This window comes from Oryx dammah, unplaced genomic scaffold (genome assembly GCF_014754425.2).
Source record: "Oryx dammah isolate SB20612 unplaced genomic scaffold, SCBI_Odam_1.1 HiC_scaffold_27, whole genome shotgun sequence".
Classification (NCBI taxonomy): domain Eukaryota; kingdom Metazoa; phylum Chordata; class Mammalia; order Artiodactyla; family Bovidae; genus Oryx; species Oryx dammah.
The window spans coordinates 97,083,453-97,204,120 of record NW_024070211.1 but is presented as its reverse complement, the minus strand read 5'-3'; the positions used below and the strand labels follow the sequence as shown (position 1 = coordinate 97,204,120).

Sequence of the window (120,668 nt, the reverse complement as noted above, 5' to 3'; positions counted from 1 at the left end):
TACTTTTCTAAGAATTTGTCCATTTCTTCCACGTTGTCCATTTGATTAGCATATAATTGCTGATAGTAGTCTCTTTTGATCCTTTGTATTTCTGTGTTGTCTGTTGTGATCTCTCCATTTTCATTTTTTGATTTTTCTCTCTTTGTTTCTTGATGAGTCTGGCTAATGGTTTGTCAATTTTATTTATCCTTTCAAAGAATCAGCTTTTTGCTTTGTTGATTGTTGCTATGGTCTCTTTTGTTTCTTTTGCATTTATTTCTGCCCTAATTTTTAAGATTCCTTTCCTTCTACTAACTCTGGGGTTTTCCATTTCTTCCTTTTCTAGTTGTTTTAGGTGTAGAGTTAGGTTATTTATTTGACTTTTTTCTTGTTTCTTGAGGTATGCCTGTATTGCTATGAACTTTCCTCTTAGCACTGCTTTTATAGTGTCCCACAGGTTTTGGGTTGTTGTGTTTTCATTTTCTTTCGTTTCTATGCATAATTTGATTTCTTTTTTGATTTCTTCTGTGATTTGTTGGTTATTCAGAAGTGTGTTGTTCAACCTCCATATGTTGGGATTTTTAACAGTTTTTCTCCTGTAATTGAGATCTAATCTTAGTGCATTATGGTCAGAAAAGATGCTTGGAATGATTTCAATTTTGTTTGAATTTATCAAGGTTAGATTTATGGCCCAGGATGTGATATATCCTGGAAAAGGTTCCGTGAGCACTTGAGAAAAAGGTGAAATTCATTGTTTTGGGGTGAAATGTCCTATAGATATCGATTAGGTCTAACTGGTCTATTGTATCCTTTAAAGTTTGTGTTTCTTTGTTAATTTTCTGTTTAGTTGATCTGTCCATAGGTGTGAGTGGGGTATTAAAGTCTCCCACTATTATTGTGTTATTGTTAATTTCCCCTTTCATGCTTGTTAGCATTTGTCTTACATATTGCGGTGCTCCTATGTTGGGTGTATATATATTTATAATTGTTATATCTTCTTCTTGGATTGATCCTTTGATCATTATGTAGTGGCCTTCTTTGTCTCTTTTCACAGCCTTTGTTTTAAAGTCTATTTTATCAGAGATGAGTATTGCTACTCCTGCTTTCTTTTGGTCTCTATTTGCATGGAATATATTTTTCCAGCCCTTCACTTTCAGTCTGTATGTGTCTGTTGTTTTGAGGTAGGTCTCTTATAGGCAGCATATATAGGGATCTTGTTTTTGTATCCATTCAGCCAGTCTTTGCCTTTTGGTTGGGGCATTCAACCCATTTATGTTTAAGGTAATTATTGATAAGTGTGATCCCATTGCCATTTACTTTATTGTTTTGGGTTCGGGTTTATTCGCCCTTTTTGTGTTTCCTGTCTAGAGAATATCCTTTAGTATTTGTTGGAGAGCTGGTTTGGTGGTGCTGAATTCTCTCAGCTTTTGCTTGTCTGTAAAGCTTTTTATTTCTCCTTCATATTTGAATGAGATCCTTGCTGGGTACAGTAATCTGGGTTGTAGGTTATTTTCTTTCATCACTTTAAGTATGTCTTGCCATCCCCTCCTGGCCTGAAGAGTTTCTATTGAAAGATCTGCAGTTATCCTATGGGAATCCTCTTGTGTGTTATTTGTTGTTTTTCCCTTGCTGCTTTTAATATTTGTTCTTTGTGTTTGGTCTTTGTTAATTTGATTAATATATGTCTTGGGGTGTTTTGCCTTGGGTTTATCCTGTTTGGAACTCTCTGGGTTTCTTGGACTTGGGTGATTATTTCCTTCCTCATTTTAGGGAAGTTTTCAACTATTATCTCCTCAAGAATTTTCTCATGGTCTTTCTTTTTGTCTTCTTCTTCTGGGACTCCTATAATTCGAATGTTGGAGCGTTTCATATTGTCCTGGAGGTCTCTGAGGTTGTCCTCATTTCTTTTAATTCGTTTTTCTTTTTTCCTCACTGATTCATTTATTTCTACCATTCTATCTTCTATTTCACTAATCCTATCTTCTGCCTGCATTATTCTACTATTTGTTGCCTCCAGAGTGTTTCTAATCTCATTTATTGCATTATTCATTATATATTGACTCTTTTTTATTTCTTCTAGGTCCTTGTTAAACCTTTCTTGCATCTTCTCAATCCTTGTCTCCAGGCTATTTATCTGTTATTCCATTTTGATTTCAAGATTTTGGATCATTTTCACTATCAATATTCGGAAATTCTTTCTCAGGTAGATTCCCTATCTCCTCCTCTTTGGTTTGGTTTGGTAGGCATTCCTCCTGTTCCTTTACCTGCTGGGTATTCCTCTGTCTCTTCATCTTCGTTATATTGCTGCGTTTGGGGTGGCCTTTCTATATTCTGGGAATTTGTGGAGTTCTCTTTATTACAGAGTTTCATCACTGTGGGTGGGGTTGTATCAGTGGCTTGTCAAAGTTTCTTGGTTAGGGAGGCTTGTGTTGGAGTTCTGGTGGGTGGAGCTGGATTTCTTCTCTCTGGAGGGCTATGAATTGTCCAGTAATGGGTTGTGAGACGTCAATGGTTTTGGAGTAGTTTTGAGCAGCTGTATATTGAAGCTCAGGGGTGTGTTCCTGTGTTGCTGGAGAATTTGCGTGGTATGTCTTGCTCTGGAACTTGTTGGCCCTTGGGTGGTGCTTGGTTTCAGTGTAGGTATGGAGGCATTTGATGAGCTCCTATTGATTAATGTTCCCTGGATTCAGGATTTCTCTGATGTTCTTAGGATTTGGACTTAAGCCTCCTGTTTCTGGTTTTCAGTTTTATTTTTACCCTAGCCTCAGGACTTCTCCATCTATACAGCACTGATGATAAAGCATCTAGGTTAAAGGTGAAAGGTTTCTCCACAGTGAGGGTCACCCATAGAGGTTCACTGAGTTACACAGAGAAGAGAAGAGGGAGGGGGTAGTTAGAGGTGACTGGAATGAGATGAGGTGGGATCAAAAGAGGAGAGAGCAAGCTAGCCAGTAATCACTTCCTTATGTAGGCTCCACAGTCTGGACCACTCAGAGGTGTTCACGGATTTATACAGGGAAGAGGAGAGGGAGGAAGTAGACAGAGGTGGCCAGGAGGATAAAAGAGGGAAATGAAAGGGAGAGAGAGAGATCCGGCCAGTAACCAATTCCCTGAGTGTTCTCCACTATCTGGAACACACAGAGATTCACAGGGTTGGGTAGAGAAGAGAAGGGGGAGGAAGGAGACAGAGGCCACCTGGTGGAGAAAAAGGAGAGTCCAAAGGAGGGGAGAGTGGTCAAGCCAGTAATCTCGCTCTCAGGTAAAATTGGGTACTGAAGATTGGGTTTTTACATGTACAAAATTGACAACAAATACCAAAAAGCAAAGATTAAAAATCTGGAGTAGAGATTGGATTTTAAAAAATACAATATTAAAGAAAAGAAGAAGAAGAAGAAAAAAAGAAAGAAAAAAACAAAAAAACAAACAAAAAAAACACAAAGCCACAAGAATTATTAAAAATAATAATTAGAGAAATAGAGTACTTAAAAATTTAAGAAAGTTGAAAAAAAAGAAGAAAAACAAAAAAAGAAAAAACAATCGCGCAACCCCATCAACTCAAAAAAAAAAAAAAAAAAGATTGTAAAAGTAGTAAAGGTATATCTGGCCCTTTCTCTGGTGTTGTGGGTTGTGTGGGGTCACTTCAAGGCAGTTCCCTCTGTTTAACTTCCTCTGTTTGCTGGTCTCTTCAATGTCTGATTTCCGTCTTGACACAGGGAGGGCGGTGGTGGACACACTAGGCTCACTATTCAGTCGCGCTGTGGGGAGGGAGGGATGCTGCAAACAAATATTACTGGCGTGTGCTTGCAGTGTCTCATCCACTCTGGGCTTGCCCCTGCTCGTGGCACACACCACTCAGGTTCTATGTAGCTCCGCCGGGGAACCGTCTGAGGCTGGCCCTAGGCTTCATGCACCTCCCCGGTCTAAGCCGCTCAGGCTAGGCGCTCAGGAAGCCCTCAGAGGCGAAGATTTGGTTGGGCCTGCATTTTGTGCCCTTCCCAGGTCTGAGTAGCTCAGGAGTTTGGCGAGCGCAATCGCTGTGACTATGGCCTTTCCCTGCTGCTCAGTTTTCTGGGTGTACCGCTGGCGTTCCTTCTCAGGCGGATGATGACTGTCTAGAACCCCCAGAAGTCTTAGTTAACAAAGAAGCCTACTTGCATTTTGGTAGGTAATGTCTCTCTTGGGCTGCGATTGCCCCCTTCCAGTCCTTAAGGCTCTGGCTGCCTGTCACCGGAGGGGGATGGTCTGCAGTTGGCTATTTCCGATCTGTCCTTTGTTCTGTGCGCGGTCCTGGCGGTGTCTTATGTTCGAGTGTTTCGCGTGGTAGCTATCCCACAGTCTGGTTTGCTAGCCCAAGTTAGTTCGCTCTGTCCACGCGCGGGGCGTTCTGGCCTGATTCTCAAAAAAGCATTGCAGCCCGCACCTCCTGCAGCCCGATTCTTAAAAAGCACTGCCGCCTGCGCCTCCCGCTCCTCCCTGCCCAGCCCCCACTTGCTAGTGGCGGATGCAGGTGTCTGTGCTGCTTTTCTGCTGGGGGAGTTACTGTTGGGCTCGTAATCTGTTGGTTTAAATTATTTATTTATTTTTCCTTTCTGTTATATTGCCCTCTGTGCTTCCAAAGCTCGCCACTGACTCGGCTGCAAGAATGTTTCCTGGTGTTTGGAAACCTCTCTTTTTAAGAGTCTCTTCCCGCGATGGAGCTCCCTCCCTACCTCCTTTGTCTCTTCGTCTTATTATATTTTTTCCTACCTGTTTTTGAAGCCAATGATCTGCTTTGCTGGGTGCCTGATGTCCTCTGCCAGCATTCAGAAGTTGTTTTGTGGAGTTTACTCAGCATTGAAATGTTCTTTTGATGAATTTTTGAGCGAGAAAGTGGCCTCCCAGTCCTATTCCTCCGCCATCTTAGGACCGCCCCCATGTATCACCTTTTAAAACATTATTTCTTTGTTGATAGATATTGAGGTTGCCTTCAACTTTTTTCTGTAAATAAGGCTTCCTGTTGAAGATATCCTTGTATATTTCCCAATAATATTTATCATTACAATTTTAATAAGTAAAATTTCTACTTAATTGAAAATTTAAAAGGTACAAATGAGTATATGATGAAAAAATCAATCTCTCTCCTATTCCTATTTTCCAATTGCTCTATTTCCTTCCTTTTCTTGTGAATCCTTCAGAGATTTTCTGTGTGTATGTGTGTGTGTACAAATTTTTTCCCCATATATGCTGTCATTATCTATGTACTCCTTGATACCTTATTTTTGAACTTCATAATAGATTGGTTTGTTTAAGCTACTTATTTCATTTTATTGTCTCTAAGTATTCCCTTGTATGGATTAGTGATATTTCTTTATCTTATTAAATATTAAACAGTCCCTTATTAAGTTGTTTCCTATCTTTGCTATTACAATAAAGTGAATATTTTATATGCACACCATTTTCACATTTCTGTAGCATCATGTTTAAATGGGGAATTGTTGGATCAAAGAATATGAGCAATTTTATTTTTAAAAAATTTAAAATTGCAAGCTTCCTTTGTAGACAGGTTGTATCAATATACTTTTCAACCAACAGTGAGTAAGAAATATATATTTTCATAATTCATTTTGCAAAATGTATTTTCCCCTCAACTCTGTCCAACTTAGTTTTCTCTCTTTCTGGCCAAACTGGTAGATGAAAATGTAACTCCACTATGATTTTGCTTCCTGTTTTTAACAAGTATTAGTGAGGCTAAATAATAATTCATATATTTAATAACCCTTGTATTATTTTTTCTATTAATTTGTATTAATTAATCATCTATTAGTGGTGTTGGTTGCAAATTCCCACCCTCCTCCACAAAGTTGTCATTTTGGTCACAAAGTGGCTTTTGGTCACTTTTGCAATGAGGAAAGTTTTTATATTACATAGAATTTATCACCTATCTTTAGTGGTTTTGAGTTTTGTTTGATAATTAGAAAGTTGTTTAAAAAGTCATGATCTTTTTAGCACTTCTGTGGATTAATATTTTTCCACGTTTAGGTCTTACGTCCATCTGGAAACCCATATCGTTTTGAATTTACTCATACTAATTTAGTGCTCGACTTACATGACGCAAAACCCTACTTAACTAGATTCCAGGACCTCACCCTTGGTGTCCTTAAGTAATTTTTTGGTTACTCCCAAAGGGGTCTTTCATAACCCATCTGATATGAGGCAGGATAATTTCTTGGCTATAATTATAGCTTCTGGATTTTGATTTGAAATCTACTTCTGCTGTTTACTAGCTCTGGCAATGTGAGAAGCTGCTGAAGCTCATAGCAGTAATAAGGCCTACATCACAAGGTTACTGAGAAAATTAGATGAGGCAATACATGTCATTCTGATTCACCTAACTGGCAATATGTGGTATGATTATTATCATCACTGTTAATGTGATTATTAATAATTAATAACAGCATTATTATTGCTATTGTTATTAAAGTCAGTTTGCTTCATAAAGTCCCAATTGAAATAGATTCCTCTGCTGATCTAGAGAGAGCCTGAATGATGCTAAATATGCATATAATGGGAATGTCGTTGTCTAAGTTACAGTCTATAGACATGCCACACTCCCAGAGCCATGTGACTTTAGAGCTGGGTTATACAGAAAAGTAGGTTTCCTATTGTTCACTGCACATTATCATAGGGCCCCTGAAGAGCCTGGCTTGCCCACCAAGCTTTTAAGAATGCTGTCGACCCATTTTCATCTAATTATGAGCTTCAAGTCCAGGCCGGTAGGCCTGGTGAGTAACTGGTATAGAAAATAGGGCTTCCCAGATGGCACTTCTTGTAAAGAACTCACTTGCCAATGCAGGAAACATAAGAGATGCAGGTTCAGTCTCTGGATGGGGAAGATCCTGAGGAGGAGGGCATGGTAACCCACTCCAGTATTCTTGCCTGGAGAATCCCATGGACAGAGAACCCTGGTGGGCTACAGTCCATAGGGTCTCAAAGTGGCAGACATGACTGAAGCAACTTGGCATGCATGCCTGCAGATCCATGTTCATCTAATTATGAGCTTCAAGTCCAGGCCAGTAGGTCTGGTGAATAACTAATATAGAAAATAGAGAAGAAGGGTATATTTATAACTCTGAAAGAGATAAAACTTTCCTGAATAAATTCAGGAAATGTAATAATTTATAATTATTAATTTAAAATTAATGATTTATAATTACTGAATAAACTCAGTCATTATAAAGGAAAGCATCAAGTGGTTTTAATATTTAAAAGTTCAGAATTTCTATGCAATAGATGTCAAAAGCAAAGTCAAAAGACAATTGCCAACCTTACAAAAAATTTTTGCAATGTATGTACATAAAATGATATTAGTCTTAATATCTAAAGATTTCATGTCAATTAATAAGAAAAAACAACCTAATAGAAATTTGAGAAATTACATATGGTTAATAAACATGTGGAAAATATTCAATTGCAAATTCAAACCGAGATATATTTTTGTCCTTAGATAGATATTTAAAATATTTATGATAGCCAGGAACACCGTTTGGGAGTACCTAAAAAATTATACATTCACTTTGAACTGGAAAATGCCACTTCAAGACATCTTTTCTACACACGTGTGCACTAAGATATACGATTAAGAGAATTAATTGCCACATCATGAAGAAAATATACAAAGAAACTAAATATCTATCAATAGAAGAATGGTTGATATGGAATGCTGTATAGTGGTCAAAAAATCATGCGGTAAATTCCGACAAGGAAATGTTTCACAAACATGCCATTATATGAAAGTGCAAGTTGCAGAACAAAATGTATAGTGTGATTACAGAGTGATAAGAAATCTTCTGGACAGAAGCATATATCGTGTATATAACTACATTGAAGAATGTCTGTAAAAGTCGTACCGTGGATTGGCCAAAATGTTCGTTCCATTTTCTCTGTAAGCTCTTACAGTGAAATTGTTACAGAAGAAAGCTGAATGAGTGTTTTGGCCAACCCAATAGTTTAGAGTGCTTTTGATAAGGAAAGTGGGATCCTTTGAGGGAAGGAAGGTAGGGGGTAGGAGAGAGAATATGGTGGGTTTTCACTTTGTATCCTCTGTATCTCTTTGTTGTTTAAAGGTTGATGACTGTGTATCAAGTACTTGTGTATCTAAAACACAAAAATATCATGGTTGTCCTTACACAGTACTGCTTGCTGCAAAGTTTAATGGAATGTGTGTGCAGTGCTAAGTCTCTTCAGTTGTGTCATACTCTTTGCAACTCAGTGGACTGTGGCCTGTCAGGCTCCTCTGTCCATGGGATTCTCCAGACAAGAATAGTGGAGTGAGTTGCCATGGCCTCCTCCAGGGGAATCTTCTCGACCCAGGGATTGAACCTGTATCTCTTATGTCTCCTGCACTGGCAGACAGGTTCTTCACCACTAGCGCTGCCTGGGAAGCCCTTAATGAATAGTTACTTCTAAAATCTCACCTAAGATAATTTACATTTTCAGAATACATTTGGAAAACCATTCATGAGATCACAAATAATCAGGGCGTGTAACAGGATTGTTAATAAACCACTGAATTTAGACTGGCTTCACTGCAGTACTAAGATAATGCCGAGGTCTTCATTAGAACTGGTGCCAGGTTATAAGGAGATGATTTTGCTGACAAACTGCATCCAACCACATCATACTAAAGTCTTCACTGCAGCAAGTAGTGTCACATTCTGGGACCGGCTTCTTTCTCTGCTGCAATCCTACTGAACTTTTGCTCTTTAACATATAAGAGAAACAAGGGCGGAATGAAACTTCCCTGGTATCATTAAAATTGTGAAACTGAATTACAGTTGTTTGGCAAAGCTATTGCACAAGAACATCGTTAATCTTTCTTGAAATTTCATGACAAAGGGCTCGATGCCCTGATATTCATGATTTTTTTGCTTCTAAGAACAGCCTTTTAGGTCTGTCATCTGTTTTCCTGCTTTTTGACACAAAGGATTAAAAAATATTTCACTTTCCTCTTGTCTGTAAACACTGTTTGCATTAGCAAAGCAAGAGTGAAAATACAATGGTAAACAGCAGTGATGTTCACCACAGTAGCAGGGAGATACCAGGGAATGAAGACTGTGACAAAACGGTAAGTGCATGCTCCATCCAGAGGCAGCATTGCTTAGTTCCAGCTGGTTGTTATCATTCTGGAAGACCAGTGTTGCAGATATTCTAATTTTTCAGGAGAAAAAAAATTCTGAGTTTATGTGATTCTTAAATATTGGGAAATATAAAATATATATGCAAAATATAATATATAAAACTCACTTAGCTAGCCCTGTAAAACATACAGAAGCCAAATTTAGCTTGTGGATCACTTTGTAACTTTGGTTTATGTCACTCTTGTCCTGAATGCTCTGCAACATAGGTCCCCAAACATGGCACTGCAAAAGGATGATCTGTGAAAACTAAAATTCAGATTATGAGGCCCCACTCAGTGTACTAAATTTGTAACTATATTTTTAACAAGTTCCTCTATTGACTGTATACAGTCAGCCCAACAAGAGCTTCTGGATAGCTCCTTATCAACTACAAATTGAAATGGAAGATGAAATCCATCTTGAATGCAAATTGCAATCCATTAATAGTAGTTTCCTGGCTCATTTATTTGAGGAGGACTATATGTCCAGGTATAGTGGGAAGATCAATGACTGTTAGTGATGTCTACCTTGGGAATAGACAGGGAAAAAGGTGGTACATGTGCTGTTTCTTTGCTGCTGCTGCTAAGTCACTTCAGTCGTGTCTGACTCTGTGTGACCCCGTGACCATTGGTTAGGATCTACACTTTTTTAAGCAGCATGTAAATAATTCCATGATGTGGCCACACCTTCTTCTCTAGTCTCATCATCCACTATATCCGGCCTCATATGTGAAGCTCCAGTATCAAGAAAGTATGTGTTGCTTCCCAGATGTGTCATTCTATTGCACCACTCTGTGACTTTGCTCCTGCACTTTCCATTTCTCCCTCCCTTTATAGCCAGCTCCACTCTCTGGCTGTGGCTCAGCATGGACATCTTCTTCCAGAGGAAGATTTTTCTCACTTCTTCTCCCTCCCCCTTCATTTCAGGATGAATTAAGTGCTTCCTAAAAATATCTCCATCACAGAATTTGATTCATATTATTAAAATATGAATTGCCATTTCCTCCCCAAAGCTTCAAGCCCCATCTTGAATATTTTATTAATATATGTATAAATATATAATGTACTATTAATTACATAACTAAACTACATTTGCAGTACTGAGTTGATGTTTATTAAATTGAACTTTGCCATTTTTACAGTGGATAACCTTGTATTATGTATATATTTGTAGTGGAGACTTAACTTTCTTGCTGAATTATACCTTGTTTAAGGGCAAGATACCTGGAATCATAGATGTTTAAAAAATGTTGAAGCATGGAAGGGCCTTAGAAATTATTTTATTGATTTATTTCTCTTGTAATTATATCCAAGAGGAAAATGAGGTTAGGAGAGGCAGGAAGACTTATCTGTGTAGTTGAGCTAAGTTTTTGGAATCATACTGTCAGGGTTCAACTCCCGGCTTTACCACTTCCTAGCCATGTGAACTAAGCTGTAAACTCTAAGCTTCAGTTTTCTGATGAGAGGATGAGGAAATAATATTAAGTCCCTCAGAGGGATAATATGTTGTTTCAATGAGAAAACCCCTTTTTCATGCTTGGTAAAATTCCTAACATGTTGTGAAGACTAATTAACTATTGGTTTACTCCTAAAATACATACTAGTTAGTGGAAGAACCAGAAAGAGAGCCCGTTTTCTGACTTTTATTCCAGCTACGTTAACAAGTTTAATTGATCCTTTTCTATGGCAGACTAGTTTCCTAGTTTTGGCACTGGCCTTGCCCTCTAAACACCTAATACTTAGTAAGAGGGTTGAGCAATGAGAGCTTTTTATTGGAGCTTTTAAAAGTAAGTGCAAGGTAAAGAGAAAAGATTCTTAAGCAAAAACAAAACAAAATGAGAACAAAGATAAAAATTTGGATGAGATGAACAGACAAATTCTTTCCCTCACATGGAATATTTTATGTAAAGCATTTGTATAAGCCACCAAGTACCTTTCAAGTCAAGTTTGCTTCCAGTGGTTTGAAAAAGTCAACCAAGGTGAATTGAAGGGAGACATGTCTGGCTGTGTCCTCTCAATGATAACATGCTTGTAAAATGGTGAGCATTTGTAAATCTGTGCTGAAATCATAACAATTATTTGAGCCATATCATTGTGAATAGTGTGAATCAATTATTCTTTTAAACACTGTAGCATTGCATAATGTTGAAGTTCTTGTTTTTAAATCAATTCTTCAGGATTCTCACTAATCTGAAGAAACCAAAGAATATCTTACCATTGAAGTGGGGCAACCAATTGCTGATCAACTCAGCTTCGTATATAATGTTCTGTTCAATAAAACATCCTGCATCCCTTTCATGCCTTGCCTACATTATCCTCTAACAAGCTTCAAGACATTACTTAATGTTAGCCATGCTGCCTGGAAATTGAAGTGTTTGATCATATATGAAATTAATCAGTTTTTAATAGATATTTTAATAGATGTTATTAAAATTAATGTTTATTAGTTATCATCAAACATGCTCAAATAATTCCAACTATGAAATTGACAGAAATTTTTCTGTTTCTGTTGAAAATAATAATGCTTAAATATAGATTTAGATTAGTATATGGTAGGAACCTAAATCCTTTTGAACAAAGGGTATATGTAGTCTATGCAGAGTTAAGACTGGTGTGGAATACTCGGTTCTTTATGACAATGTGATCTATCAAGCCAGTGCTGAGACTACCCACCTCCAGTTTTTTTGTTAATGAGGAAGAATTGTGTCGTATGCCTGTGTGTGTGTGCTAGTTGCTCAGTTGCGTCCGATTCTTTGTGACTCCGTGGAATGTAGCCAGCTGCCAAACTTCTCTGTCAATGGGGTTCTCCAGGCAAGAATACTGGAGCAGAATGCCATTTCCTTCTCCAGGGCATCTTCCCACCCAGGGATTGAACCTGGGTCTCCTGCATTGCAGGCAGATTCTGTACTATCTGAGCCACCAGGGAATGCCCACTAGACAAAGGGGAGTGACTTAGACCAGTGGGAATTGATTCCACAGGGTTGGACACATTGCAACCAACAAATCAGATGGAAGAGCATAACAAGCGATGGAGCAGTATCACCTTTAGAAATCAATTTGAAGAATAGATTCTAGTGCTAGGAGGATGTTATCTCACACCAAGATGGCATTCCTAAGGATCGGGCATTCACGTCCATAACAGCTCAGAGGATAAAGGTGTGCAAAAGTAACTATTGTGAATTTAGCTGTAGGTAATAAGATATACACTGTTTAAAAACTACTCTGGTATCTATGCAAATGTGCTATGTATTGAGGGAAACTTCTATTATTTCATGCCAGCAAACTGGTACTAGTTAATAAAGAGATTTCAGTTACTAAATAGAATTAGTGTTACACCAGGAGGTTCAGTAAACACTAGTTGTTCCCAAACCTGGCTGTGAAGCTGAATCACATGGACTTTAGAAATTCGAAGAGGCTGTGGGATGGATGAAGCGGCGTTAGTAAGAAAAGTGGGATGGGCCAAGGTATTTGTAATCTGAACAATAAAAAAAGCTTTGAGATACTTTGTGACCTATAGAGTAACACTATATAAAATAAAGACACCTGCCCTGAGCACATTGATATTCTTAAAGGATGAATCAAGTGTACTCAGGTGTGAATAGAAACCTTCATTTAAAAAAAAAGTGGGACAAATCCGCTTGTGTTTGCCTCTATCCAGTGGTTCTTAACTTTCTTGATTCAAGGGCCTCATTGAGAAACTGAACAAGGTTATGGAAGGCTTCCCAGAGAGATGCACATTTGCATATTCACACAATGCTTTGAATATTAATACCCCCTTCTCTAATGTTCTTGATCTTATTAGAGAAATTGAAGCAGCATAACTAATAACTAACAACAGATACAATTGATCAAGTCCTTACCAGTTTTCCAGGTGCTATCTAGACCTACTGAATTAGAAGCTTCAGGGGCTCAAAAGTATATAATTTCATAAAGTTCCTTTGTGGTTTCTGATGAAATTAATTGGATCCCTGTTGATAAGTCAGAGAAACAAGGGACAAACAAGTTAAAAATCCAAACTTTACATTCAATAAGCGAGGTTAGGTCATTTAAACTCTGTGAGCCTTAGTCCATTTCACCTATAAAATGGGGAGGGTAGCAGTCCTCACAGGAGTGTGATGAAAATAAAATAGGATAATGTATGACAGCACAAGAGCATGCATCTTGCATAGAGTAAGCACTATATGTGTCTTTTATTTATTGTATGTACTTATAAGGGGCCCAGTATGTTTACAGTGAGGATATTGTCCTAGTATTAATTTCTTGAGATAAGAAATTCACAACAATTTAATTTTTAAATTAAATTGGTAATAGCAAATTCTTACACTAAAACAAAAATAAAACAGCAAATGCAAGAGCTGGAGATGGCTTTTATTTGAGTCACATGATGCACAAACGCATGACCAGGGCAGAGCTTCAGAAAACAAACCTCACAGGCCTCCAGATCCACAGGTCTCATCTTTAACCATAATTTTGCAAGGCTTTTTGGAAGGTTTCCAATTTCTAAAGCTTTAAAATTTTCATGTCAGTATAGTGAATTCTTGCTTGTGTGAAAGGAGACCAATTGTTCAGAAGGGTTCAGAATTGGAAAAAGGATAAAGTAAATCATGTTTTCTGTCTAGCAACAAGAAAAACAAATCTCTGAGCATGATGCAATAAACACTGAAGAAGAGTTAAGATTTAGAGATGTACCCTGATTGGTCAACAAAAAAACAACATGCTTACTGAAAATCTTAGCTTTGCTGCTGCTGCTAAGTTGCTTCAGTCGTGTCCAACTCTGTGCGACCCCATAGAGGGCAGCCCAACAGGCTCCCCTGTTCCTAGGATTCTCCAGGCAAGAATACTGGAGTGGGTTGCCATTTCCTTCTCCAATGCAGAAGTGAAAAGTGAAAGTGAAGCCAGTTAGTCGTGTCTGACTCTTAGCAACCCCATGGACTGCAGCCTACCAGGCTCCTCCGTCCATGGGATTTTCCAGGCTAGAGTACTGGAGTGAGTTGCCATTGCCTTCTCTGAAATGTTAGCTTTAAAAAGGATAAAAATGGGTGGGGTTTGGGGTAGGCCAAAGGAAAAAAAAAAAAGACAGTAGAGGCATTGGGTGAAATAACCAAGGAAATAGAAAAGGAGTGAGCAGCCTAAAACAGGGAAGCAATGACTACTGCTTGCCTTTTGAAAGAGATGTTAAGGTACATAACTCAGTAACTTATTTGGGAGGTTTTCTATCATTTCTTATGTTAATGTGTCTTTGACCCATCCAAAGATCTAAGAAGTGGGTCAGGCAAGTTAAGGTCAATGATGGTGTGTCCAGAGATAGATCACTAAAAGAGCTTAGTATGATTTAGTGACCCATGATGCTTACTCCTTGGAAGGAAAGTTATGACCAACCTAGATAGCATATTCAAAAGCAGAGACATTACTTTGCCAACAAATGTCCATCTAGTCAAGGCTATGGTTTTTCCCGTAGTCATGTATGGATGTGAAAGTTGGACTGTGAAGAATGCTGAGTGCTGAAGAATTGATGCTTTTGAACTGTGGTGTTGGAAAAGACTCTTGAGATTCCCTTGGACTGCAAGGAGATCCAACCAGTCCGTTCTAAAGGAGATCAGTCCTGGGTGTTCTTTGGAAGGAAGGATGCTAAAGCTGAAACTCCAGTACTTTGGCTACCTCATGTGAAGAGTTGACTCACTGGAAAAGACCGTGATGCTGGGAGGGATTGGGGGCAGGAGGAGAAGGGGACGACAGAGGATGAGATGGCTGGATGGCATCACCGACTCGATGGACGTGAGTTTGAGTGAACTTCAGGAGTTGGTGATGGACAGGGAAGCCTGGCGTGCTACAATTCATGGGGTCACAAAGAGTCGGACACCACTGAGTCACTGAACTGAACTGACTCTATGAATTTAAGATTATTATGGACCCCATTTTATAGATCAGAAAACTGAGGCTTATGTATCTTAAATAGCTTGCTTGAAGCTCTACAGCTAGCCAGTGGCAGAACCTGGAATCAAACTGAAATATGTCTGATGGCAGTGCATATAATCTTAAGTACTCCTTTATAGTACCTCTAAATTTTTATAGAATTTTTTTTATAGGCACTTAAGATCCCAGATATTATAACCTGGATTCTAAAAGACTAAAGGACTAGTGAACCTTCTGAATTTATATGCTACATTGTGTGTGTTTGTGCATGCAATGTGTGTTTTTCTGGAGATCCATAGCTTTAAGCAGATTCCCCTAGGATACCTCATCTAAGACAGTAAGGAGTCAGTCATCTATATCTGTCAGATTTTAGCTGTGGATTAAGTTAGGCCATCCCATACCCACATGGACCATCTTCCCTCTACTTCTGTCACCACATAGAATTGTTGTCATTGAGTTGTTTTTGGAATAATGTCCTAGTCTTGAAGAATACTGCCAGAAATAGCTATATAAAATCTACTACTACTAATGCATTTACTTTAGAATATTTTAAAATTATCTTTCAATGTCTTCTAAACAAAACCCCAAGGAATAAATTACTTTTAGAAGAGAGAAATTACCTTCCTTATGTATCATAAAGAAAATAATGATGCATCCCTTTACTCAAAAGCCAAAATGTCAGGCTCATACCTACAATCCAACTTTAGTACCTCTGGAGGTATCTTTGGCCTACATACTTGCATTTTACCTCACCCTAGTTATACACATCTGCTTTGTGTATTTTTCCTTGTTTTTTTTGTGTGTATATATGTATAAACAAATATTTATATTTCTCATTCCATGAATTTTTGAGGGGTGGGGAGAAGGAAGGACTTATTATTTGTAGCAAGTAAGGTAAACACAAGGCATCTTTCAGAAAGCAGTGTCTGAATTCCATAAATTCTTCTAAAGCATCTAAATTCTTTATAGAACACAGAGGACTATAAATTTAAAATTTAACTTTTCTTCCTTTCTTTTATGTTACTTCATGCTTAAAGAAAAGTAAGAAGAAAGTGAAGTCACTCAGTCATTTCCGACTCTTTGCGACCCTGTGCCCTGTAACCTAAAGGGTCCTCCATCCACGGAATTTTTCAGGCAAGAGTACTGGAGTGGTTTGCCATTTCCTTCTCCAGGAGATCTTCCTGACCCAGGGATCAAACCTGGGTCTCCCACATTGCAGGCAGACGCTTTACCCTCTGAGCCACCAGGGAAGCCCCAAAGAAACCAGAAAGTTTAAAGAAAGGCAGAGCTTTAAGACCTTGAAAATATTTGTTCTTAATTCCTTAACCCTCAAAGATCACTTCAAGGAAATGATCCCCAGATAGGGCAGTATAGTCGATTAAAATAATATAAAAGCCTTCAAGGACAAATGCTTTTCTTACTGATTAACTTAGAGGACTATATCTTGCTTCCCTCCTGCCCCACAAATATTTTCTCAGGCAACATGGATTTCTTTCATTTAGGATTGGATTTTCTGAGAAGCAGCTGTACTGTAGCTATTTTGTGTTGTGAATCTAACAAAAACCATATGGTGCAAATCCAGATTTGAAGGGGCAAAGTTCTCTCCCAGCTGTGTATACTTGAGTATCTGAAGGTGAAGTCTAGCCAATCAAAAGATCAACATATCAGCATAGGAGTTAGCTAGTATGCTGGTATTTATGCATAGAGTCAACATTTTCTCAGGAAAGAACTTTGGATTTTCTTAATGAGTTACAATAAGTAATTGGTTAAGAGTCTAAATGTTGGTACCATAGAGCATGATTCTTGAAAACATTTTAAGTCAGATTGGACCAATTAGTAACTCTACTGGGAGACTGTAAAAAGTCAGGAAAAGCGATAAGACAGCTTCAGTGGATGTCTGAAAAAAAAATGTATATAGAAAATCTTATCCATAGCCTTGGTTTTAATTACCTCCTGTATATCAAGAGAATTCTCAAATTTGTGCTTCTTGCCAAGATCAGTCTTAGAAACCCTATACTTACATATATCACTACCAGCTCTAATGAATGTCTCACCATTTTGAACTCAGTATCTGAAATGGAATTCATATACTTCCAACCTGACTGTTTTTTTCTGAAGTATAGTTGATTTACAATATTGTGTTAATTTCAGGTGGAAGACAAAGTGATTCATATATATACATATGCTTTTTCAGATTCTTTTGCCTTATAGTTTATTACAAAATATTGAGTATAGGCCCTGCGCTATACAATAGATCCTTGCTGGCTATCTATTTTATATATCAGTTCAGTTCAGTTCAGTTCAGTCGCTCAGTCGTGTCCAACTCTTTGCCACCCCATGAATCGCAACACACCAGGCCTCCCTGTCCATCACCAACTCCCAGAGTTCACTCAGAGTCGCGTCAGTAGTGTGTATATGCTAACCCCAACCTGACTCTCTTCAGTGTTTCCTCTCTGAGTGGAATGGCCCACCCAGGGCAGGCATCAGAGCCCCAAGGGATACTTTGAATCATTCTTTCCTTTCCTGTCTCCCCCTCCTCTTTCAACAAACTGCTCTTTTTTCTATTTCCTTTGCCAAAATTGGTTCCTGCCAAAAGTCTTTTTTCATCAAAATGACTGAGAAATCCTCTAGCTAGTGACCTAGATTTCACTCTTGCCTATGCACAGCCCATTCTCCACTTTAGAAGCTGGAGTGATAGTTTAACATTTCAGTCTGATCATGTCATTCCCTTTATTGAAAAATTTCAGTGACTTCCTATTACTTTAAAAATCAGCATACAAATCCTTAATGTGGCTAAAAGGTACCCATGTGATCTGAATACTTCTTCAGACTCATCTCTAGCACTCATATTTTTCTAAAACCAAGTGCCTTCTTGCCTTGAGTCTTTCATACACATGTACACACACATACATGCACATGCAAACAAGCAAGCACTCAACCTCTGACTAATTTCTATTCTACTTTCAAGTTCTGCTCAACACACTTCCTAACAGAAACTACCTTGCTACTTCTGACAGATTCACCCCGTTGTAATTTTTATAGTACCCTATTTTTGCCCTAATACTTATCACACTTTAATTAATTATGTAACTAGTTTTTAAGATCTTTTCCTTTTGTTTGACATAAATTTCAAAAAAGTAGTTGACATTTCTTTTTTTTCTCGCTATATACCAGTGTCTGAAACACTGCTTTGCATAAAATAGGTATTGGGTGAATTAAGAAAGAATTGATGAACCACCTGTGTAAGTTAGGGCAAAATGCCATTCTAGTTATATGATTTTTACCTTGCAGAAATTATTGTACTTCAATATTGCTATTTCTATTTCCTTTGCAGATAAGTCAATTTTAAACAAAATTTTTAGAAGAGGATGGGCATTTCCATGTACTGAATGCTTACAGTGTAGAAGGGCTTTAGATCATCAAGTGATACTAATTCTAGAGTAATTCTCACAATTGGCAGTGAGAATTCATGAGACAGGAATGGAGACCCTGAGGATAAGAGGATCATAGTTACAGAATTATCAAATGACAGAGATGGCAATAATTCAAAGGTCTCAAAAAAGTAAGTTCACATTTTGGAAATAATAGGACCAAATTTATCTTCTGACTATGGATAATATCTTTTATGTTGTATGCATTCAATAAATATTTATGAACAATTATGCCAGCTTATTTAGATTTTTGTTAAAAAAAAAAAGATGCTGGGATCTAGGTCTATTTGACTCAAGCCATTTTGTTAAAAAAAAAGATGCTGGGATCTAGGTCTATTTGACTCAAGTCATTTGCATCATATTATGGTCACTCAGTTTATGGAATGAATGAAGAAAGGCTCTTAGCGGTAGTGCTTTGACATGCACACTGAAGATGAATTAATTTTTCATAAAACTAAAACTAAAGTGAAACTTTAGGGCTTTGTGGGAGCCATCTTAATTAAACCATGATAAAACATAGCAAGTTTTCCGTCTGTTTCTATACCATGTGCTATCAGATAGTTTGACCTTTGAGATTTACGAAAGAGTATGAAAAATCCTGTTCTCTATTTCACTTATCTTCCCTTGTGGCTCAGCTGGTAAAGAATCTGCCTGCAGTGTGGAAGACCAGGGTTCGATCTGGGTTAGAAAGATCCCCTGGAGAAGGCAAAGGCTACCCACTCCAGTATTCTAGCCTGGAGAATTCCATGACTGTATAGTCTATGGGGTCACAAAGAGTTGGACAAGAGCTACTTTCACTTTCACTTTAAGGACATAAAAACTTGCTAATATGTCTTCCCAGACCTGGAGGAAACAGATGACAACTGGTTGTCCACTTCACTGCCTCCCTCTGGGCTTGGTCTCTTAAGAGATCGCTGCTTCAGGGTAATGGGACAGGCCACCCTCTTCAGCAAAACTTGTAATGTGATGCTTTTGATTTCAGACCTATCAGTCATCCACGGATATGTCTGGTGCTGTACTGAACTGAGTCCCTTACTACTCTGTGTGTGTGCCTATGTGTGTGTCTCTTTTGGTGCTTTGGATTCTGATATGGTTCTTCTGTGAAGCGGTAAGCCCACATCTGTGTAGCTGTGGGGAAAGACAGAGGGTCTCACTTTAAAAAGTTGGATAGTCCTGGAGTTGATGATGTGGTGAAGAGGAGCATTCTTAGAGAAGAAGAAACGTTTAGAAGGTGGGCTTTAGAAAGGCAAGCGGAAACGTCTGTTGCTCTCTGGAGTCAGCCTCCCCCGAAAGTGGACTCTGTGGGACAGGCCACAGGGAAATCAATCTGGAGCTGGGGTTGGAAATGCCTCTCTCTAGGAGACCACGAGATAAAACATGGACAACCAATGTTTTATTAACTCTGTTGCCTGGTTGTATCCTCCTTTCTGGTTTGGTTTCCCTTTTTATTATATCAGAGCTTAAAGTGGAGTTTGATTCTCTCTTGCATTCCTGGATCAACTTTAGTACTAGGAATTTAGAGAACAGTCATGTTCCACATTAAGCTGGTTTATTACAGGTGAACATTTTCTTCTATTTAGGTCCCCATGTTCCCACTCTCTGGGCCCATGCGGTGGTAGCAGAGTGGTTTATTAAGTAGTTTATCCATCTACCTCTTCACCAAAGGACAATATTCTCTCTATTGAAACCTTGGAAGGTATTAATTAGACTTGAGTTATTGAGCAAGATTATGGACTCTTTATTTATTTATTTTAAAATTTTGTTTATTTATTTTAATTAAGTTATTTTTAATTGAAGGATATCTGTCTTTTTCTAGTAAGTGTCTCCATAAGCCCTCAGATTTTCCCCATAATCATTGCTGTTTTCTGAAAGTCATGTAAGAAAAAAAAGTTTATTTCTTAAAAAAAAAAAAACACGCATGAAGGCACGATATACAAATATTCAGCTATTATACAAGAACGATAGAATTTTGTTCATTCTGAAATATTTATTGACCAATAACAGTAATGATGCTAAAGCTGAAGCTCCAGTACTTTGGCCACCTCATGCGAAGAGTTGACTCATTGGAAAAGACTGATGCTGGGAGGGTTGGGGGCAGGAGGAAAAGGGGATGACAGAGGATGAGATGGCTGGATGGCATCACTGACTCAATGGATGTGAGTATGAGTGAACTCCGGGAGTTGGTGATGGACAGGGAGACCTGGTGTGCTGCGATTCATGGGGTCGCAAAGAGTCGAGCATGACTGAGCGACTGAACTGAACTGAACAGTACAATTTCTGAACCTTTTTTGTTTGAATGGGAAGAATGGGTGGGAGATTAGGAGCCTTTTGTAGAGGACAGGGGCCAAAAGGGTAGGGAATAAGAGAGGCTAGAAATATCAAAGACAAGCTGGGCTTCCTTGGCCTCTTTTCTTGAAGTGAGGCTACTTTACCATCAACTGGATAAGCCAACTTGGTTTTCAGTGGTGGATCAAGTACTAGCTGATTTTTCTTCAACCACAACAGTTTCTTAAGTATTTGATCCCCAGAGAATCCATAAATAGAAGTATCAGCATATGTTACACCTCTGTACAATAGATAAGGAGAAGGGGCATACCAAGAAAATAATGTACCCATATTCTAACATGTCATGATTTACTATATAGTTGATAATCCTAATGTAGGAGTCACCTTGAAGGAAATGAGTAGCTTGATAATGACATTATGAACTTCTAAGACCAGAACACATGTGGGGCCCCAATCACAAGACAAGTACCCTACTTGGCAGCTGGATAGTAAAAGCTTTACATCACAGATAATCCAACAGGAAGTAACTGAGTTTGAATTTTGGGGGTTATCTCTCAGCATCCTTCACATTACTCTCAAATTTGTTCCTCTGGAGCCTTGGGCAGTAATGCTTTCCATCATTGTTCTTTTTGGTTTCTTGTCCTTTAAGGTTTTAGAAGAATCCCTGACTTTTGAGTTTAGGAACAAGAATCCTACTTTTTAGGGGAGAGAAAGCGAATATTTTGATAAATAGTTTTAGGACTTTTGTTATTTGCAATCTTTTTTTATCTTGTGTATTTTATGTTTTACATTTTGTTTTGAAAAACATGGAGAAGCAAGGCCCTGCCAGACAGATAATCAGACAAATAGAATGGAACAAACACAATCATGTGGGCCCTTTCATTTGGAAGCATGGCAACCAATATTTGTACATAAACTTTATTATCATAACAGAAAAGGAAAGCAAACATCCAGTATTTTCTGAAGAATTTCACCACCAACAATACTAAATCCTTGTAATTTTAATTATATTCAAGTATTTATTTCCTTCTCACGTAAGTGATTAAAATTCTATTCCTTGTGTTTGTCCAACATTTTTAAAAATTCAAAAAGACTTCCACATAATTTTTATCTCATTATCAAAGATTTTTTGCTTGGGAAAATATTATTATTCCCAGTTTGTGACAATAGAACTATTAACACATTTGCATAATAATCTAAAGTATTCCATTCACAAAATAAACCTTGGAGATATATTTCCCCATTTTATAGATGAAGAATATAAAATGTGGTAAAGTTGTGGCCAAATAGGGTTTACATCGGAGAAGGCAACGGCACCCAACTCCAGTACTCTTGCCTGGAAAATCCCATGCACGGAGGAGCCTGGTAGGCCGTAGTCCATGGGATCTCGAAGAGTCGGACACGACTGAGCGACTTCACTTTCACTTTTCACTTTCATGCATTGGAGAAGGAAATGGCAACCCACTCCAGTGTTCTTGCCCAGAGAATCCCAAGGACGGGGTAGCCTGGTGGGCTGCCGTCTATGGCGTTGCACAGAGTCGGACACGACTGAAGCGACTTAGCATCAGCAGCAGCAGTAGGGTTTACATAAGGTCTGAAACATGAATTTCTGGTTCTAACTTTGTAAAGATTAAATAACTTGTCTGACTTCTGGACGTGTGATTAGAATCCCAGGCTTCTGATTCCCAGCTCGCCATTTTTTTTGGACCACCTTTGAACATTCATCTTATTTGGAGGGAATTCTCTACCTTAGTCATCCTTGTCCCTCACTATAAAAACTAGATGCTTGGTTCCCAAGCCTTCCTTGACGCTACAGTTAGAGTGAAGAAAGCTACAGCTAGTGTTCACATGTAGCATCAGGAGTGATCCTAGCAGAATCATCCTCTGTCCAGCCTCAGGGTGTTGATGGTGCCAGATGCACTGTCTGTGTCCGCTGGGACACAAGGCGGAGCACCTCAAAGGCCAGCAGTGTAGTGGGATGGCCATACTGCCCCTGTCTGTGTAACTTCCCAGCTTAGTTCATGGACTTTTCTAGAGAAGTTATAAGCTGTTTGGTACTCTCTAGTAAATGTAATTCCTGCTTAAACTTATTAAGGTAGGTTTCTTTTATTTGCAGCTAAAACCTCGCCTGATATAGAGCTCAAATTTCTTTTACTGGGATGACTTTGCCTCCAAGCCAGAGAGTTTCTTAGTGAACATTCTTTGGTCCCTTTTAAGGCGTGAAGTGAAGTCACTCAGTCATGTCTGACTCTCTGTGACCCCATGGACTATAGCCTAAAAGGCTCCTCTTCTTGCTCAGTTTTAGTATTCACTCTCATTATCGGTACTTACCCCAACTACAGTCTCTGGTTTTGCAATGTGAATACAAAGGGGCAGATCTTTAGCTATGAAAACACTGCTGTCATTGAGGTAAGTCATTCATTCAACGAATACAGTGCTAGTGTATAGGGAGCAGGGAGAAAAATGGACATACACTTGGAAAAGCAGGTTTGGGGCAGTACGGTTGAGTCTTAAATGTCATTATTCTTTCAATAAGTATTTATTCAGTGCTCATCATGGGGTCTCACAGAGTCGGACACGATTGAAGAGACTCAGCAGCAGCAGCAGCAGCATTATGTGCCAAGTTAATTTCTGCTGCCAGTATTAGAACTAGCAATGTCTTAGGTAGCACTCAGTTACATGATCGCAGATTCTTTACCAACTGAGCTACTAGGGAAGCCCAGTTATGATCACATTTGTGCTATAAAAAGGTCCCTCTGACTGATGGGTCTATGAGAATAGATTGCAGAGGAGTGAACCTCAAGGAAAGCAGACCAGTGAGGAGGCATTTTTGACATTTCAAGCTAAAGGAGATGATGACCTGAGGTCGGATGTTTGCAGTGAGATGGAAAGAAGTGAAAAAAATATGAGAGATTTTTTATAAAAGTTAGAATCCATAGAAACTGCTGATTAATTGAATATAAAAGATGATACAGAAAGTGATAAGAGGGGAAAAACAGGTTATTTGTCTGGGGTTAAAAATACCTGTCCTCTTTGAGTCATTTACTTAGGAAAGGATAGATCTGTACTGAATAATCTAACTCTCCTATTTCCTGTGACCTCACTCTGGTAGAATATAATTATAGGCCCACTCTAAGGAAATGATCCAAATAGTAGTGGCTTGCTTACTTGGAACTGGATCTCTGACCTGCCTTTTACAGATAGAGCCTGTATTGAATGCAGCTAATCAGCTCAGCACATTGACATTAGTCAGCAGAAGAGAAAACAAAGTTTTGAGTTTGTGGAAAGACCTTATTTATTAATAGTATTAAAAGCATATGAAAATCAATGAAGGGGTACAGCCACTTTGGAAGGTAATGAAAATACATAGTGTGAATCTTAAAAAAGACTTTAAGCTTTTATTAGTGGCAGTTGAGCTAAGAAACTGTTTGATATTCTCCTATTATCCATGTCCACAGAGGGGAGTCATTAGTTTTCTTTTTTATGAGACCCGGGCTGTATACACTTGGAAGGTACATATTGTAGAATGTCAACAAAGGTCCTAAAACACATGACTATTTTCATGGGATAGATTCAACAACAGATGAAGGAGAAGAAGTGAAATGAAATCAGGATTCCCCAAGGCAAAGATTTTTGGGATTAAGAGATAAGATGAGTGGAGACAAGTGTCTCATGCACTTCTTTAGAGAGAATGTGAGTTTAGGGAAGGAAAAATGCAGTAAAAATGAGAAAAGATTAGACCTTGACAGTATATAACAAATTATCATAGCAAGCCTCCTCACCATATGCTTGTTCAATGACAAGTTCATGTTCCAGATGAAATGAGAAATTAAGATGCATGGCATTCATGATTCTGAAAAGGATAATAACAAAAGAAACCTGTGTGATAAAAAAAAAAACCTAAACAACCACACTCAACCAGTAGTCATTTTCAAAGTTCTGTTATTACACATTTATTTGTATGGATGTGAGAGTTGGACTGTGAAGAAAGCTGAGCGCCGAAGAATTGATGCTTTTGAACTGTGGTGTTGGAGAAGACTCTTGAGAGTCCCTTGGACTGCAAGGAGATCCAACCAATCCATTCTGAAGGAGATAGGTCCTGGGTGTTCTTTGGAAGGAATGACGCTAAAGCTGAAACTCCAGTACTTTGGCCACCTCATGCGAAGAGTTGACTCATTGGAAAAGACTCTGATGCTGGGAGGGATTGTGGGCAGGAGGAGAAGGGGACGACAGAGGATGAGATGGCTGGATGGCATCACTGACTCGATGGACGTGAGTCTGAGTGAACTCCGGGAGTTGGTGATGGACAGGGAGGCCTGGTGTGCTGCGATTCATGGGGTCGCAAAGAGTCGCACATGACTGAGCGACTGAACTGAACTGAACTGCCTTATTAATTCAGAATGTTATTCTGGAAATGTATCAAATCTTTACAATTTATACCTGGTTCGATTGGTTATATAAGATTTACTCACCCAAAGTCTGTTTTGCTGATGGGTTATGAACTCAATTATTTGATTTTTTTGTTTTCCTTTGATGATGAGAATCCAGGAGTCATGATATAATGTTGCTATGGTAATGAATATGTACAAATAGATGATTAAGGGTGGGGAGAAGGTTAACTCCTAAGAAACATATTTGCATGTAAATTTTTTTCCAGTGAAATTAAAAAAAATCTCACATGTAAATTTTTTTCTGTTACATACGAAAATGTGAAAGATGTGCTGTATTATATCACATTTTGAACAATGCACTTATGCTGCTTATATTAAATAGCAAGAGTCACTCCAAAGAGTATTTTCTTAATAATACTCTTTTTGAATAATAGCTCATTTTAAAAGATACTGCATTCAAACTGGATTAATTTCCATAGGTGTGTTTATGTGCATATACAAATAAAGTATATTCTTTTAAGTAAAAATTGGGACACATTATAAGGGTGAAACTCTTTTCTTAAAGCATATCAAAAATATTTACAGTTGTCTAATATTTTTACAGTTGCCTAAATATCTACTTTGCCAGCCATTGGAATTTAATATTTGGATAGTAGTTAACACTTTACTTCAAACCTGCCATAGTACTGATGTTGGAAGAAGAATATGCACTTAGGACAGAGGAAAATGGGATTTGAAGGTGTAGTGTAAAATAATCCTGTAAACTAAGGTATTTTGATTTTGAAATATTAATTTTTTTTTGTTGTATCACAGAATGTTGCACCAAGAATTCAAGAGTTCCTGCTTCCTTCATTGGCTGGCCACATGTTGACTGGCAAGTTACCTAACAAGTCTTGGCTTTTGTATACTGTGCTTAAGTCAAAACAAAGGCCATTTGAAGAGGATTCATTAGACCAGCACTGTCCAATAGAGACAGAATATGAGTCACATATGTAATTTAAAAATTTCTAATAACTATATTAAAAAGTAATAAGCAATAGGTGAAATTGATTTTAGTAATATACTTTACCCAATGTAGCAAAAATATTATTTCAAAATGTAAACAATATAAAAATTATTACTGATACATTTCATATTCTTATTTCATAGCAAGTCTTTGAAATCCAGCATGCATTTTATACTTACAGCACTTGTTCAAGTGGTCACTATTCACATGTGGCTGGCAGATACCACAGTGGGCAATGCACCATTAGGCTAAGAGGAAAATGTTTGTTTAGAAGTTTAGAATATTGACATTCAATATCAGACTTCTTAGGATACTAACTTTGCTTTCTTAGAAGATAAGAGCTTTCCAACTTGCAGGTACACTGCTTACTGTATTTAAGAGACTAAATATGTGCAAGGTAAATATCTGACATTAGTGTAATGCCTTAAGGTTTGACAGTATGTTCACATTCACTACCCTTATTAATCCTGTTGTAGTTCTGAGAAATAGGGAAGAAACAAGTTCCATTTACTTTTGAGGAAACAGGCCCCAAACTTTAGGCTCCAAGTCTCATGATCAAATGGTAGATTCCAATCTAGGGTACACTTACCAAATAACGAGCAAGCCAAGTCAGTCAAAATGTAATGTGTCCTAGCATTTTCTTGTCTTTTCTCAAAAAAGCATCTGTTTTGTGGGTGTCTTGGAAGGGCTCAGGCTTGTCCCACATCTCCATTTTTTTAAAAAATTTGTTTACTTAGATCCCGAGTGAAAGGAGAACAAAGTCATTTTATGCTTACGGATGTTTTGATTCATGCAAAGTGGTGGTGGTGTTTGGGCTGGGTGAGATCCTCAAGACTGTCATTATCATTCAAAGTCCGACAAACATCCCACCCCCAATACTGTGGTTTCTTCGATTAAATCAGTTGTATACATCATTTCACCTTCATCTATGAAAGACTTCATCTATAAAGTCTTTCAAGACTTCAGAAAGAACATGCATTATTTAGTGCTAAACTAGATGCAGAAGCAAGTAATATCTCTTACTCTAAAGCAATTAATTTATATGACAACCATTCTTCAAACAGCCACCTAACAGCAGCAATAACACCAGTACTGGATTCTTGGCTTTCTGTGTTTTCCAGTTTAAAATAATTCCATTCAGACTGACATATATACACTACTATATATAAAAGAGGTAACTAATAAGGACTGATGCTAAAGCTGAATCTCCAGTACCTTGGCCACATGATGCAAAGAGCCAACTTGTTAGAAAAGACCCTAATGCTGGGAACGATTGAAGGCAGTAAGAGAAGGGGACGACAGAGGACGAGATGGTTGGATGGCATGACCAACTCGATGGACATGAATCTGAGCATGTTCCGGGAGTTGGTGATGGACAGGAAAGCCTGGCAGTGCTGCAGTCCACGGGGTCGCAGAGAGTCAGACATGACTGAGTGACTGAACAACAAGGACCTACTATATAGCACAAGGAATGCTACTCAATAGTCTCTTAAGGCCTATATGGGAAAAAGTTTTAAAAAGAGTGGATATATGTATATGTATAATTGATTTACTTTACTGTACACCTGAAACTAACATAACATTATAAATCAACTATACTCCAATAAAAATTTGAAAATAATCCTACTCACTTTAATGTACAGGCTAAATAGGTGGATTGAATTTAGGCTAATTATTAATTGCTAAGACTGCCCTTATACTTGCAAACACAATCCACATGGGAAACACTCATTTGATAAGCCCCAGGGATTTAAACAACACTAAAACAAGTTTCTAATATATTACTTTATATCATTCTTCACCTCTTGTTAAACTCGGTGTATGATTCCACTCTGCCCCTGTGTTTCAATTACTAAAACTGTAGTTGCCAAAATATCTTCCGTAGGACTGGTCCTCTGCTGCTGCTGCTAAGTCGCTTCAGTCGCGTCTGACTCTGTGCGAAGCCATAGATGGCAGCCCACCAGGCTCCCCAGCCCCTGGGATTCTCTGGGCAAGAACACTGGAGTGGGTTGCCATTTCCTTCTCCAATGCATGACAGTGAAAAGTGAAAGTGAAGTTGCTCAGTCGTGTCCGACTCTTCGCGACCCCATGGACTGTAGCCTACCAGGCTCCTCCGTCCATGGGATTTTCCAGGCAAGAGTACTGGAGTCGGTTCCCATCGTCTTCTCCGGACAGGTTCCAAACCTGGATTACGCACTGCAGAAGACCATATCGCATGGCGCAGGTAGTCTGCCTTCGGTTGCCATTCATAGAAGGATGGGTTGCTAGAGAGAAGGGTTGCTTGAAGGCACCAGATCAGAGAAGAAATCTGTTAAACCACAGCCACAGGGAACCCAGGCAGTGGGGTAACTGATTATTTCCAGAGCTGGACACAGAGGGCGCCCTTCCACAGAGGCGCCCACTGCCAGGACGTGGCGGAGCGTGCAGCCTGGGTGTTTCAGGGCTCAATCACGTTAGAAAACCTGGAGGGCACTGACGACAAGTGAGCGTCAAGAGACCTGGACGCGTGGATCTACAGTAGGAGACTACAGAGCGGAGCCATCAGGAAACAACTGCTGCAGGGTTTAAGTTTTCCTAAAGTCTCAGTAGGGGTTTCCCTCCTGTCCCGATCCGCTTCTTAGCGTACCCAGTCCCGGGGACTCCGCGCCACCCCACCATCTTTCTTATTCCGCTCCCTACCCATCCCCGCCCCGCCTCTGGGCGATCTCACTGCCTCTTCCACCAGCCGCCTTTGCCCGCCTGCTGGGCAGCGCCAGGCCCCGGGCAGCTGCCGGAGAGCCCAGGGGCGGAGGCGCGGCAGGGGCGGGCTCTGTCGCCCCCCCCCCCCCAACCCCCCCGCCCCTGCCAGCCAGGCTGCGGGGCCAGTGGCTGGAGCCCCGCGCACAGCCAGCCGCGGGGGGCGGGGGATGGGGGAGGCAGGGGAGGGGGACGCCAGCGCTGAATAGAGCCAACCGCACACTTCAAAAGGGTGCCGGGCTGCGCTTCCTTTCCGTGCCCCGGGAACTTCAAAGCGGCCCCCGCCGCTCCTCTCCCGGGCCTCGCAGCCCGGGCGCGGCGCCTTGTGGCCATGACCCGAGCGCTCTGCGCCGCGCTCCGCCAGGCTCTTCTGCTGCTCGCCGCCGCCGCCGCACTCTCGGCAGGTACCACAGGCTCCCTTTTCTCCGAGCCCGCGAGGGTGGAAGTCGGGGGCTGTTTGCGGGTGGGCGAGGGATGGGGGAAGAAGGTGCTCCGAGCGAAATGACCTTCCTCGGGGAGGGACGGGTAGCGCCAGTTGGATTGAGAGAGGCGTGGGATAGGGCGCAGCGTGGGCACCTGGCGTCTGATAGCGGGGTAGACAGGTGTGTCGAGGATGAAGCCACTAGGAGGAGGGAAAAAGCTACGGGGACGTGGGGGTATGGTGTTAGAGGGGAGCTGAGGGGAGCTGAGTGACAGATTGGGGGGCAGTTTGCAGCGGAGGGAGTAGGAGAGTGTTTGTGGGTGTGCGCAGGGCTGGGAGTTGGGTGACACCCTGAGTTCACTCTGCTGGGGCTTTAGGGACGCTCCGTGCTGAGCTCCGGAGATCTGAGCAAGGATGAGGAGACGGTGGTGGGAGGGTAGGGAGTGGTGGTGCAATTCAGCCTGAGTTTTAAGAGATGAGGGTTACCTCAAAAGCCGCTGCTGCCAAGCTCCGTAGGTGGGAGTGGGAGCTTAAATCTGCGTGGTTAGCAAGGCACAGTGCTTTCGAGGTATGATCTTTACTAAGAGTTGCAGGGGAAAAAAATGTTCTGGCAAGAGTCCCAGCGTTTATAACAGGTCTGTGCTTTGATAGGCTAAATAGAACCCTCGGCCCAAGCTAGAAATTAAACATTTCTTTATAATGTTGACTAGAAACTGGGGCAAATGCATCTTTTAGTAAAATTACAGTGTGCTATGATGAAAAAACCTTTAACCCTAAAACTCTTTTCATTATAACGTTATTCTGGGTTATGGAGAGATACCAGGAGCAGATTCCTTGCTAACTCATTCTTTAAACATTCCAAAAAGACATTTAAAATATTTGCACATAAAAACTGGTGTTTTTCCATTGGGCTGTACTTTGTCCAAAGATGATTTTTATGCATTTTTGTCACAATCTGTTTGACATTAATGGCTATACTCCAGGTAGTTTTCGTCTTAGCGACATATTGGGGAGAATGTTTTGAATAGTATGATTGCTGTCACATGCAAAGTCAGTGTTTCAGAGGGTCTGAGAGACTTACCAAACATTGTATTCAAATGAGAATTTAATTGTTGGAAGTGATCAGTTGATGCAACATGAGGATTAAAACATTTCAGTTATCTTTGAAAAGGCCAGCCTCTTAGGAGAGCGGTTACCCAGAGACTTAGCCAGAAGATGATGTGATAAAGGGAAACATTTGTGTTCAGAGTCAGTAGATTCATCAATGGGAAGAAAAATGGCTATGGAAAGTCTTTATAAGAAATGGGCAGAAACTCCACTAACTTGGAGTATTCAAAGTGCTCTTGATGATTTAATTGAATTTAGACACTTTTACACACACATACACAGTCTGCTGGAGATCACAGTTCTGACTGGGTACCTCTGAAGTTGCCTCTGAAGGCTATCTGTACACCCTTTTTTATTTCAGGGAACTAATAGTTTTGTTGCAGACATTTAAACAGTAGACTCAATTATTTTTTAATCTGGCTTGAAAGGTTTATTATGTGACAGAATCTTTAGAAAATTTCGGTGTTTAGAAACACTAGGCATAGCAACATAGGAAAATATGCCCTGCTATGTTCTCAAAAAAGCATGGAAACTTTTGAAATTAAAATGTGCAAAAAACAAAGAAAATAGATCTTCTCTTCAAATTTGCTTGTTTCCTGAAAATTTGAAAAAAAGAAGTGAAAGTTGCTTAGTCGTGTCCAACTCATTGTGATCCGGACTCTACAGTCCATGGAATCCTCTGGGCAAGAATACTGGAGTGGGTAGCTGTTCCCTTACTCCAGGGAATCTTCCCAACCCAAGGATGGAACCCAGGTCTCCTGTATTGCAGGCAGATTCTTTACCAGCTGAGCCACCAACGAAGCCCAAGAATACTGGAGTGGGTAGCCTATCTCTTCGCCAGGGGATCTTCCCGACCCAGGAATTGAACTTGGGTCTCCTGAATTGCAGGCGGATTCTTTACCAACTGAGATATTGGGCAAAGGCTATGGAAAATGCCTGATATGGAGATAATGTGGCAATCTAGTAGAAAAGTACTTATCAAAATCGAACTTTTACAGTGAACTTTTCTATGTGGAATGAAATCATTTTCAAATCTCTTTAAGAAGCTTTACTTCTCTTTGTGTCCCACAGAAAGAATGTAGATTGTGCATTGCATTTTTGATTCTTGCTTTTATAAAAATCTTTGATTATTTGATAGAGGGATTCAAGGTAATTTATTTCATCTTTTAAATTGTTTTTCTCATGTAGTTACCTTCATTAATTTTGACCTAGTCACTTACAAATTGTATTGTTAATCACATTTACCATCTTTTGAAAACATACATGCCATGATTGACATATTATATGAGAAGTTGCTATTGACACAGTGACATAGCAAAACTGCATGACAGAAAACATCACTTTCCAATTTGATTCTGCTGAGCACCAGGCCTAGGACCTGAAATATCTGAAAATATTGATGAACCAATAAACCCTTTTTGCTTTGGCTGTTCTCCTCCAGCGTCTCTAGCACCTTAGGCGTGTTAAGCCTTGACAGCAGAGTAGAAATCATTGCTCCTTGCTGAGAATCTCAGAGGGTAACTGCTGATCTGGTAGAAACTTAGAGAAAACGTTTATTGGTCTGGATAAAAAAATTAGATTGCTCTGAGTTGCTCTAATTATCTGTTTCTGTGTTCCTTGGTGTTTGATAAGGAAGACCTGACATGATCTCACAACATTTATCATGTGTACTAAACAACAAATTGCCAGAAAATGTCTTGGGGTTCTCAAATTTGAAGCTGGACTTGAGTATTATACAGATTTACACATTGTATATCCTCTACTTAATTTATGAAAGTTCTTTGTCTTCTAGTTGGAAAGGATTATCAGGCCTCTAGAAGGCTAGGTGCTATTACTCTAAAAGTGAAATGAGAACTTTCATTTAATAACTTGAGTGGGAGTGGGGGTTTCAGGTGATGAGTTTTGTCTTGTTTTCCCACTTAACAGCAGTTAGCAGTTCCTACTATACATTTTAAGCTGAGCTGAAAGTGAAAGCCTTGGACTGACAGTTTATCATGCAAAAGATGTCACCTTTGCCTTTCTTTAAGGACAGTCATTTATTGGTTGGCTGACACAAATGTAGCAAGAGGCTCCGTGGTTCTGAAGAAGAGACTGTGCAGGAGTATTGGGGGCATATTTCTTCATTGTCTCTGCTGCCTGAACCCATGGAGAGTTCCTCCGTTTTACTACTAGGGAGCGAAAATGAAGTATTTGAGGTGTGAGAGAATGAGAGGAGCAAAGGATGATGCCCAGTTTTGACCTAAGCAATAGAAGAGACCATTAAGAGGTGTGAGGCTAACTGCAGGAGCAGTCTGAGGAGGACTGAGGCATGCAAGCAGAGAGACGGAGCTTGGTGTTGGGTATGTTGAGCTTTAAATGTCTGTTAAGCACTGGGTGGAGATGTCAAGTGAGCAGTTGGTTGTATTGAGTCTGGAGTTTTGTGGGTAAGACTAACCTGAAGCTTAAAAATCTAGAGCCAAAGGCATTTACAGATAATTTTAAAAGCCACATTAAATAGTCATATACTTAGCAAATCATAGCATGTCCAATTAAACTGAATTTCAGATAAACAACAAATAATTTTTTAGTATGTTACAAATATGACATGGGACATACATATATTAAAAATTAATTGCTGTCTAATATCAATTTAGCTCGCCATTCTGTACTTTTATCTGGCAATCTAACACTAAAAAAAATATTGTAGTGAGATGAACTGCTACAAATATACGAATTCCAAGCCTTTGCATTAGAAAATGCACCTATTTTCCTGTTCTTGTCTCTTAAAACTTCTGTTCTTGTTCTGCTGCCATCTCCATATGTATCTCTGAATAGGTCACTGCCAAGCCTTTGAATTGGATGTCTCCACAGCTTAGTCAACAGTGAGGGATACCCAGACTTTCTTAACTTACAGAAAGGAGTACCTTAACATGAAAGAATGTGTGAAAAAGAAGTACTCTCTAGACTCTGTGAATGATTTATTATTATGTGAAAGCAGTTGGTTTTTCCCAAGGTTATTTTTTTTTTTTAATGTGATTGTTACTTTCAAATCCATTTTTAGAGCACAGGGGGACTGGTTCTACCCTGGGATACAGAAATTTGAGGACGCTCCAGTCCCTTACATACAGCTGTGTAGTATTTGCATGTATCTATGTACATCCTCCCATATACTTTAAATCATCTCTAGATTACTTACATTAACTAATACAATGTAAACACTATGTAAATAGTTGTGTAAGTACAATGTAAAAACTATGTAAAGAGTTGCTATGCTTGCATGCTGAATTGCTTTAGTCCTGTCCATCTCTTAGCAACCCTATGGGCTGTAGCCTGCCAGGCTTCTCTATTCATGGGGATTTTCCAGGAAAGAATACTGGAGTGGGTTGCCATGCCCTCCTCCAGGGGATCTTCCCAGCTCAGGGACTGAACCTGCGTCTCATGTCTCCTGCATTGGTAAGCAAGCTCTTTACCATCAGTGCCATCTAAGAAGCTCACCAATGCATGGCAAATTTGGGTTTTGCTTTTTGGAACTTTCTGGAGGTGATTGGTTGCATCCACAAATGTGGAACCTATGCATAAGGAGGCCAACTGTATTCTCCTTTTGAAAGAACTCCAGGTGGTAGCTGAGATCAAGCTTGTTGTATTTTTCTTGGCAGAACCTGCATCTCCTATTGTAAATAAGAAAAAGTTAAGGAGTGAGGAGAATGAATAGAGTCACATACAACTTAATAACCTGACAGTTTGAGGTTCCAGAACATGTTCCTAAGAGAGTGATTTCAAGTCCTTCAGGAGAGGGTCAGGGACATATAAATATCATCCAGAGGCTGTGTAGTTCCTGCTCTAGCTAAGTCTTGACCTGCTACCAAATAATTAGTGTTGGCTTCATTTTGAGATACGTAGGGGAAAAGTATCCTATAAATGATCAACTGTGGGCATAAATCATTAATTAGCTCAAACAGATATGTTCATATGCATATAAATAGTTTATTTTAATAAATAAACAACAGGATTAACTTTCAAATATAAATAGAAAACAACTAAACAGGAGAAAAAGGAAAAGGTTTAAGAATAGAGTGTGTATTATCTATCATTCTTTAACATTTATATCTGTGTGGCTTTTTTTGGATTTTTTGATTGCTTATAACTTCACATTAAAATTTTTTCACAGCTAATAGTAAAAAATCTCAAGATTTATCTTTATGTTTAAGAAATTGGAATAACATTGGAATATGTTCATAAGTGATATAAATATTCCAGATGAATGCACAAGTATATGAATGTACTAAAGCCCTCAAATTATGTACTTTAGATTGGCAAATTGTATGGAATATTATTTTATTTCAATAAAGCTGTTAAAAAGTAGTTTTAATAGTAATAATAATAATAATAAATTCTGCTTTTGCTAACTGACTTAGGAATACCTGAATACTGTCTCGATTCAGCTGTGCGTCTCCTCCAGTCTAAGGGGAGTTACTAACGGGGGCATGTAAAAAATGGAGGGAAAATAAGTCAGAGTAACTTTCTTTGCCACCTGGTACATGGCCTCGAATTGTATGGTGGAACTCTAATATCCTCCCTTTTTCTAAACTTTAAAAAATTAAATAACCTAGGATAAAGAAAGGGGGTTTGTGATGTCAAAATCCTACATCCTGACACTATGATACCATCAAAGGGTCTTGCAATTCTTGGATGAAGCCAGAGTGACGAAGTAGGGGCCCTCTGTCTTCAGTAGCTCATGGTAGTTCAGCCTTGGTGGCAGCTCTGACAGGAGTTCCAGCTGTAATCTCAGGGGTGACTGCTAAGCAGGAGAAAGGCAAAATCTGTGGAGGAGGGTGGCTGGTTGTGTTCTACGATGGAGTGGGTGCTGCCCTTCCTATGCTTGCTGTCTCCTACAAGAGGTCTGTGCCTTTCATGTTCTTTGAAAACTGGATCCCTGAAGCATGTGGGCCTTTCAGTTCCCTGGAACCTGAACGATAATGATCACTCCTCCTTTGCATTTAGGGATCTAGCAAAAAGTGACACACACAGAGAGAGGAGGTGAGTAGGAGTGTGAAAGAGATGAGGAAGACTTTTATTTCCATAGAAGCCAACCCTCCATTATTTTTCACTCTTTTGCCTTATCACGTGGCTTTTGAATTCACCTGCTCTGATTGACCAGCAAAATTCCATTCTATCCTGATGCTTCCCTTTTTCTCCTCTAGAATAACTTCCCTCTTCCATTGTTTTCTCTTATTTAGAGTAGGTATATGACGATACTGTTTCTTTGGAATTGTTTTAAATTAATCCCCTCAAGAATTCATGGGTGAATCATTCAGTATGACTCAAGAGCTTGGCTTATTATTTTTTTAAAACAATTTAAATGTGTCAGTGACTTAAGCATCCCAAATTAGATCAATCTACTTTTTCATTAAACTTTTCACATCGAGAAAATGATCAGGTTGCTCTAATTTTGAAAGTAAAACACATATATTTTCTTCTAATTTGTTTTATCATTTTTGTCTCATGCTAAGGTAAAATGACAGAGATCGATGCCACATCTCTGTATGTTGATTAAGCTCCCTGTAAATTTTTCATTCAGTGCCATGATTGAATTAATACTCTGGTCAAAAACCAGACTAGAAAAAAAATCTAATCCATCAGGATCTGGACAATGATCATTTTAATGCAAAATGTCTAGTTTCATAAATGCATGCTTAGTTTAGAAATGTTAATTTAGAGGGTGGTAATTCTGAAGATCAGCCCTAGGATTTCTTCGGAGGGAATGATGCTGAAGCTGAAACTCCAGTACTTTGGCCACCTCATGTGAAGAGCTGACTCACTGGAAAAGACTCTGATGCTGGGAGGGACTGGGGGCAGGAGGAGAAGGGGACGACCGAGGATGAGATGGCTGGATGGCATCACTGACTCGATGGACATGAGTCTGAGTGAACTCCAGGAGTTGGTGATGGACAGGGAGGCCGGGCGTGGTGCAATTCATGGGGTCACAAAGAGTCGGACTCGACTGAGCGACTGAACTGAACTGAATCCAGGTTAACAGTTTTCAGGAACCAGATTGTTTTAAAACAGAGCCAAAATATATTAAAGAATATTAATTCATCACATATCATAGCTCCATCCCATGACATTTTCCTGGCCTGATCCTCTAGAAATGTGTCTTTTTTCTCTCATCTCTATTTCCGTTATTGCTCTTCAAGGGTAAAGACCTGCCTTGTGAAGCTTTACCTCTCTAAAACCGTAGGGAGACTGCACGTGTGTTTAGCCACTCAGTCATGTCCAGCTCTGTGCGAACCCATGGACTGTAGTCCATCAGGCTCCTCTGTCCACGGGGTTTTCCAGGCAAGAACCCTGGATGGGCTGCCATTCCTCTAGGAGATCCTCCTGACCCAGGGATCGAACCTACGTCTCCTGCGTCTCCTGCATTGCCACTCAAATTCCACCCAAATTCCAAATTCCTGGAAATACGTATTTCCAAGTAACAGCCCATACACTCTAAATTTGAAACACTGAATAAGGAATAATTATATGATTAGCAGAAAATTCCTTAAAGAATAACAAATGCATAGTTGAACGAACTCTCCCTTTTAAAATCTTTCTCTCCTATAGCTGTTCTCTATAAATATTAGCTCTATTATATTAAACTCCAGTATTCTAACCTAGAGAATCTTGTGCACAGAGGAGCCTGGTGGGCTGCTGTCCATAGGGTCACACAGAGTCAGACACGACTGAAGCAACTTAGCATGCATGCATGCATTGGAGAAGGAAATGGCAACCCACTCCAGTGTTCTTGCCTGGAGAATCCCAGGGACAGAGGAGCCTGGCTGTTATCATAGGGTAACAAAGAGTTGGACATGACTGAAGTGACTTAGCACACATGCATGTATGTTTGCAGTGTACATATGTACACATGAAGTTAAGAATATGATGATGGGAAGTCTATGATATGCAGACATTCAGCACCAAAAAGCTGGAGTAGCTATATTGATAGGAACAAAATGCAGAGAGAGATAAAAAATACAAATATTAAGCATAGCTGGGATATCTGTAGTAATTTTGAGAGAGTAGATTTTATAGCAAAGAATATCACCAGTGATAAAGAAAGACATGTCCTAATAATAAATATTACCAGGGATAAAGCAAGAGATTTCGTAACAATAAATATACATCAAGAGGACATAATAATCTTAATGTGCATGTACCCATTAACAAACTTTTCAAATACATGAAGCAAAAATTTCAAAAACTTAAAAGAAGAATAGCCAAATTCAAATATAAGTTGAAAATATTAACAATCCTCTCTCAGTGGTTGATAAAACAAGAAGACAGAAAATCAATGAAGCTAAAGATGATTTGAATAACAACATTAAGCAACTTGACTGAGTAACATTTATAGAACATTCCACCTGACAATGGAATACATGTTATTTTCAAGTGCACATGGTACATTCTCCAGGTCAGATGCATGTTAGACTCTGAAATAAATAAAAATGAAATTAAAAATAACTAAAGTCATAGAGATGATGTCCTTTCTTTCCCAATGATTTAAATTAGAAGTCAATAACAAAACAATCTGGAAATTCCCAACATATTTGGAATTTAATCAACACATATCTAAAGAGCCCACAGATCCCAGAACATCACAAAATATGGAAAATATTCTAAACTCAATGAAGACAAAAACACAGTATAGCACAATTTATGGATGAGCTGAGGCAGTTGCTGGGAAGGAAGTTTAGAGCTTTAAATGTTTATAGCAGAAACAAAGAAAGGTCTTAAGTGATGACTTAAGAAAGGGTCAGCAGACTACAACCCATTGGCTGTCCAACTTGTAAATAAAGTTTTATTGAAACACAGCAACACCTATTTATGTATTGTCTATGCTTGCTTTTATACTACAATGGCAGAATTAAGTAGCTGCAACAGAGACTGTAGGGCCCATGAGACTAAAATATGTACTATCTGACCCTTTATGTGGAGAAGGAAATGGCAACCCACTCCAGTACTCTTGCCTAGAGAATCCCATGGACAGAGGAGCCTGGTGGGCTGCTGTCCATAGGGTCACACAGATTCAGACATGACTGAAGCAACTTAGCATGCATGCATGCATTGGAGAAGGAAATGGCAACTCACTGCAGTATTCTTGCCTGGAGAATCCCAGGGACAGAGGAGCCTGGTGGGCTGCTGTCTATTGGGTCACACAGGATTGGACACGACTGAAGCGACTTAGCAGCAGCAGCAGCAGACCCTTTAAGAAAAGGTCTGTAAACTTTTGATCTAAGGTACCAACTTAAGAAGATAGAATAAAAAGGAATAAATTAAGTTCAGAGTAGGTAGAGGAATGAAATAGTGATAAGAATAGAAAATGATTGAAGGAAAAAAAAAAAAACAAAGAAAATCAATAAAACCAAATTGTTTTTCATCTGAAAAGCTTACAGACCAATATCTCTCATGCTGCTGCTGCTGCTGCTAAGTCGCTTCAGTTGTGTCCGACCCTGTGCGACCCCAGAGACAGCAGCCCACCAGGCTCCCTTGTTCCTGGGATTGTCCAGGCAAGAACACTGGAGTGGGTTGCCATTTCCTTCTCCAATGCATGAAGGTGAAAAGTGAAAGTGAAGTCGTTCAGTCGTGTCCGACTCTTCGAGACCCCATGGACTGCAGCCTACCAGGCTCCTCTGTCCATGGGATTTTCCAGGCAAGAGTACTGGAGTCGGGTGCCATTGCCTTCTCCGAATATCTCTCATAGAGACGCAAAAATCTTCAACAAAATATCAAGTTGAATTCAACAATATAATAACAGGGTAATACATCATGATCAAACAGGGTTTATCTTGGGTATGTAATACTTTTCAATGTTAGGAAATCTAATATTAGAATTCATCATTTCAGTAGGGTAAAGAAGAAAAAATATGGCAATATCAATAGATTCACAAAAACCAGATGACAATACTCAACATCTGTAATACAGACTCTCACCAAACTAAGAATGGAAGTGAACTTCTTAATAGGAGAAAGAGCTTTTTCAGAAAACTTACAGCTAACATTGTACTTATCTGTGAAAGACTGGATGCTTCTCACTAAGAGTGAGGACAAGGCAAAGATGTCTGTTCTTACTACTTCTAATCAATACCAAATGGAAAGTCCTAGCCAATACATTAAGATAAGAAAAATGTATATAAGGCATATGGATTACATAGGAATATGTGCAAATTTGTCTATTCACAGATAATTTTATTTTATATATAGAAAATATTAAAGAATCTCCAAAAAAAGTTTTAGAACCAATAAGTTCTTGTTGAAGTTCAAGGTTACGTGATACACTTAATATAAAAAAAAATCAATTGTATTTTTATATAACAGTAATGGAAATTTAAAAATTGGAAAAAGGAACCATGTACAGTGGCGTCAAAAAATTCATATAATACTTAGGTGTCAATCTAACACAATATGTGGAAAATCTCTATTTTGGAAAATATGAAACACAATTGAAAGAATTTAAAGACCTAAATAAATGGAATGCTATACTATATTCTCTGAACTGAAGTTTCAGTGTTGCTAATATGTGAGCCATTTTCAAATAGGTCTATAGACTCAGTGTAATCACAATCAAAATCCCAGAAGGGATTTTTGCAGAATTCACCAAGCTTTAAAAAAATTATGTGCTAAGTCACTTCAGTCATGTCTGACTCTTGATGCTATGGACTGTAGTATGCCAGGCTCCTCTGTCCATAGGATTCTCCAGGCAAAAATACTGGTGTGGGTTTCCATGCCCTCTTCCAGGGGATCTTCTTGGCCCAGGGATTGAACCTGCATGTCTTATCTCTCTTGTATTGGCAGAAAGGAATTACATGTAAAGGGAAATGAGAACCAAATCAATTTAGAAAAAGAAAAGTGAAATCTTCAGTGCCTGATCCAAGGCTTATAAATCTAGAGTAATTAAGATAGTGTGTTGTTGGCAAAAGAAGAGAGGAACATTGATTAATGGAATAGAAGAGAGAAACCAGAAATAGGTCCACAGATTAATGATCAATTGATTTTTTACAAAGGTGTAAAGGCAATTCAATAGAGAAAGAACATTCTTTTCAACAAATGTTGCTGAAAAAATAGGCAAAAAAAAAAAAAAAAAAAAGAGAGACTGAGAGAAAAGAACCTCAAAACATGCCTGGCATGGTTATAATTGTTAAGTCAGAATGGGTCATGAATGTAAAAATAAAATCTAAAACTATAAAAACTTAGAAGAAAAGCTTCTACTCTTGGGTTAGGCAACATTTCTTAGATACAAGCATCAAAAACATGATCCGTAAGAGAAAATATTGATAAATAGGACTTTATCAAAATTTAAAACTTCTATTCCTTGAAAGGTGCTAATAAGAGAATGAAAAAACAAGCTGAAAGCTGGGAGATAATAATTGCAAGACACATATTTTATAAAACACTTAATTCAGAATACATGAGGGATTCTCAGGACTCAATGACAAGGAAACAAAGAACCCAGTAAGAAGTGAGCAAAAGACCTGAACAGGAAGATACCTGAATAGAAATAAGCACACCAAAAAATGAGGAAATGCTTCTTATAACCACAAGGACATGCCACCGCATACCTGTTTCAATGGCTAAAAGACAAAACAACGAACAAACAAAAAGCAATATGACAATACCAAGTGCTGGCAGGACTGCTAAGTACCTGAAGCTCTTAAATGTTACTGGTAGGAATATAAAATGCTACTTTGAAAAACACTGGTAACTTTCTATAAATTTAAAATACACTTTCTATAAAATGTGGTAATCTCACTCCTAGTTACTTAAAGAAGAGAAATGAAACTTATTTTATATAAAAATCTGTATATTAATATTTCTTACAGAGTTGTTCCTAATCAGCAAAAACTGGGGAAATATGTCCTTTAACTTGTGAGTGAATCAACAAACTCTTGATCCTTCATTCAATGAGCTTTCTTTAATTAAAAATTAAAAAAATTTTCTATTTCTGTTTTGTAAATAATTCATTTGTATCTTTTTTTTTTTTAGATTCCATTTACAAATGCTATTATATGATATTTGTCTTTGTCTGACTTACTTCACTTAGTATGATAATCTCTAGGTTCATTCTCATTGAATGACTTGTATGCAACAACATGAATGAATCTCAGATGCCTTGTGCTTATTTCTATTCAGGTATCTTCCTGTTCAGGTCTTTTGCTCACTTCTTACTGGGTTCTTTGTTTCCTTGTCATTGAGTCCTGAGAATCCCTCATGTATTCTGAATTAAGTGTTTTATAAAATATGTGTCTTGCAATTATTATCTCCCTTAAGTCGAATGGCAGAAGCCAGAACCAAAAGGCTACACATTTATTCAGCATTCTAGAGAAGGCAAATGTATAAGAACAGAAAACATCATTTGCCATGGGTTAGGGTGGAGGGGGGAGTTTTCTAAAAGGTGTAAGAGGAAATTTGGGGGAGGCATGACTGAGCTGAAGTTGTCAAAACTGAAATCTGTATACTAAAAAGGAGCAATGTTACAGTATGTAAATCATATCTCAATAAACTTGACCTGCTTCCCAAACTGGAGGGCATGTAAAGTCAGCAGACAGTTGTTCAAATTGGTTAATCAAGAACAGCACTGTATTTTTAGATTAATGCCCTAAAATAAGATAATACCCTAATACAAAAATAATTAAGAGTAAATGCCTCTGGAATGTGAGACTGGACAGATCCTTTTCATTTCAATTTTTCCTAACCTACTTTATTTTTTTTTTTAAGTTTAACCACTTGCATTTATAACAACAAAACAAATAATTGATTACAAATAATTGATTTACTTTTGTTAACTGCTGTTATATAAGTTAGGGGTTTCTGTACATATTAAAATGTTTTTGTGTGTATCATCTTCAGTCTGTAAAATGGCATAGAGAGAAATGAAATAAAATTAGGATAAATAAGTCTATGTTTCATTCATTAGCATGGATTAGAGATTTTTTCCTTCTCTTAGGAAACTGCAACTGAAGGTCATTATCCATACACAGATAAAGTCCATTGTAAAAGTGGTATTGCTTACCTGCTTTTTTAGGTTAAAGTATTTGGTTCAACTTGAAAAGTCATTTATCACCTTCAGGAGAGCACTTAGGGGCTGCTTTGGTTCTTTTTGTTGGTTTACTATAACATTAAGCTTGCTTATGGAGAATTTTGCTTACAGCTGCAGTCTATACAAAGAGCCTTTAATGCATTAACAAACCTTATTTTGCTGAGTCAGGTTAGAGGTACCCCTTGCTTAATACAGTGTCATGCACCCAGTGGGCAGTCAGCATTTTCTTGATTGTCTTCTACACACTCAGGGAAAGTCACCATGCCAATTTTGACCCTCTTCTAAGACAAAAGATGAGAGGAAATGTTATAGAAAGATTATCAAGCTAGGCTAGTTTGTTGGTTTACACCCTCGAGATCAGGTAAGCTTCCAGTGTAGAGCAGGGGTCATTATGTGATATTCATGTATGTGAATTTTCAGGCATAGCCTTATTTTCAAACATACTAGCCTATTTTCAGAGCACAAATTTAAATTTCTGAACTTGGAAGTAGAGTTGCTATAAGCCATGGAGTAACATGGTAGTGCACACGTGGGTGAATACCAGACTCTACGATCAGTGTTTTTTAAAAGGCATATGCAAAAGAGTTGGCTGAAGATATCCTTATGATATCCTCAGTGACTATCGATGAACTAAGACTAACAGAGTGTGAAGTGATGTTAAAATCTTGTTTCTGACTGCAGGATTAACATGTGTTCATTATAGAAGATTAGGGAAAAGTGTTGAAAAATGTGAAAATAATCGTTTAGTTTGATCAGAGATAATTACTATTAATGTTTTGATATATTTCCTCCTAATCCTTATTTCTATGCATATGTATGTAAATTAAGATCCTATCCTATATGTTTTATGATTCTACTTTTCATTTGATAGAGTAGTGAGCTACTGTAGTTAAAATGGGCTTCCACCGTGGCTCAGTGGTCAAGAATCTGCCTGCAAAGCAGGAGCCACAGGAAACTTGGGTTTGATCCCTGGGTGGGGAAGGTCCCCTGGAGGAGGGCATGGAGACCCGCTCCTGTGTTCTTGCCTGAAAAATCCCACGGATAAAGCCTGGTGGGATATAGTCTATGTGGTTGCAAAGAGTTGGACACAACTGAAGTGATTGAGCATGGTGCTCTAGGTAAATATTAAATACAGAATATTATGCCATCATATGTATTATCAAAATTTATTTAAATAGTTTGATTTGGAGATATGTAGGTTATTTCCATTTTTTACTTTTGTGAATAATAATTCTGCATTAGAAATTTTAAATAAAATTTTGTTTTTCTGATTATTTCGTATAGAGGAAGTGGGAATACAACTGCAAAGATGATAAAGAGTTTTAGGACTCTTGAGGCAAATATGTCAAATTGTACTCCCTAAAGTTTGTAAATGAAACTCCATCTGTGTATAAAGATGAAATTTAATTGATCCCTTCTTGTCATTTCTGGGTGTTATAACTTACAAAATAATATTAAATAAAAATTACATCTTTGTTGTATTAATTTTCTGTTTTGATTATTAATGAGATCAAATCTTTCCATGTTTATTGACAGTTTTTCTTTCTCTGTTCATCTACTTCATTCATTTCTCTACTACATACTTGTCTTTTTCAAATATATTTTGTCAAACTGAAGAAGTCATTGATTCTGCTTTTTAGTAGAATCATTTTTGTGAAAAATTTTAGTATAGTTAATTACAGTATTATAATTATAGTTGTTTAGTATAATTTTATATAAAATTTGAGAAAAATTTTAATATAGTAATCAATATGAGAGTTAAGATTCTAGATCCTTCTACTCTTTGATCATGCTCAGATGCCAACGTTTTTTGTTTTTGTTTTTAAGACAAAGAAAATCTATTTGGAGTTGAAGCTGCTTATTTCACGTTAGTGCTGCAGTTTCACTACCAAAGAAAACGCTAATCAAAGCCATAAAGAGTTAAACAGTCACAGTTATATTCAAGGAGTGTGGTTTGGGCTTTGAATGATGAGCTCTGAACAGCTAATAGTCAATAACTTATAACAGCAGGAACTTAATTTTTAGGTTTGTCACATCTGTGTGTCACATGTCTTGTATAAAATAGCTCTCTTAATCCCTAAACCTTGTGAGATTAGAATTACTGTCCGTGCTTCTCCAGTGCATAGTCATGTCTAGAGAGGTGTAGAGACTTCCTAGGCTATGCAGCTGGTCAGGCGAGGGACTCAGGACTTCAGATACAGATGTGGAGTCTTCTGAAGCTGAGAATCCTCGCCCTACACCTTGCTGAATTCCCACAATGTTAAATGCAAATGAAGAGAGCTACAAAGATAAGGGTTGTTTTTTTATTATTTTGCTATAGTTTTTTGTTTTGTTTTGTTTTATACTGGCTTATCATGACAATAGCCGCAAAACTCAGGACAACCTGCCTTAGACTTTCTCTGTTTTTTGGCTTAATATGAGTTGAGCCTTCCAAGGTCCTCTAATTTCTTGTATTTCTTCATTTTTATGTCTTGAAATATATTTGCATAGCTGGAAAAAAGCAAGGAGTTATTTTGTTTAATAATACTTTGATAAACAAAAATGTTAGTTGCTCAGTCATGTCTGACTCTTTGTGACCCCATGAACTGTAGCCTGCCAGGCTCCTCTGTCCATGGAATTCTCCAGGCAAGAATACTAGAGTGGGTTGCCATTCCCTTCTCCAGGGAATCTTCCTGACCTAGGGATTGGCCCCAGGTCTCCTATATTGCAGGCAGATTCTTTACCCTCTGAGCCACTAGGAAAGCCCAGAAAGAAAACAATTCCAGAGAAAGCCATGTAAGCCACCTTTCATAGCAGCTATGATAATCCCTCAAAGCCTCAGAATTACATATATTTTTTAAATTATGAATTTAAAAATTCCATCTCCCATTCATCAGCTTCCACTCCTACTCAACTTTTTTGAATAGAGGGGCAGATAATGGTGCCCCTTTTATGCTTGTACAGTGTAAGTTTTCTTCATAGTATCCAAGCTAAATAAACTTTTGAGTTTTAGGGTCAGTGTGGGAAAGTTGGGATCAGCCCTAGAGAAAACTTCCTTTTAAATCACTTGCCCTCCTCTTCCCCTTTCAACTCTTCACTTCTCACTCTATTTTTAGTTAGAGCAGCTTCTTACTTTGTATAGTTTCCTTTTATTTCTAGATTGAGAATTATCTATTCTTTACCATATCTGATCATAGAAATGAAGAAATGTGGATTGTGATAAAAATTTCTGACAAGTGAGCCCTTGAGAACTCTGAAGACTAACTTCAGTTTTATTTGCTACTTTCATTCCAAATGTGAGGCTGTCTTGACTCTTTTTCTATCTGCCTATTCTTTTAGTCCTGTAGTTTGGTAATTATTAGTTACTCTTTTACTGATTGATTATTTTTAATTGCCTCCTTTAAATAAACCGGAGCTTCTTTAGCTTTTAAAACTTTATATTTGTGTCAACTTTCTGTGTTTTATTCCATTTTTCACAAATAGATGAAATATGTCTTCTGCTTTCCTTTCATCACCAAATTCTCTGTGGTCTTCTCCTACATGATTTATATCTTCTCAACTTCAGTGAGCTTGAAAACACAAAACTGGGCTTCTACGACTCAGTGGAATTCCAAAGTATAAACTCTGATTATACAATTCAGTCTTTATCAGAATAATGTAATATTCTTCTGAACAGGTTTCTTTGAGAACTAAGATTCTAATATAACTTTTTTGTTCTCTGGATATGCATTCATTCACATTGCTCTGTCTCATACTGCCTGGTGGCCATCAATACATTCACCATAAAGTCATAGAACTTTAGAACTGGGAAGGACGGTGTGTGTGTGTGTGTGTGTGTGTGTGTGTGTGTGTGTTTGTGTATTAGTTGCATAGTCTTGTCTCACTCTTTGTGACTCTCATGAACTGGAGCCCACCAGGCTCCTCTGGCGATGAAATTCTCTAGGCAAGAGTACTGGAGTGGGTAGCCATTCTGTTCTCCAAGGGATCTTCCTGACCTAGGGATCGAACCCGATTCTCCTGCATTGCAGGCAGATTCTTTACCGCCTGAGCCACCACTCTTTCTTGGATGGATCAGTTGAGGTCACAGAAGCCTCAAAGTTCATGTTACTAGAGCTAGGATTAACACCCCCATCTCCTAAATACACTGGGCTGAATCAGGACTCCTGGGCTATTCTTTTCTTTACATAGGTTCATTTCTCCATGTAACAGAATAGCAATCTGTGCTTATCACTACAAGATGTTGCTGGAAATCATATCCTTCAGGAGTTGGTTATAATTGGTAATAATCTCATGGAAACAATATTAAAATTATGTGATGTGTTCTGATCAAGACTTCATCATAGATTTGAGAAGCAGTATGTTGAACACAGGTCTATAATAACTTAAAAAACGCCATTGTCCAATAAAATAGACTTAAAAGTGCAGACTGATTAAATATAGTATTAACATCGGTGTCCCCGTAATGGTGGAAGCATTTAAACAATGAATCAATGGCAGGTGAGCATTTGCCTAGGGTGAGCTCATTGAGTTGAGCCCAGAAGGCCCAGCAATCTGTTTTCTGAGCAAAGAAAACAATCAAACACTGGTCTCCTACTATTAGCTTTCTTTGTAGCTTGGGATGCATGGCTTTTATTATTCAGCTTTATTCAGGTTTTTTTTTTTTAACATTTCATATTGAATAGAAACAGCACTATGGATGTTTGCATCTTCCATTTAAGAGAAAATTCCTGTGTGGATTGTGGCCATTAATCATCAACAAAACAGTTTAGAAACAGGTTGAACACTCTGAGTTCCACTTTTTGATGCACAGTCCACCCCCAGATTAACAGTTTGTATCAGAAAAAGACAAAGAAATGTAACAGGGTGCCATTGCCTTCTCCGAACATGATAATAGCAATTATTTTTCAACATTTGAAAAATTTAAAAGATATCCTTCATCTTTTAAGCCCTATCCTTAGATCTATGACTTACATCCTTACTTACTTGGTTGGTTTTATAATTCCCTTTCTTTTTGAAAATGATGGTAATAGAGATTTTTTTTTTCAGTGTTCTTCCTTGGGAAAGCAAAAATTTAGTTCAATCTTTGATTAAGTCCTAGAATTATTTTTGAGATTTTTACAGGCGGGTGATATCCCCAAATCCAGTAATCAGTATTGTCAAGTATGATTTTATATGAACATCAACATAACTGCTCAGTGGGCAGTGGGATCTTCCTGAATATGCCAATACGACTTAAAGGCTTAATTATAAATTTTTCTTTTCTTACAATTTGGAAAAACTTTGCTAGCAGTATTTGGATAGCTGGGATCTTGTGGGGGCAAGCAAGAGATTTCTTTTAATAAATTCTCATCTAGCCAGCAGCAGCTTTCAAAACCCTTCCCCTGGGCTAGGGGTGTGACAGTCAAGGGAATTGGAGAGCAGAAGCCCACTTTTCCAATGGAGAAGGGCATTCAAGTCACCACCGCGTCGATTTGTTTGTAGATAAGTCATGCTCCCTCTGTGTTTGTGTGTCCAGTCCCTCAGTCGTGCTCCACTCTGCGACCCCTTGGACTGTAGCCCCCTGGGCTCCTCTGTCCATGGGTCTTCTCCAGGCAAGAAGACTGGAATGGGTTGCCACTTCCGTGTTCCTTATCACTTGTGGCTCAGCTGGTGAAGAAACCGCCTGCAATGCGGGAGACCTGGGTTCGATCCCTGGGTTGGGAACATCCTCTGGAGAAGGGAAAGGCTATCCACTCCAGTATTCTGGCCTAGAGAATTCCATGGAGTAGTCCATGGGGTTGCAAAGAGTCGGACACGACTGAGCGACTTTCACTTTCCTTACCACTAACGTCACCTGAGAAGCCCGTACTTTCTATTTTAAATGTCAAATAACAGAAAACCAAGGGCGGCAGATTAACGAGGCTTGAGAAACGCTCTTCGGGAATGGCTCCTGTAAAAAGTAGCCGGCATCTTCTCTCTGGTGCCGCTAGGTGGCACCCGGGATCCCCGGGAAGGCATCTCTGGACTGAGACTGGGCCGGCAGGGGAGAAGCCAGGCGGAGCTGACACGGTCCGGAAGTCACTCATGCCAAGGCCCGGCTGACCACGCTTCGGGTCCCGGCTACACCGGGGAGGACCTGCAAAGCCACCAGGCGAACAGGAGGTGGAAGTTCCCGGGCCCTGAGCTGGGGGAGGGCTCCGACCCCCAAACTGCAACTCTGGGGAAGGTGACTGAACCTTCCCAGATAGTAGCAGAGTCCAGAGGGGCCTTGGGAGGGTGGTGCTCCGGACGCCAACGTGCTTGGACTGGGAATGGAGTTCCATCTGCGGAGTGGGTGTTACAGGAACATATTGGTAAAGTGGAGACAAGTTAGTGCCCATGTATTTCACCCCACAAGAGGAGCTATTTCTCCACTGTCCAGTGGGTGACGACTGCCCGTGGTTTCCCCAGGCTGGTGGGATTGACTGGAAGCTAATTTGAGGACTGCTGAGAGGGTGGGGTGGGACAGGTACTCTGAATGGCGGAGATGGGTGTGTGTGGGGGGAATGGGGGTGGGTGATGGCGGTGGGGGTCGCGGGGACACTGGGGATGGTGAAGAATAATTGTGTTCCTCAAGACTCACCTCAAAGAGGCCTCCCCTATCTATCCTGCCCCCTCTCCTGCTGAATTAAGTAACATTCAGCCGCTGTGTCCTAATACACTGTATACCACCTCTGGCTCTGTTTAGCACACTGTAGCAATGTCCTTTCGGAGAAGGCAGTGGCACCCCACTCCAGTACTCTTGCCTGGAAAATCCCATGGGCAGAGGAACCTGGTAGGCTGCAGTCCACGGGGTCGCGAAGAGTCGGACACGACTGAGCGACTTCACTTTCACTTTTCACTTTCATGCATTGGAGAAGGAAATGGCAACCCACTCCAGTGTTCTTGCCTGGAGAATCCCAGGGACGGGGGAGCCTGGTGGGCTGCCATCTCTGGGGTCGCACAGAGTCGGACACGACTTAAGCGACTTAGCAGCAGCAGCGGCAGCAGTAATGTCCTTTAACACTGCCATTCCTTTAGAGAATGGTCTTTTTGCTCTTCTTCCTGCCTCCTTTCTTATCATGGTGTTTGATACATAGTAAATATTTGTGATGGTTAATTTTACAAGTCAACTAGACTAGACCATGGTACCCAGATTTTTGGTCAACCACCAGTCTGGATATTGCTGTGAAGTTATTTTTAAGATGAGATTAACATTTAAATCAATAGTCTCTGAGTAAAGCAGATTACTCTCCTTTACTGGGTGGGCCTCATCAAATCAGTTAAAGGCATTATGAGGAAAACAAACTGAGGTCTCCAGAAGAAAGAATTATGCCTTCAAACTGTCTTCAGACTTGAGGTGCAACATCCACTCTTCCCTAGGTCTCCTTCCTGCTGGCCTAACCTGCAGATTTGGAATCGTCAGCCTCCACAATCTAGTGAGCCAGTTTCTTAAACTGAATCTCTCTGTTTGTAGATATAGATGTTTATAGATATATGTATACGTGTGTGTATGTATGTTCTACTGGTTCTGTATCTCTGGAAAACCCTAACTAATACAATATCCTTTTTAAAAAATCTAGTTTACATTTATCACCATAGATTATAATAAGACTTTATTTTCCGATTCCACATATAGATGAAATCGTGTATTTGTCTTTCTCTGTCTGCCTTTTCTCACTTAGTACAATGTTCAAGGTCCATACTTGTCACAAATGGCAAGACTTCATTTCTTATTGTGGCTGAATAATATTCTAGTGTGTGTGAGAGTGTGTGTGTGTATACCATATTTTCTTTATCTATTCATCTGTTGATGGACACTTAGGTTCTTTCACTATCTTGGCAATTGTAAATAATATTGCAGTGAACATGGGGTACACATATCTTTTCATGTTTGTATTTTTGTTTCCTATGGATAAATATGCAGAAGTGGAATTGCTTAATCGTATGATAGTTCTGGGCTTCCCAGGTGGCTCTAGGGGTAAAAAACCTGCCTGCCACTGCAGGAGACATAATGAGCCACAGGTTTTATCCCTAGATCAGGAAGACACCCTGGAGGAGGGCATGGCAATCCACTCCAGTATTCTTCTCTGGAGAATCCCATGGACAGAGGAGCCTGGCAGGCTACAGTCCATAGGGTTGCAAAGAGTCAGACACAACTGAAGTGACTTAGCACAGAGCACGCACGCATGATAGTTCTATTTTAAATTTTTTGGAGGAACTGTGACTCCATAGTGGCAAGGTCATGATGTGGGAAAGAAACTTGTTATTTAGAGCTATAAAATAGAGACAAGTGGGTCTAGGAGGCTTAGTTATAAAAAATGACGTTCAGGGATTTGGAAGAATCCAGACTTTCTAGCCTATTAGGTTATAGTAACAATTGTAGATTTTGTTTTATTCAGTGTAACTGGATTGTAATTAGAATCCATTGAGAATTAGTCTTCCCCTAAGGAGACAGAACAGATCTCAGGACTTCAAATAAAAGTTTGATAAAGAGCCACTTAGGCTGCCAAAGTAAAAAAATAGCTTCTCAACTTAAGTAAGAATTATATGGAACGTTAGCAGAAGAAACGTGTCTTGTGATTAGGAACAACCTTTTCTTTGACATGCTTGGCTATAGGAGACTCCAAATAGAGTCAGTCCTTTTCTTCACTACATGATTATAGTCAAAGTCTAAAGTTGTAATTGTGTATATATTGTGATTTTAGGGATTAATCGAATCTTGATGTCTACACCAATTCAGAGAGGCTTTGAAATTTCCTCTACTCCTCCCAAATATCATGTTGACATTGGAAAGAACAATGGATTCTCATATGATAAATATAGGGTAAGATAACCTTTAATATTGACTGGAGAAATTTTGTTGGATTATAAATTGGTAGGATCAGCTCACCCACTGAAATATCAATGTGTGAATCTGGGAATGCAAACCTGTCCTTCACTGGGTGCTCATGTTTCTAACCCTAGCTCTCTGTCTGTCATAGATATGGTAACCCTAAAGTTACTTAAGTTGAGAATGAGCTCAGAGTAACAGAGGGCTGTAAAACTGGAGGGGTCTTTGTGTGTGTTAGTCGCTCAGTGGCGTCTGACTTTGCGACCCAATGGACTGTACCCATCCAGGCTCCTCTGTCTATGGAACGCTCCAGGCAAGAATACTGGAGTGGGTTGCCATGCCCTCCTCCATGGGATCTTTCTGATCCAGGCATTGAACTCAGAATTTGGGTTGAGGATATTCTGAGCGGCAAGTAGTAGAATTCAAGATGTGCTGGACTCTTCCTAAACTGAACCTTGCAACTGGAGGTGAAAGTAGATTCTCTCCTGTTAGGGTAGTTCCATTCCTTCTCAGTTAGGAGAGTGAGACCTTCTTGAACAGGGAACATAATAGCCACTTGCACAAAAGAATAATTTTCCTTTGTGTTTGGTATACAATATTTTAGGAGTTCTGAATTTCTTTGGCTATATCTGGGCAAATGGAATTCTAGAAGTTGAATTTTGGCTGAAGGGTCATTTGGCCAAAAAGTTTGCATTTGGGACTTCTCATGTGGCACTAGTGGTAAAGAACCCGCCTGCCAAAGCAGTAGATGTAAGAGACGTGGGTTCCATCCCTGGGTTGGGAAGATTCCCCTGGAGAAGGACATGGCAACCCCACTCCAGTATTCTTGCCTGGAGAATTTCATGGACAGAGGAGCCTGGCGGACTAGTAGTCCATGGGGTTGCACATATTTGGACGTGACTGAAATGACTTAGCACTAAACTAAACTAATATTTTATTAAAGCTACTTTCTTTCTCTATTCTTTCTTGCCATTAAGAAAGGAAAATACTTTGAAATGACTACAGGACAAGAAAATAAAAATTTGAAAAGAAATAAAAAAGAAAGACAGATCCCTGTCTGGTTGCTTTTGACCCTGTCTAGCTTTATTTTGCAGACAGTAGTTCTGGTTGTCCTGGCTCCTTTCTTGTTGCTATACTTTTCATATTCAGCACACTGATGAGCTTGAATTATTCTTTTGTTAATTCGGAAGGCTGCAAATGATGAAAGGCAGCAGGTCAAACTTGAGACAGTTTTCTAAATGAAAAAAACATTTTGTTTAATATCCAACTCCCAAATTAGGGACACTGAATCAACTAATTTCTGGAAAAGAAGAAAGGGCATGTATCAGAAATTTAGGTAAGGCACTGGCCAATAGATGTGTTAGCATACAGCCCCCAAATGTAGCAAATCAGTTTATTGAAAAGAGTATCTAATTCAAAACAACTAATATTTCCCCACTGAATATTATGAGTAAGAATAGCACACAAACACCAGTGATACATTTGGTTCTTTTATGTAATCTGATGTTTTTTGCATTTCCAGACGCTAGGATATGCTTGCCCTCACGTGTAAATATGGATGAACATTTATTTTCTGGTTGATTAGGAATGTTCACATCCTTTGGTTTCATGTGGGTAACAGATGTCTTGTGGGTAACAGATGTCTTGGCTTTTATAGACTAATTGGCAAAAAGGGGGAAGAAGAGGATAATTAAAAGGGTGGGAGGAGACACAAGAAAAGTGCAATCTTCCTTGTGGGGAAAAGTCTAATAGGCCTCCTTATTACGGGTAATTACCTTCTTCTTCAACTTCATTTGCTATCCCTTTCTGTATGACTCAAGTACAGTATAATGAGAAAGTATAAAATAAATAAATGTTAAGTCTGGCCTGTTGTCTGCTAACAGATTATCCTATCGTAGAATATTCTAGTGCAATTGATTCAATTAACGTCAGTTTTTAAAAAAAAAACAAAATATGAACGTGTCTTGTCTCTAATGGCAACCTATGTTTTAACTGGTAACACTAGAATTCTATGTTGAGTCTTGCATTTTTTATTTCCCACCAATTCACTATGTGCAAGATTAACTATGTTATAGATTGTGTATTAGATACACATCTTAGGTTCTTTTTAGTTTGCTGTTTGTTCTCTGTCAGTGATATACAGTAGAGCTAATTGACTTGGAGTAAATGAGGACATTTAGCAACTGTTTGAAGCCATTATCATCAATAAATTCTCAGTTTTGTCAGTGTTTTCCATTGTGCAGGATTTAAAGTAAACATGTCACTTGTCACTTACTATGACTTAACTGTATCACTTTGGTCTGTATTATTCTTCTGATTGGTACCTTTTACTTTAAACTGAGGGATATTTTTATAGCCTGTTAAACATTCAGTGAGTATCTACATTATTCCTTGATAAGAACTATTATGTAATCATCTCTATAAGGAGCTAGTAATGCTTCCAAGAGAAAGTATTGATTAGGTATACTTAGAAACTTACACTTAAAAAACACTGAAACCAACTGAAAGGTAAGGTTATTTATACTAGATGTAAGGCACAGGATATTTGACCACCGGTCTCTCAATCCCATGGACGGAGGAGCCTGGTAGGCCGTAGTCCATGGGGTTGCTAAGAGTCGGACATGACTGAACGACTTCACTTTCACTTTTCACTTTCATGCATTGGAGAAGGAAATGGCAACCCACTCCAGTGTTCTTGCCTGGAGAATCCCAGGGGGAGCCTCATGGGCTGCCGTCTATGCGGTCTCACAGAGTCAGACACGACTGAAGCAACTTAGCAGCAGCAGCAGCAGCAGTTCTCAAAAAATAGGTAGAATTTGTTTAAAAAGATTATTTGAACAATAAAGATAAAACTCTCAATTGTCCATTGTTAAGTAATTTTAATTTGTTTTTGCTGTATTAGAATTATATGTTATTCTAAAAGTAAAATATTATTTTCTTATATATAAAATATAAATGTTATAATAAGTTATATTTTATTTACCATCGCTAGAAACTGGTGACATGGGAAGATGATTTTTGTACTCATCTTATTTTTAAAATAATATCAGCTTTGGTAGGATAGAAACAACATTGTTTAGGTAGTCTAATGACTGATACATCAATTCAGTCAGTTGATCTTTTTGAGCCTCATTTCATTGTCTGTGGAATGGAGAGAGTGACAACTAACTCCTGTGGTTGCACTGGGAATTGTACGCAATGATAAGCACATATGAGACTAACATATGTTTAGCTGCTGAAGACCTTATGGTTATCTTCACTCACTGGACCCATATCCCTAAGTTATGTGCCTTGATTTCCAGGTTATGCTTCTCCTGGAAATAAAACATTCAAGGAGACTCTGATGAGGAATGTAGTAACAAATGGTTTGAAACTATGTGTTGGGACATTTATTCTTCCCAACTTCAAATGCTTAAAGTTTGAGGCTGAAGAATAACCACAGTAGGGTGGGATTTTTTTTAACTTTAAAAGAGCTTTCCATACTTTGTGGTTGTAAATTTCCATAAGCTGTAATTTAATAGAATCGTAAAATAAATAATACTCAGTGAAACTTTAGGATATCTGGACCTACTGCCCCTCCCCTGGTTCATTTCCCATTTTCAGAGGAAGGCATTGAAACCCTGTAAGGTTAAAGACCTTCTTCAAAGTCAATCAGCAAGGGAGCGATAGAGCTAGGACTGGCACCTTCATCTTTTCCTGAATTCTTTATCTGTACCATCACCAGATCATCCTGCTGTGTCATCATTTGGGATCTAGCCTGGGCCATTAAAAGAATGAGAACATTCAACTCACTCGGCAGTATGAAGGAGATGCATTTCTTTGTAATGTTTTTCCAATGGTCTGTGTACCTAGTTCTTTCAGTCATTCCTATATGAATTACAAATGTATTTTGATTGTTTCATAAAACAACTAGCTCTAACTCCTCCAGTAAAAGGAGACATAGTCACTAATTACATAGTAATTAGTAGTCACTAATTGACATAGTGCTCTCTAGGTATCATGCATTATTCTAAGGGCTTCACATAGATTAATTATTTTATTTTCCATAACAGCACTATGAGGAGGAATCCCTTATCTTTCATATAAGGAAATGGAGGCACAGAGGAGGCAAGCAGTAGCCAAATATGAAGGCCTCTGTCAAATTTGAATCAGAAGATGCTAGAGAGAGAGATTCTACTGTCAGAAGATACCTGGGTGGATGGATCTTTGTTATATGAGCTCTGTTTTATGCAGAAAGAATGCCTTAAAACCTTTCAAATCATCTACATTTTATATACCTAGTTCTACTGAATCCCAATCAGTCTACATTATAAGGTTCTACCACAGCACATAAATATCAACAAAAGATTATATTTATTTATATTGATAACCAGTGGTATAAATATAACCTGTTATGCTTGGTCCAGTGTTGATAACAAAATGGTATTTTATTTCATGATTGTAAGTTCCTTAGTATGTAATAATAAAAATGGTTAAAAGGATAGTATTTTATTGGTCAATAAAAATTATCAAAAGAAGAGAGAATTTCTATTAATCAATAATGTGGTTTTTCTTTCTTACACATGCAATTATATAGAAATATTATCTGTATTGGTTACATTGATATTTGAATTTGAGTATAAAAATAGCCATTAATGTATCAAATATTTGACAGGTATAAAATCAGCTCCAATTTGAGTAATTAGCAATTTCAAGACTAACTTGAGTAAAAACGGTTGGATGGAAAAACTTTGGACATTCAGATTATTGCAGAGGGGTGTTGTGATTTAACAAAACCTTCATTAAGTAATGATACAAAAGGCTTATTCAGTACTGTTCTATTTAAAAGTAATTCAAATGAAATTTGAATAAGTTACTCACAACCACTGGATTGTTCATGATAGATATTTTACATCAGAACAGAAATACTCTACTACTTTGATCATGTGAGTTAATGTGGGGTGTGTGTGTGTGTGTGTGTGTTTATTAAGTGGGGAATGTTGTGGAAACTTGTGAAGGGAACAGATTAACAAAGTCTAATTTTTGTTGATGTAGCTTTATTGCATTCTACAATTGATGTGTTTTGCTCTATTGAATAGATGTGTTCATTAAAGAAACTTGCCTGGAGGTCATGGTCTGTATTCAAATGACTCTCTTTCTAAGATGTATTCTTTAGTGAAAAGGGGATATATAATGGCTCATCAATGCCTTAAAGGTACTGTGACAATACAATACTGTTAAAATATCATAGAATATAAAAGTAAAGAGTTGCACAATTTTTTAAAGCCGTGACTATCTGCGGTTAGATTTGTGTTTTTAGCATGTTGACTTTAAAGTTTAAAGGAGAAATTGTAAATGAACAGAATACACTGGATGTTTGGCTAGAGAGCTCCTTAAACAATGCTTAAATGCTCTACCAATGATGCTGGGCTGCACTTCTAGGTTGCTGTGTTACTGTATCCTAGCGTTTCATAGGAACTATTGATTTAGGAATGAGCTGGTTAAGTTTGAAAAGGAGGGATTTACACCAAGGGTGAGAAAATTGTTTAAAAATATAGTATCAACTGAAGAGATTGCTTATAAAAATATAAGCAATAGTAAGTGCTGATTGGGCAATGCTTTTGATAAAGCGCATGACCGAGAGAGTAACAGCTTTAGCATGTATGTTCTATCCAGTGCTATTAAACTGTCTCTCAGTTTTCATTAAGATTGACTTTCTTTGCATGATAACTTTCGCATCTTAAAGCGTTTTGCCTTATCTTTTCCAGGTTTGAAGTGTGTTTGTCTTTTGTGTGACTCTTCAAACTTTACCTGCCAAACAGAAGGAGCATGTTGGGCTTCTGTTATGTTAACCAATGGAAAGGAACAGGTGATCAAGTCCTGTGTCTCTCTCCCAGAATTAAATGCACAAGTCTTCTGTCATAGTTCCAACAATGTTACCAAAACCGAATGCTGCTTCACAGATTTTTGCAACAACATAACACTGCACCTTCCAACAGGTAAAAAGTTTATTTTTGTTCTTTCCAAATTTCATTTTACTCTTGGGAAATTATAAGCATGATAGAAATCAAACTGTCTTATGTTTCTTTAAATAAGAAAATCTGTTTTACAGTTCTTTCTATTTTTTGCTAAAATTCTCTAGAGCCTAGCTGAGGTTGATTTTTTAAAAATTGTATGAGACTGTCGAAACACTGACAACAGCATAACAATTTTGAAGAAATCTGTCCACATGAATTGTATTTTTAAAGTGATTAATGAATCTAGAATAAAATATAAACTTTTATGTATCCTTTTAAAGGAAAGAAATTAAAATGTACATCAAGAAAAAAGAGGAGAAAAAAGAGCAAAACTAAAAATAGTAGATTGCCAACTTTTATGGAAACAGAATGGTTTTTCATGGGTGGCTTCTGTGTATCTTCTTTGTCTGACCACACTCAAGTGAGAGCACTTGTTAGCAGAAAGACAGAGTAGAATTTGACCTTCTATTATTGTGTGAATATACTGCTGCCTTTCCCACAATTTCATGGAGTTTCATTCTAATTTATAAGATACAAAAATCTTAATCTGGCCTTTTATCTGGAATATGAATTTTGAGGGACTATTAAAGAGGTAAGCAATTCAAATTAAAAACTAATTTATAACATGAAAATGTCCTGATAGTAAATTTTCTTTAATATGTTAGTATCTATACAGAGATAGATATTCTTCTTCACAAATGAACGTTTGAAAGTACTGTTATCCAGTCTCAGATATTCATATATCACCATATTCTACTATAGTATTTTAACATATTATTATTATTAATAAATTAACGGCTCCTTTTTTTGCTGTAAAACATGTACTTTATGCAAAAAACAAGTTTACTTGGCACAAATAGAAGATAACTAAGTAAATAAACAAACAAATGTACTGACTATTTCCGGTAGCTATTTTACATTTTGTTTTTAAGAGAAGATAGTCATGTTAAAAACATACTGACATGAAATGAGATATTTTGATACATAATCAGGAAAACTAAGAGAACCAGAGAAGAAAATCTTGTGTGATTTAATGTTATTTAGTATCATATTGGTTTACCACTTCAACAAAATCATTTCATATACCACCGTTGATACTTGATACTTGTCACATTCTTTGGGAAACATTATTCTAAAGCATTATCCTATGTGTTACAACCTCAGAAGAATATTTCATCCCTGAAAGCTACTAGGAGTCTTGGATTTTACACCACCATTATTCTGTCTCAGATTCCATAGACTTCCTTGGTTTGGTAGTCATTTGATACCTATTGTGATACAAGAATTTATTTTCCATATGCTTTCTTCCTTGGTTTTGGTAAGACTAGAGACATGAATATCCCCTGTATTTGATGATGTTCTTCCCATGACCAAGATCAAAAAGGCTGCGGGGAAGAAGGAAAGTCTCCATATTAGTCTGTGGCAATGACCTCTTTAATGTGTCTTCTCAATAAAGAATTATCCATAAGAACATGTTCTGCCAGTCAGTAGGGGTACAAGATAAAACTGTGTAACAAAATGTCTAGGAGGACAAAATGTTTCACATACAGCTGGGCAAATTAAAGGTACTGAGTGCAGTCAGGATGTGAATCCTTCCCGGTTCAGCTCTAAATTCTGCCTAACTTCTGAGTGTCTGTATTCTACCTTCAAGTCCAGTTGGGAACCAGCCTTTCTTAAAAAAAAACAAACAATTTTATTGAGGTATAATTTAGATATAATGAAATGCACACATCTTAAGTGTATGGTTTGATGTGTTTTAACACATACATTTATGTAACTGCCACATTTCTATTACCTCAAAATGTTCTCCGTCAGTCTCCATTTTCACCAAAGCCAGGAGACTGATTTTCTAATCCTTGTAGATTAGATTTATTTTTCCTGGAGTTTCACATCAGAGGAGTCCTATGGAGGAGATTATTTTGCACTTGGCTTCTTTCATTCATCCTGTTTTTGAGATTTATTCATGAAGCTTGTTTCCTTTTAACTGCTGGGTAATATCCCTTTGTCTGTTTTGCTTTGTTCTTTTTACACACCCATCCACAATGGGGATTCAGGTTGTTTCCGTTTGTGGGCTGTTGTTAAGAAAGCTGCTGTGAACAACTGAGTACAAGTCTTTGGATATATGTCATCTTCTCTTGAGAAAATATCTAAAAGTAGAATTGAAGGGTCGTATGCCAAAGCCTTTGACTGTGTGGGGATCACAATAAACTGTGGAAAATTCTGAAAGAGCTGGGAATACCAGACCACCTGACCTGCCTCTTGAGAAATCTGTATGCAGGTCAGGAAGCAACAGTTAGAACTGGACATGGAACAACAGACTGGTTTCAAATAGGAAAAGGAGGACGTCAAGGCTGTATATTGTCACTCAGCTTATTTAACTTATATGCAGAGTACATCATGAGAAATGCTGGACTGGAAGAAACACAAGCTGGAATCAAGATTGCCGGGAGAAATATCAATAACCTCAGATATGCAGATGATACCACCTTTATGGCATAAAGTGAAGAGGAACTAAAAAGCCTCTTGATGACAGTGAAAGAGGAGAGCGAAAAAGTTGGCTTAAAGCTCAGCATTCAGAAAATGAAGATCATGGCATCTGGTCCCATCACTTCATGGGAAATAGATGGGGAAACAGTGGAAACAGTGTCAGACTTTATTTTGGGGGGCTCCAAAATCACTGCAGATGGTGACTGCAGCCATGAAATTAAAAGATGCTTACTCCTTGGAAGAAAAGTTATGACCAACCTAGATAGCATATTCAAAAGCAGAGACATTACTTTGCCGACTAAGGTCCGTCTAGTCAAAGCTATGGTTTTTCCTGTGGTCATGTATGGGTATGAGAGTTGGACTGTGAAGAAAGCTGAGCGCCGAAGAATTGATGCTTTTGAACTGTGGTGTTGGAGAAGACTCTTGAGAGTCCCTTGGACTGCAAGAAGATCCAACCAATCCATTCTGAAGATCAGCCCTGGGATTTCTTCAGAAGGAATGATGCTAAAGCTGAAACTCCACTACTTTGGCCACCTCATGAGAAGAGTTGACTCATTGGTAAAGACTCTGATGCTGGGAGGGATTGGAGGCAGGAGGAGAAGGGCTGATGAGATGACTTGATGGCATCACCGACTCGATGGACGTGAGTCTGAGTGAACTCCGGGAGTTGGGGATGGACAGGGAGGCCTGGCGTGCTGCTATTCATGGGGTCACAAAGAGTCGGACACGACTGAGCCACTGAACTGAACTGATGATAACCATATGTTTAATTTTAAATCTAATCTCCCAAATAATTTTCAAATTGCTTGTACCATTTTGTATCCCCAGTAGAAATGTCTATAGTTCCAGTTGGTCCATATTTTTTTAGCACTTCATATAATAAGTCTTTTAAATTGTGGACATTCAAGTGATTGTGTATTTCACTGTCGTTTTCATTTCCATTGCCTTAATGGTTCAGTCAGTCAGTTCAGTTCAGTCGCTCAGTCGTGTCCGACTCTTTGTGACCCCACAAATTGCAGCACGCCAGGGCCCCCTGTCCATCACCAACTCCCAGAGTTCACTCAAACTCATGACCATCGAGTAGGTGATGTCATCCAGCTATCTCATCCTCTGTCGTCCCCTTCTCCTCCTGCCTCCAATCCCTCCCAGCATCAGAGTCTTTTCTAATGAGTCAACTCTTCGCATGAGGTGGCCAAAGCACTGGAGTTTCAGCTTTAGCATCATTCCTTCCAAAGAAATCCCAGGGCCGATCTCCTTCAGAATGGACTGGTTGGATCTCCTTGCAGTCCAAGGGACTCTCAAGAGTCTTCTCCAACACCACAGTTCAAAAACATCAATTATTTGGTGCTCAGCTTTCTTCACAGTCCAACTCTCACATCCATACATGACTACTGGAAAAACTGTAGCCTTGACTAGATGAACCTTTGTTGGCAATGTCTCTGCCTTTGAATGTGCTATCTAGATTGGTCATAACTTTCCTTCCAAGGAGTAAGTGTGGATTTCTTCACTGCAATCACCATCTGCAATGATTTTGGAGCCCCCCAAAATAAAGTCTGACACTGTTTCCATTGTTTCCCCATCTATTTGCCATGAAGTGATGGGACCAGAGGCCATGATCTTCATTTTCTGAATGTTGAGCTTTAAGCCAACTTTTTCACTCTCCTCTTTCAACTTTCATCAAGAGGCTTTTTAGTTCCTCTTCACTTTATGCCATAAAGGTGGTATCATCTGAATATCTGAGGTTATTGATTTCTCCCGGCAATCTTGATTCCAACTTGTGCTTCTTCCAGCCCAGCGTTTCTCATGATGTACTCTGCATGTAAGTTAAATAAGCAGGGTGATAATATACAGCCTTGACGTCCTCCTTTTCCTATTTGGAACCAGTCTGTTGTTCCATGTCCAGTTCTAACTGTTGCTTCCTGACCTGCATACAGGTCTCTCAAGAGGCAGGTCAAGTGGTCTGGTATTCCCATCTCTTTCAGAGTTTTCCACAGTGTATTATGATCCACACAGTCAAAGGCTTTGGCATAGTCAATAAAACAGAAATAGATGCTTTTCTGGAACTCTCTTGCTTTTTCGATGATCCAGTGGATGTTGGCAATTTGATCTCTGGTTCTTCTGCCTTTTCTAAAACCAGCTTGAACATCTGGAAGTTCATGGTTCACGTACTGCTGAAGCCTGGCTTGGAGAGTTTTGAGCATTACTTTACTAGCGTGTGCAATGAGTGCAATTGTGCGGTAGTTTGAGCATTCTTTGGCATTGCCTTTCTTTGGGATTGGAATGAAAACTGATCTTTTCCAGTCCTGTGGCCACTGCTGAATTTTCCAAATTTGCTGACATATTGAGTGCAGCACTTCATGTTAAATTATTTTTTTTTCTTGTGCATATTAGACATTTATGTTTCGTTCTTTATAAAGTGTCAAATCTTTTGCATATTAAATTTATTTTCCTTCTTATGGATGACTTTAAGATTCTTTATATATTCTGAATACAGGTCCTTTATCTGATAGGTGTATTATGAGGATTTTCTCACATTCTATGGATTTTGACATTTTGTTTCCTTGAAGGTGTCTTTTGGAGAGTAGAAGATCAAAATTTGAAGTGCACTTTATTTTTAAAAAAATTATTAATGGTTCATATATTTCATGTCCTAAGAAATCTTTATCTATCCAAAGGTCATAAATATTTTCTTTTATGGCTTCTTCTAGGAATTGTAACATTTCAGCTTTTACATTTAAGCCCATGTTTAGTTTAAATTTAATTTTTGTTATTTTGTCAGGTTAAGTGGAATATTTATTTTTTCCATGTGTATTTGAAGTTGTTCCCAGCATCATTTATTGCAAAATCCATCCTTTCAATTTCTTTGACCTTTTGATTGAAAATAAAGGGACCCTATGTATATGGGTATATTTCTGGCCTACAAATGTCTACTTATGTCACTATGAAACTTATGTCACTCTTGATTATTATAGCTTTAAAGTAAGTATTAAAATCAGATAATATGACCCTTCCAACTTCGTTCATTTTCAAGTTGATTTGCTATCCTAAGTTATTTGCGTTTCCATTTTAGAATTGGTACTTCCCTGGAAGTCCAGTGGTCAAGACTACAGTCCCACTGCAGAGTGCACAGTTTTGATCCCTCATCAGGGAACTCCGGGATACCGCTGCACAGCCAGAAATAGAAAAAGTGGAAAAAATAAAATTTTGAATCATTTTGAGAACTTTCATAAAAATACATAGCTGAATTTTTTATTAGATTGAGTTGAGTATGGATTAATTGCACAAGTCATGTAACAATGTTAACTTTTTTGATCCATAAACATAGTATGTTTTTCCATTTATTCAGTTTTACTTCAGTTACTCGTAGTACATCTTATACATATTTTGCTTAGAGTTTTCTCTAAATATTGCATGTTTTAGATGCTATCATAAATGGTATTTTTGACATCTCAATTTCTAAAAGTTAACTCCCAGTATATGAAAATAAAATTAATTTTATATATTGACCTTATATCCTATAAGGTTATGAGAATAACATATTTTAGTAACTTTAAAAAGATTCTCTGACATTTTCTACATACAGAATAATTTGGTCTGTGAGTACAGTCAAAATTACATCTTCCTTTCTGGTCTCCATGCATTTTATTTTATTTTTTTCTTGCTTTGTTTGCACTGGCTAGGATCACCAATATGATGATGAGTAGGAGTGGTTAAAGTAAATATCCTTGTCTTTTTCCTGGTTCTAGGAGGAATGCCCTCACTCTTTTACCATCAAGTATGAAGGGTTTTTTTTGTTTGTTTGTTTTTTGGTAGACCATTGTTATCAACTGAGGAAATTTGCTTTTATTCCTAGTTTGGGGAGAGTCTTTTTAAAAATCATGACTGAATATTAATATTTTCAAGTATTTTCATGGATTTACTGAGATTATAACATGATTTCTTTACTGATATGATGGATTACCTTGATTAATTTTCAAAGATTACTTATAACTGGGAAGGTGTGTACGCTAGTAATTAATTTGTCTACAAAGAAATGCTTTGTGACATTTAATGGTATCAAATTTCTTTAATAAACTAAGAATTTGTTTCTTTCAGTGGCGTGGTATGGTGAATTGACTTTCAGTTGAGTAGATTGCATGTGCAGTCATCTTGTATTGGATGTTCTCTCTGTGAGGTAGCGCTGAAGGGTTATTAGCTGTGTTTGGAACAGCAGCTGGTGGAGAGGAGTTGGAGTTGGGGACCCTCAGACTGAGCAGTGACACAGCCAGTGCCAGTAACTTTGCTATTTTTGTGTCATCAGTAAGTGTGGTTGATATCCCCTGCTTTGCCTAGAGAATTTATCCATTTCAAATGTGATCATGTATATATGAAATATATAAACGTGCCCTGAAAAGCAGACAGCGTGACATTTCTACAGTACTTAACACGCTGCATCACACTCATGAGTAAGCCGGTAGAAGAAAAGGTTGAGAGGTGACCAGAACAGGGTGAAGAAAATCTGGGACTTCTCTTTTCAGTTGCAGCTGAAAGCCAAGTGGGTGCTTGCCTCTTGGCTCTTTCAGCCATCACCGCAGACTACGGGGTCGCTTCTGGATAGCTGACTTGGTGTAGATATAGTGACTACTCTTGTCATGTTTCAGCCGTCTCTTTTCTGACCTTGAGTCCTGCTTATGATGATTGAGCTCTGGCTATATTTCTTTGTGACAAAATTCCTACCCTCAATACATCTGTTTTCTCCTCATTTCCTCTTCCTGATGGTGTCCTGATAACTCAGCACCTGCAAATCTGTAGCCACAAACTCTTGCCCTCCTAAAATCCTTCTAAGTGTTTGATTCTAATTCTTCTTAGACTAGGAGCTTTCATACAGGTTTCCATTGTGACACACAGAAACACACTTTTTATAATTTCCCCCATATGCACACATATCTGAAATAAGAGTTTTACAAAATATTCTTACTTGTAAAATGTGTAAGGTACTCCATGCTTTCATTAAGTAACCAGGATTTGATTTAGATCACATAAAATTCAATCACTTGCCCTTAAAAAAGTACTTCTTTGTTTGACATTGCATGTAGGTTTAATCCTTAGGAGTTAATTTTTTTGATAGAAGTAATTTTATAGTTTGGTAGACATATAACATTAGAGAAAATTGCTTGTTTCCCTGGAGCTTATTCTGTTAGTATATTTGATGTCACTGGAGTGACCTTCAAGTTCAACTATTATCACAAATATTTAGAGGGTTTTTTCTTATGTAAACTTGAAAGCCAACAACCATTTCCAAAAACAGTTGTGTTTTGACTAGTGCTTGGAGTTCATGTTTCTACTAATAGCAAATATGTTATTATTTTCATTAGGCAGCATACCAAATATATTTTAAAATTACAATTAAGTACAGGCAATGCAAATCAATTAAGCAAGAGAAACATATTTTATGTAGTGTAACCTAATTTCTTATTACTGTTTATTTTTAGACCAGATAAAAACAACTCTTTTAAACTCCAAAAATATCTACCCACCTTTCCAGATACTGCTTGTCTTGCCCTGACTCCAGTGACTTTAGATTTAGTACTTCTCAGGCTTTATTAAATTTCTTTCACAGTAACTCATGCAGATTGTCCATTCACAACTCCCTCTGAAATTAAGAGAGAATCCACTTTGGTAGGAAAAATTCAGCTTCAAAAGTAAATGATGTATTATTAACTCTTAAAGAATATTTCCATTTCAATTAAAAAAAAAGGACTTATTTACCCCAATGTGTACTTTTTGGGTGGAGGATGGGGGAGGGAGGTTGTTTGTAAGGTGAAAAAACAAATAATAAATGAAAGAGTTCCATTTTTTGGAAAAAGTTCCAAGAGATATTTTGGGTGTGTGTCCCTATAATGGGTTCTGTCTGTGAGCCCTCTAATAAATTTCACAGTTTCTTCACTGATTTAGTTTAAGTTGGGCCTTTTGTATCTATTCTTCAAGCTTCTTAAAATCTTTTCCCTATATTTTCTAATATTTGAGTCTCTGATCATTTTAATATCTACAGCTTCTATGAATTTGAATCTTCTGATTTCTGTTCTTGGTTGGCCACTTTCCTTGTGTGTTTTGTAATTTTCTGATTGTGAGCTCATGTTTTGAGAATCACATCTGGAGGAAACTTTTTTTTAATATAAATTTATTTATTTTAATTGGAGGTTAATTACTTTACAATATTGTATTGGTTTTGCCATACATGTATAATATCATATATGAGGAAACTTTTGAGGCCTATTTTAAAATATATTCCTCCAGAGGAGATTTATATTAGCTTCTGCCAGGTATCTGGAGGTGCTACCAACTGAAATCTATTCAGTGTTTTGATTAGGTTTTTTTTTTTTTGCCAACATATAGCATGAATTCTGGCTCTAAATATGCCTATACAGATGCACACTTACGTGAGAATCTCTTTAAGAGATTTTTTTTTTCCTGCTCTACTGAAAGTGAAGATTGAGACAAACAAATAGATGAATATAGACCCAGTGTCTCTCTGAAGAACATTTCCTATTTAGTTTTATTTTCAATGTAATACCATTCATATTTAACTGATTTATACTAGGATCTCTGACCTGACCTTTTGTGATTTCAGGAACCATGTTATATCTTCTGATAAACTAAGCACTTAACTACCAAGGACTGGGAGATGCCTCCAGGGTAAATGGACTTCCTAGTGCTCAGATATCTCTTTGGATCTGAATTTTATTTTTGGTTGCTGAGTAATTCATTTATTTCCCTACCAGGTTAATCATATAATAGAAAAAATTTTTCATTTGTATTTTATTCAGCATTTTTTGTGTATGCTGTACTAAGAAGGGCTTCTGTGGACATCTAAAGTGTAACTTGGCAGAAGTGGAAATTCCATGATGGTTTATTTTTGAAATGATGCTGGCGTAATTATCTATCCATCTGGAAGACGACAGGGCTGTACCACAGTGTCATACCATATACAAAAATAAATTACAGCTTGATTAAATATCTAATTGTGAAACATAAAACAATTTAAATGTCAGAGGAAAATTTAGGGGAAAAAAAGATTTTTATGACTTTACAGTATGGAAGCTGTTTTAAATAAGACAGGAAATCCAACTGTTATAAAAGGAAAAGACATAATTGACTACATGGAAACTAAAATAAAAATGAATAATAAAAGATAACATAAGTGAAACTAAAGATAAATGAAATATGGTATAGAAATATTTGTATTATATATGACTAGAAAAAAAGGTAACTATTTAAAAAATAATGAGCCTCTGTGTGTGTGTGTGTGTGTGTGTGTGTGTCCATGTACATGGCAAGAGAAAGAGTGAAAAGAGGGAGGAAAGAGAGTGTTAAATGAAAAAAAATGGGCAAAAAACACATTTTACAGAAATTTTATAGAAGAAAATATTCAAAGTGGTCAAGTATTGAAAAGATCAAGTACTGAAAAAATAAACGTTGGGGAGAGGTAAACTGTCGTAACATACCATTTTTTTCCATCCATTGGATTGGTAAAAGTTAAAGGAGGATGTTTTCAACTAGAAGTGTCAGACACTTAGATAATATCTTAACCAATGAGAGAGTTCACAGCCTCAACATGATAATAAACCTGGAAATAGGTTCTTTCTTTGATTTGTAAACATACAGACTCAACAATGTCAACAGCCTACTTTCAGTTTTCTTTTCCTGAGAGTCAGTGAACATCATCGTTGTTTACAGTATTATTATCTAACTTTCTGTTACTCTTATTTGGAAAGTTTTTTCCTCCTGCATATCTGCTTTTTCTAGCAAGGGAAATGTTGGATTTTGCTACTAGCAATCTCAAGATTCAGAGAAAAGTGAAAAAACATGAGTGGCTCAATTTGCGTCGTCTAATAGAAACTGCCATGTTTAGCAGAAATATCAAAGGTCTCTTTCCTTACTACCAGTTGAAAATGGATGTAAATTCATCTCCTTCTAACCCCAGGGAGGACGCTTGGATTTATTACTAAGCAGAACGTGGGGGAAAAAAAAAACAAATAAAGATAAAACAACTTTAAAACAAACCCAAAACCTTATTTTTGGAAAGGTGCAGATGTAGCCTAGCCATCACAGAGATTTTACACCTGAGTTTCCATTGCCCGAGTGATACTCTCCAGAAGAAAAACTTAAAAAAAAAAAAAAAAATTGACCCAGATTAATAGTGTCCCCAGCGGCCTGCCAGAAGAAAGTTCAGACTCTCTGGAGAGAGGTAATTTAGTATTAGGTCTCAGAGAGACACACACAAACACTTTTGCAAGCACATGAGAAGTACATAGTGAAGAGCAAGCACTCCAAGTTCACAGGGTTTCAAAATGAGATGAGCATGAGCCAGTGGAAGAGGGCACAAGGTTTCATATGTTGGAATTATCAGACAATAATCATAGAGCACCCATTCTTCTAAGTTTAAAGAAGCAAAAGGAAAATTTAAAACATTTCTTAGAGAATAGGAAATTGTAAAAAAAAATAATGGACTAGTAGATTTGAACAACAAAGAAGAAAACTTTTTAATATTAAAAATACAGTAACAAAAATTAGAAACTTAATGTATAGGTTTAACAATTGTACAACAGCAACTGAAGAGAGAATTAGGGATCTGAAATACGGGTCAGAAGAAACTATTTTGTATGCAGTAATATAGAGAATACATAATAGAAAATATGGAAGAGAGGATGATAATTAGAGGAAAGTATAAGAAGGTTTGATATGTGCTTTGATATACATATATGTGATATATGTGCATTAATATACAATGCATATATTAAAAATGTTGACATTTCTATTAGTAGCAGGTAAAATTATATTACTAGAGTTAAAAAAGATCCCTTTTTAATGACTAAAGTTTCAATTTATGGGAGATTCTTAATAAATTAAAATTTCTGTGTACTTAAGAATATGGTCTCAGAAATAGAGAAAATATTTACAGATGTATAAGGAAAAATAGAGAAGTCCATGATCTCAGAGCAGGATTTTAATATACCATTGTCTTGGTAATAGAATAAACAGATCTAAAAAAAAAAACAGTGAGACTACATGAGGCTGAAAACAACATGATTTATGAACAACCTAACTTTTAGAAAATTATAACATAAATTATAATAGTCTTATGACATATCTGTAAGGAACATTTCAAAGCCCAAGAGGTTCTACCACAAAATTCCACTAAATTTCCAGGAATAGATAATTGTGTAATTATTACACAAATTCCTCCAAACCATGCACAAAGAGAAAACACTCCTTAACCCATTCTGTGTATAACTTTGATATCAAAACCCTACAAAGACAGTATGAAAAAAGAAATAGCAAGTCATTCTCATCTATGAACATTATATGCAAATACCCCAGGCTTCCCAGGTGTCTCAGACAGTAAAGAATCCACCTGCAATGTGGGAGACCTGGGTTCGATCCTTGGGTTGGGAAGATTCCCTGGAGAATGGCATGGCAACCCACACCAGTATTCTTGCTGGAGAATCCCCATGGACAGAGGAGGCTGGCAGGCCATAGTCCATGGGGTCTCAAAGAGTCGGACAGGACTGAGCGATTAACAGCACAACACATGCAAATATCCCAACTTTAACCTGTAACAATACAGGAAAAGGGATTCTGGGAAAAACAATACAAGGACAGAGAAGTGATTATTCCCCAAATCAGGATAATGATACCCTGGGGGATGGGAAAGGATATGATCATGTGAGTTATCTCTTGAGTGGGGAACAGGGAAGGGATAATGGGGCCAGAGATGTATGGGGATTTATAATTATATGCTGTACGTATATATTATATGCACTTTTCTGTGTATTTGTTATATTTTACAACAAAAGAGCAAAACATCAAGTTTCAAAGTAACTTTTGACAATGGGTGAATTTACAAAACTTATGCATTTTTTTAACATGTGGAGTTGATATTGGAGAACTACCAGGTTAAGGACATTATTCAGTTCTTTCCTTATAAATTTTTATGCTGTCTGTTTTGCTGCACATGTGTTCTTTTTCTAATGGAAAAAATCTAATGGCTCAAAGTTTACGAAGGCTATAAGTATTTCAAAGACATCTAGTTTCCTCCGATACCCATTTAGTAGCAGAACCTAGACTTAGATGGGTGTGTGGCTGTCTACCTAACTGACAGTATTTTGAGCTACTCTTAATGGTAAGTATGGCCATATGACTAAGTTCTGGCTAAGTTATGGCAGCGTTTTGGAGAACTTCTGAAAGACTCATTTATAACACAACTGACACCTTATTATGCCATCTTCCATCATGCTGCCTGGAGGTAAAGGGTGAAATATAGGAACTTGCTTGTACCATGAGGATAATGACTACACCACAGGAATGGAAATGGGAGATAATAGGAGCCTGACCAAAAACTCCATGGAGCCAAGCTGCTAGCGCTTGTTATTTAGTCTCTAAGTCATGTCTGATCCTTTTGTGACCCCAAGAACTGTAGCCCGCTATGCTCCCCAGTCCATGGTATTCTCCAGGCAAGAATACTGGAGTGGGTAGCCATTCCCTTCTCCAGGGAATCTTCCCACCCAGGAATTGAACCTGTGTCTCCTGCCTTGCAGGTGGGTTTGCTTACTGATGAGCCACCAGGGAGGCCCAAACATTGAACTACCCATCTTCAACTTTCTTTTACATGAAAGAGAAAAAGAAACTTCTGTATAGTTTCCTCTGTCGTTACTAGCTAAACCCAGTTTTAATGAATATAGAAACAGCAAAACAAGTCATCCAGAGTTCTACCTACTTATGGGTTGTATTTGACCTACAGACAGCTTTCATTTGATATATATAGTTTCTGGGGGAAAAGTGAATTTCTTTATAATGTTAAACATTGAGTCGTAATATAAAAATATAGATACCTGGCTTACCTTGGGGCTTCCCTGATAGCTCAGTTGGTAAAGAATCCACCTGCAACACAAGAGACTCTGGTTCAATTCCTGGTTTGGGAAGATCCGCCGGAGAAGGGATAGGCTACCCACTCCAGTATTCTTGGGCTTTCCTTGTGGCTCAGCTGGTAAAGAATCTGCCTGCAATGCATGAGACCTGGGTATGATCCCTGGGTTGGGAAGATCCCCTGGAGAAAGGAAAGGTTACCCACTCCAGTATTCTGGCCTAGAGAATTCCATGGATTAAAAATCAGAAGATTTGGCATCCTTGAAGTCTCCCTCTTGGTATCAGATGGCTGAAGCAGAAGTGACTGACTTCCTTATTGGGCATGAGCTTTCTTTGTTCATTCATTCACTCATTCAGTCCTTATTGAGCTTATATCCTGGTAACCTTGGGCTTCCCTGGTGGCTCAGATGGTAAAGAATCTGCCAGCAATGAGAGAGACATTGGTTCAATCCCAGGGTTGGGAAGATTCCCTGGAAGAGGGCATGGCAACCCACTCCAGTATTCTTGCCTGGAGAATCCCCATGGACAGAGAAGCCTGGTGGGCTACAGTCCATGGGGTTGCAAAGAGTCGGATGAGACTGAGCAACCTTCACTTTCAGAGTTCCTACTTTCAGTAGTTTAGTATATTTTCTATTTTAATATAGTCGAGTTATTCTGTTTAATACAATTTTATGTCTGGCTTTCTATTCTTGTTATTAAAACATGTCTTTTCCTACGTGAAGGAGTCATATTTTGTTGCTTGTTTCTTTTATAGCTATGTTACATTGTAATTTGTGGCAGAAATGATTTTTGGTGACTGTAGGTGACATCAGAAAGATGCTCAGAGAAATAGTGGTGATGTCAAATAGCATCAAGAGCACACTAAAACTGTCATGAAAATTCATCCAGGATAAGGTCAGGAAACCTAGGCTAGAGAAACCTGTTATTTATACTGTTAATCTTTATAAGACTTGCTGTTTAGTTTATGCTTGCACTAATTACCAACCTTCATATGGAAATAGACTATTCAGCAAAGCATTCAAGTTCTGAGTGTCTTTGTTCCTATTTTGCTACCCAAACATAGAGTGTTTTAAAGGGTAAGTATAATAAGAATTTCTGATTTTTCCTTTTGGAGTTCAGTACACTATTTTAATACTATTGTATTTTTGACTAATTTAAATAATTAGTTTTAATACAGAAAATATGTGCACAACTTTAAAATGTGAGTACTTTCTTAACCTCAGTACGGTTTTCACCTTCCTGTTCTCAGTTGTGTAAAGAAAAAAAGAACAATTTGTTATTTATATAACCTAGGGTGGATGAACAATGCATATTGATTAGGTGCATGTCTAAATTAGACTTATTGAAACCAAACTGAAGGATTACATTTAAAGGAAGATAAAGTGCCAAAACATTAGAATTGAATTTATCAAAAATTAATAAGTTTAAAGCATGTTATAATTATAAAATTTTGCAGACTCAGATACCAAGTATTAGTCTTTGGGGAGTTGCAAAGTCTCCTTATTTTAATTCCTTTAAAGAAACCCATTGATGTCTCTTAACTTTTATGGTTTTCTATTTTAAACATAAATTCATAGCTCTAGGCAGTGTAAGGTGGCAGGACATGCTGAGAAATACTCATGGGACCCCTTGTGGAATTGTTCTGCCATCACATCAACAAATCCATTTGTAGCTCATTCTCTGAGGACTCACCCACACCTGACAGGTGTGCCAGACAGGCATATTTTTTTCCCCATAAACTGAAGGATGCTATAATTTTTGCATTTTGGAAAGCATCTGAAATGTAAACATACAGTCAAACTTGTGCTCTAAGAGATTAATATAGGAAGCATTTCTTGTCTCAAGGAACAAGTACACTGATTTTAATTATGAAATTTTGTTCACAGGGATATAATAGGAAATTGAAAGTGAAATTTATAAGCAATCCTAACTTGAGGATTTCACACTATATAAGCCATACTCTTCTCAATTATGTAAATACTATTACCTGTTTATTGGAATACTTTTGGGGGTCATTATAATATACAGATATTGTACTGACTGAAAATATCGCTATCTCAGTGTCATTCCTCTCAAGTGAACAAGCTGCTCTATGCGAATGTGTTATCTGTTCAGTTCAGTCGACAGTCGTATCCTACTTGGCGACCCCACGAACCACAGCACACCAGGCCTCCCTGTCCATCATCAACTCCCGGAGTTTACCCAAACTCATGTTCGTTGAGTCGGTGATGCCATCTAACTGCCTCATCCTCTGTCGTCCCCTTCTCCTTCTGCCTTTGTGTTATCTGTAGGAGTAATTATATTAGCTGGAACTTTAAGACAGAGAAGTGTAACTTTTCCTTCACCATCCATATTTTAAGTGCTTTCTCTGAACAATGCTCTCAGCTATGAGATTGGGTGCTGTTTCCAAGGAACTTTCATTTTTTCTTATGGAAAAGATTGACTAAAAAAAAAACAAAAACCTAACATATTCCTTGAGTAATTGCTATCTAATTTATTTATAGAAATGTGTCATTGAAGAATAAAGTGAAAGTAAAAGTGAAGTGTTAGTTGCTTAGTTGTGTCTGACACTTTGTGACCCCATGGACTGTAGCCTGCCAGGTTCCTCTGTCCAAGGAATTCTCCAGGCAAGAACACTGGAGTGGGTTGCCATTTCCTTCTCCAGGGGATCTTCCTGACCCAAGGATCAAACTCAGTCTCAATCATTGCAGACAGGTTCTTTACTGCCTGAGCCACCAGGGAAGCCTCATTTAAGAGTACTCAGTTCAGTTCAGTTCAGTTTAGTCGCTCAGTTGTGTCTGACTCTTTGTGACTCCATGGACTGCAGCACGCCAGGCTTCCCTGTTCATAACCAACTCCCAGAGCTTTCCCAAACTCATGTCCATCGAGTTGGTGATGCCATCCAACTATCTTATCCTCTGTCATCCCATCTCCTTCTGCTTTCAATCTTTCCCAGCATCAGAGTCTTTTTCAGTGAGTCAGTTCTTTGCATCAGGTGGCCAAAGCATTGGGATTTCAGCTTCAGCATCAGTCCTTCCAATGAATATTCAGGACTGATTTCCTTTAGGATTGACTGGTTTGATCTTCTTGCAGTCCAAAGGATTCTCAAGAGTCTTCTCCAACACCACAGTTCAAAAGCATCAATTCTTCAACACTCAGCATTCTTTATAGTCCAACTCTCGCATCCATACGTGACTACTGGAAAAACCATAGCTTTGACTAGAATAGAATAGACTAGAATAGTAGTATAATACACACTACTATATATAAAATAGATAATCAATAAGGATCTACTATATTAACACAGGGAACTCTACTCAATACTCTGTAATAACCTATAATGGAAAAAGAATCTGAAAAAAAGATGGATATATGAATATATAACTAAATCACTTTTCTCTACAGCTGAAACTAACTTTGTAAATCAAACTTTGTAACAAAACTTTGTAAATCAAATACATTCTAATATAAAATGAATAAATAAAAGAATATGTGTTTTGATGACAGATTAATAAACTAACCCTGGTACATGCCCTAAAATGAAGAAAAACTGTGAAACCAATTTTAATTTTTCTACATTGTATTAGTCTCACCTCTGCTTGAGTCAAAGTTCTTCCTACCCCTGATGCCAAAGATTATATTCTTCATTCTTCAATCTAATATTCCTATTTCCTTAAAATATAAAGTAATTATTATTCTTAAATTCAGGTGCTGGTGGACAAAAGAAGATTTGAAGCTTCTCAGTGTTCCTCCCAGAAACCAGGAGGACAAGGAGAACTAGCCAGGAAATATTTTAATGTGTGGAGCTCCCTGTCTGTTCCACACTCAGAAAATCAGGCCATACATGTAGAACGTGTATGCAGATAGCCATTTACAGATTGAGTACTGAATGATGGAATGGCCCGTCGATACCTCATCTGATTTGGTCAAAAGGCAGAAATCATTCTCCTATTATTTCTGTCACTGTCAGGGTTCAGTTGAATCTCTAGAGCAGAAAATATTCTGCCTTTGTTCACCTACTTGAGGTTCATATTTATCAGAAACAACCTGTTTGACATGATTATTCTCTCTGTGAAGAAAGGGGACCATATAATGCCCCCTCTAGCGGAGCATTGGAGAAGGAAATGGCGACCCCCTCCAGGGTTCTTGCCTGGAGAATCCCAGGGACGGGGGAGCCTGGTGGGCTGCCGTCTATGGGGTCGCACAGAGTCGGACATGACTGAAGCGACTTAGTAGTAGTAGTAGTAGCAGTAGTGGAGCATATTGGAGGGATCTAACCAAGTTAACTTCTAATTGGACTTTTCCTGATAACATTTATAAGGGTCACTGTGAAGAAGTAGGAGGCTAGGACAAGCTTTGGTGATGGTGGTGGTGGAGGGACCCTGTAATCGGGAGTAAAAAATTACGTTGACGTGTCAGACAAATAAAACTAGTGTTTGCGATGCAATTCCTTCGCCCCATTCTACTTCCCATGTGTGTACTTCACACATATAAGTTTAGTTACATATTCTTTATATTAGACTGATTCATCATGAATGGAACTCTTTATTATGATCTTTTTATCTCCCATATCCCTTGCTCCTATAAAGTTTTCTCCATAGTTTTGCCTGCAGACCTGGCCTGCCCTGCTGCAGTCCATAGGGTCACAAAGAGTCGGACATGACTTGGTGACTGAATAACGACAAAGCTGTTTTGGAATTGCACCCTAGATGGGTCATGTATCCTTAGTAGATTTTAAACTACACAAAGATGTGGAGTCTGCCCAACTTCCTGCCTCCAACCCCAGAGTTGTTCTCAGAGGAATATTACACAGTACACACCAATCCTTTTGGTTCCAGGTTTTGAACCAATGTAGTAAAGCAACAAGAAATAAATTAGACATGTACTTTCATTACAATCAAGCAAATGTTTGAAATAATGCTACCCATATTTAAAGGAGCTTTGAAATGGCAGGTAAAGAAGGTTAATCATGAAGAGTTGAGATTTCTCATTTCTTAACATGTCATTCTGTTTTTGACAAAAGAAATTATTCCTGTTGAGCTAATTAACAAGGTAGCTTTGAATACCTTAAAGGTAATGTATTTCTTTTTTCTGTTTCAGTTGCAATTATGTCTATACCTTCCCCCCAGAAATGTGTGAACTAAACAAAAAGCTCTTTAATTGAATTCAGAGGTCATAGAAGTTTATAGGGTAGATAGACGGACAGTACATCACCATGTCATTTATATGTTCCTGGTGGCATTTCTTCTGGTGCCAGGATAGAAACAGACCCATCAGGAGACACCTCAGCAACACTGTCTTTTTGGTTATTTATTCTGAGAACATTTCAAAGCCACAAGCTTGGAGAAAGAAATGCTTCTCTTTTGTGTGCAAGTTGGTGGTAGTAGGGAGGCAGTCGAAGGTTTGATATTTATATTAATACATTCATGGATTCAACCTTGAAATAATAGCATCTTTTCACTTGCGGAAAAATTTAATGAAAGGAAGAGGAACAGTTTTAATGATAAATTACTCTGTGGTTTCTTTAGGGGTGTTTTGGACCCTTTTAAATTTATATAGCTGCTTGCTAAAGCAACTTTTGGGAAGGAAGCACTAACCTTGAAATGGTTCATAAAAATTCACGTTGTCTGGATGAAGGCCTCTGTTTTCTTTGCGTGAATGTGTTTTTAAACAGCTGTCCAGTCCGTACATATCTTTTCAGTAACTATATCTTTATTTTCTATACATCTCTCCATTGTAATATCTTAGTTTCTATTCAGTTGAATGTCATTCACATACAGTCAAGAAATATACCTTTAAGTTGAACATAAATATACTACAGACATTTGTGCCCGTGGTCAATATGAGTTATTTGAAACAACTGATCAAGTCCACATCTCTGCCTAGTTCTAAGGCATCTCCTCCTCATAGAATGTACTGCTGCTGCTAAGTCGCTTCAGTTGTGTCCGACTCTGTGCTATCCCATAGACGGCAGCTCACCAGGCTCCCCCATCCCTGGGATTCTCCAGGCAAGAACACTGGAGTGGGTGGCCATTTCCTTCTCCAATGCATGAAAGTGAAAAGTGAAAGTGAAGTCACTCAGTCGTGTCCGACTCTTCCCGACCCCGTGGACTGCAGCCTACCAGGCTCCTCTGTCCATGGGATTTTCCAGGCAAGAGTACTGGAGTGGGGTGCCATCGCCTTCTCCCATAGCATGTACTAAGGAAATGCAAATTAATTGACATGAAGGTCACATAAATCTCATACACATCGATAATTTTTCATACTTTTAATAAACATAAAAGGTCAGCAGGGGAGGAAACATGGAGCCCATCCTCACATTTTGTCATCTTTTTCTTCTAATCTTGAGGAGTTTGTTTCCCTAAAGCCAGAAATAAGAGATGGCGAGGAGGTCAGGAAAGCTGTCCTGGGAGAAGCTGAGGTGTCTAAACTGGCTCTGAACTTTATCTGAGCACTGGTAACCACCACTGCTTTCACCATCACCAGTTTCACTCTTTTTCCTCCAGGGAAAGTTATAAATTCACAAAGATTAAAAAATTTCTCCTTTCCCTTCCTCCTTCCTTTCTTTCTTCTTTTTTTCCTCTTCTTTTTTTTTTTTTTCCTTTGGTCTTTGTTCTTTAGTTGCTAAGTCATGTTCAACTCTTTGCGACCCCATGGACTGTAGCCTGCCAGGCTCCTCTGTCCATGGAATTTTCCAGATGAGAATACCGGAGTCGGTTACCATTTCCTTCTCCATTTTTGGTATTATTTAGCTTCTTACAGGGGCTTCCTAGGTAGCTCAGTGGGCAAAGAATCTGCCTGGAATGCAGGAGACATCAGAGACACCAGTTTGATTCCTGGTGTCCAGGAAAATCTCTTGAAGGAGGGCATGGCATGGAGTAGGTACTCCAGTATTCTTACCTGGAGAATCCCATGGACAGAGGATCCTGGAGGGCTACAGTCCACGGGGTTACAAAGAGCTGGACACGACTGAATCGACTGAGCACGCCCAAACACACCTTCTTACAATCTTTTGACTTCTGCATGATTCCCTCTAGCTGTGCAGAATCTCCCGCCTCATACATGCCCTTCTTCCTGCCCTATCTGTACTTCCTTCCCCTGCTCTGTCTTGGTTTAATGTATTGCAGAACTTATATAGTGGAGACTTTTGTAAGCTAAGCACTCCTCCATCTGGGCTAGTACCTGTCTCTATTTTCCCATCTTCTTCTATTTAATTTACTAGAACGTGAAATAACAAGAATTAGCAATGCAGCACTCCCAGAACTCACTTTTGGTATTAATATATACCCCACCATGGAGCTATTATTCCATGGAGAAATCATCTCAGTTGACATGGTCTGAGAAATTGTCAAATAGGAGTTCTCCTATGATCAAGACTGTAAAACCTGCTAGAAAAATTAATAGGCTCATCCAAGATAACTTACTAAAATGTATTCTTACCATGACTTTTTCTACCATGACTCATTGGGTATAGACTACAGTTTTCTTCATTTGTCCCTTGTAGAGATTACAATCAGCATTTGGTTTAGAAGATAGTTTTACAAATGTTTGCCTTAAAAATTGCTCAGTGCTTAGGGAGCTTTCTGGATGGTGTTGCTAGCCTTTTTCTAGCCAAGTCATCTTTTTTTCTTACTAACTCATATCAGTAAATTTGTTCACAAAAGTAGAAACATTGCCCATCTGTAATAAACATCCCTGAGTGCAGTAGCCATCACCAGAGAAGAGCACTTTTATAGATATTGTGCTATTTTCAGGCTTGCTGACCTTTTGCCTCTTTATTGGTTGCTATAGTGATGATCTGAGCTCTGCTTAATAGAGCTTTACTAAAATGAAAGCAATCAATAAGCTTTTTAACTATAATGTTTATATTGATAGTTCCTAGTAACATGTATCAAAATAAAATTTATCCATATAAATGTATCCAATAGTGGAATTTTATTTTTTAAAATCATGTGTCAGTACATGTTTATGCAAATTGCAAATTATTAAGTGCATTCTGTGGCTTCCTTAGAATTCTTGAAATACTTCTGTGAGGACATAAAAATATGGATGCAACTTGAAATGTAGATTTGAAAGACTATTTTGAAGTGAACAATAAAACTTTTTCATAACAGCAGACTTTTGAAGTTTCAGCTTCCATGGTTGATGGTTTCTTAATCAAAGTCAAGTCTGAGAACTCTTTTAGCACCTTGTCCTAAGAACACTCAAGGCCAAGCTGTCCTTCTATGCACCTGTACAACTTCTAATGGTTTCAGAGGAATCCTGTGACACTCAGAACAGTTTGATCTGCCAAAATTCACCTGGCAAAGTAAATAGAAGAGCATGAAATATGTTTCCAAAGCTCACTTAACAGTTTTAAATCTTTTTTTTATTAGTAGTAGGTAGACTACTATTTTTAGGATTATAGTGAAACTTTCATGAACACATTTTTGAGGATTTTAATTGTTTTTCCTTTAGAATTAAATAATATTTATTTTTGAATTATGTTCTCATATTCTGATTAACATGTTGTAAGTGAAATTCAAGTACATTTAATATAATAAGCTCTCTTGGATTGTCATTGCAAAGAAGAAAGTCTGAGAAATGACTTAGTTGTTCCTCTCATGAAGAACTAGCATATGTGCTTTGGAAGGAATTGGATAATAAGTAAATGAATATATGATGTTCCAGATAGTGATAAGATTCAGGAAGTTAAATAAAACAGGAAAAAGGTATAGAGAATAAACAAGCAATAAGAAAGAGATACTATTTTAGAGTTGTCAGCTAAAACCATCATCTCCTGCCTCAATTATTGCATCAGGTTTCTAATTGGGCTGTAGGTATTTTCCAGGTAAGCATCTTTACAGCAAACATTTCTGCAGCAAACAGTTTTTTTTTTCACATAACTAATTGGCCTCAAGGTAATTTTGCTGTAGAAGATGAAATAACTGGTTGACACTTTGGTGTGATAGTTTGGTTTCATTTCTCCATTGATGGAGTGCCCCCATTTTTATATTACATGAATGTTAGCTGTCATACTGGTCTACAGAGAGATAAGTAGATGGTGATCTTAAAACACTGGATGACAACAATTATTGAAATGTGAAATAAGAGAAGGTAAAGCCAAATTGTGTACGATACTAGAAAATGATAATGTTGGTTTTCAAATCCTTCGGTGACTTGAAGGTGCAGAGTTGAACCCACATTTTCCACGCAACTTTGGGATGTCTGTCAGTGGACATGGACTATCAACATGTGACATATCTATCAACATGTGACAGTTTGCCAAGAACAAACCACAGCATAGAGGCTTTCACAAAGCAATGCAAAACTCAGTTACAAATATACACCCCAGTATTTGGAAATGATACCTCTCTTTCTCTTCTTTTTTAAATTTCTTATTGTTTTTTGGCTGTGGTGGGTCTTTGTTGCTGCATGTGGGCTTTCTCTTAGTTGCTGCAGGCAGGGGCTATTCTCCAGTTGCGGTGCATGGCCTTCTCTTTGTGGTGGTTTCTCTTGTTGCAGAGCACAGGCTCTGGGGTGCGCAGGCTTCAGTGGCTGCAGTGCATGGGATCAGTAGTTGTGGTTTCCCGGCTCTAGAGGGCTGGCTTAGTAGTCGTGGCACAGGGGCTTAGTTGCTCCATGGAACGTGGGATCTTCCTGGATCAGGGATTGAACTGGTGTCCCTTGCATTGCAATGCAGACTCTTAACCATTGGACTATCAGGGAAGCCCTGGTACCTCTCTTAAGGAAGGAATACATTTTAGCGAAAAAGTGTTACACTAAACGAGGAGATGAATCAACAAGCCTATATATATATATATATATATATATATGTAAAATACTATGAACAAAAAACTTGGAAGACAAGTTCTTAGGTACAACTCACTAAATAAAATTAGTTATTTATGCAGTATCACCATAAACCTTTACACATTTTAAATATATTCAAATATTTTATATTTAACTATAAAATATTTAAAACTATGTTATTCATTTTCGCATTTCATTGTTTCCTTTTTAAAAAAAATGTTTATTTGTTTATTTTTTGGCCACGCCAAACAGAATATGGGATCTTAGTTCTCCAGCCAGGGATTAAACCCATTAAACATTGGAAGCACGGAGTCTTAACCACTGGATGGCCAGGGAAGTCCCTCATTGTTTCCTTTTTAATGTCACCCTTTTATTTTTTGTTATTTTATCTTTTACAGCAAAACTGCCTTATGGCCAACTAGTTATTCAGCAAAAATATTTATGACAAAAATGCTTATACTGAAAATACCAGACACGTTGTAATTGGTTTCTTAGCTTTTACTTTCATGCACCTAGCGTCTGTTCATACAGCAGCCACTCAGAATATATTAGATACTATCTTTTGTCTGATCAAAACCTGGCTACAGCTTCTACTTGGAATAAAATTCAGAGTCCTTTCAGCCTGCAAGAGCCCACATGATCCTTCTCTCTTTGACCTCACTGACCCCATATCCTTTCACCTTTCTCCTTGTTTACTGTGCTCCAGGCAAAGATTATTCCTGAACATGCCCAGTAAGTCTCTGCCTCAGGGCCCCTTGTTACACTTGATTTCCTTCTGCTGAGAACAGGCTTCCTGGAGCTACTTCCCTTATTGCTCCCTGATACCTCCCCGGAGAGGCCTTCTGTGACCAGTCTGTCTACAAGGAGCATCCCACCATCAGTCTGTCTCTTTGCTCGACTTTATTTTCTTCGACTTATGATCTCTTGCTTTTGTATCACATTTCAGTCTGTGGGTGAAGGGAAGTTGCTCAGTCATATCCGACTCTTTGCGACCCCATGGACTGTAGGAACGAACATGCCTTAAGGATGGATGACTGAAACATGGGGAGAAAATAGTCATGAAATGTTAAATGGTTTGGAGGCTTTAAAAAGGATCCCAGGTGCTAGTGCTTTTCATGATCCTGATACCATCTCCCACTGTCACCTGATAGAACCTAACTGCAGTTGCATCCTAACCTCAACTCTCTTTCCCTTTCGCTTTTTACCACAGAAACTCTTTACCAACTAGCATGAGTGAATATTGTGTAGCTGCACATTATAGATGTGAATTTTTGGTGACTGTATTTCCAGTTATAAAATACTTAACATGGATTGACTTATGGTCATGTTCTTTCTTTTCTTAATTAAAGCATCACCAAATGCCCCAAAGCTTGGACCCATGGAGCTGACCATTGTTATTACTGTGCCAGTTTTCCTCCTGTCCGTAGCTTCAGTGCTGACAGTATGGGCATGCCAAGCTCGACAGTGCACCTACAGAAAGAAAAAGAGATCGAATGTGGAGGAGCCCCTCTCTGAATGCAATCTGGTAAATGCTGGGAAAACTCTCAAAGATCTGATTTACGATGTGACTGCCTCTGGATCTGGCTCTGGTATGTGCCTGTTGTTCATTTTTTCAGTAAGAAAAACTCTTACTTAATGATGGCAAAACCAATACAAAATTGTAAAGTAAAATAAAAAATAAATAAATAAATTAATTAATTTTAAAAAAATCCCTTTTTTTTTCTTAAATTTTTTTATTGTGGTAAAAGTCACATACTATACAGCACAGTATTTTAACTGTATTTAAGTGTAGAGTTCAGTGGCGCTAAAGACATTCACATTGTTGTACAACTCTCGCCATCTTCCTATCTTCTGAAATTTTCACCTTCCTAAGCTGAAGCTGTGTCCCCATTAAACACTTAACTCTCCATCCCCTCCCCCATCTCTCTCCCCATCTCCCATCCCCTGGCATCTACCTATGTACTTTCTGGCTCTATGACTTTGAGTCTTCTAGGTACCTCACTTTTTAACAAAAAAGGGGCCCAAATATTATTAGTTCCATTGTTTAAAATACTTGATATGGTACATGGTAAATTCTGGCATAGAAACTTCTTTCAGGATTTGATGAAGAATAAAAACTGTCCTGGCCTAAAGAATTAAATCTTCTCCGTTGCTTTTTGTGCCTTTAGGTATTCAGATTCTCATTTTCACATGCTTTCAGAATTTATTTCTGAAGACAGGAGTTTCTTTTCTCAGCCCTCTGCCACATTCTGGTTAGCAATAATAGTTGTTGCTGTTTTGGTCATGTTTCAGGGGCACAAAAGAGTTATAGGGCTTAAGCATTGAATTCTGGGGAAAATATATTAGCTATGCAAAGTAGTGTTCTTTGCTTGTGATTATGAAAGTCTTTGGAATCTGTAATCAACCCCTGGGATGTGTGTGTGTGTAAAGTTAATAGGGAGCTGACCTGAAATTCAAATCAAGAATATGTTCTTAAAGCTTAGAAACAGAAGACAAAAGGGAAGAGTACAGCATTCCTGTGTTGGCTGCTGCTGCTGCTAAGGTTATATGATAACTCTTTCCATGTTTAATGGAACTTCAGAACCCCTGATGAAGCTGTTCAAAATAAGCATCCAAGGGCTTTTTGGGTTTCGGGTAACAGAGCAGCTTCTCCCCAGTAATCACAAACTCCCTAAGATGGCAGAGGACTCCCAGCTATCATGTATATTTCAGCACATGGCGCTGCAGAAACATGAACTGGGGTGAGCCTCAGTGACCCATTTCGGTCATTCCTGCTTTGGAAAGATCATTAAGGATGATTACCCCAAACAGATTTTGAAAACCTCCCTTGCCCATGGCCTTTAGGAGCATCCAGGCAGGCACAATTAACAAGGGCAGATGACAGAGGAGTGGGTAGCTTCTGTATGGGCATCCATATTTAACACAAAGCAGCTTTGGACTCAGAAGTATTTATCAGAAAAGAGACCTAATTACACCACCCAGAAAGCCCAAGTAGTTTCCTGGCTCTGGGGGCATGATCACTTGCTGACTGACCAAAGCCTCAGTGTTTACACCGCTGCACAAATCAGGAGACATGTTTTCAAAGGAGGAATATTGAAAAGAATATCGCCAAACTGTGAAGCATGTGAAAGAAATCCAAATTATGTTGCTGTATAGAAAGATGGCACTTTTCTTTCTTTCTTTCTTTAACCATTTATCATTTATTTATTTATTATTATTATTATTCTACTTTACAATATTGTATTGGTTTTGCCGTACATCAGCATGAATCCACCACGAGTGTACATGTATTCCCCATCCTGAACCCCCCTCCCACCTTCCCTCCCTGTACCATCCCTCTGGGTCATCCCAGTGCACCAGCCCCAAGCATCCTGTATCCTGCATCGAACCTGGACTGGCAATTCATTTCTTATATGATATTATACGTGTTTCAATGCCATTTTCCCAAATCATCCCACCTTCTCCCTCTCCCACAGAGTCCAAAAGACTGTTCTATACATCCGTGTCTCTTTTGCTCTCTCGCATACAGGGTTATCGTTACCATCTTTCTAAATTCCATGTATATGTGTTAGTATACCGTACTGGTGTTTTTCTTTCTGGCTTACTTCATTCTGTATAATCGGCTCCAGTTTCATCCACCTCATTAGAACTGACTCAAATATTCTTTTTAATGGCTGAGTAATACTCCCTTGTGTATATGTACCACAGCTTTCTTATCCATTCATCTGCTGATGGACATCTAGGTTGCTTCCATGTCCTGGCTATTATAAACAGTGCTGCGATGAACATTATCTTCAATGGTGAAAAATTGAAAGCATTTCCCCTAAAGTCACTTTTTCTTTAAAAGTAAAACCTGTTAGGATTTAATACTCTTTCTTCCTTGAGTGTTACATTCTGGGGGCCACTGGGCCTTAATTTCTTGAGCCCTGGCGATGTTCTAGGTTCAGAATATCGGCCCAGAAAGCTCTGATTTGTGCCAACTTCCTTGAAATCTTGTATAATTTCTGAAATGTTTAAGTGATTAAATAGCCATCTATTTCATCCCCACCAAAACATTTCAGTTCATATGAAGATGTAAAGCAGAAATATATGTTTTGGAGCTACTCCCATTTTTAAAATAATTTTTTTATTTTCCTACATATGGCTGTAGTGGGTTTTTGTTTCTATGAGGCCTTTTCTTAGCTGTGGTGTGGGCTTCTCTTGCTGTAGCTTCTCTTCTGGCGGAGCGCAGTCTCTAGGGTGCACATGTACTTGCAGCATGTAGGTTCAGTAGTTGCAGGTTCTGGGCTCTAGAGCATAGGCTCAATAGTTGTGGCTCATATACTTAGTTTCTCTTTGGCAAGTGGGATCTTCCTGGACTAGGAATTGAACCTGTGTCTCCTGCACTGGCAGGCAGATCCTTTGCCACTGAACCAACAGGGAAGCCCTGCAACTACTTCTTGAATATGTTTAAGATGATCAAGGATTTCCCTTTCTAATAAAAGTAATGGAGATTTTATAATTGGAAGCTTAGTATTTAGTTTAAGAAAATATTCATGAGCCAGGGCATAAAATCAGAAATTAAGTGTTGTTGGTATTTTTGTTCATCTTGAAACCTAAATCTAGACTTAACTAATTGCTGGACCCTCTCTTTAGATTATTCTAAGTTCTTTCTTAAAAGAAAGCTGTAAATGTACCCAGACATGGATGATTTTTTAAATGATCAAGTTAAAAGCATTCTAGAGATTTTTCTCCAAAGCCAGTGGCATATGTTTGGCAGTAACCAGTGGATAACAGGAATGGATGGCTATATTGCCTTGGATCACCAGGGAGAATATACCCATGTGTAGCAAGGCTTCTGTCACAAAAGCTCAGCGATCGGAAGGAAATCAGGCATTTTCCTTCCCCTCTGCTTCTCTTCCCTGGCCAGTGACTTTAAACAAGAAGCAACTTTGTCAGGTGTTGAGAGATAAAAATTGTGAAGCATATCCCAACCTGGTCAAGGACAAATTTCAAAGCAATACAATGCCTGCAAGAGAGGAGAACTGACTGAGGTTTGACTGCATTGTCTTTGACAGATGATGTCTCAGGTGGCTTCAGAGGCTGGGTAGGTTGCTGGTTTCTGTTGTGATATTACACTCCTGACAAATGATGATGTTTCTATCAGACAGGCCTCAGTTTCTACATGCTGCATGCTGAGTCGCTTCGGTTATGTCCGACTCTTTGGACCCCATGGACTGTAGCCCATTAGGCTCCTCTGTCCATAGGGTTCTCTAGGCGCAATACTGGAGTGGATTGCCATGCCCTCCTCCAGGGGATCTTTGATCTGCAGGGAAAACCAAAGTCCCTGTGTCTGCAAAGGAAATCTCTAAGAGTGTAACAGTTACTCAGATTATTTTTGGTGGTTGCTTTCAAAGATCCTGAAGCAACTTTCATTGAATTTTACTCTCTCAACTTAATTGCTGTGCTGATTACCTTAGATGATATCCTACTTTGTCCCTGGTCTGGAGTATTGATCATGTGCCTAATAAGTTTGCAATTTGAAAATATTGACTTATGTAGTTTTCTAGCCAGTTGTCATTGTTGTGTTTTCATAGGTAGTGATAGGTCATGGTTATGCTTTTTTGAATTTGTGCGTGCAAAATAAGGGGAGGGAGGAGAGATATCGAAATTGTAATTTGGGTTAATAATTGTTCGTACAACTTTCGTTATGTGTCAGGTAGTAAAACTGACTATAGCTTACAAAAATAGCCTGGAAAGTTCGCTGCTAGAAATGTTTCCAATAGGCAAGGATTGTATTCATATCCATTGAAATGGTGAGAGAGCAAGACTTTGGATTGAAAGCCAGTGTTTTAGTTGTATGTCTGCCTTCCAGTTATTCGTGGGCAAGTTTTTGATTACCCTGCAGGCCTAATTTTCTCATCTGTAAAATGGTAACATTGAACCAGGTGATCGCAGAAGAAGCTTCTTGCTGTGGGGCTTTGTGGCTAATTGTTGAGATGTATAATAACAGACTTACAGTCTGTGCTTATTTAGTCATAGTGGATGGTTCTCATGAAGAAAATAACATTTGAACAAATTGTGGCTCATTTCAGGAGTGGAGGTGAAGCCTACAGGAGCTTACAGGATTGATGCTATCAGGATTTCCCAGCCATCAGAGTACAATGATCACTAAACATCAATCTTCTGAATAAATTATACTGTGACCTCTTCAGTTATTTTCTAATTATAAAAGTAATAAATATTTGGGGAAATCAAGAAAATGTACAGCATTAGAAAGAAGAATCTCATAATTTACTTCACCCAATTCCCACTAAATAGAAATACCCATCATAAATCTAGCATATATTCTTTTTAGTCTTTTTCCTAGACATATTTTGAATAGCTAGAAACACTTATTTAGATGGATAGAATTTGCTGCTTTTCGTTAGCAAAAGTATTTTTTCATTTAACAAAGTGTTTTTATTATAGCAAAAGTATTTTCCTATGTCATTAAGAAATATCTCTATAAACAACATCGTTATTTTTGGCTCTAAGTAATCCTTCCTTGGACTTCACTGGTAGCTCAGTGGTAAAGAATCTGCCTGCTAATGCGGGAGATGCAGGTTTAATCCCTGAGTCAGGAAGATCCCCTGCAAAAGGAAACAGCAACCCACTCCAGTATTCTTGCCTGAGAAATCCCATGGACAGAGAAGCCTGGTGAGCTATAGTCCATGGGGTCACAAAAGAGTTGAGAGTGACTTAGTGACTAAACAACAACAACCCCTCCTTAGACTTAATGTTAAGGGCAAGCCATTATGGAGCATGTAATATGCCAGGTACCATGCTGGGTGCTCAATATGCCCATGAATTCTCACAGTGTTCCTTTGAGAGAGGTAATATTATTGCAGTTTAGCAGGTAAGGAAGCTGAAGCTTCAGTTCAGTTCAGTTGCTCAGTCATGTCTGACTCTTTGCAACCCCATGAATCACAGCACGCCAGGCCTCCCTGTCCATCACCAACTCCCGGAGTTCACTCAAATTCACGTCCATCGAGTCGGTGATGCCACCCAGCCATCTCATCCTCTGTCGTTCCCTTCTCCTCCTGCCCCTGATCCCTCCCAGCATCAGAGTCTTTTCCAATGAGTCAACTCTTCGCATGAGGTGGCCAAAGTATTGGAGTTTCAGCTTCAGCATCAATCCTTCCAATGAATACCCGGGGCTGATCTCCTTTAGATGGACTGGTTAGATCTCCTTGCAGTCCAAGGGACTCTCAAGAGTCTTCTCCAACACCACAGTTCAAAGCTTAGAGAAGTTCAGTAACTTGTTCATGATTACCATTGGTTCAGCTAAAACTGAAATCCGTCTTTCTTATCTGTGGTCTTAATCTCTGTACTGTATTTAAAATTTTTTCTATTATCAGACATATTCTCTTACTTTTTCTCTAAGTAATAATATATTAAATATTTTTACAAATTCTTCTGCATTTTATGTTACATCTTTAGAATTCTAGAGGTATAAAGCTATTGGTTCAAAAGAATCTAAACATTTTAATACACTCAGAATATATTTTCTTTGACTTTCTTTTATTCCACAGAAAATATCCATTTGATACTTTCCATGACTATAACTTGCTTTCAATATAACATAATTGCTTCACTTCATTACTGAATCTGATTCATTTTCTAATTTTAATTTGTTTTTTAAAAATAATTTATAAAGAATTCTTCCACATTCTCAGTTGTACTGAAGTGAAGTGAAGTTGCTCAGTCATGTCCGACTTTTTGCAACCCCATGGACTATAGCCTACCAGGCTCCTCCGTCCATGGGATTCTCCAGGCAAGAGTACTGGAGTGGGTTGCCATTTCCTTCTCCAGGAGATCTCCCCAACCCAGGGATCGAACCTGGGTCTCCCACATTGCAGGCAGATGCTTTACCATCTTGAGCCACCAGGGAAGACTCAAGGAACCATATATTTTATTTAAGAGGATAACAGCATATAGTTCTTAACCTTTATATATTTAGTAAACTGACTGATTTTAATGTGCAAATCAAAGAAATTTCCGACAATTTTGGAAAGTTAGATATCTACCATGGCAGGCTATGTTCAGGAAATTTTTATTTGTGAATATGAATAGAGAAATTCATAGTAAGAACCTATAGTGTTTTTTGAGCATGATTTGACATTTAAGTTTGGTATAATGGTGCTTATTTCTTCAAAATCAATAAAATTATTAAAGCGCTTAAATGTTTGCCTTTTATGTAAAAATAATGGTCATCATGACAATTATTTTCTGTCAATTATTTGTTTTTAATAATCAATTTCATGTTTTCTTTGGTTAGGTCTGCCTCTGTTGGTTCAAAGAACAATTGCAAGGACGATTGTACTTCAGGAAATAGTAGGAAAAGGTAGATTTGGTGAGGTCTGGCATGGAAGATGGTGTGGGGAAGATGTGGCTGTGAAAATATTCTCCTCCAGAGATGAAAGATCATGGTTTCGAGAGGCAGAAATTTATCAGACGGTTATGCTGAGACATGAAAACATCCTTGGTTTCATTGCTGCTGACAACAAAGGTATTTTCAACTTAATTGAGTTTAGCAAATAAAATGTTATGTTTATTATCAGAGGAGAATAAATAATCTCTTTGTTTTAATAAAATCTCCATGAAAGTCTGATTTCATTTTTGAAAAAAGAAGATGCTTTCCTCTTCTCTGCAGGTAAATGTGCAATAAATGTACAAGAAAGCAGGACAGATGAGTGATATATAGCCATGATGACACTATAGCCAGTTTCATATTTAAAATATTTGATGACTGGTATGGCACAGGAACTAGCCAATCAGAACAGAAACTTCAACTGTAACAGAGTTCTGGGAGAACCCTGCCATGCTAGGTTTTATCCCTTTAGTTGCTGAGTCATAAAAAAATCTGGAGGCATCTTGAGGGTTCCAGAGTTGCTTTGGGTGTCTAGGGCAAAGGAATACCATTGGAGGTTTTGAATAGCAGCTGTTAATTAAACAGGACAGAAATGTTTCAATATTTTGATAATTGATACAAAAATACCAATAAACGGGTGAATATGCATCTTTGTTAGGACTATACTTTCCTCTCTACATCACAATTCAACTCCAGGACTCAAGTTTTCTATGAACTTTATTAGAATGGTAGTAAGCAAGGTAATTTTAGTGAAATTAATGTACTTTAGGTATGGTTTATATCTTGAGGTTTAACATTAACAACCCCAAATAATAAAACTTCTGAGATTTGTGGAACAAGACATATCATCACTTTTTTGGTGTATATTTCAGTAGTCACATGCCCAGTAATCAGGGACTGCATATAAAGCCTGTGTATTACCTATGCTGTCTTTCTTCTTTTTGCATAGCTTTTACTCATTCAGCTGTGAAATAGTTCCCTTAAAGACAAACAGAGAACAAAAGTGAGCAAAACTTGATCCAGTCAATTATTTTATTATCTGAATCAGTAATACTCATTAAGAACCTTGGAAAGGTTCTGTCTAAAAAACCAAATTATCTGTGGCTATTAGAAACCTACTATTACCTATGAAATTTAAAATCTATGGTTACTTATATTTAATATAAGCTTGATCATGAAAGTATTTATGATTAATTTGATAGTCAAAGAGAAACTTATTGTTATACATTTTGCCCATAGTTACATTTGTTGATGCCTTGTCTTTTCTGATTTGCCAGAGAGAAGGTGAGTAAAACCAAGTAAAGCCAGGGAGAATCTTAAAAAAGATTCTTTCCAAATTCTTAACTATACTACTGAAAATGAAACATTTCTGATTAAGTTTTAAGAACTTATACTTTTTCTGTGTAACATTTAGCTAAACTATCTACTAATTAGCCTAATTTGCAATGTTATGAAAGTAGTAATGACTGTAGTTATATGGTTTATCCTGACGGACCTAATTTAATCATTACATTTATTGGCTTATAAAATAATGTGCACAAGAAAGATAACCCTTGATTGTTTCTTATTCAGTTTAACTGGTTTACCTTTGTTGATGGCCTCCTTGTCTGTGGCTCTGATTCCAGACGGTCTCTAACATCACTTTCATCTTCATGCATTTCTGTGTCTTTTGCAATATTTACAGTTTCACTTTTTAGTCAACTGTCTGACAAAGACATTGATACGAGAGGGCAAAGATAACCACTGGTGTTAAGCAGGGAAAGAGGTGTGAGTAAGGATTAGTTTTATTAATATATATAGTCTGTTTTTTTATTAGTAAAATTTATCATGTTATGTTGATCTTTGAATTCCTCAGAAATTTTATCACTACTTGGATTTGGAAACTAAATATTTGGATAACCAGGAGCTCTTGTATGTAAAGCACTAGGTGGAAAAACTCCTTACCAAATGTTCATTAATTATAATTTCCTTTCACTGAGTATAAAAAATGGTCAGGATTTCCCAGGGCTATTGTAGGCATTTTATTCCGAAAGCTAAAAGGAAGTCTTAACACCTAGATAATTTTTTAGGCTAATTTGTGTTCTGGTAAAAATCTTTTATAAACTGGATTAGCGTTTGGTTAAATAAGGTAAATTATTTGAAAAGGCCTAGTAATTGTGATTGGTACTTAATATAACCTTTGAAGGAAATTGTAAACTTCGTATTTTAAAGGTGAATAAGATAAACATGCTTGGAATAGTAGAGCTTTTATGATAGTAATAATACTTTGTGTAAATTTGCTATACTTTGTGTAAATTTGCTATATTTCTGTTTCCTATTGGTACAATCTTTCTTAAAAGCTCAAGAATAATTTATAACACAATGCTGAGCCTAAATGCATCTCTCAGTAGTTTCTCCTATAATGTGGTTGCTATTACCAGCAGGTATTGATATAGAGGGAATAAGAACGGATTGTTCAGTTGTTGGAATCAGTGCCTCACAGAGTCCTATGGTGATGGTGGGTACATGTAATGGGTTCTACTCTATCAATAGGAATTCATTGAAAATTGTCATTCTACTAACTCAGACTGTGTTATCATTGAAGGAATTAACTTTGCTTTGTTAACAATACAGATGTACTTTAAATGCTGACATTGGTTAAAAGCTTTTGGCTTCTTTCTTAACAAAAACTTACAGCAACAAAATAATTTTTCTGTTAGATAATGGAACTTGGACTCAGCTTTGGCTTGTCTCTGAATATCATGAACAGGGTTCCTTATATGACTATTTGAATAGAAACGTAGTGACAGTGGCCGGAATGATCAAGCTGGCACTATCAATAGCTAGTGGTCTGGCCCACCTTCATATGGAGATTGTTGGTACACAAGGTACGTAGTTTCTAATTTTTTTTTCTCCTTGAATATGAGGATAGAAGTGCTAAGTTGTGTTTTAGTGTTCAGCTGGGTTTTAGTTTGTTACAAAAAGTTATCAAATGTAAAGAAACACTAAAAGTACTTTATAAAGCTGAAGGTTTGGTATGATATAGCCAACTCTTGCCTACATACTCACCATTTTGTATGCTAGCCATAATAATATTTTTATTCCTAGTGGCTCTGTTGTCACCATTTAGCATATGTATCTGAGAGATCTTGCTTTGGTAGCAAATGCTCCATTCTCAGAGGTTACAAATAACTGAACTGTTTTTAAAAAATTGGGAAGGGTAAAGTGATCTTAAAAATACTTCTATATCATGTACTTGAAAGCCAAATAATACACACTGTCTCATCTATTTATTGAGTTAATAGAGAATTGGCTCTAGAAAGTTGTTCTTGTCACTGTAGTGCTTCCCAGATTTGGATTCTTGATCCCTTTAAATGCTTAAAAATTATTGAGGACCTAAAAGTTTGTGGATGTTGGTTATATCTCTTAATATTTACTATATTAGAAACTAAAATTGAGAGATTTAAAAATATTTATTAATTTACTTAAAATACAATAATTAATATTAAAATAACAGTTTTAAAACATAATTTTATAATATAAAACCCAATCTAGCTAAAACAATGGTTTTGTTTTACACATTTGCAAATCTCCTTAATGTCTGGATTTTCATACCTGTTCTTCATTTAGTCTGCCCCAGTATGTTGTTATTGGTTAAAGTGTATAAAGAAAAGGTGACATCACCCAGATATGTCATTGGAAAAGAGCTTCAAGGACCCCAGGGATCTTTGGGCCAAATTTGAGGACTTCTGGTCTAGGATAATAAAAGTTTGAAACTTGTTTTTTAGGAGAATATTTGCTATGTTCTTATGTGGATGTAACAATGCTAATACTTTCCCTTAGTGGTTACTAAATGTCACCTAGTATCCTAAGCAAGGAGGAATGGTGATGAGTAAGACATAACCACTGTCTTATGTAGCCTACAGTCTACTTGGGAATGACAAATAATGTCTATAAATAAGTAAGATAACTCAGTGATAAAAGCTATGAAGAAGGCAAAATGAGGGTAGTCTGATAAGGGTGAATTGGGATGTTGATTAGGGGTCAGGGAAGACCTTTCTTAGAAGGTAACATCTGAGCCAAGTCTTTTAAAATGAATCCATTTGGAGAGATTCAGTCTTCAGTAATGGAAAAAGTGAATATATCTATCTTATGCTTCATAGGTAAACCTGCTATCGCTCATCGAGATATAAAATCAAAGAATATTTTAGTGAAAAAATGTGAAACTTGTGCCATAGCAGACTTAGGGTTGGCTGTGAAGCATGATTCAATGCTGAACACTATTGACATACCTCAGAACCCTAAAGCAGGAACCAAAAGGTAAGACAACATACTTTGGAAGCATGTGTTGCTGTTTAGTTGCCAAGTCGTGTTCGATTCTATGCTACACCATGCACTGTAGCCCACCAGGCCCCTTTGTCCATGGCATTTCCCAGGCAAGAACACTGGAATAGGTCGCCATTTTCTACTCCAAAGACTTTTTAAACATGAATGCCTGGGATATGTCTTTAGAGAGGAGGGCAGCATATACAACATCATTAGGCCTAAGAAAGCAAGAATTCTCTGGCTCACTGAGAAATCAGTGGCACAATGGCTATAAAGCAAGGAGAGCTGGCATTTAATCATACAGACAGTAGCTATTTGGGTGGGGAATCAGTATAGAGGAATGATGGAATTGATGGTGATATATTACTTTTAGTGTGCCACATCTGAGAATATATTTTCTTACAGAGAGGAGGGGAAAAAAACCACATCAGCAAGGTAGAGCTCCTCCAAAGCTCTATATTTCATAAATGATCTGAAATTCAAGGCTAGTTGTGTATATTCAGGCTCTAAACAATAGTAGAGAATCAATACACAGATAAGTAAGGGACTCTTACAGTGAATATATATATGTGCTATTATATAGCAAACACCCTCTTCCAACAACACAAAAGACTCTACACATGGACATCACCAGATGGTCAACACTGAAATCAGATTAATTATATTCTTTGCAGCCAAAGAGGGAGAAGCTCTATACAGTCAGCAAAAACAAGACGAGGAGCTGACTGTGGCTCAGATCATGAACTCCTTATTGCCAAATTCAGGCTTAAATTGAAGAAAGTAGGGAAAACCACTAGACAATTCAGGTATGCCCTAAATCAAATCCCTTATGATTATACAGTGGAAGTGAGAAATAGATTTAAGGGGCTAGATCAGATAGATAGAGTGCCTGATGAATTATGGACTGAGGTTCATGACATTGTACAGGACACAGGGATCAAGACCATCCCCATGGAAAAGAAATGCAAAAAGGCAAAACAGCTGTCTGGGGAGGCCTTACAAATAGCTGAGAAAAGAAGACAAGTGAAAAGCAAAGGAGAAAAGGAAAGATATAAGCATCTGAATGCAGAGTTCCAAAGAATAGCAAAAAGAGATAAGAAAGCCTTCCTCAGCAATCAATGCAAAGAAACAGAGGAAAACAACAGAATGGTAAAGACTAGAGAGCTCTTCAAGAAAATTAGAGATACCAAGGCAACATTTCATGCAAAGATGGTCTTGATAAAGGACAGAAATGGTATGGACCTAACAGAAGCAGAAGATATTAAGAAGAGGTGGCAAGAATACATAGAAGAACTGTACAAAAGAGATCTTCATGACCAAGATAATCACAATGGTGTGATCACTCACCTAGAGCCAGACATCCTGGAATGTGAAGTCAAGTGGGCCTTAGAAAGCATCACTATGAACAAAGCTAATCGGAGAAGGCACTGGCACCCCACTCCAGTACTCTTGCCTGGAAAATCCCATGGACCGAGGAGCCTGGTGGGCTGCAGTCCATGAGGTCGCTAAGAGTCGGACAGGACTGAGCGACTTCACTTTGACTTTTCACTTTCATGCATTGGAGAAGGAAAGGAAATGGCAACCCACTCCAGTGTTCTTGCCTGGAGAATCCCAGGGACGGGGGAGCCTGGTGGGTTGCCATCGATGGGGTTGCACAGAGTCGGTCACGACTGAAGCGACTTAGCAGCAGTAGCAGCAGCAGCAGTGGAGGTGATGGAATTCCAGTGGAGCTATTTCAAATCCTGAAAGATGATGCTGTGAAAGTGCTGCACTCAATATGCCAGCAAATTTGGAAAACTCAGCAGTGGCCACAGGCCTGGAAAAGATCAGTTTTCATTCCAATCCCGAAGAAAGGCAATGCCAAAAAATGCTCAAACTACCGCACAATTGCACTCATCTCACACACTAATAAAGTAATGCTCAAAATTCTCCAAGCCAGGCTTCAGCAATACATGAACCATGAACTTCCAGATGTTCAAGCTGGTTTTAGAAAAGGCAGAGGAACCAGCGATCAAATTGCCAACATCTGCTGGATCATCAAAAAAGCAAGAGAGATCCAGAAAAACATCTATTTCTGTTTTATTGACTATGCCAAAGCCTTTGACTGTGGGGATCATAATACACTGTGGAAAATTCTGAAAGAGATGGAATACCAGACCACTTGACCTGCCTCTTGAGAGACCTGTATGCAGGTCAGGAAGTAACAGTTCGAACTGGACATGGAACAACAGACTGGTTCCAAATAGGAAAAGGAGTATGTCAAGGCTGTATAGTGTCACCGTGCTTATTTAACTTATATGCAGTATACATCATGAGAGACATTGGGCTGGAAGAAGCACAAGCTGGAATCAAGATTGCCAGGAGAAATATCAATAACCTCAGATATGCAGATGACACCACCCTTATGGCAGAAAGTGGAAAGGAACTAAAAAGCCTCTTGATGAAAGTGAAAGAGGAGAGTGAAAAAGTTGGCTTAAAGCTCAACATTCAGGAAAACGAAGATCATGGCATCTGGTCGCATCACTTCATGGGAAATAGATGGGGAAACAGTGGAAACAGTGTCAGACTTGATTTTGGGGGGCTCCAAAATCACTGCAGATGGTGACTGCAGCCATGAAATTAAAAGACGCTTACTCCTTGGAAGAAAAGTTATGACCAACCTAGATAGTATATTCAAAAGCAGAGATATTACTTTGCCAACAAAGGTCCGTCTAGTCAAGGCTATGGTTTTTCCTGTGGTCATGTATGGATGTGAGGAAGTTGGACTGTGAGGAAGGCTGAGCGCTGAAGAATTGATGCTTTAGAAGTGTGGTGTTGGAGAAGACTCTTGAGAGTCCCTTGGACTGCAAGGAGATCCAACCAGTCCATTCTGAAGGAGATCAGCCCTGGGATTTCTTTGGAAGAAATGACGCTAAAGCTGAAACTCCCGTACTTTGGCCACCTCATGCAAAGAGTTGACTCATTGGAAAAGACTCTTGATGCTGGGAGGGATTGGGGGCAGGAGGAGGAGACGACAGAGGATGAGATGGCTGGATGGCATCACGGACTCGATGGATGTGAGTCTGAGTGAACTCCCGGAGTTGGTGATGGACAAGGAGGCCTGGCGTGCTGCGATTCATGGGGTCGCAAAGAGTCGGACACAACTGAGTGACTGAACTGAAGTGAACTGATTATATCCTCTCAATACTTAAAAATATTATATAATATATATGACGAGTACATCATGAGAAACGCTGGACTGGAAGAAACACAAGCTGGAATCAAGATTGCTGGGAGAAATATCAGTAACCTCAGATATGCAGATGACACCACCCTTATGGCAGAAAGTGAAGAGGAGCTAGAAAGCCTCTTGATGAAAGTGAAAGAGGAGAGCGAAAAAATTGGCTTAAAGCTCAACATTCAGAAAACGAAGATCATGGCATCTGGTCCCATCACTTCATGGGAAATAGATGGAGAAACAGTAGAAACAGTGTCAGACTTGATTTTTTGGGGCTCCAAAATCACTGCAGATGGTGACTGCAGCCATGAAATTAAAAGACGCTTACTCCTTGGAAGAAAAGTTATGACCAACCTAGATAGTATATTCAAAAGCAGAGACATTACTTTGCCAACTAAGGTCCGTCCAGTCAAGGCTATGGTTTTTCCTGTGGTCATGTATGGATGTGAGAGTTGGACTGTGTGGAAGGCTGAGCGCCGAAGAATTGATGCTTTTGAACTGTGGTGTTGGAGAAGACTCTTGAGAGTCCCTTGGACTGCAAGGAGATCCAATCAGTCCATTCTGAAGGAGATCAGCCCTGGGATTTCTTTGGAAGGAATGATGCTGAAGCTGAAGCTTCAGTACTTTGGCCACCTCATGCGAATGGTTGACTCATTGGAAAAGACTCTGATGCTGGGAGGGATTGGGGGCAGGAGGAGAAGGGGATGACAGAGGATGAAATGGCTGGATGGCATCATGGACTCGATGGACATGAGTCTGAGTGAACTCTGGGAGACGGTGATGGACAGGGAGGCCTTGCGTCCTGCGATTCATGGGGTCGCAAACAGTTGGACACGACTGAGCAACTGAACTGAACTGATACTTATCCTATGGTTGTACTTATCCCGAAGTCTCCCAAGTTGATGTGTATTAAGATACTATGAGTTTGGACATAGTTCTCACTTCCAAGGAACGGAATCTCTGAAAGTTACGAACAAACAGGATATAAATAGAGTATACCACACATATGTCAAGACAGGCCCATTAGTAATGGGATTTATGGTGTTTTCCTCGTATAGCCAGACTGTAGCCATATGGCCAGCATACTTCCATTTCTTTTCATTTGAATTTCAGGATCTGTGCTATTTAGTATAATTCCAGGTTTATTGACCTTGAAATCAGAAACAACCAAAACACTTCCCTGGAGTTAAAAGCCGTTGAGAGTAGAGAATTTCTAAGCTGGTGTAGTTAGTGTCCAAGCCATATTTGAGATTCCAGGCTGAGTCCTTCACTTGGTTTCCTGGGAGACTTTAATGGTCCCCAGAAACACTTCAGTCAGGATGGTTTATTCAGACTGGGCAAGCCCTAAGAGATCTCTCCTCTTTTCCCTTTAAAAAGCAAGCTTTAACCTGTACTTCAGGGGAGACTTGGATACTGGATTCCTTCAGAGAATTGAAAACTTAAGATTGGAAAGAGTGTTGCATCCTCAAATCACTATTCTGAGAAATCCTCAAAACCTCCCTAGGACAGCTTGGCTCAGCCAGGTCCCATGGATTGTAGAATTCGATATAATTCTATTCAAACATCCTGAATTATCTAGGTGCCAATATGTAATATGAAAATATGTTTCGAAGCCAGTGTATTCAGTTGGCCAAAAAGTTCATTGGCCAAGCCAATATAATAAAATTGTTTATTCAGAGCAGGTATTTGTGGAATAATTCTGAGCACTGTGTACCAGGCCCGCCATGATGAATAAAATATACTCCTTGACCTCAAAGAGCTTTCTTGGCTACAAACTGCTGGTGGAACTTGAGTCCCATCTTTTCTGTTGGGTGCTTTCCAAGTATTTGGCTCCTGATCCACATGTTTTAACACTAGGATGACCTCTAGTTCTATTTTTAAAGTTTTTAAAATTATCTTTTGATAACTATGTTATTTAATTTTATTTTATTATAGTGGCTCAGATCAACCTGTAAATTTGATGTAAACTGCCTTAACTTATATATCAGGATTAATTAAGATTGTGTTGTACCAGACTGTTATAAAATCATAGATGGAATCTGAAATATGCATGTTTTTGAAGGTATATGGCCCCTGAAATGCTTGATGATACAATAAATGTGAATATCTTTGAGTCCTTCAAACGAGCTGACATCTATTCTGTTGGTCTGGTTTACTGGGAAATAGCCCGGAGGTGTTCAGTTGGAGGTAAGATTTTGGAAATACTCTTTGTGTCTGCCTTTCCTTGGTGCTTGAATTCAATGCACTATATCAAATTATTTCTAAATATTTAAAAGATTATCTTTTGGTGATATCTTCTTTCCAGTGGTAAAAATGGAGTATCTTGAATAGAATGGAGATTTTTAAGTTGTAATTATTGCTTAGTTCTAATAATTCTGGTTTCCATAATAATATTTTGCAAAGCCCTTGAAATTTTCTTCTGTTTAAGGTGTTTTCCTATTTTATATCAGAAGTGAAACCCAAAGAAGCTAAATGCCTTGCCAAGGCTACAGGATTTAAACTGAAGTGTTCTGGTTCTCAGGCTTTTCTTGTTCTTTTCTTTCCGGTGATGATGAATATGTGAGAATTAAAGTGGAGGGCAGAGGTGAGCAAAGGCTAACTTCCTGATTCTGCTCCCAGCAGTTTCGAGATTAACGAGAGAAAGAATTTGGGAGGATGAAACCCTGTAAACACAGGCTGATGAAACTGTTGCATCAGTGGAGAAAAGTAAAATCCTGGTAGAAAATGATTTAGAGTTTTCAGTTTCAAGTGAGACAGAGTTAGGCCTAAGCCTTGGTTTAGCAACTTCCTGAATATCCAACTATAGGTGAGGTCTGTGGGCTCACTTTCCTCGTCTGTAGAATGAAGATAATAAAACTGACCTCTTGGGCTTTAAGGATTTAATGGACTAATTCAATTAACTCATGTAAAGCTTTTAGTACAGAGCCTACTCTGTAAACAGTAACTGTCAAGATTAAACCACTGTCAGTTATTGCATTTTGTATTGATGTCATTTTGCCTTACCTTAATCTTATTTTTTTAAAAAATGAAAACCTTACAAGGTTAAAATTATATTTGAATGAGGAAACATGCTTTTCCTCTTTTATTCCTAGGTTAGATAGTAAAATATTGAGGAAGATGAAACTATTTATAGAAGCAATAGAGTGGGTGCAGAAGCGAAACAGGGACACTGGAATCCCCAAACTTGGGACTGAGTTCCAGATCTGCCACTCAGTAGTGACATAACCTCGAGCAAATTCACCACACTTTGTGCCTCAGTTTACTGATTCTGTAAACATGGGATAATCTGGTATTTTCTTTAGTCACTGGTTTTGAGGAGTAATTAGTTAAAACATGTAAAGGGCTTAGATAGATACTCAGTAAATAGCAAGATTCAAAAATATTTATTATTTTTTCAAATTTCATACTGATATTTGCCTAGATTTGCTTTTAGATTTTTATCTTTAAATTTTCTTCCATAGTTGAAATACTAATTTAGTAACATGATTTGAATTTCACTTTCTAATTATGGCACTTTTTATATACTTAAATAAAAAAAAAACCTTATAGTTAATTAGACTGATTTTGTAAGAAAATTCTTAAATTCAAGTATCATTTTGATAATTAAGATCATCTTCAAATACTTTTGGCCATTTCTCTGGAACATTCTCCGATGTAGTACTTCTAAAATCCAAATGTTAAAAAACTCAGCTTTTGAAAGGTTACCTAATAATTTTCAAAAAGAAGAAAGCCATTTTGTTTTGAAAAGGATAAACATACTTTATTCATGGAGAAATATACATCATTCACAGATCAATGAGGCTCTGCTATAAATTTTGCAATTAAGTATTACTTTTGAATTGCATGATGGCATTTTATGGAAATCCAAGTTTATGTAATTTTATAATATAAAATTATATTTTATAGTTATTAAAAGTTCTAGAAATGTAATAATGTTTTTATATAAAACTAAGTGTAACATAATGTAAAACAGTATATTTTATATAATTATATATATTTTGTTTTATATCATATAAATAATTATCAAAATTATATAAATTTTCATAATAAAAGTTTTATAAACATATAACTACTCAACTGAGAGCTTTCCTCTTGTAAGTATGGTTATTACAGTGATACATAATTTGAATAAGCCTGATTTTCCAGTTTTCCAGCATGCCACTTGTTCCTAGAAAACTTAATTGGTATTATTTTCAAATAAACATCTTTATTATTCACACCAGGAAATTTATTATGTAAATTTTTTATAGGAATTGTTGAGGAGTACCAGTTGCCTTATTATGACATGGTGCCCTCAGATCCCTCGGTAGAAGAAATGAGGAAGGTTGTTTGTGACCAGAAGTTCCGACCAAGTATTCCAAACCAGTGGCAAAGCTGTGAAGTAAGGCTATGTTCTTATATATATTTTTCCCATTATAATTTTGAGGCAAGTATCAGAAGATTTTCAGACACCATGTAGTTCCTTTCTCTTAATCTAGGCCTCCAATTCATTTCAGGTATGTGGGTATATGTCTTTGTATAAGCTTCAGAAGGATTTTATTCCCGTTAGCTGTTGGTATCATAATGCTAAATTATGTGAGAGGCACTACCTTGACATCCCAGTGACTTTACATAAGACTTTATTTCTTGCTATGCCAGGTCCCTTACAGGTTAGGCAACTTCCATCAGCATCTGTGCTATATTTGGTGACTCAGTAATCCAGGTGACTTTGACTTGAGATGCTGCTATTTCATCACATAGTTCCAGAGGTATAGGTCAGGGGAAGGGAGAAGCTAGAAGGTCAGACACCAGCTCTCTAATGCTTTGCCTCAAGTGACACACTGGAGAAGGCAATGGCACCCCACTCCAGTACTCTTGCCTGGAAAATCCCATGGATGGAGGAGCCTGGTGGGCTGCAGTCCATGGGGTTGCTAAGAGTCGGACACGACTGAATGACTTCATTTTCACTTTTCACTTTCATGCGTTGGAGAAGGAAATGGCAACCCACTGCAGTATTCTTGCCTGGAGAATCCCAGGGATGGGGGAGCCTGGTGGGCTTCCATCTATGGGGTCACACAGAGTCGGACACAACTGAAGTGACTTAGCAGCAGCAGCAGCAAGTGACACACAGCACTTCCACTCATGGTTCCTAGACCAGAACCAATTACACAGTCTCATCTAACTGAAGGGGGCTGGGGATGTCAGAAACACAGGCATATTCAGAGGATAGTCAATGTTTGTGCTACACGATTATTACAATTTTAGTCATCCTTATATTCAACAAATTATTCTTAATCCCTAACTTATGGTTTTCTTTCATCAGTAAACTTCCCCATGGCAGGGATCATATTGTTTATCTTCTGTAGTAACCATCATAGAGCAGATATATTGCAATGTTTGTTTTGCCTATGTGAAGAGAAAGACTTTTTCTAACTCCCACAGGAAGCAGAAGGGAAGGTAGGGGAAAGACTATAAATCATCTAACAAATTCCAAAACTATTTTAATGCTTTAATCTCCCTATCCCAATTACAACTGTTTATCTTCGATCATGTTTATGTGTAATGCTTGAGGTCTTTTTTTTAGGTGACGTCTTTTAGTTTTGGCTTTGTCATATGTCATGTCTTAAACAGTTAAGTTTTCTCTCATTTTTCCTTTCCTTCATGTTTCACTCAACTCATTTTCTATTTAAGGCAAGATTTATGTTCTGATATTTCTATTTTGTTTACAATACAGGTAAAGTATTCTATGTAGGTAAAATATACTGATGTTAGAAGCAGAATTTGAGGCATTTATAACAAAATTGAAATTAAATTAAAACTTTTTCTAACATTAACAATTTCATGCATAAATGAAAGAATATTAACATATATATAAATTTAAAAGACAATATTAGAATTTCACATTAAAAAAAATAGAACACTTCTAATACCTTTGAACATTCTTCATCCCTCTGACAGGCTGCTATTGTAACTAATCATTTTATTATTACTTTTCTTTTCTTTAGAATTTAGCTATATATTTATGGCTAACTTTTGTTTATTTGTGAAATATATTATTGATACTATGGATATTCTTCTTAGTTTTTTTTTAACTTTATCTTATATAGTACAGCTATTATTGGTTTATTTTCATATCTGTATAGTGTTCTATTGTATGGATATAGCACAATTTCTTTTTTTCATTCTGCTGTTGATTGTCATATGTGTGATTTTTAGCTTCTTTTAGAACAACACTGCTCTGGGTGTATATGTCTGTACAAATTATTTCTTTAGGGTATACAACTGTAGATTCTTTTAGAGTGTCCACATAGATGATCACTACCTCCAAATAATGAGAGTTCTAGAACTAATCCTCATAGCTTTGTTATTGCAATTTCTAGGACTTCCAGTATAATGTTGCCTGGAAGGGATGATAGTTTTGCTCCTACATGTCTCACCTTTGAATGTCGTATTTGCTGTGGGTTTTGCTCATAAAACCTGACTTTGGTTTGATAAAAGCTTTCTTCCTCTCTCTGAAGTGATATGTCATTTCTGCTTTAGTGTCTTATTGTGATAGATTGCATTTATGGATTTTCCACTATTAAACCAATCATGCATTCCTAGAATAAGCCTAACAATTTCATTTTTATACAATGAATTTTCTATATTTTATGCAATGAATTTGTTCATTTTTGCCCAATATTTTAGTTCTCTTTTGTTTTGTATTAATCCCACATATTAGATATTCATGAGATTTTTACACCATCATCGTTTTTTTTCTGAAATTGTGAACATGTTTATCATTTGCTTTGTTCAATACTCTCAGAGCTTCATTTTAAGGTAATTTTCTGATTTCTTCATGTGCATCTTTTAAATGTATTTTATTTGAATTGCTTTTTAGTGAGGATCTAAAAGTTTTAAGTTCTTTCAGTGTTTGGGTGTCTGAAAACATCTTTATTTTGTCCTCAATTCTGAACAAATAGTTTATCTGGGCATTAGAATTTAGGTTTGCAGTTATTTTCTCTAAGTACTTTAAAGATGTTATTCCACTGGCTTCTGACTTCCATTATTGTTGTTAAGTCAGCTAATTTTAGATTATTTTTAGTTAATTTATCTTTTATTCCAGACCTCTTTAAGAACTTCTTTATGTCTTTTGGATTCTGAGTTTCTCTATGATGTATTTGGTATGGATATCTCTTGATTAATTTTGCCTGGATGTTTTGGACTTTCTGATTCTTAAGATTTGTGACTGTCCTCCATTGTAGAAAATTCTGAGCCATTATCTCTTCAAATAGTTCATCTTTTTATTTTTTTTATCGCCCATTTTTAGAGAACTCATTGTATGCATGTTAGACCTTTCATTTTACTTTGTCTCTTATTCTTTCCTGCATTTATGAATAGTCTCTCATATTTATCTTCCAGTTCACCACTTCTGTATTTACATGTGTCTAATCTGCCATGTGGGTTTCCCAGGTGGCGCTAGTAGTGAAGAACCCACCTGCCAAAGAGGGAGCTGCAAGAGATGCGAATTCTACCATTCCTGGGTTGGGAAGATCCCCTGGAGGAAGGCACGGCAGCCCACTCCAATATTCTTACCTGGAGAATCTCATGGATAGAGGAGCCTGGTGGGCTATAGTCCATACAGTCACGAAGAGTCAGATACAAATGAAGCGACTTAGCACAGCACAGCACTATCTGTCATTTAACTCATCCATTTAGGTTTTTATTATAATGGTTATATTTTTCATGTCAAGTTTTACTGACATGAAAAGTACTTTTTCTTTTATAAATATACTTTTTTATACTAATGTTTAGACTCCTCTCTTTGCTTTTTACTTATTTTATTTTTCATATCATTTAACTTTAAGATCTAGTGTTTTGATAGGCTTGATTTTCCTTTTTTTTTTTTTTTAACTGCCTCTTGTTAAAGATGGTTTGTTTCCTCATCTGCTTGTGAATTTTCATTATGAACTCAGGTTTACTGCAACATCATAAGGCTAAGGTTTGATTTTTTTTCTTTACCAAGTGTCAAGATTTAGACAATTTTCTTTACAAAGTTCCTTCTACAACCAATTCATCCTTACAGTCTAGACTTTATAAACACCTTCTTCTGACACTTTTTGTGTGCTTCGGACTATGTTTCCTATTTTTCACATGTAGTCCATCAGTTTTGAAATTCTAGACTGAAAGATCCAAAGAAGCCCCCAGAGCAGCTCCTTGCTACAGTGATTTCTTTTACCACTCTGGATTCATCCCTTCTCATTGTTTTCCCCTCTGAATATTTATCTTATTTATTTACCAGTTCACTTATACTGATTTTTATCATTATTTTATTGTGGTATAATTTACATATAATAAAATGCATAAATTTTAGTATCCAGCTTGATGACTTAAAAAAATATATATATGTGTATACATACCATCCAGATCAACACAGGGAATTTCCAGCCCATCCCATATCCATTTTTGTCTTTCATGTCCTTTCTTAGAATATTTTGTAGAATAGTCGTTCTGTCATATTCCCATAATTAAATTAATTTAATTAATTTTAAATTTCAATTAAAGGAAAATGTATATCTTGTATAGCATTAATATCTGTGTTTTTACATAATTTTAAAAAATATCTTAATTTCACTGTTCAGTTCAGTCGCTCAGTCTGTCCAACTTTAGGCGACCCTGTGGACTGCAGCATGTCAGGCCTCCCTGTCCATCACCAACTCCCAGAGTTTACTCAAACTCATGTCCATTGAGTCAGTGATGCCTTCCAACCATCTCATCCTCTGTTGTTCCCTTCTCCTCCCACTTTCAATCTTTCCCAGCATCAGAGTCTTTTCCAATGAGTTGGTTCTTCACATCAAGTGGCCAAAGTAATGGAGTTTCAGCTTCAACATCAGTCCTTCCAATGAATATTCATGACTGATTTCCTTTAGGATGGACTGGTTGGATCTCCTTGCAGTCCAAGGGACTTTCAAAAGTCTTCTCCAACACCACAGTTCAAAAGCATCAATTCTTTAGTGCTCATCTTTCTTTATAGTCCAACTCTCACATCCATACATGACTACTGGAAAAGCCATAGCTTTGACTAGATGGATCTTTGTTGGCAAAGTAATGTCTCTGCTTTTTAATATGCTGTCTAGGTTGGTCATAACTTTTCTTCCAAAGAGCAATTGTCTTTTAATTTCATGGCTGCAGTCACCATCTGCAGTGATTTTGGATCCCCCTCAAAATAAAGTCTGTCACTGTTTCCCTTGTTTCCCTATCTATTTGCCATGAAGTGAAAGAACTGGATGCCATGATCTTAGCTTTCTGAATTTTGAGGGTTTATTTATTTATTTATTTTTTAACTTTACAATACTGTATTGGTTTTGCCATACATCAACATGAATCCACCACGGGTGTACATAAGTTCCCACTCCTGAACCCCCCTCCCACCTCCCTCCCCATACCGTCCCTCTGGGTTATCCCAGTGTACCAGCCCCAAGCATCTTGTATCCTGCATCGAACCTAGACTGGCAATTCGTTTCTTCTGTGATATTATACATGTTTCAATGCCATTCTCCCAAATCATCCCGCCTTCTCCCTCTCCCACAAAGTCAAAAAGTCTGTTCTGTACATCTGCGTCTCTTTTGCTGTCTCGCATACAGGGTTATTGTTACCATCTTTCTAAATTCCATATATATGTGTTAGTATACTGTATTGGTGTTTTTTCTTTCTGGCTTACTTCATTCTGTATAATTGGCTCTGGTTTCATCCACCTCATTAGAACTGATTCAAATGTATTCTTTTTGATGGCTGAGTAGTACTCCATTGTGTATATGTACCACAGCTTTCTTTTTCACTCTCTTCTTTCATTTTCATCAAGAGACTCTTTAGTTCTTCTTCACTTTCTGCCATAAGGGTGGTGTCATCTGCATATCTGAGGTTGTTGATATTTCTCCCAGCAATCTTGATTCCAGCTTGTGCTTCATCCAGCCCAGTGTTTCTCATGATGTACTCTGCATATAAGTTAAATAAGCAAGGTGATAATATACAGCCTTGATGTACTCCTTTTCCTATTGGAACCAGTCTGTTGTTCCATGTCCAGTTCTAAGTGTTGCATAAAGATTTCTGTATACAGATTCTGAATACCAGACCATCTGACCTTCATACAGTTTTTTCAGGAAGCAGGTCAGGTGGTCTGTATTCCCATCTCTTGAAACATTTTCCACAGTTTATTGTGATCCACATAGTCAAAGGCTTTAGCATAGTCAATTAAGCAGAAGTAGATGATTTCTGCAACTGTCTTGCTTTTTCGATGATCCGACGGATGATGGCAATTTGATCCCTGGTTCCTCTTTTTCTAAATCCAGCTTGAACATCTGAAAGCTCATGGTTAACATACTGTTGAAGCCTGGCTTGGAGTATTTTGAGCATTACTTTGCTAGCGTGTGAGATGAGTACAATTGTGCAGTAGTTTGAGCATTCTTTGGCATTGCCTTTCCTTGGGATTGGAATGAAAACTGACCTTTTCCAGTCCTGTGGCCAGTGCTGAGTTTTCCAAATTTGCTGGCATATTTTGTGCAGTACTTTCACAGCATCATCTTTTAGGATTTGAAATAGTTCAACTGGAATTCCATCACCTCCACTAGCTTTGTTCCTAGTGATGCTTCCTAAAGCCCACTTGACTTCGCATTCCAGGATGTCTGGCTCTAGGTGAGTGATCTCACCATTGTTGTCTGGGTTGTAAAGATCTTTTTTGTATAGTTCTTCTGTGTATTCTTGCCACCGCTTCTTAATGTCTTCTGCTTCTGTTAGGTCCATACAATTTTTGTCCTTTATTGTACCCACCTTTGCATGAAATGTGTTCCCTTGGCATCTCTAATTTACTTGAAGAGATCTCTAGTCTTTCCCATTCTATAGTTTTCTTCTATTTCTTTGCATTGATCACTGAAGAAAGCTTTCTTATCTCTCCTTACTATTCTTTGGAACTCTGCATTCAAATGCATATATCTTCTCTTTTATCCTTTGCTTTTTACTTATTTTCTTTTCATAGCTATTTGTAAGGCCTCTTCAGACAACCATTTTGCCTTTTTGCATTTCTTTTTCTTGGGGATGGGTCTTGATCCCTGCCTCCTGTACAATGTCACAAACCTCCGTCCGTAGTTCTTCCGGCACTCTATCAGATCTAATCCCTTGAATCTCTTTGTCACTTCCACTGTATAATCAATCATAAGGTATTAGATTTAGGTCAGGGAGAAGGCAATGGCAACCCACTACAGTACTCTTGCCTGGGAAATCCCATGGACAGAGGAGGCTGGTAGGCCATGGTCCATGGGTTTGCGAAGAGTCGTCCATGACTGAGCGACTTCACTTTCACTTTTCACTTTCATGCACTGGAGAAGGAAATGGCAACCCACTGCAATGTTCTTGCTTGGAGAATTCCAGGGACGGAGCCTGATGGGCTGCAGCCTATGGGGTTGCAGAGAGTCAGACATGACTGACGTGACTTAGCAGCAGCAGCAGGTTTAGGTCATACCTGAATGTTCTAGTGGTTTTTCCTACTTTCTTCAATTTAAGTCTGAATTTTGCCATAAGGGGTTAATGATCTAAGCCACAGTCATCTCCTGGTCTTGTTTTTGCTGACTGTATAGAGCTTCTCCATCTTCGGCTGCAAAGGGTATCATCACTCTGATTTTGGTATTAACCATCTGGTGATGTCCATGTGTAGAATCGTCTCTTCTGTTGCTGGAAGAGGGTGTTTGCTATGACCAGTGCATTCTCTTGGCAAAACTCTGTTAGTCTTTGCCCTGCTTCATTCTGTACTACAAAACCAAATTTGACTGTTACTCCAGTTATGTCTTGACTTCCTACCTTTGCATTCCAGTCCCCTATAATGAAAAGGACATCCTTTTTGAGTGTTAGTTCTAGAAGGTCTTGTGGTCTTCATAGAACCGTTCAACTTCAGCATTACTGGTCGGGGCATAGACCTGGATCACTGTGATGTGGAATGGTTCGCCTTGGAAACAGAGATCATTCTGTCATTTTTGAGATTGCATCCAGGTACTGCCTTTTGGACTCTTTTGTTGACTGTGATGGCTACTTTATTTTTTCTAAGGGATTCCTGCCTACAGTAGTAGATATAATGGTCAACTGAGTTAAATTCACCCATTCCAGTCCATTTTAGTTCGCTGATTCCTAGAATGTTGATATTCACTCTTGCCATCTCCTGTTTGACCCCTTCTAATTTGCCTTGATTCATGGACTTAACATTCTAGGTTCCTACGCAGTATTGCTCTTTACAGCACCGGATTTTACTTCCATCACCAGTCACATCCACAAATGGGTGTTATTTTTGCTTTGCCTCCATCTCTTCATTCTTTCTGGAGTTATTTCTCTACTGATTTCCAGTAGCATTTTGGGCACCTACTGATTTGGGGAGTTCATCTTTCAGTGTCTTATCGTTTTGCCTTTTCATACTGTTCATGGGCTTCTCAAGGCAAGAATACTGAAGTGGTTTGCCATTCCCCTCTCCAGTGGACTACCTTTTGTCAGAACTCTCTACCATGACCCGTCCATCTTGGGTGGCCCTACAGGGCATGGCTCATAGTTTCATTGATTTAGACAAGGCTGTGGTCCATGTGATCAGATTGGTTAGTTTTCTGTGACTGTGGTTTTCAGTCTGTCTGCCCTCTGATGGAAAAGGATGAGAGGTTTATGGAAGCTTCCTGATGACAGAGACTGACTTAGGGGGAAACTGGGTCTTGTTCTGATGGGTGGGGCCATGCTCAGTAAATCTTTAATCCAATTTTCTGCTGATGGGTGGGGCTGTCAGGTCATGGTGTTAATTTCACTATAAAGGTTTTAAAGAAAGCTTTTATATGCTCTGAAAGCCCACGGGTAGAAATTGTTAGCTATTTTATGTATAACACATATAATTTTTTAATTGAAAGCATATTATTTTTTATGCAGCTTGAAGGAAGAGGAAAATTTTCATAAAATGCATACATAAAATGCATGAAAATATTAACTAATTGCATTTAAATGATTATTGATGTTCTCAAGAAGATAAAGCTATTCACTTGATTTTACTTACTCTAAAAGGATGTAGTATAAGGTGACCACATTCTCTTTCCTAAAATTATGTTTAACATAGTAGGTGGAAGCCAAATAAATAACTAATCTCTACAGAAAAGATTAAATAAATGAAACTGATCTTCATTTCACCTTATGCTAATCAAACATGTCCTTAAATATAATAGTATAATTCCATAAACCAAAATGCCATTGAGCAAAGGCTCCCTATCATCTCTTATAGCCACCTTCAAGGTCCACAAATGATATCTGCAAACCATCTAGCAAGCAATGGGCCATGCACTCTGCCTGAGTGCAGAGCAGACCTCCTGGCCCCTTTATGAGAGGAGATACCCTGGTCTTTTTCTGAGAGAAGTCACATGGTTCATGTCACAGGGGAGACACTGTGGACACTGTCTGAGGGGAGATGATAGTTCTCTGTCATAGGGGAGATCCCCAGGTCTCTGTCTGAAAAGAGGCCCTCCCACTGTCTAGGGGAGAGCCCTGGTCTTCATGTGATAGAAGTTTCCCTGGTGTCTGTCTGAGGGGAGACACTCTAGTCTCTTTCTGGGAGGAGACACCCTGGTCCCTTTCTGAGAAGACACCCTGATCTCTGTCACAGGGGAGACACCCTGAACACTAGCTGAAGGGGGCACTCAGGTCTGGCTGAAGGGAAGCATCCTGAACCTTTTCTGGAAGAAGTTGTCCTTGTCATTCTCTGTCTGGGATGCCATGGTCCTTATCTAGGGGGAGATGCTCTGGTCTCTGTCTGAAGGGAAAGCCCTTGTCTGTGAGAGAAGTTGCTGGGGCCCCTTTCTGAGGGGAGATGCCCTGGTCCTTGTCTGAGGGGAGACACTGTGGTTCCTTTCTTAGAGGGGACACACAAGTCTCTGTCTGAGGGGAGAAACCTTTTTCTTGGAGGGGAAATGCCCTGGTCTTTTTGTGAGTTACCTTGATCTCTTTCGGTGAGGAGATGCTCTGGTTCCTCTGAGAGGAGATGCCCATCTATGTTCAAGGTCAGATGCCCTGGTTCCTTTCAGAAGGGGGACATCCTGCTCTCTGTTTGAGGAGAGCTGCGTTTGTCCTTCTCTGAGAGGAGACTCACTGGTCCCTGAGAATGGACACCTTGCTGTCTGTATGGAAAATGCTCTGGTGCTTTTCTGAGGAGAGACACCCTGGTCTTTTTCTGAGAAAAGTTGTTCTGGTCTCTGCCTGAGAGGAAAAGCCATGGTCCTTGTCTGAGGGGAGACACTTTGGTCTCTGTCTGAAGGTAGAGCTCTGGTCTTTTTCTAAGAGAAATCTCTCTGATCTCTGTCAAGAGGAGACACTCTGATGTTTCTATGAGAGGAGGACCCTGGTCTCTGTCTCTGGGGAAATGCTCTAGTTTCTGGTTTTTTGTTTTGTTTTTTTTTTTCCCTCAGATTTATTTATTTATTATCTTCAGCACTGGGTCTTCATTGCTGTGCTTTGGCTTTCTCTAGTTGTCCTGAGCAGGGGCTACTCTTTGTTGCCGTACATGGGCTTCTCATTGACATCTTCTCTTGTTGCAGAGCACCAGCTCTAGGTGCGCAGGCTTCAGTAGTTGAAGCTTGAGGGCTCTAAGGTGCAGGCTCAGTAGTTGTGGTGCACAGGCTTAGTTCCTCCAGCATCTGGGATCTTCCCGGACCAGAGATAGAACACATGTCCCCTGCATTAGCAGGCAGATTCTTAACCACTAGACCAGCAGGGAAGCCCTGGTTCTTTTCTGAGGGGAGACGCTCTGATGCCTTTCTGAAGGGAGTTTCTCTGGTCTTTTTTCTGAAAGAAATCTCCCTGGTTCTGTCTGAGAGGAGATGCTCTAGTATTTTTCTAAGGAGACGTGCCTTGACCCTTGTTTGAGAGGAGACTGGTCCTCTCTTCTGGTTACCACGTGATCCTTGTCTCAGAGGAGACTCTAATCTCTGCCTGAGTGGAGACGACCCAGTCTGTGTTTGAAGGGAGACACCCTGGTGTCTGTCTGAGGGGAGACACCCTGGACAGGATTTTTGAGGTGATTTGACCCTGATCTTCTTCTCCTATTGATTTAAATTTACTATTTCTATATCAGAGCTTAGCATCAATTCCTGTGTTTGTGATTTTTCTTCTCTTGTACTGTGTTTTGTGCTAAAGATTTTGATATTTTTTTCTCTTAAGGCACTCCGAGTCATGGGGAGAATAATGCGTGAGTGTTGGTATGCCAATGGGGCAGCACGACTAACTGCTCTTCGGATTAAGAAGACTATATCTCAACTTTGTGTCAAAGACGACTGCAAAGCCTGATGATGAAATCATGTTAAAAAGAAATAATCTCACAGCTTTCTTTCTCATTTTCCCTTTTTATGTGAATTTTTTGCCTTTGTTTTGTCCTTGTTTTTTTTCTACCTCAAAGATAATATAGTGCAGTATTTAAGTGCCCAAAGGCACCATGAAAAAATAACTAAAGTCAAGTGCGGGCTGGAGTTGATGTCATCTACTCCCCATGTTGTCTTTAATTTTATTTTGAAAAGCAGCACATCAACTCATCTTTTTATTTAAGGAACATAGTACAAAAGTATAAAATAAGCTATATAAAGTAATAAAAGTTATTAAGGTTTTATTTTACTTGAATCAGGAGCACATGAATGAATAGAAAAAAAAAGAAAAGTCCATTTTTTTCCTCCCAAGATGAAAACTTTTCATTAAAAATGTGAACTGGAACATATTATATCTAAACAAAACTTTTAGATTATATAATTTATGTTTTCCTCTATTTTTTAAAAAAATGAATAGGACCTTTAAAAAATTAAACAGTGCTCTGAAGTTTAGGATACAAAATACGTAAAAGTAGAACTGCTTGATTGGAAGATGGAAGTGAGATCAGATCACTTACTTGGTTTCTCCTTCCTTGTCCTCCTCCTTAATGCACAACCACAGCAGCTCCTGAGACAAACAGTTTGAAAGTCACTGAGATTGTTATTTTCTCTTATTTTCACATGAGATACCTGACGTTTTGAATCTTTGAGAAATGTCCCAAAGTGACACAGCTAGTGGTTGAGCCCGCGTTAGGTCCAAATCTTGTGGTAATCCACATGGTAGGTTCAGCTAGCTTCCTACTTTCCCTTTAATTCCTACAGTATTTCTTCTCCCTGTGGAGAAACAACATCTTTCATGATGATATTTGTGGTTTAGTCAAACAGAAGGCAAATTATTTTGCAGAATCCTAATGGACCTGGATGAACTCTCAGGACAATGTCCACTGATATTTTCTTCATGGAAATTCCATAGTCAACCTTAGTCATATAGTTTTAATGTTTTCTGAATACTTCCAGAGATTAATCAGTCATAAAAATCCATTGTCAGAGATGTTTTTAAGGCATTTCAGAGGTCCCTTCCACCTTTGTACATATACATTTAGAAAGAGGACAAGAGAGGAAGAGGTTACTAGGAGATATTTTGAGGGAAAATTAAGAAAACTCTTAAATGAAGTGTAATAACCAAACCCAACTAAGGATTATCAGTAACTGTAAAGGATATTCTCTTGTCCTTTCAAAATGAGCAACGAGTGTGGAAGAATGCTCATGATCATTTTGCTTCTACTTCCTGTAGATACAGAAGTGAAACATTCTGAATAATACATGGAACATTAAATATCTTTTCAAATCTATAATTCTGCTTTGGCAAAGGAAGATTTAACATGGTGCAATGTTAAATCCTCTAAAACATTGTTCAGGATGTTTTTATTCTTCTAAAACATTGTTTCCTAAACTCTGTTCCTTAGAATGCTCTTCTGAGATGATCAAAGACCAAAAGTATTCTTTGATAGATCTTAGAAAGTGATACTGCATATTAGCATATTATATGCTTTGTGGAGTCTAGCAGTAAAAAATATTACTTGAATTTCTTTAAACTGGACTTCCCAAATTATTTGACCAATGGAACTCTTTTTGTAAAAAACGGGATGCCTTTTATTAGCCTACATTTTAGTTTCTACAAAGCATGGCTTGGGTAAGAGCGTGCTAAAGGATGTGCTCTCTATAGAGCACAGTCTAGTGATTACACTTCATTCCACTATGAAAATATGTTACTGAACCCAGCTTCATTTGACTAGGATGAGCTATCAAAGGCAAGAATTGGACAGCTCTGGTTTGCATATTCTTTCGCTCTCATTCATGCAGTTATCCATTTATTAAACAATATCTTCCTTGCCACAACTTTGGGTCCAATAAGGAAATTAAAAGATGGATAGGTTCTGTTCTCAGGGATTTTGAAGTCTAATTTGGGAATAGGAACAGGGGTGTGGGTGTTTGGGGGAAGTAAATTGGCAAATAAATATGATACAAATTAGGTGTCTCAAATTCTGTGTGACGGTGGTTTTCAAAAACAAATTCCAATTTGCAGCACATTTAGAAAGTATCTTTAGTTATTCCAGACAATCTAAATTATGTAATCAATTTTAAAAAGTACATATGGAAAGAGATTCTAAAGAAAACTTATGTGAAGGGGTAATCTTGCTTGTGCTTGTTACTTTAATTTCTCATAGATTGTTTCTGCATATAGGAGAATGAAATTATTTATGTACTATGATTGTATTACTTTCAAACAAGAATAATATTTTCTCTTTTATTCATGTATGTTGGGTGAATATACTTACTTAGTTTTAAGAGATGATTTAAAATCTCCATTTTCTTTGACATTATGTTTTATAATCTATTTGAAAGTGTCCATAATTCCATAATTTTATTGATTCAACTTTCACTCTAGAGAAATCTGTACATTTTGAGATGTTTTCCTTGTTTTTGTGTTGGTTAACTGTACCTCCTATCTGAATAGTCTTATATTCCAATTTCCAAAATATATTTTTAAAGAAAAGGGGTAGGTTAACAAAAATGATAAGGACCTTAACTCTCAGAATAATTATAAATAGAAAATGCTTACAAAATAGGATATAGCTTAGAGCATTAGACAACTTTATTGTATATAATCTATGATGTTAAACTTTATATTGTTTCTTTTTGATAAGAGTCTTACTGTGTAATATTTATTTCTTTTGAATTTTGTTATAAGCAAAAAATTATTCTTCTTAGACTGTCAGTGTTCTTTTCTCCTTTCAAATATTTTGGCTTTGGGTATAATGTGAAGCTTGGGAAAATTCTATTTATGAAATTTCAGTACTGTAAAAGTGGTGATGGAATTTATATGCAGCATCACTTCCTTAAACTAAGGAAAACATCACTTGTTGTCAATATTTCAGCATGAACTTGTTGCCTTATAAGCTAAGCATTTAAGGATGTAATTGGTACAGATTCTGTTGTGTGCTTTATTTTATCTAAAATATTTGGCATGTCACATCTAGAATTCTTAATTCATATTCTGACTTGAAAGTTAAGTGAAACATGACTGTGTCGTGCACTATTTTAGGTATAGCACTTGCTTCTCATCTTTATACTTTCAATTAACTTTGCATTTTAAATTTCCATGATTATATGAAAATAGCAACCTGATTCTAGTGTCTGAAGACTTCAAAATCAGCTTTTATTTTAAAATGAAAATCTACAATAGATTCACTAGGTTAGATGTTCCATAAACATTTATTATTTGTAATACTTCTACCTTAGTAGAATTATTAAATAAAACAAAACAAAACTACTTCTACTATCCTGGAATTTTGCCACCATTTGACTTACTGGGGCAGAGAAAACTCAGGGCTATCTTCGAATTTATGCAAAAGTACTGGAGAATTCCATGGACAGAGGAGCCTGGTAGGCTACAGGCCATGGGGTCGCAGAGTAGGACACGACTGAGCAGCTAACGCTAGCACTGGCACTAGAGCTCCAGGGAAACTACTATCAAATCATCTGAAGACAGGAAACCCATGTTTGCCATTGTACAAAGTTCAGCTTAAAAAGGGAATAGCTTCTGGTTAATTATTTAAAATAGTTTCTGGTTAATTTTTTTAAAATTATTTAAAACTAATATAAAATAGTTTCTGGTTAATTATTAAAATAAATATGGAAATGTAATTCATTTAAATAAATTTAAAGTATGGATATTTCATTTCCCTCCTTTCATAAGGAAATCAAGAACGTAACAATAGCAAATGAGTGAAGTTAATGTCAGTTGATGTTTTCAATAATTGTTCTTTTAGATGAATTTACAACTACAGCATTTCAAGTTATTTGGAAATGTATAAGAACTAGTATCTTAAGATGGTGTCATTGTGGTTGTCCAAGAGTTTATAAATAGTTTTTCTTTGTGAAACATACTACTTCTATATTTGATAATATTTTGTGTTAACTCCCTCCACAAGCTACTACATGGACTTGATGTATTATTTAGTAAAGACAATAATCCCTTTGTTCCTGAGAGTTTCTTCTAGACAGAAAAAAATGTCAGTTGGAATACAAAAATTTCATTGCAATGTTAAATAGAATTTCTGTAGTATAGAAAATTTTCAAAGTGTTTTAATGCAGATTTTTAGTTATTTGACTTTTTTTTCCTCCCTCTAGCTTTTCTTTTATATTTCATTATTTTTTACCTCCTTTTAAAATATTCTCCCTCACTGTCTCCCCAAATTATTTTTACTCTCTAATTAAAAAAAAGACTAGTTACTATGTAACTTAATCATGCTACTATTTAGCCTTCTAATGAAGGGAGAATCCCTTGGTGGTCTAAATTATTGTAGAGGTATCAGACAAAATTGAAACCCAGTATTTGGGAATTTCAAAGGATATAAGAGATTTTATAATTCAATTCCCATATTTTGTAGATGAAGAAAACAAAGCTCAGAGATTAAACAACTGCTAGTTATTACAGAACTAATATGAGAACCCAGTGGTGATACCTACCACAGTGCCCTGCCATATCCAGCATTTACTAATTAAAAAATAATTAGCATCCATCTGCACCTACCTTAAAGGTAAACTAATGGATGTGGCAATGATCAAATCTTAACTTCTCTTGATTTCTGCTAAAACAGTTTGCTCACTTATGATGAGATTAGTGAGTAAAACCAAAGTAGGCTAAGGAAGAATTGTAAAATAGTTGTCAATCTAGGAAGGCAGCCATTGGAGTGCTGAGTAAAATTTAGGACTTGTGAGAATATAGAATTTCTTCATGCAAGTAGTGATAGGAGAGTCTTCATGGCTCTTGTCTCCTTTCTATAGGGATTGATTTTTCTCTGTATACATTGGAGCAGGAGTAAAAAATGATTTGATAGTTAAATGTGGGACCATGTCTAGTATCACATTGTCTTACTTCTTTCTTTTCTTAGTTTCTCATTAGCTCATCCTCATTCTTTCAGTGCGTTAAAAAATATCTTTGCTGGATTTCATCAATTCCGATCACTGTTCATTTAGTATTCTAGCTCCCGTCCAGATTGCTACACACTAAACCTCCTAACAAGACTTTAATTTCCCATATCCACATATGAGAACTTTCATCTCATCCCTTCTCTGGCAATTTTTCATTTGGCATTGTGAAGAATGTATTTGTTAATGGAAGAGAAGACTTTCTTTTAAATTTTAAAAAGACTGCTGCTGCTGCTAAGTCGCATCAGTCGTGTCTGACTCTGTGCGACCCCAGGGACTGTAGCCCACCAGGCTCCTCCATCCATGGGAGTCTCCAGGCAAGAATACTAGCAGTCGTTAAATTTTAGCCTTTAGTTAGCATACAAGGAATGTCTACTTTTGCCTTAATGATAAATTCCACTTAAGAGATAGTGGTGTGGACAGAGAATGAGAAATATATGTCCTATAATGTGATTGCTAAATTTCTTTCTGCTATACTTCATACTATTGCTTTGTTTTGCTTTGACCATCTTTTAAAATTAAGCCATTATGCCATATGGTTTGGAATATAATATTATTTTGAAATTAGTTAGCAATCCCCACTGAAAAATCTATTAGTATAACTTCCAAGATACTTTTTAATTCAGTCATAGATTAATACAATAGTTGGGAGAGTATGAGCTCTATCTCATCCTAGATTTTAATATTTTCAAATATGATTATATTTTCTTATCATCGGTTAATGTTATTTTACAAGAAGTTTTTCTCTCCATATCTAACTGTTTTAACTGATAGGTTTTTCCCCGGGAGTAGAGGAACCTGAGTATTAGCATAGCCATTAAGAATCTGACTGCATTAAGGAAATTAGCCCCACTTGAGTGTCTGCAGAATCCAGCTGGGCACATACTGTGCATGAATCCTCTTATTTGAGGGGCAGGTAGGGGTTGAACTCCAACCTGCAATTGGCTCTTCAACTCAGAAATAGTTTTATATTTTGCAGAAATGTACCGTTATTAGCTTATATATCTTCAGAAATGGGCCTGCTTATACATCTTCAGAAAATGAGACCTAAATTTCAAAATGGTTTCTGACATCTGCAAATTGAACAGAGATCTTGGAAAAAATAATACTTTAAATTTTCATGCTACATTCCCAAGAGGGCAAAAAAGATTGCATGTTTATCCTTTTGACTTTATTTTTCAACCCAGAAAATAGGCAGCAAGATACAGGGACCCTAATTTTTATATCTCCACTGAGTTTTTATACCACGCCCAAACCTATTCACTCATTTTGCCTTTAAAAAGGCTATTACTTGCCTAAATTCTAAGTAGTGCAGGATTAGAGTGTGACTTACCTATATCTCCATTTCTTCCAATAGGCTAAATATAAGTAGCTAAATATTTTTTAAAATCCAATATTTTTTTCTCTTTATATAAAGTAAGATTATTTTAGACAAAATATTAAACTCTAGTTCATTTCCACAGTGATTAGTGTTAAGTTCTTATACTCTTCTGATCCTATACTAGAGAAAATTATTCAAACTTAATCTGTGTTTCAGGTTTTAAGATGTCCTAAAAACAGAAAATTAGATTCACATCTCAAAAAAAAAAAAAAGGAATTTTGGATTGACTTTCAAAGTACTAATACTAATTATACTTTTCTTTTGGTAGTGTGACTTTTCTTATACCTAAGAACACATTACAAATGTCAAAACCATTGCATTTTGACATTGCAAAACATGCCTTGAACTCTTGAACTACTGTGAAAAGAATCACTGTTGTAAAGACTTATTATAAACTAGCTGAAATTCTTAAGAATGTAAAAAGATATTACTTTTCAACAGACAGGCACAAATGAATGTATATATGAAATATGAAGAAATAAAATAGGTTTTAAAATGAGAATTAGATAATAAATTACATGAAAAATATGCAGATGGAGATTTTAGTAGTTGCAATTGAATCATTTAAGCTGAAGAGAATTCCAAATTCCAACGTAAATGAATGATATTCGAAAGTTTCATTAAATTCTAGTCTGTGGAAATATGCATTTTATAGTAATACATGTATACTTGTTTTGTTTAAAAATAAATGTATTTTAGTGTTTAGTAAGAACTCAGTGATAGCCTTCATACCAAAATGTTTAACTTAACCAACAGCAAGTCATCAAAGTATTTATTTTAAAGCTTTTAAAAATATTATTGCATAACAATAATTTATGCAATTATTAGCTTTTAGCTGTCTCCAGATGTAAATAGGTATTTACCTAAATGTTATATTTTTATGTATGCTTTTCCAAAAATGTATTGTTTTGTAACTGGCAAAGACAATAACTTAAGCACTCCTTGCACTTGTTTCTGTGAAGCATATAGAGCTCTATTTTAAATAAAATGTGTCATATTCCAGTTTCTGTACAATTATTCTATTATTTTAAAATTTTATTTATATTTGCATGTAGTTTGTGAAGGGGGCTTTGGAAATTTAATGCTGGCTCCATGGGCACTGGAATTTTCCTTCCTTCCTTCCTGGAAGAATCATTTGCTTTTTTAACAGCTATTTTGGATGGCATCACCGACTCCATGGACATGGGTTTGGGTGGACTCCGGGAGTTGGTAATGGACAGGGAGGCCTGGTGTGCTGTGGTTCATGGGGTCGCAAAGTCGGACACAACTGAGCTAATGAACTGAGCTGAACTGAACTTTCTACATGAGACTTAGGACTATAGTCTTTGTTTTATTTTTCCTGTTGAGTAACAGGAAAAATATTTGAGTGTTTGTTGAAAGACTACTGGCCTGCTCTCAAGCCTAAAATAGCTTCCTTCACACTTAAAAGCCTAAAATACTCAAGAGGTCTACAACTGCCTTAGGGACAAGAACCCTGAAAACTTCTCTGCCTTTATTTCCCATATCCTATTACCTCCAGCCCCAGTTGTTCTCCAGCTTGCTGCTCCTTGAACCTGCCCTGCACATACCTGTCCAAGGGATTTGCTTTGTTTCCTCTGTCTGTAATGTTCGCCCTCTAGATATTTGTATGGCTTAAGTTTCTGTTTGAAAATTGTCACACCAAACAGGCCTTTTTTTTTTTTTTCTTTGCCACCTTTTCTAGAGCAGCACAGTTTATCATTCACTATCTACTCAGTCTGTTTTATTTTCTTTATGGCATTGTGTATTAACCAACATTATATTATACCATGTATCCTGTAGTATATAGAATCCTGATGACTAGGTACTTGAGCACTAGAATTAAGGATAATTTCAGTCAAATTTGAAAATGTAATTTGAAATCATTAAGACTAACATATTATTTTGCACAGTCAGAAATATTGTATGGAATACATTAACACCCCCTCCCTACTCCCCAACAAATGTCTGTTATAAAACCCAACCAAGAATAGTTTAGCCAAATTCATAGTGGCTATTCCAGACTGACGTTAGGAGAAAATTAGGTTGGTTTATAGTTTTACCCCTACAAAGATTTTTCTAGGACTTTGCATAGAGAAACAGAACTCTGCATTGGTTTTGTTTTTTGGTGTAGGTTCTGAATTTCTTTTGCTTCTTCATTTTTTTTCCATTTGGGGGGCCATTTTGTTGTGTCCTCATTATCTTGCATTGAGTACTAACCAGATTCACAAGCCAAATACTCTTGTTCAATAATCATTAAATTGAGCTTCATCATGAACTTTTTGAATTTGAGGAGAAAGATAAAATATTTTACATCAATCTATGTGAAATCTATGCAATAAATAAAACTAGTGGTTTAGTTTCAGTAGCACGAGTGGTTGTGTTTTATCTTCAGTTCTAATTTTGTAATAACTTTTAACTTGATTTTTCTTTATTTTTCATTGGAAGTAATTGCTTTGCAATGTGGTGGTTTCTGCTGTACAATAACATGAATCAGCTGTGTGTATACATATACTCCTTCCTTTGGAGCCTCTGTTCACCCTCCCATCCCGCCCTTATGGGTCATCACAGAGCACCGGGCTGAGCTCCCTGTGCTGTA

The 120,668-nt window shown here is 37.8% G+C and overlaps 1 protein-coding gene across 1 annotated transcript; it reads left to right on the top strand.

The window, feature by feature from the left end:
- The first annotated feature begins 57,034 nt into the window (after nucleotides 1–57,034).
- Nucleotides 57,035–119,074, top strand: ACVR1C (activin A receptor type 1C). The gene is made up of 8 exons (XM_040229121.1): nucleotides 57,035–57,263; nucleotides 81,815–82,054; nucleotides 88,765–88,995; nucleotides 91,557–91,724; nucleotides 93,000–93,156; nucleotides 98,442–98,566; nucleotides 100,630–100,760; nucleotides 111,560–119,074. Exons 1-8 carry the CDS (start codon nucleotides 57,110–57,112, stop codon nucleotides 111,683–111,685), a joined length of 1,332 nt encoding a protein of 443 aa, XP_040085055.1. The 5' UTR covers nucleotides 57,035–57,109; the 3' UTR covers nucleotides 111,686–119,074.
- Nucleotides 119,075–120,668: the final 1,594 nt, after the last annotated feature.

Bases quoted from the DNA above. Each gene is read 5' to 3' on its own strand.
- ACVR1C (XM_040229121.1), top strand. From the start codon at position 57,110: ATGTTAACCAATGGAAAGGAACAGGTGATCAAGTCCTGTGTCTCTCTC. The intron at 82,055-88,764 runs GTATGTGCCTGT...TTCTTTGGTTAG, and splicing joins TGCCTCTGGATCTGGCTCTG to GTCTGCCTCTGTTGGTTCAA. The intron at 93,157-98,441 runs GTAAGACAACAT...ATGTTTTTGAAG, and splicing joins CCTAAAGCAGGAACCAAAAG to GTATATGGCCCCTGAAATGC.